Source organism: Acomys russatus, chromosome 4, assembly GCF_903995435.1.
Source record: "Acomys russatus chromosome 4, mAcoRus1.1, whole genome shotgun sequence".
In the NCBI taxonomy this organism is placed as follows: Eukaryota; Metazoa; Chordata; class Mammalia; order Rodentia; family Muridae; genus Acomys; species Acomys russatus.
In genome coordinates this window covers 4438330-4582508 of record NC_067140.1, presented here as the reverse complement: position 1 = coordinate 4582508, position 144179 = coordinate 4438330, and the positions used below count along the sequence as shown (strand labels likewise).

Here is a 144179-nt window from a genome sequence, read left to right as displayed (position 1 = left end):
GCCCTTCATCAATGCATGGCCTACGTGGGCTCTCAGGTGACCACCATGTGTCCACTGACATGATTAACACTTATTCTTAGGGGCATCAAATTAAGGAATGACACAGGAAGCCAAAACAGTGGCCTATTCAGTTGGATTCTGAATCACAATCAGGAAATAGTCTTTATCTGAAAGAGAGAACAAGAGAAAAACGAATCAGTAAATGTGTACCAGGAGGAAGGCGGCAGCAGCTCCCACCTACCAAGCATGCGGGCAGGAGAGCCTGAGAAGAGCGCCAGTGGCAACTCCTTTCCACAGCCAGGAGCAGGCGCGAACCCACTGTCTCCTGCCAAGTGGCTGCTGGGAAGTCTTCACTTGCAGGGCAGTGAACACGATAGCATACTCTCTTAATTTCTATTACTAAATAAGATTTGGGGGGTGGTAAGATACCCTCGTAACCCGAGTTCTTGAGAATGCACGTGGGCGTGCACGCACATGCACATTAATGTGAGATTTCAACAGCATGACTGATAGACACGTTGGTTCATCCCAGCCCACTGACTGGCCTGTTGCTGGTCCCTACAGTCTATAATACACACCCCACCCCAAAGAATAATCTGAAAGGTCACAGGAAGTCAGCTGCTGCTTTGAAGCATTTCCAGTGACACAGTCTCGCCTCAGACTCTGCATAGACGTGGAAAGGCTTCACTTACCAAGAGAACAGGACAAAGTGCATCTGTCAGGGCAAAGCTCACTGATTTTCATCTTTTTTGTGTGTGTGTGGTACTAGGGCTCAAAGCCAGGGTCTTCCAAGTGCTAGGCAAGTGCACTGAGCTATACCCTCTACCCCAAATGAATTCATTTATGGATTTTAGATGCAGTTACTTTGCTCAGCACGGCCTGCCAGTTGAAGCTTTGTGACAGTAGTCTGCAGGTCTACAGAAGTTGCCATTAAGTTCTAGGCATGTGATTGTGTCTCTAGGCCAGTGTTAGCTCTGTCATGGATAAGCTTTCTTAGGTGGCACCTCAACAAACCCCAAAACCCACTCTGGACAGGTGCTAGTGGCCTACCATCTTACTAATAACCATGACAACTAACCACTTAGGTGACAGCAGTCTGCACACACAAGTAACAAGCTAACAGCAAAGAAACAAAAACCGAGTACTGAGTTCTAAGTCCTGCAGCGGCACATCAAGTCCCCCGTGGGAGGCTTGTACATTTCACTCTGTGTGCTCACGCGCATGCTGTAGCAGGCAGGTGAAGCTCAGAAGAGGGGTTCCTGCAGGCACTTTTGGAAGTGGTTAACCTACCACGTAGATTCCAAGACTCAAGCTCAGGTGGTCAGGCCTGGCAGCAAAAGCCTTTCTTGGCCAAGTCATCTGGACAGCCAGGGATGTGGTGGGGAAGGTCATTTGTGCTGCACCAGTGAGGTTAGTAAGTGAAACTATTAAATACCTATGAAGAGCTAGATTAAGAAGCTGCAAGCAGTCTGTTCGCACTGCATGCAGGGACCACAGCCTCCCCTCCAAGTCTCAGCCGGGCCTGGTCGATGCTGGGGCTTCCCTGGGGCAATCCTCAGGCAGTCTAGCCCTACTCACAGCCCCAAACCAGAATTTCTGTATTGACTACATGAAACTGGCTACAAAGAAGTATATACTACTGATTTTCAACTGAAATACCATGTCCCAGGGGCTGGAGACAGCTTAGCAACTGGTTAAGAGCACTTACTGCTCCTGCAGAGGACCTGCAGTTAGTTCCTAGCACTGACAATGTTCTGTTACTCCAGTTCCAGGGGGATCTGCTGACCTCTTCTGACACTGCATGGACAGAAATATTCCCAGGCACAAATACAAAGATAACTCGACACCACGTGCCACACATCCTTAACCCTACCCCTCTACTGAACCCACCCTAACCCACAACAGGGCGACCTCTGTAATGGGAGGAAATTAAAGCCATCTTGGGGCCAGGCATAGTGGCATATGCCTTTGATCTGGGCACCTGGGAGGGAGAGGCAGGCAGACCTCTGAGTTCATGGCTGGCTTGGTCTACATAGTGAGTTTTAGAACAGTTGGGCTATGTAGCATAGCGTTTAATGTGTTGTTAAATAAATGTGTTTACAAGTCTCTGCCCTTGTAGAACTTATTGTGGAAAACAGAAAACAGTGCAAATGTAGCTAAGTAGCTAGTCAGCCAGGCAACAGGGAAAGATGGCATGTTCCACAGGATGATGGTATGTGGGAAGGCTCCAGGAAGGGGACGCATGAGTGTGGTGGCCCCAAGAAACAGCAGTGTTTATGGCTCGTTCAACACGTCACACAAACTTCAGCCTCACTAGAGTATGAGACACGCAGACCAACAACCAGGGCAAGTGCCAGCATGTTCACTCCCTGCAGACGGCTCTGCATGCTGTTCGTGTGAAGGTCTGGTCACTCGTCTCCATTGATGAGACTGGAGCCACTGAGCCTGTGAACCCCATGAGAGCTCAAGCACCAACTGTCTTCAGGGACTCTCAATGTCCATGGGCCCTCAAGGACAAATGCGAGTGCTACTGCACTGAGCTGAGACCTGTATGGTCAGGACTTCCAGACACCTCTGGAGCTTCAGGTGGTGAGACACTGTCTACCAAGTGTTTGTCTCTGTGGCACCATGCCATCTGTCCTTTACACTAAGTTTCTAGGTCTGCCACTTGGCATCTCAAGTCTGCACTGACATAACCACTAAGTGGAAAGGTGACTCCCATTCCCAGTTTTAGGGAGATGGAGATTTGTCCTCCATAGTCCCACAGCAAGAAGCTGGGGTGGAGGTGGGTTCTCATTCAAATTTGATTGCAAGGCTTAGCTCTATGATAGGGTATATCCCAGAGGCTCACAACAGCACAGCCCTCTACCCATGTTTACAAATGTGGTTGTGGAGAGAGTACCAGCTGGCAAGAGCTATGTTAATTAAACACAGAGGACACCTTTACAGAATAAATACAGTGACAGTTCTTTTATGACTGACCCTCCCCATCTTTCCAGCCAGGCAGACTGGGCTGGAGCAAGAGCAGGCCTGGGAACAGAAGCCACACTGGTTTGCTGCTGGGTCTGACTACTGCCCCTTCCCCCCAACAGGGTTTCTCTGTGTAGCCCTGCTGTCCTGGAAATTACTCTGTACACCAGGCTATTCTTGATCTTAGAGATCCACCTGCCTCTGTCTCCCAAGTGCATGGATTATAAGCAATGCCTCACCTCGCCCAGCACCCCAATATCCTAATATCACTTCCCACCCTCAGCACCTCAGGTTACAGGATCAGATCCACACAGCTGACTCTGGGGTCTGAGGCCCCTTCTAAGTTGGACCCAAGCCTTTTTCATAACTTCCTTTATAAGTCAACCTGTTCTGTAGCCTGAGGCACCAGCATGTAAGGACTTACACATGTCCAAACAGGCTGAAAGTCAGGGAACCTGTGAGGCAGCGCAGTCAGGCAACCCGTGCCTCCCCTCTGCAGTTCCCATCCTTGTGGGCTCCTCCCCATGTGAGCTCTCGTTACACTGAGAGGGTCCTAAGGCCTAAACACAGGCAGCTTGTACTACACAGCCAAGCTTTTCACTAACGACTCAAAATAGCCATTTATTCCAGTGGTGGTGGGGAGCTGGCTGCATGGGTGGACGACAGGATTATAAATTCTTTTTCATATAGAAATAGCTTTTCCACCCCTCTGACTCATATTTTCCTGGCCCTTAAGACCCAGCTCTCCAGCATTCCTGCTTCTGAGAACTCTTTGTTGACTTCCCAGGCAGACCTCATCAATGTACGTGTTTGTGTCTTTCTCCATGTGGAGCCACAGTCCTCCTATGAAGCTTGCTAAAGATCTGCTGGTGGCCACCACCTGACAGCGAGCAGGCAGTAAGGCAACCTGACTCTTCCCCACGCAGGCCCACCTCCAACCCCTGGACACACCAGTCTTGCTGAGCCACAGAGAACCTGCTTTGCTATAGGTTCTGAACCTAAATATGAAGGTGTAAGACCCTTACCTGGTGCCACCATAATTTCGTTTTTCTTGGAACGAATTCGAAGGAAGGTTAAGTCATTCTGGGGGTCGATTTCACGCACAGTGCTCCGTGCCTTTAAGATGAAGTTGTGCATGAGGTTGGCGTACTGTGTCGTGGTGGCGTTGTCCATGGTGCTCTTGATGGGGATGCCTGTGGGAAGAAGACATGGAAACCGAGCAGTTCATGGCCCCTCTCTGTTTAGTGTCTCCCCGTACATCCCTAATTCTAGAACAGCTGCTTAACAGCAACCAATGCCGCTATTTACAGAAGGCTTGCCATATGAAAGGCATAGTGCGCACCTTGTGAGCCAGTGGGTGGCATCACCATCCTCACGGGCTTCTAGGCAACAGGAACCCTGAATAATGGGGTGACTTGCCTATCGATGCACAAACAATAAGGATTTAAATACAGGCATGTGGGATCAATTCTGTGCTCCTTGCCCTAGGCCCACCCTGCCTGACTGGGTCAAGCAATAAAAGGAGAGACGCTTCTTGGAATACTAAGCTCAAACTGACTTAGCACTTGGGAGGCAGAGGCAGGCAGATCTCTGTGGGTTCAAGGCCAGCCTAGTCTGCACAGTTCCAGGACAGCCAGGGCTACACAATGAGGCCCTATCTAAAAAAGAAAAGAGGTTGAAAAGAGAAAGAAAAGAGGTCAGCTTGTGCCAAGACAGCAGAAACAGCCCATTACCGCAAGCATGGATACATGAGGTTCCTCCCTCCCCGTGTATTTCTGTGTATGCAGCATTGCTGTCTTTAAGAGAGCTCACGAAGAGATGTGGAAAAGTGGGCACTTGGTGTGCCTGAGACCTGGGTCCAGTACCTAGCACACACAACAAACCATGAAAAGAGCCATGAAGCACGGCCGTCCATAGCTGCAACATTTCCCTATTGCTGGATGCTTAGGCTAGGCTTTCACTGGTGTAATTAACCAGACAAAGACCATCTCTTCTTAAAGACTGAAAAATTAAATGAACATTACTGTCATCACGGTGCCTGCTGTCATGAAGTGAGGAATGTGGCTTGAGTCTGTGAATTGCTGTGGCCTGTCAGAAGGTTCCATCCAAGAGAAGTCTGCACACTACTAAAGAATGTGTTACAAGTGACTCCTCAAATCCAAGTGGCTAGCATGGGCCCCGGGACCCTATGAATCTGGCTAAGAAGTGAACAGTTTAGAGCCAAAGGCAGCCATGCAAGCTTCTTTTATCAGGGCAGCAGGAACATGTGAGACCGCTGAGCAGGAGAGGCTTTAGAGCCAAGTGAAGGCACAGGGATGGGCTGCAGCGGTCACTTGCCTTTAAGGGACTGACTGATGCTGGGGCCCCAATGCTGCTACTGTGGTACCATGCACACTTGTGCCCCATGAGGCCGCACTACGCTGTACTTTTCAGAGGGTGGAAGTGGGACTGGTATTTGCTACAATCTACCCACACTGGGATGACCCAAGAGGAAGGACCCTCATGTCTGATGACATCGCAGTGCCATGCAGTTTCCTTTAGAGTAGTTACAGCCCCAGCACTGCACTATTATTAGCAGAGTAGACATTTTACCCATCTCCCACTAAATGGTAAGTTCCCTGGGGCAGAACCTAATTTTATTTAAGCATCTACTGATGTTGGCATTTGAGTCGTTACTGGGGTTTACTTTCAGTGGTTCAGAGAGTAGAATGAGTTTGGTCATATATCAAGTAGGCAAATATGGAGGGGCCAGCAAACTTAACCATTCAGTGGCTCACTCTAAAAAAGAAGAGGTAAGAGAGCTGGAACCAAAACTCAGAAGAATTTCAAACCAGAACAAAAGTCCATATTCAAGGATGTCAGAGGTGGGGGCCTCACAGATAGATGGCCTACCTAGTTCAAGCCACTTCCTTCACAAATACTGTGCAGCTTGCAGAACTAGGTAGCTACTGGGAGAGCACAATTTCTAGGCTTGTACAGTGAGATGCTCTCGGAACAACAAACCCTGCTCAGGCCCTTTAAACGGGGCTGACGGGCAGAGCATGTGCCTAGCATGTGCAAGACAACGAGCCTGAGCCCTCGCAAGGAAAAAAGACAACTTCACCAGACGCTACCTCCAAGCACATGTTCTGTATTAACCCAGTGGCTGGAAGCAAAGAGGAGCAGATACTTTGTTGTTGACAGAGCAGAGCCTGCACAATTCTATTAGCCTACACCCTTAACTCTCCCCCCACCTCTGCTTCTGGAGCCCAAGGTCTCCTGTGTGCTGTCCTTGAACTCACTGTGTAGCTGGGCTTTTTTTTTTTTTTTTTTTTTTTTTTTTTTTTTGAGACAGGGTTTCTCTGTGTAGCCTTGGCCATCCTGGACTCACTTTGTAGACCAGGCTGGCCTCGAACTCCGCCTGCCTCTGCCTCCTGAGTGCTGGGATTAAAGGCGTGCGCCACCACGCCCGGCATAGCTGGGATTTTTAAACCCAGTTCTTGGTCCACTATCTCTCAAGTGCTGGGATTACAGGCTAGCAGAAATAAAATTAATCTTAGAAAAGATCTTGGCTTTGTAATGAAAGGCAATCATAATTAAGTTTCTTTCTCTTCAAGACAGGGTTTCTTTGTATAGCATTGGCTGTCCTTGACTCACTTGGTAGACCAGGCTGGCCTTGAACTCACAGAGATCTGCCTGCCTCTTCTTCCTGAGTGCTGGGATTAAAGGCATGTACCTATCAATTAAATTTCTTTTTTTTTTTTTTCAATTAAATTTCTAAACTGGAGTTTTCTTAGTAAATGCAGGGAACAGGGCTGCTTGTAGGAAAAAAGCACCTGTCCTTGGATTTTGCACAAAGCGGGTGGTTCTAGCTAGGTCCCCTCAGCCCACCTCCTGTGCAGGGAGATTCAGCATCTGCATCTGACCAGCCATTCAAGTAAACTCTTCCCCAGAAGACAGAGGAGACCGCTGGGCACAAAGAAGTCAGCTGGAGAATTAGCCACAAAAAGCAGAGTCACCTCAAATGGATGCACAGTATGAGCACCCTGTGTGAGCCAGTGTGAGCACCCTGTGTGAGCTAGTGTGAGCACCCTGTGTGAGCATCCTGTGTGAGCACCCTGTGTGAGCCAGTGTGAGCACCCTGTGTGGTGAGCTAGTGTGAGCACCTGAGCAGGAGCAGCAGGATAGATTAATCAACACTACTTAGCTGAGCGTAGTGAAAGTTTGTAACCCTAGCCAAGACAGACTCAGGTAGAAGGAATGCCATAAATTCTAGGCTACCCTGGGCTACACAAAGAATTCCTGGCTAGCACTGACTACACAGTGAGACATTGCCTCACTGAAAAACACTGAAAAATAAAAAAATTGTACTGACACTTTCATCACTGAACTGCTCTTCAGGCGTTTACACAAACATTTAAAGTGTCTTCAATCCTCAGCACTTAAAAAAAGGTTTTTGTATATGTGAAATCTGCAAAACAAAATCTCCAAGGTAAACATTTAAAAATGAGTAACAATAGTCAGGTGTGAGAGAAAATACGTTCTGCCCCCCCCCCCCCAAACAGGGTCCTGGTTGTCCTGGAATTATGCAGATCAGGCCAGCCTCAGACTCCAGCCTGTGCCTCCCACGTGCTGGGGTGAAAGGCATTCGGCACTATTTCTGAATCTGGTGGTGTACACTTCAGTCACAGCACCCAAGAGGCAAAGGAATCTTTTGTGAGTTTGAGCACAGCCCAATATACATAGTGAGACCTTATCTAAAAAACAGAAGTCTTAGCAACTCTGATTATCACTTGAGAAATAAATTGATTGCAAGAGCTGAAAAGCATGGATTACTGACAGCTGTGACTTGTCAAGGCAGCAGAACTGAGAAAAAATTTATTTACTAAACTAAGCTTTCTAAGACAGGTAGTACATGTCTTTACTCCAGCACACGGAGGGTGGATGCGGGAGGGCCATGAGTTCCATGAGACGTTGGTGATACTGCAAGACTCTGTCTCAAAAAAGGAGGAAAAAATCCCAAGCATGGTATCAGAACTTTGGAGATATTTTAAAGAAAGAAGATTTCTTTAAGTTGTGGGCTGTTTTCTGGAGACCTGCCTGGGTGCAGGCCATGGTTTGAGGGGCTGCCTACCTTCTGTGTTCACCACGATGATCCCCTGCACGCCTTTCTGGCTCTGCAGTCTCTTGAGTGTTTCCTCCACCTCTGCCTGCCAGAAAAGGAGACCAAGATTAGGAGGCACCAGGTGGGCTGGATTAATTTCTTCAGATCCCAGCAGATAAAGGGCTTATTCATCTAAAAGTGAGGGACACCCAGGCCTTTGGCACTGCTTCTGCCCCCTTTCCACCAGGCAGTTAGCCCCTCCCTGCCCATCAGCTATTTGAGAACAGCATATAAACACCATCCCTCTGGAGTCCAGACACACTCGTGACTCACACATATGGTACAGTGCTCTGATGAATTGGAAAAAAACAGCTTTTAATAGGAAGGAGGAACTGTGTTATTTGTGGCTCAAACATCACAAATGAATATATTTCAAAGGGAGCAAAATGACACCATGAGGATAAACTCAGTGACTTAATAAACTGTCACCCCAGACAGAGCGACACTTGGCATCTGGGCAGGAAGAGGCTTACTAATTTTGATTATCCAGAAACTACTCAAGGTGGGATGTCCTCACAATAGAAACTGTCAACAGAGCAGACAATGAGATTTTTGGAGTCTTCCTCTGTCATTCACGCCTCTAATCTGTCACTTCAAGCCTTCACCTTTTCATCCGTAGTCACGGTGCTTTTGTCTCTGTGTTGTTTTTGAGACACGGTCTATATATAGCCCTGGTTTTCCTGGAACTGACTCTGTAGACAAGGCTGGCCTCAAACTCACAGATTGCCTCCCGCTGCCTCTGGAGTGCTGGGATTAAAGATGTGTACCAGGGCTCTTTAAGAAACATACAGGGAACACAGGGCCTCTGCTCTGCTGTTCCCCAAAGCAGCCTGCTGTGTCCTGTGGACAGCCCCTGGTCCCCGTATACATCTGCACTTGTGCACTGATAACTTGAGCTTGTGTCTAATTGACATAAACCATCCAGCACAGCTATGCCTGCATTTCCACAGGCCTGCTGCCACCCAGGACGACCAGGTGGCTAAAGGCCAGCATAAGAACACAGTCAACAGGGGTCCCGCTCAAACTATGGCACCAGCCAAGGACAACACAGGCCATAACTTCAAACCCCTACCCAGATCTAGCCAATGGACAGGTCATTCTCCACAGTTGAGTGGAGAGTGGGGTCTGACTTTCACACGTACTCTAGTGCCCCATATTTGAGCATGACCCCTGGAGGGGGAGGCCTGGTGGCACTCAGAGGAAGGATAGCAGGCTACCAAGAAGAGACTTGATACCCTATGAGCATATACAGGGGGAGGAGGTCCCCCTCAGCCACAGTCATAGGGGAGGGGAGTAAGGAGAAAATGGGAGGGAGGAATGGGAGGATACAAGGGATGGGATAGCCATTGAGATGTAACAAGGAAAAAAAGAACACAGTCAACAGGAGCCAGGGCAATATGGCAGCAGTAGAACCCAGCTATCCTACTACCACAAGCCCTGGAAATCCTGACATAGCTGAAGCACAAAGCAATGGTCTTAAAATTCAATCTTACAAAGATGATAGAGGCCTTTAAAGAGGATATGAAGAAATCCCTTAAAGAAATACAGGAAAATACATCAAATAGGTGAAGGAAATGAATGAAACTGTTCAAGACCTAAGAATGGAAATAGAAGCAATAAAGAAAACCCAAAGTGAGGGGATCCTGGAGCCAGAAAACCCCGGGGAGAGAACGGGAACTACCGATGCAAGTGTCACCAACAGAAAACCAAAAAAGAATCTCAGTCACCTAAGATACAACTGAAGAAATAGATACATCTATCAAAGAAAACAATAAATCTAAAAAGTTCCTGACACAGCAGGGTGCAGTGACAGGCCTTTAATCCCAGCACTCGGGAGGCAGAGGCAGGTGGATCACTGTGAGTTCGAGGCCAGCCTGGTCTACAAAGTGAGTCCAGGACAGTCAAGGCTACACAGAGAAACCCTGTCTCAAAAAGTTCCTGACACAAAATATCCAAAAAATATGGGACACCATAAAAAGACCAACCCTAAGAATAATAGGAATAGAAGCTGACTCTCAACTCAAAAGCCCAGAAAATATTTTGTACAAAATCATAGAAAAAAAATCCCTAACCTGAAGAGATGCCTATCAATGTACAAGAAGCTTACAGAACACCAAAAGTAAATCCTCCTGCCACACAATAACCAAACACCAAATGTACAAAAGAAAGAATATTAAAAGCCACAAAGGAGGGCCGGGCATGGTGGCGCACGCCTTTAATCCCAGCACTCGGGAGGCAGAGGCAGGCAGATCGCTGAGTTCGAGGCCAGCCTGGTCTACAAAGTGAGTCCAGGACAGCCAAGGCTACACAGAGAAACCCTGTCTCAAAAAACCTTAAAAAAGAAAAAAAAAAAAAAAAAAAAAAAAAAAAAAAAAAGAAAAAAGAAAAAGAAAAGAAAAAAGCCACAAGGGACAAAGGCCAAGTAATATATAAAGACAGACCTATCAGAATTACACCTGACATCTTAACAGAGACTTTAAAAGCCAGAAGGACCTGGGCAAGCAGCCTCTACGAGACCACAGATGCCAGCCCACACTACTATACGCAGCAAAACTTAGAATCATTGTAGATGGAGGAAACAAGATATTCCATGACCAAACAAACTTAAAACAGTATCTTTTCATAAATCCAGACCTACAGATGATGCTAGAAGGAAAACTCCAATGCAATGAGGTTAACTATACCCAAGAAAACACAGAAAATAATTTCATACCAGCAAAACCAAAATGGAAACACACACAAACTACTACCAATACTAGCACCAACATCAGAACAACACTGACAATCACTGGTCATTAGTATCTCTCACCATCAATGGACTCAATTCCCCAATAAAAAGATGCAGACTAACAGAATGCGTACAAAAACAGGACCCATCATTCTGCATACAAGGAACACACCTCAGTAACAGATTAACTTAAAGGGCTGGGAGAAGATTTCCCAAGCAAACAGACCCACGAAGCAAGCTGGAGTAGCCATTATAGTATCTAACAAAATAGAGTTTCAACCAAAAACAATAAAAAGAGATGAGGAAGGAGACTTCACACTTAAAGGAAAAAAATCCACCACAATGACAGTCTCAATTCTGAACACCTATGCCCCAAACACAAGGGCACCCATAGTCATAAAAGAAACATTACTAAAGCTTAAATCACACATGGAACCACACACATTAATAGTGGGAGACTTCAGCACCTCACTCTCACCAATGGACAGCTCAGACAGACAGAAACTAAACAGAAATAATGAAGCATATTATGAATTAAATGGACCTAACACATCTATAGAACATTTCACCCAAACACAAAAGAATATACAACCTCAGCACCTCACAACTTCTTGAAAACTGACGATATACTTGGCCACAAAGCAAGTCTCAATAAATACAAGAAAAATGTAATAACCTCCTGTATCTTATGAGATGGTCATGGATTAAATCTGAATGTCAACAACAGAAAGCCTGCAAACTCAGGGAAGCTCAGTTACTCTCTACTCAATGACCACTGGGTCAAAGAAGAAATAAAGAGGAAAAAAGAAGCAAACATTCAGGAGAGGTAAGGAAATAATTAAACTCAATAAATTATAAATGAACAATACAAAAAAGTGTTGGGATGGTCCTGTGCACTATGTATTCAGGTGTTGGTTTCTGTGCCCAGAGATCTGGTTGCAGCTGGATTGGCACTGTCATTTCTAGGACACATTTCTGTCTCTGTGTTGTGATTGGCTACTGAAGAGCTGAACAGCTTACAGCTGGGAGGAGGGTTAAGGCAGGACTTGCAATCCCAGGAGGAGGGTCCCAGGTGGAGGAGAAAGAAGGATGCCATGCTTAGGTCACCATGAGGAAGTGTTCTAGAGGACGTGGGTGGAGCAGGAATAGCCAGGGCAAGATTAGTTGGCAGGTAACAGAGCACAGGGCTGAGAAATAGGCCAGGCCAGCACAAATGGGTTAGAATAGATGAGTATCTGTCCAGCTATAGTTCTTGAAGCTTATTAATTAAATGTAATAGATCTCTGTGTCATTATTTGGGCACTAGGGCAGGCATAGAAAAAACAATTTAACAAAGACTCAGTGAGACCAAGAGTTGGGTCATTGGGGGAAAAAAAATCAAGATAGACCCTTAGCCAAATTAACTAAAAGGCAGAAACAATATCCAAATGACCAAATTCAGAAATGAAAAGTAGGCCATAACAGACACTTGAGAGAATCCGAAGAATCATTAAGTCTTACTTCAAAAGCCTGTACATCACAAGTGGAAAAATCTATAGAAAATGGATGATTTTCTTGAAAGATAACACCAAAGTTAAATAAAAATCAGGTAAACAATTTAAATAGGCCCATAAACCTCAAGGAAGTAAAAGCAGTCATTAAAAGTCTCCCAACCAAAACATAGCCCAGGACCACACTTTCAAAAAAGAACTATCACCAATACTCCTCAAACTATTCCACAAAATAGAAATGAATATTGCCAAACTAATGAGACCACAGTCACCATGATACCAAAGCCTAAGAGAATTTCAGAACAATTTCCCTTATGAATATTGATGTAAAAATACTCAATAAAACTAGGCTGGTGGTAGTGACATATGCTTTTAGTCCCAATACTCCAGAGGCAAAGGCAGGTGGATCTCTTGTGAGTCCCAGGACAGCCAAGGCTACACAGAGAAACCCTGTCTTGGGGAAAAAAAAAATACTTGCAAACTAAACCCAAGAACTCATTAAAAACATCATCCACCATGATCAAGTAGGCTTCATCCCAGGGTTAGTTCAATATATGAAAATCCATCAATGTAATCCACTATATAAGCAAATTGAAAGGAAAAAAAAAAAAAAAGGATCATCTCACTAGATGCTGAAAAAGCCTTTAACAAAATCCAATACTCCTTCATGACAAAAGTCTTAGATCAGGAATACAAGGCATATACCTAAACACTATAAAGGTAATATACAGCAAACCAGTACCCAACATCAAATGGAGAGAAACTTAAAGCAATTCTATTAAAATCAGGGACAAGACAAGGCTGCTCACTCCATATCTATTCAGTATAGTACTTGAAAATTTTAGCTAAAGCAGTAAGACATGTAAAGGAGATCAAAGGGATACAAATTGGAAAGGAAGAAGTCAAAGTATCACACTTCATAGATGATATGACAGTATATTTAAGTGACCCCAAAAATTCTACCACAGAGCTCTTACAGCTGATAAACACCATCAGCAAAATGGCTGGATACCATATATACAAATGACAAATAGGCTGAAAAAGAAATTAGGAAAACAGCTCCCTTCACAATGGCTGCAAATAATGTATCTTGGTGTAACTCTAACCAAGCAAGTGAAAGAACTGTAGGACAAGACCTTTGGTCTTTGAAAAAAGAAATTGAAGAAGATATGAGAAAAAAAACTCCTATACTCTTTGATCAGTAGGATTAACATAACAAAAATGGTCACCTTACGAAAAGCAACCTACAGAGTCAATTCAATATCCATAAAAATTCCAACAGTTCTTGATAAGCCTTGAAAGAACAATTCTCAACTTCAAATGGAATAATTAAAAACCCAGTATAGCTAAAACAATCCTGTAAATCCTGTACAATAAAAGAATTTCTAGAGGTATCACCATCCCTGATCTCAAGCTGTGTGACAGAGCAATAGTAATAAAAACCACATGGTATTGGCATAAAAACAGGTTGACCAAGGGAATCGAATCAAAGACTGAAAAGTAAACCCACACACCTACAGACACTTGATCTTTGACAAAGAAGGCAAAACCATACAGTGTGGGGAGCGAGGGGGAATCTTTAATAAATGGTGCTGGTCTAACTGGATGTCTGCATGTGGAAGAATGCAGATAGACCCATATTTATCACCCTGCACAAAACTCAAATCCAAGTGGATCAAGACCTCAACATAAAACCAGATACAATAAATCTGACAGGGGAAAAAAAAAAGTTTTGAACATACTGGCACAGGAGACAATTCCCTGAACAGAACATCTAAGCTTAGGTACTAAGATCAACAATTATTGAATGGGACCTCGTGAAACTGAAAAGCTTCTGTAAGGCAAAGGACACCATCAAAAGGACAAAACAGCAGCCTGCATAATGGGGAAAGATATTCACCAACTCTACACCCAACAGAGGCCTGATACCCAAAATATATAAAGAACGCAAGAAATTAGCAACAAACCAAACAATTAAAAAATGGGGCACAGAGCTAAACAGAAGTCTCCATAGAGGAATCTTTAAAAAAAAAAATTATGTACACCAGAAGAGGGCACCAGATCTCATTATAGATGGTTGTGAACTACTATATGGTTGCTGGGAATTGAACTCGGAACCTTTGGAAGAGCAAGCAGTGCTCTTAACCTCTCAGCCATCTCTCTAGCCCCATAGAGGAATCTTTAATGGACAAGAAGCACTTATAGAAATGTTCAACATCCTTAGTCTTCAGGGAAATACAAATCAAAACTACTCTGAGATTCCATTTTACACTGTTAGAGTGGCTAGGATCAAATACTCAAGTGACAGCAAATGTTGGCAAGGAGGTGGAGCAAGAGGAATATCCCTCCATTGCTGCTGGAGTGCAAACGTGTACAACCACTGTGGGAATCAATCTGGAGGTTTCTCAGAAAATTGGGAATAGATATCTGCCAAGACCTAGCTATACCACCCCTGGGCATATACCCAAAAGAGGGTTCACTAACAGAGACTGGAAGCAACCTAGATGTCCCTCAAACAAGGAATAGATAAAGAAAATGTGGCACACTTACATAATGGAATACTACTCAGTTATTAAAAATAAAGGCATTATGTAATTTGCAGGCAAATGGATGGAACTAGAAAAGATCCTCTTGAGTGAGATAACCCAGACCCAGAAAGACAAGCATGGTGTGTACTCACAAGTGGACATTAGTCATAAAGCACAGGATAACCGCACTACAATACACAGACAGACACCTGGCTGGGTGGGAGAGGGGTGGAGAGGGGCAGAAGGGAAAAGGTGGGGAGGGTGGCGGGAGAGAAGTGGAATTAGTGGGGGATACTTGGGGGATGAGCTAGAAACTTAGCACAATGGAAACTCCCAGGAATCTGTGAGGGGGATCCCAGCCAAATCTCTCAGCAACAGGGAATATGGGGAAAAAAAAAAGTAAGAGAGGAAAAAACAAACATACAGACTTAAGGCTGCTTCTCTGAAATCAAGACTACCTCTTTAAGACCCTGACTGTGACTCTGGGATGTGTGTCAGGTACAGACTCTAATAACTCCATCTCAGTAGAGCAGCAGCCATAGACAGAAGCCTGACTGCCCTTCCTCTCCCCATGGCCGGACTTGGTTTTGAAGTGTTCTTGTTCTCAATCTGCTCCCTCCAGAGGCTCAGAATGTATAAAGACATTCCTCAAAGGTAAAAGTCAGGCATGTGGATCTATGTGAGTTCAAGGCCAGCCTGATCTACATAGTGAGCTACAGGATGCAGAGATTATGTCTTTTTAATTTAAAAAAGGGGGGGGGATGCAGAGAGTCTTTGGAAACAGGGGTACTATTCCCTCATTCCCTGTGTCAAAAGAGCTAGGGACAACTGAAGCTAGCAGAATGGGTTATCACCAGCACCCACTCCCTGTAAGAACAGTGCCAGAGGCTACAGAGATGGGCAGAAGGCTCCGACTCTGAAGTGGCAAGCAGCTTGATACCTCTAAAAATCTAGAACCTGGGTAAAAAGAGCAGGCTGGCTCTGTGGAGGAGAGTACCATCAGTGGGTCATCTATGAGATCCTGGCCATTTCAGACTTACTGACCTACTATATGCCAGGTACCGTTCTGAATGTGAGGGTCGAACGCTATAGGTCCTAGTTACCCTAGGGGAAATTCATCCCATGGGGACATTATCAAGGAACAAAGGCAATTAACAAGGTATCTGCTGCAGTGACTGCAGGACTGGCAGGCCTGCCAAAAGCAAACAGAGAAATATTCAATAATAGGAAAAGACAAGAAAGGCAGCAAACACACACTGCAGGTGATGGTTCACATTAACAGAGACCAGGCCTGACACACCTCCAACGTATGAGATTGCTATCTTGCAAAAACAAAAACGAAACAAAACAAAACAACAAAAAAAAGTTTTCCATGTGGCTGTAACTACCTACAAACAAGAAAGTTTGAGTTTCTTAAAATAATGCCATATGTAGCAGGATTATGCTTTTTGGAGACAGGGTTTCTCTGCGTAGCCCGTACTGTCCTGGACTCACTTTGTAGACCAGGCTGGCCTCGAACTCACAGCGATCCACCTGCCTCTGCCTCCCAAGTGCGGAGATTAAAGGTGTGCGCTACCACGTCCGGCTATTTTCTTTTTCAAAAGAGTCATTTTTGCTGTCCATTATGGGTTCTTATCTATAAACCCTAGCACTTCAAAGGGTGATGCAGGTATGAATGAAAAACGGCCAGTCATCCAACTGTGCCGCTGCAGGTCTGTAATGCCAACATTTGGGAAGTAAACGAAAAAGGATCAGGGGTTCAAAGGTCAGTGTCAGCTATAGCAAATTTAGGGTCAGCCTGGGCTACAGAAAATACTGTCTCAAAGAAGATAAATAAAAATACTAACAAATACTGGATGTAGTGGCACACGCCTTTAATCCCAGCACCCCGGAAGGCAGAGGCACACAGATCTCTGTGAGTTTGAGGCCACCCTGGTCTACAAAGCAAGGCCAGGACAGCCGAGGCTACACAGAAACCCTACCTTGAAAAAACAAAAACAAGCCTGGCATGGTGGCACACACAGGTGGATCTCTGTGAGTTGGAGGCCAGCCTGGTCTACAAAGTGAGTCCAGGACAGCCAAAGCTACACAGAGAAACCCTGTCTCTCAAAAAACAAAAACAAAAAACAAAACTCCAAAAACTAACAAATAAAACCCTCACCTAAGCAGATGTAGTGGTGTACACCTTTAATCCCAGCACTTGGGAGGCAAAGGCAGGCAGATCGCTGTGAATTTGAGGCCAGCCTGGTTTACAAAGGGAGTACAGGGAAGCCGAGGCCACACAGAAACCCTGTCTAGAAAAACAAAAACACACACACACACACACACACACACACACACACACACCAAAAACCTCACCTAAATATCTTTATTCTATTGTTTATTTCTATCACACACAAATTTACTTGGGGCTGGAGAAATGACCGTAGGATTACTTGTAGACCTTTCTTCAAGAGGACCTGGGTTCAGTTCCCAACACCAATACAGAATCTCCAACTACCTGTAACTTAAGTTCCATGAGACCCATCACATTTTTCTGGCATCCTTGGGCGCATACATGCATGCGGGCACACACAAATTTCAGCTCCCCCCACTCTAAGACAGCTCTACTATGGTGGCTGTGGGGCTTGGCACACTCAACATCTTAAGAATATGTAAGCTGCATCGGTGGCGCACACCTGCACTTGGGGAAACAGAGGCAAGTGGATCACTGTGAGTTCGAGGCCAACCTGGCCTACAAAGTGAGCTCAGGACAGGCAGAGCTGTTACACACAGAAACCCTGTCTCAAAAAACAAAAACAAACAAAAATGTCATGTGTTTATGTGATGCCCTGGGTGAGAACGGACCACACAGGCTCATGTTTGGCTGTGTTGGGAGTATGAGGAGGTGCAGTCTGTGGAGGGAGGTTTGTCACTAGGGCAGCTTTGGTGTTACCCCGGCTCTCTCTACTCAGCAGAGGAGCTCCCAGGTGTTCCCGCCATGCCTTTGTATGGCCATCATGGACTCCAGCCCTCTAAAACCAGAAGCCCAAACAAACACTTTAGAAGCCAGTGTAGTTAGCTGGATGCTTGGTCACCAGTTAGTGCAAGTCTCCATGTCTTTATTCACCCGTTGGCTGGCCCAGAAAGTGCCCCTTTAGGTGGGATTTGAGATTTCAAAGGCATATGGTAGGCCTACTGTCAACAGTAGTTAGCTTGGCGAGTAAAAAGGGAACCACACTCACTTCCTATGGATTACATACAACAGAGTTGCATGAGTTCATTTGAAATGCTCATCTAAATATGCAGCAATTTTATGAGGGCAAACAACAGTACAGTAATTATAGAAAGCTATAAAAACAAACCAAAACAAAAAACAAACCAAAACAGGGTACACAGCCAAATGTGGAAGGCAGAAAACAAAAAACAGGGCACAAACATGCTTATATAAATACTCAAGAAATTACTAGGTGGTAATGGAGGACGGATTTAATCCCAGAAGATGGATCTCTGAGAGTTCAAGGCCAGCCTAGTCTACAGAGGGAGTTACACACACACACACACACACACACACACACACACACACACACAGGCCAGCCTAGTCTACAGAGGGAGTTACACACACACACACACACACACACACACACACACACACACACACACACACGAAATTGGTTGTTCCCAAAAGAGACTGAAACTGAGGTTAGGGATGGATGAGAGAGATATTTTTCTCTTAGATTCTTTTGTATTTCTTAAAACTATGAATACGTCATTATAAAGTTAAAATTTTTTATTATTTTGTGCATGCCCCAGTGTACACAGTATGTGCATGTAGGAGCCTGCAGAAGCCAGAAGAAGGTATCGGATATGCTAGAAGTGGAGTTGCAGATGGCTGTAAGCAGACATGTGGGCTTCTGTCAGAACAACACAAGCTCTCTCAGTGGTTGAGCCCATCTCTCCAGTTTCCTATTAAATTTTCTTTACAGTTAATTGATGTGAAAAATAACATTGCAAAGGTGTGGCCCAATGTTTGATGATGTGGAGTCATTCTTCGTAGTACAGTGAAAAACATAACCCCCCAGTAGAATAGTCGATGGTGGCTATAGAAAAAAACAATGCAAAGACCATAAACAATTCAAGTAGTTGCCGCTCGGCCAGCGGTTCTCAGCCTTCCCAATGCTGTGACCCTTTAATACAGTTCCTCATGTTGTGCTGACCCCCCACCCCCACCATAACATTATCTCAAGTGTTTGCTATGTGACCCCTGTGCGAAGGCCGCTCGATTGGAAAGGGTTGAGAACCACCACTTTAGGTACCGCCGTTGTTTTCCTTCTCAGCAGCTTTTATATTTATTTACAGTTTTCTGGGACTGAAGAGATGCTATTTTTCCAAGGGACATGAGTTTGCCTCCCAGCACTTATATGGTGACTTACAGCCATCAGTAAATACAATTCCAAGGGCTCTGACCCCCCTCACCAGGCACACGAATGGTGCAGACACTATTTATGTACATAAAATTAAATTTAAAAATAATAAAGTTTCTGTTTTGCGACACGGACTCGTTTTATAACACAGGCTGGCCTAGAACTGCAAATTTTTGCCCTAGCCTTTCCAAGTGCCGGGATTCCAGGCGTGCACCATCACACCAGTTTTAAATAAGATTCGGAGGTTTGGTTTAACGTTAAATTCTGTACAACTCCTGAGTATTGAAAGCACCACCCTGTAAAGGTAGGCAGAAGGTTTTGAGCTCCTCAGTGTGTGCCCCACCGGTTCCTGACCCGCCTGCCAAGCTGAGCCCACACGAGACAGTCAAGCTTCTAGAGTTCGAATCCCAGGGACGACGGGCTTTGGGTTCCCAGTGTGACTATGGCGCTAATGGCCGTGCCTACTTCTGAGAACGGAGGAGGAAAGGCAACGCCCGTAACATCTCCTACGGTGCCGGCCTTACGCTGGACTCCAGGAAACCCTGCAGCCTGGCTGGGGTCGCCCAAGAAGGCCAAAATTGCTAGGTTATACGTGAGCCAGAGGGCGGGCCTCCGCGGCGGCCTCTCTCAGACCGGCTTCCGGTCGCTCCGCCTCGGCTGGGACTAATGGCCGGCAGCGGGGTCCCGCCCGGTCCCACGGGGCGACGCCCAGGGACTAGGGCCGCAGCCCGAGGATGGGCGCGCGCTTCACGCCGCCTGGCTGGCGCCCGCTCCCGCCGCCCCGGGTGGACACTCACCATCTCGGACCGATCCAGCAGCTCCGAGTAGCCAACACTCAGCCGAGTTCTCCGCCTTTCTGAGTCTGCGCACGTTTTTTTTTTTTTTTTTTCCCCCGAGACGGACAGCTCAGGCAGCCTATCAGGAGCCGGGAGAGGGGCTGACGCGAATCAGCGCCGCAAGGATTCTCCCCACTAGGAGGGCCAAAGCCGGTGTGAAGAATTTCCTCTCCAGCTGCGCGGAAGAGCTGCCTGGTCTCCGGGTCTGCCTTCAGTATTCAGCCGAGGTCCCTGAAACACCCTCTGACCCAGACTGAGGTAGAGAGAAGGAACTTAGGTGGGCTGAGGATGTGGGCAGCCCTGATGTTGAGCATCGCGGGAGCAAACTCTGGGATGAATTAGTCAGGGCTGTCCTGGGAGTGTAAGATTTAGGATTGCGAACACCGCCGCACTCGTGTTTCTTTGGAGAAACTTCTTTACATCTCCGCCCTACCATTTTCTCCCTCTAAAAGGACTTTTCCCAGAGTCCTGCCGTGTCCTCTGTCCATTAAGTTTCACCCTTGCAATGTTACGGAAAAGATTCGGGTTTCCAACAGAAAACTTGGGTTAAAGCACTGGCTTTAGTGAGCATGCCTGATCTTTAGCAACCTCACTATACTATTAGCATTTTCTTCACAGAGTTTCTTCCCACACTGGTGCTTGCTGAAAGCCCGAAACTCCGGAGTTTGAAGACGAGTACCTTCTGTTCAGTGCAGGGGGCTGGAAGGCGAGGATAATGGTCTCAGCAAGAACGCAGCAGACACTCACACACGGGATAACACCTGTAGTGACGCACTGTGAGCGTCACATGGCAGGCTTAGGAGGCATGACCTCCCTGGTATTTGCCACAAAAACTGAATCTCTTTTTTGTTTGTTTTTAGAGACAGGGTTTCTCTGTGTGGCCCTGGCTGTCCCTGGACTTGCTTTGTAGATCAGGCTGGCCTCGAACTCAGAGATCTGCCTGCCTCTGCCTCCCGGGGTGCTGGGATAAGAAGTGTGCGCCACCGCACTCGGCTCAAAAATCTAATCCTAATTTTAAGGAAATTAAGCCCACATTGAGGGGTATTCTCTGAGGTAGTGTTCTTCTATCTTCCTCCTAAAACTCCGACCATTTAATACAGTTCCTCAAATTGTGGTGACCCCGACCATAAAATTATTTCACTGCTACTTAGTAACTGTGATTTTGTTAATTATGACTTGTAAATCTCGGGCTGCAGGACATCTGATGTGGGAGCCACATGTTGAGAACAGCTGCTCTAAGGCATCTCAACAGCACTGCCTCCCAAAGGGCATGCTGGGAGCGAGGGGGGTCTCAAGGTCAATCGGGTACATAGCTGTGATCTCAGCACTTGAGTGGTTAATGCAAGATAGCGGGTTCTAGGCCAGCGTGGGCTTCACGAATGCACAATTGTCAAAACAAAGACATAACCCCCAACAAAACAAAACTGCAAGGTCATGAAAGATAATGAACTGTCGCTCTCTTCCTGTTCTCCATCATGGCGCAGCAAGATCAGGGTGAGAAGAACCCTATGCGGGAGCTCCGTATCCGCAAGCTCTGCCTCAATATCTGCGTGGGGGAGAGCGGAGACAGACTGACCCGGGCAGCCAAGGTGTTGGAGAAGCTCACGGGCCAGACGCCTGTGTTTTCCAAAGCCAGGTACACCGTCAGGTCCTTTGGCATCAAGAGAAATGAAAAGATCGCTGTGCACTGTACAGTGCGTGGAGCCAAGGCAGAAGAAATTCTGGAGAAAGGCCTGAAGGTGCGGGAGTATGAACTACGGAAAAATAACTTCTCAGATACTGGAAACTTTGGTTTTGGCATTCAAGAACACATTGACCTGGGCATCAAATATGACCCAAGCATTGGCATCTACGGCCTGGACTTCTATGTGGTGCTGGGTAGGCCAGGTTTCAGCATCGCAGACAAGAAGCGCAGGCCAGGCTGCATTGGGGCCAAGCACAGGACCAGCAAAGAGGAGGCCATGCGCTGGTTCCAGCAGAAGTACGATGGGATCATCCTTCCTGGCAAATAAATTTTATCCAAATGGCCAATAAAAATTTCTCAGAAATGCAAAAAAAAAAAAAAAAAAAAAAAAAAAAAAGAAATAAAGAAAGAAAGAAAAGAAAAGATAATGAACTGTCAAAAATTAGGAGAAAATATTGGTAGAGAAATGTGGAGTTTGGTGTAGGGAATGTAACAAATGCTGTCTTACTGATTTATGTTAGTTTTGATAAGTGTACCAGATTAACTGGGCTGTTAATACTAGCGAAACCTAGATTTAAAAAAGTGCAGACAACTGTAAAACTTCTAAAAAACGGCCTTTGAAAGTGGCCAGTCACGGTGGCACACACCTTTAACACCAGTGTTCAGGATTTCTGTTTGATGCCAGCCTAGTCTTCATAGTGAGTTCCAAGGCAGCCAGGGTTACAGAGAGACCTTGTCTCAAAATGGTATGTGTGGGGGTGGGGGGTGTGCAGTGATTAAGAGCACTTGGTGCTCTTGCTGAAGACCTGGGTTCAGTTTCCAGCACACACGGCAGCTCTCAGCCACCTATCACTATTCCAAAGTGTCTGATGACCTTCTGACCCAAGAGCTCCAGGCACACACATATACCATACATGCACACAGGCAAAACACTCAAAGGTGGGGGGGGGGCAAGATTGGTGATTGGGTGTGGCAGCCCACACCTTTAGGGAGGCGGGGGGGGGGGGGGGGGGGGGAGGTGACACGTGGGACCTGAAGGCTAGCTGAATCTACAGGGTAAGTTCCAGGACAGCCATAGCAACACAGCAAAACGTTTCAAAAAAATATTGTAAACATGGTTACTGAATGCTGGAAATAATGTATGGTGCCCCTTACCTCCAACCCTTCACTCCAAATAAGGGTAGATGCTCGCTCTACAGTGAATAGACCCCAACATCCAAGGAATTAGCAGAGCAAGGATCACCAACTCCATTCTACACGTGAACCAGACAAGGAGGCAAGATGGGGCAGCTCTAGGTGAGGATTCAGTTATGGAGATTTATTTGGTAGGACGTGAAGTCTGATTAGACAGTACAGGCTGAGTTGGGAGGGAGGGGCTTTAGTTTATAACCAATACAGTATAAAAGGATTTCAGAGTAAGAAAAAAAAAAAACCCTGGTTTCTAATTTGAACTCCTCTTCATTTAATTCTGCAGGTGTTATTAAAATATTTGAGCTATTTTCTTTAGATAACCATTCCTCTCTGAGTAGCTAGATAGGCAGTGGGGTCACCAGTGTCTGGCACACAGTGATAATTATTGTTGGTCTGCGACGCTGTGACTGTGGATATGGTATACTATACCAGGGAGGCACAACAGAACAGGTCTGAGTTAGAGATGAGGAAAAATAACAGCATGGCTGCTTGGGGACCTGCAGATATGACTGCAAGTTTTCCTGAAGTTCTGAGAAAGCCCTCCTGCTCAAAGCCACTTTTGCTGACCAGGAACTCATTCACAAGGGACCAAGCAGCAGCTCCCCTTCACAGTGATGGCCTAGGAAGGGCCTGCAGTTTCTGTCTGCCAGTTGCCATCAGACCAGCACATTTAAATCTCACTTGCTGAAGTTTCCCTCTACTGGCTGGGTTTTAAGGAAAACACACCATCCTTTAGTCTTCTTTCCCAAAATGGCTTAAGCACCATTTTAGGAGTTGGTTCTTTTCACCTTTTACATGGGCTCCAGGAACTGAACTCAGGTTTGTGTGGCAAATAAATTTTACCCAACAAGCCATTTTACAAAACTTACCCATGTTTTTCTAAACATTTTATGTGAGTGTCACAGCACAGGTTTGTGGCAGTCAGAGGACAATCTTTGGGAGGTGCTTCTCTGCTCACAGCAGGTGGATCTCTGATACTAATCTCAGACCAGTAGCTTGCTTGGCATTAAGCGACTTACCCCTGAGCTATCTCACCGACACCTCAAGAATGGATTGTTGTTGTTGTTGTTTTATTTTTGTTTTCAAACAGGGTTTTTCTGTGTAGTCCTGGCTGTCCTAGATTTCACTCTGTAGCCCAGGCTGGCCTTGGATTCAGAGATCTGCCTGCCTCTGTCTCCCAAGTGCTGCCCTGCTGTCTGTGTGGTCGGAGTGCTTCGGGGATCTGCCTGCCTGTGCTAGTGCCACACCTCGCTGTACCAGCCTCTTACCTGGGTGCAGGGGCTCCAAACTAGTACTTCACGGACTGAGCCATCTCTGCAGTCCCACAGACCACTTTCTGTCGTATCAGAAAGGCAATTCCGATCTCGGTCAGTGGCTCCTGCAGGTGTCCTCATCCAGCTGCACCTGAGATCCGCATTTTTCTATACACCTCACACTTCAGACAGGCTGTCAGCAAGCCAGCACAAAAGAAGTCACACACAGGCTTTTCTACAGTTGATGTACACCATTTTGCTAACAAAATCAACAGCAAAGCATGCAAAACGAAGGACTCAAAAAACTTTAATTGTAAATAGAAGGGGGTGGTGGTGGCTGGAAATGCCAACAATACCACACCAAAGTAGTGAAAGTTAAAGGAATTTACACCTCAAAACACAGGCAAAATTCCGTGAGTCACCCCTGATAACATTTCAGGTCATTTAACCAGGTAAGTAAAATGTGGCAGAGAGGGCATTTGCAGTGAGAGCTCTGTGGGTGGATGAGATGATCCCTGGGTGAATATCAGCACTTGAATTTTAAATAGTTGCTGCTAGTTTTAGGAAGCTGCATTCTGCACAGGAAGGCTGCAGCAGAGGGCAGGAGTTCACTCCTGCCAACTGATATCAGATGAAGTACCAGAGCTCTTCCCTCTTGGCCCTTGCTATAGAACCCACCAAAAGAGCAGAAGAAAAGGCAAATGCTCATTTTACTGTTTTTATTTCAATGGAACATGCAGTAAGAAAAAAACTTAACAGGTTGATTAGCATTTACGATGCTTACACAGAGAAAAAAGTCTTAAAAGCAACTTAGTCCAGATTTAAGGAAAATTGCTAATTAAACACAACAAACCTATTTCCAAATACTCATTTTGGACAAAAATTTGAGAGCACTTGGTAAATATGTATGTCTGCTGTTTAGTTGCATTATTTTATATACTCTCTGATTCTTGGGATATCCAGCCCCCATTTTCCTAACGCAGCAGGGAAGACATATACATGTGATCAGTTAAATTAAAGGAAGAAATGGAGTTGGGAGACTCCGGGGCTGCAAAAATATGTACAAGCATTTACCTTTTCCAGAACTAAACATTTCTTCCATAAAAATATTAAGTAGCCAAGCCCTATAGAACTAAGGCTAGGGCTACTTCAAATATAACTTCTGTATTTTAAAAATATAGGGCAGAAAGCCTTTTGGATATTTATACATTTTCACATAATATTTCTAGGCCCCTAAATGAATCATGAAGCTTTATGCAGAATCAACAAAGCCTATTTTCTTACATTATCTCTTAATTTAATCTCATAAACCTCTAGTAAGTATGGTAGATAACTACACTTTAGTACAAGAACTGGGCTCACTAGGAAGTCTTTGTAGAAGGCTTAATATTTATAGCCATTTATTACCAAGGCCCAGGCCTAAGTGGTGAATGGGTGGTTGGCAGCCATTCGCTCTGTCAGACAAAGCAGTAGCATATACATTTTCTAACCCACAAAAGGCAGACAACGCCTGCTTTGACAATGACTAGGGCTTCTAGAGATGATGTGTTTCCTGTGACATATGGGGAGGAGAGAGGGCTGGGGAGGAGCTGAGCCTCCCTTCACTGACAGCCTCTAGCTGAGGCAGCCGTTCTCAGCCACGCCCGTGCCTCTCATGATGGCAGTGTTAAGACACAGCTGCACAAGTCCAGAAGGTTCCGGGATGAGGACAGGAGAGCAGCTGGGGATACAGAAACATTTTCTTTCCTATGGGGCAGGGTTTGCCACACTCTGTGTTCTTGGCTTCATGCTACCTGTTCATGCTATGACACCAGCGCATGTCAAGGTCCCTGTTAAGAGTTATAAGGCTGATTTTGGGATTTGGCTACAGTAGGGACTCAACTGGCTCAAGTTTCATCTCACTGCCCATAAAGTCGTATCCAGGGCAGCAGCCACCCTGACAGTCTATGCTAAGCCAAGGTCAATTAACTGCAGAGAAATGACTAAAGGAGCAGTCTAAAATAAAAAAGTCATGGAGAAAAAAGGAAAATCTACAATTTTTAGGGGTGAGAAAAATATTGCAGATCAGCCCATGTAAGAAGACGGGAGCGACTGCTCCTGCGTGTGTCAGTGACGAGTGTGAGAACAGCACAGCTATGTGGTTTCTGGGCATTGTCTTGACTTCAAAGACCGCACCACTGGCCTCTATCTGGATAAGAAAATGGCTGCAACTTCAACACCTCAGCAATACTGAAATGTAACTGAGGTGTTGGATTATGATAAAACCAAAAAGTTTCAATTTATGTGCAGGGTTTAGATGAATTCAGCTAAATTAATTTTAATTTTAAACTTCTAAAAACGTAAAGGAACCACAGTGTTGATACTGTTCGTAAAGTTCAGTATTTGCAAGGCAATAAAACAACTATAAACTGAATGGAGAGGTATGAAGTCATATGTTGGCGGGGACCAAGTTTTCCCTGAATTCAAATAGACACAACTACTTTGTAGAAAGATGCAAGAGTCCTGGTCACTCCCAGGAAGAGCATCAGAATGATGCCCGGATTCATGCTCCAGGAAGGAAGGACGACAACAGTCAGGCCAGGCTGCAGCGGGTGGGAGAGCACAAGCGGCAGCTGCTCGCGCGCCCAGAGCTGGGCTAAGCGTGCACTTTACCGAGCACCTCTTAGCTAGAGGCCTCAGGAGGAAGACCTTGTGTTTGCAGTTTCCGAGGTGTCCCTGCAGAACCCTTTACAACGCCCACTAAGAGATCTTGTCCCAAATGAGACTTGACACACAGAAAACTGTTGTTAAGGGAACAATCTAGTGGAATAAGACAAGGGAGATTTCATCGCTGTGTTAAATCTCGTGTTAAATGTCTGACTATGGTTTGTAGATCTGATTTCTGGAAACGCTGAGTAGAAATCCAGAATCACTGGAAGACAGATCTCAACATGAATTTACTTACACTCAGAGAACTCTCTAGTCACAGTCCAAGTTTATAACAAGATGTGCCACAGGCAGAGAAGGAAGGGGACAGACACTGCAGCAGAGTCCCTGCCCTCCGGTGGCCTAAGGTCTCAATAATTACTCTTGTCCAAATCCTTCTGTTTCTTCAATGGCAAATAACAGCTTTTCCTTCAGTTGCTCATAGCTCTTGTAGGGTGGGAGGTCCAGGCGGTTAAAGCTGAAAGCAAGAAAGGCTGGCTTGAGAAAAGGAAAGATACAGAGACACTCCCAGGCAGGGCCCTGAGCGGCATGTTCTTCATCAGTCTGACAACCCTGACTCACACTGCCTTTGAGGAACTGCTTTTCATCTTTCCAAGGCTCGCTCTTCGTTGGTGAACTCAGGTAGAACACCTGCCCCTTGTGGTAGAGTTAGAAACAAGCACAGCACCCTGCCAGGGCTTAGCTGACCTCAGCAAATGGCAATTTTCTCATGCAGCCTCAACTAAGTACTCTAGCTCAGTGGTCAGCAAATCTCCTGTAAATGGCCACAAGAACTACCTGAGGCTCTGAAGTTGGTTTTAGGTCTATCACGTTAGAATAAGAAATGATGGGCCAGGTGTAGCGGTGCAGACCTTTAATCCCAGCATGCAGGAGGTGGAGGCTGGTCTATATAGTGAGGTGTCTCAAACAAAAATAATATAAAATAAAAAATGACTCCCATTAACACTTGCTCCCTCTGTTCTATTCTTAGCTGTGAATTTCTCCAACCCAGCTGTACGATTTTTAAGCTGGGTCTTTGTTGAGACAGGGCCTCATAGCCCAGGCTGCCCTCCAATTCACTAGTCAAGGGTGAGCCTGAACTCTAGCCCCTGCCTTTATTTCGAAGCACTGGAATTACAGGCTTCGTGCTGCCATTCCCTGTGGAACAACGTCTTCACATCTCTGCACTATCATCTTCATAAGGTAACTGTGAGTCTGCTCGCAAAGAAACTTTCAGGATAGGAGCTAGGTCTGCACATTTGTGAAGAGCTAGTCAATTAACACATAATACATACAAAAAAGCAAACCATGTGTGTACAACAGAGTGCAAGCTCTATCATGTTCTTAGATGGCTCAGCAGATCAGAATATGTATTGCTAAGCCTGATGACCCAAGTTATGTCCCTGGGATCCACATGGTGGAAAGGAAAGAACTCCCTCAATTGTCCTTAACCTCCATGTGTACAAAATATAATAATAATAAAAAAGTCTACTTTATGTATCTGTTTGTCTGTGTTGATTATATGCCACATGTGTGCAGGTGCCCTTGGAGGCCAGAGTCCCTGGAGCGAGAGTCACCAGCAGAAAGTATTTTTAACCACTGAGCCATCTCTCCAGCTCATTAAAAAAATTATATCTCAAAAACTGAGAATAGTGGTCCATACCTAACCAGTAAACCCAGAATGTTAAGGATGAGGCAGAAGCATCCTAAGTTTAGGAATGGCCTGGACCACATAATGAGATCATGCTTCAAACAAACAAAACAACAACAAAAACCCAACCCCTTCCTGAGCTCATAGGATGGCTCAGTTGTGAAGGTGTTTGCTGCCAAGGGGGACAAGTTGAGTTCATCCTCAGGTCTGGATGGCAGAGGACGAGGTGTGACCCTGTACTGTCCTCTGACATCTGTGCTCATGCTGTAGCCCATCCACGCCCATGTACACCATACATGCAGACACACAAATACATTAATGAATGTAAAGAAAATTTTAAACTAAAAAACAGGCACTGCTGTCTTAGTGTGGATGCAGAATAACGAGGTGGCCCTCGCTGCTGACGACACTGTCTCTTCTGCCTGCTGCCAGTGTCCCCTACAAAATGGACCGCGTGCCCCTAGAGGCATCATATAAAATAAACAATTCTACCCCCCCCAAAAACCCAAGAAAATATTTACACTACTATCAAATATAAATTATTACTATAAAATTTTTATTTTTTTATATGTTTTACCTACTTGTATGTCTATAAGTTGCATGTGTGCCCCATGCCTGTGCAAGATATCCTGGATTGTGTGTGTGTTCTGCAAGAGCAGTAAGTGCTCTTGACCACTGAGCCATCTCTCCAGGCCCATACATTATTATTTTTTAAGTTGGGCATTGTATTCCATGCGTATAACTCCAGGATTAGGCATTAGAGGCAGAATGACCAGGAATTCAAAGCTGGCCTAGGCTTCCTGAGACCTTACCTGAAAATGCGAGTCACATCAACACTAACAGTAGGCAGGCTGGGCATGTGGCTCAACAAAGGATTAACCTAACAAAAGCATATGGCGCTGGGTTTGTCCCCTAATGCCACACACAGCAAACAGCTAGTTACACAAAGGGAAATGTGATATATACTGTGACACATTCAGTAAAATAAGCCAGTCAGAGTAGAACCTCATCCCATCCTTAGTACTTAAATTAATCAAAGTCCCAGAGACAAAGAGAATGCTGGTCATTAGGAGTGTGTGTTTAGTGAGCACATACCAGCCAACGGATAGCAGGGTTGCTGACAGAGCCACACAACCATGTGAACCCACGTGACAGCACTGAACTACACACACCTCCAAATGTTTCTAGTCCAAATGGACTTAAGAACAGACTGGATTCGAACATGAACTGTACTTGAGATTAAGACTGGTTGATTTTTAGTTTGATACATTTTTGGAAATGAGGTTAAACTGCATTTTAAACCAGAAAACAAGGTCATGGGATAGAGTTCTGACAGTAGAGGGTTTGCCTGGTGTGTGCAAGGCCCTGGGTTCATTTCCTAGTACTGCAAGAAGAAAGCCCAGAAGAAAAATAAGTGTGTTCACCATATCACTAAGTAAGGACTCTAATTTCAAACTTCATTTCCTGTTCCAGAGAAAGGTACAAATCCCACTTTAGAACTCTGAATGGTAGGAAAACTCATGTGTGGCAAATGGACACACAAGGGATTATCTTGTGTTCAAGACTGTGATCAAAAACAGCTGTGGGGCTGGTTGTATTACCCTGTAAGTCAAAATGGGTCAAATTGCCTGGAACATTAGGAATCCCAGCACTTGGGAAGCAGAGGCAGGAACATCAGGTGTCCAAGGGCAGCATGAGCTGTGGATCCTGTCTCAATAAAGGGGAATAGGACACTGTTGTGATGGCTCAGAGGTAAAGTGCTCTTGTGGCTCTTCCGGAGGACCTGGGTTCAAATGGCAGCACCTACAACTCACACATGGTGCACACACATACATAAGTAAAAATAAATCTCTTAAAGGGGGAAAGAGAATTTACTGTGTGATGCATAAATTCTGCTGGAGAGATGGCTCAGAGGTTAAGAGCACTGTCTGTTCTTCCAAAGGTCATGAGTTCAATTCCCAGCAACCACATGGTGGCTCACAGCCATCTGTAATGTGATCTGACTCCCTGTTCTGGCCTGCAGATGTACATGCAGGCAGAACACTGTACACATAATAATAAATAAATCTTAAAAAAAAAAAAAAAGAAAGAAACGGGGAAACTGATCCCCCTTTTCCCACCTCTCTGCTCTCTTCCCCCCTTCACCCCCTCAAAAAAAGAAATGAAGAAATTATCTCATTACTATTAAGTAGCCAGAGGGTAACTGGGTAAAAGGTTGTTTACTATATTTCTGATTTTGCTTACCAGGTATGGCTTCTGGGTAACCAATTTTCTTTCCCAACTTTTTCAATGCAGAACTTCTGTGGTCCATTACTCCCTAAAGCGTAATAAAAGTGGAGTTTGTCGATTGAAACATTCTAACATTATGCTTCCCAGGTTGACATCTGCATCACTATTGAGAAGCATAGATGCAGAGGCCCTGTCCCAAACCTACTGCATTCACAACTCTAGGAGCAGGAGCCATGCTGCACAGTTTTGGTTGTTGTTGTTGAGACAGGGTTTCTCTGTGTAGCCTTGGCTGTCCTGGACTCACTTTGTAGACCAAGCTGGCCTCGAACTCACAGAGATCCGCCTGCCTTTGCTCCCAAATGCTAAGAATAAAGGCGTGTGCCACCAGGCCCAGCTGTGCTACGTATTTTAACAAGCTCCAGGTGTTTGTTTCTGACACGTGATGAATGCATACCAAGAGGAAACCTGCAGCTTTATTACAAGAGCACAATGCCATAATTAACAACAACCCATATACCAGTTGCCAAAACTTTATAAATGTAATCATGCCAGTGGCCTCAACGGTCAGGCCCTGTAACAGCTGCACTTAGACACAACATCCCTCCATGAGGCTTCCCTCCTCCCTCCTGTTAGACACAGCTGTGGTGCTCATCAGCACCAAGCACTGGTCTATTTAAAAGGACATTACTGCTCCCCAGGAAGCAATCATTGGTGGTCAAAATTGTAGAGGATTTTAATTCAGAACATGGCTGCTCTGGCAAATGGTCACATCCAAAGGCCTTCTAGGTCTGTGTGATCTGCTGGAATACAGACAAATGTCCAAGGAGACAAGGGCAGCAGATCTGAGTTCAAGGCCAGCCTGGTATAGAGCAAGTGTCAGGTAAAGAAACGCTCAGGTCCAGGCATGGTGGCACACGCCTTTAATCCCAAACAATGAAGGCAAAGTTAGTTTGTAGAAGGAAGCACCCATGTTTGAAAGTGATGTCTAATTGAGTGGCAGAAAAAGTGATGAATCAGAGAAAGATTTAACAGAATAGGATATTATGCCCAACTCTCAAGAGGAGAGAGAGGAAAGGGAAGCTACTTAAGGGGCAATGCAGAGAGAGGGAGGACAGTTTTACCAGACAGTAATGGACAGGTTGCAGAGAGAGAGAGAGAGCAATCTGCACTCAGGTGAAGACAGAACGAACCAGAGAATGAGAAGGAGCCAGGAGATTAAAGCAGGTTGCTGGAGTTAGTTTGAGGCCAAGCAGAGCAATTCAGAGGCTGACAGAAAAGCCAGATTGAGTAAGTTAGCTTGGAGAAGTGTTTGAGCCAGAACAGCTGAGCTGAACCAGCCAGCCCAGAGCTTGGTAAGTACAAGAAAGGGTGAGCTCATCCAGCAAGTCTCAGAGGCGGAAGACACTCTAGGCCTAGATCAGATTGCACGGAGGCTAGAAGATTTCAGGACCAGGTTAGCAGAGAAAAGCAGTAAGCTTCCTAGACAACGCCTGAAGCAGGTGAATAAAACTGCTGAACTAGAACGGTCAGGACACTAAATGTTCTAGGTACATAGGTCAGCCCTGCACAAAGTTCCTGTGTCCTACTGACTGAAGGACGGAGGCTCAAGTTCTTTTGTGTCTGCAACAGTGAGTCATGCTCATGAGTGCTTACACAGAAGCCCAGTAAGACAAGGAAGCCAATGGCCATCACAGCATGGACCTGTGCTGAGGAGAGTCATTCACTTTGCTTCCTTCTATTCACTACAGTGCTTCCAACCAGAGTCAGTGGTTTGGATTATCATGTAAGAGAGAAGATTCTGAGACCCAGTAGAGTCCATGTGCCATACATATGGCGCCACCACCACGACGGCACTCAAATTAGATGCACCAATAAGTAACACACTGAGCTGTAAACCCATGGCCAGGGGCTCAGGCCTGTAATCCCAGTACTTGGGAGGTAGTGTAGGCAGACCAGGAGGTCGAAGCCAGCCTTTCCCACAGTTGAGGCCAGCCCCAGAAAAAAAAGGGGGTGGGGAAAGGAAATGATAGGAGAAATAACATTCTTAAATTATTTTTCAGGTTCTCTTGTGTTTACTCTTGACACCGTCCCTTAATTGCATGTAGACTCCTGCACCTACATTCATATTTTTAGTCACCTTTCAAATGATAAAAGTATCCTATCATTTAAAAAAAATTTTTAAGTATATAAGACCCCTGATTTGTGGTGTGAAGATATAGATCTATATATGAATATATATGTGTGTGTGTGTATATTTTTTTTTTATTATTTTATGTGTATGGGTGTGTTCTCAACATGTGTATCTGTGCCCCATATGTGTTCCTGGTGCCTGAGAAGACCTGAAGATCCTCTGGAACTGCAGTTACAGACGGTTATGAACGACCATATGGAGGCTGGGAATCAAACCCAGGGCCTCCAGAAGAACAGCCAGAGCTCTTGAACACCAAGCCATCTCTCCAGCCCCTAAGACACTAAAGTCTACTTACTCCTTTTAGGGATAAAATCCAGGGCAGGTTAGTGAAGGGCTATACCACCAGCCGGACCCTTAATTTTAAGTAAGACTCATATTTTTCTCTGAATTGGTCTTCGATAGTTTACTTGGCAAGTTTATTATTCTACTGTATTTAGCTTATTCCTTCTTTTCTTTTTTGAGACAGGTTTCTCTGTGTAGCCCTGGATGTCCTCAAACTTGCTCTGTAGATCAGGCTGGCCTCAAACTCACAAAGATCTGGCTGCCTCTGCTTCCTGAGTTTTGAGAATAAAGTAATGCACCACCACTGCCCAGCCTCTTCTGTTCTGTTTTGTTTTATGTTGGGTCTTACGTAGTGCAGGCTATCCTCAATCGTGCTATGTAGCTAAAGAGGACTTGACTCCTAATCCTTCTACCAATGTCTCCCGAGTGCTGGGATTACAGGCATTTGCCAACATACCCAGCTTTTTCTCATATTTTCTGTATGCTTTATGATTTTTTAGTGCTTAGAAAGTTTTTTCTTAAATTCAAATATGTTCTTAAAAATAGGAACAAGTATATGTCTACTAAATATATTTTCTAATATTAGCTCTTTATCAAACATGCATGTAGAAGCAGGAGGACCAGGGATTCAAAATTGTCCTTGGCTACATAGTAAGTTTGAAGAAGTCTAGGATGCATGAGACCGTGCCTTTAAAAAAGAAAAACAGCAGGGGGTGGGGGTTGGGGGGGTTGGGGGGTAGGGGGGGTGGGGGTGGTGGTGGCACACGCCTTTAATCCCAGCACTTGGGAGGCAGAGGCAGGTGGATTCCTGTGAGTTTGAGGCCAGCCTGGTCTACAATGCCAGTCCAGGACAGCCAGGGCTACACAGAAACCCTGTCTTGAAAAACCAAAAACAAACAAACAAATAAATAAAACAGGGTGGGGAAAAGTACTGAGGTAAGAACTAAAAAGTCATCTCCAAGTCCATGAAACCTGGGCCAGCCATGGCTGCTGCCAACAAGTACAATGTTTGTGGTTTCTGACACGCTGCACACACAAACATCTAACAACAGCAAAGTCACTAATCTCCTCCCGAAAGCACCCTTTATACACACCCATCAGGTCAGCAAACCCTCCCACTGGCAATCGGCAGGTTCCAGTAACAAACTGCAGAAGTCTCATCCTCTTCTCATTATCAATTTCTTTAACAAACTGTGAGAAAAAAATATACGTCACATGTAAGAAGAAATATACGTCATATGTTCTATACAGTTTTAGAACAACATGGGGTGTCGGCAACGCCAGACAGGAAGTCTACCATGCCCATGACGGCCTCCACAGCCTCCCTTCCTAGATCTTGGGATGGACTCTGATCAGAGCCTCACAGCTCCCTCCTCACACACCACAAAGTCCCGCGTTTCTAGGGCAGTCTTTGCTGCCCCCTTTACACCTGGCTGTCCTATAGCACACTCCTGTGGTCACTCAGGACACAAAGGTCTAGCCACAGGAAACTTCTTGTTCTCATGAACAAACCAAATCATGCTCATGAGACTCAACAGCCTCTTACCTCAAATGTTAAGGTATTTGTAAGTTACACAGTCAGAAATGGGTAGTTTTATCTTGTACAAATCTGCCTAAATATAAGGTTTCCAGCATAAGTTTCTATCCTGTAGCATATTTTGGCTGAGTGAAATATGTTTTGTCAGGAATATTTCCCTATTTTCTACTGTCAATGATTTATTTTAGTTAGTTTTTAGGAGAGGGTCTTAAGTAGTCCAGAGTGGCCTCAAACTTGCTAAACATCTGACAATGTCATTAACATTTCCAAATGTTTCTGTTTTAGCTTCTTAAGTGCTAGGACTATAAATATGAGCCACCAAGCCTGGTTTTCCTGTCAATTATTTCAGTTCATCTCTTTGGTTTTTCAAGACAGCCTTTTTCTGTGTAGCCTTGGCTGTCCTTGAACTCAGAGATACGCCAGCCTCTGCCTCTCCAGTCCTGGGATTAAAGGCATGTGCCACCACCCGGCTCATATTTGTGTTTCTTATCATGAATTTTGTTTTACGTATAGAGGACATCCTAAATTTTATTTTAAAAATTCTGGTAAGTGGCCAGGGGTATGTCTCAGTAGACAAAGGTGCTTGCCACCAAGCCTGATGACCAAGTTCAATCCCCATGAACCACTTGATAGAAGAAAAGAACTGATGTCTGCAAGTTGTTTTCTGACTCTATATGCAAATGAAAGCATGCATACACACATACAATAAAGAAATAAATAATGCAAGACTGTGGTAAAATATACATGCCAAAAGTTGCCATGTTAATTTTTATATGGGTATATATAAACTTGTCATGTGAGTATACACATGCATGTGTGGGTGAACATGCAAGTATATGGAGACTAGAGGTCACTGTAAGATGTCTTTCTCAACAGCTCTCTACCTTGTCTTTTTTTCTTTTTTTCCCCCTCGACCTTGTCTTTCTTATCTTTTGAGACAGAGTCCCTCATGGAACCTGTAGCTTGCCCTTTCAGCTAGACCAGATGGCTAGTACACTTCAGGGATGCTCCTGTCGCTGCCTCCTCAGCTCTGGCATGAAGGTGTGTGCTGCTGATTCAACCTCGGGTCCTGATACTCTCATGACAAGTACTTTTCAGACGCAGCATCAAGCACATTCACACTCTTATTTAACCATCACTGCTATCTTGAGAACTTTCACCATCCTACACAAAACTCACTCCCTACAGTCCCTGTTTTATCATCCCACATTCTATCTCAATAAATAGGTCTACAGAGCCAGGTAGTGGTGGAGCACACCTTTGATCCCAGCAATGAGGGTGGGGGGAGGTAGAGGCAAGATCTGTGAGGTCTAGGCCAGTGTGGTGTACAGAGTGAGTTCCAGCACAGGTAAGGCTACACAGAAAAACCCTGTCTCAAAAAAACAACATAAAATAAAAATAAATCTTGTCCACTTAAAGAATCTCATAGGTGGAATAACATGTACTTTTTGCATATGGCTTGTTTCAATTATTTAAAAATTAAGATCTGCCTACAGTAACATCAGTTGAGAGGTGGAAGGCAGAAAGATGATGGTCCAGAGCTCATTACTAGACAAGATTGGCCTTGAACTCCCTAAGGACTGGAGTACAGATATGTGCCACCAAGCCAAGCCTTTATTTTCTCCTTCATGCTGGGAACTGAACCCAAGGCCTATGCACACTAACTGGACAAGCACATTACATCTGAGCTATAGCCACAGCCCCTGACTGTTTCTTGAACACCCCACACACTCCCCAGTGTTGGAGACTGAATTTGCAGCCTGGAGCATGCTGGGTAAGCTATGCCTCCAGCACAAAACTTATGCTGTTCCTACTTCCAAGACTGACTTTTGCTAAGTAGCCTCGGCTTCTCTTGAGCTGCTGTAGCCTCTAATTACAGGCCCGAGACACACATCATGTCCAGCTCAACGCATGGTGCTCTAACGCCTTTCACAGTGTTGTATGTCAAGAGCTGCACTCATTTTTAGGGACAAATGACATTTCGTGATATGTACACACCACTTCTGGTTTGTTCACCGGTTACAATGCATATGGGTTAATTTTGCCTTTGGGTGAGCTTGAACAACATTGCTAAAAATACTGGATATAGCAGTGTCTCCTTTGGTCTCTGGTTTTAGTTCTTTTGAAGTAAAACCATCAAACCATGTCAACTCTATGTTTAACTACTTTGTTTTGTTTTTAAGACAAGGTTTCATATAGCTGAGGTTGGCTTTCAACTCCTGGTCCTCCAGCCTCCTAAAAGATGTAACAGGGATGCGGCCTCTGTGCCTGGCTATATTTAACTTGGTGGTGAACTGCACGCTGTTTCCCACTGCAGCACAGCACACTCTTGCCAGAAATGAATGACGGTTTTGAGTTTCCCACGTGCTCATCAAAAGTGACTTCTCTCCATTTCCTAAACTCATGTGCACAAAGTACTACCTAGCTGGGGCTTTAATCTGCATTTCCTTAGGAATTCAAGATTTTGAGCATCAGCGATTTATTTTTATTATTTGTAATTATGTATAGGTGAATGTGTCTACATGTAGGTGTGGCCATGTGAGTACAGGTGCTTGTGGAGCCCAAAAGCATTAGATTCTCTGGAACTGGAGTTACAGTTCTGAGTCATTGATATGGGTACTATGAACTGAACGTGGGTCCTCTCAAAAAGCAGCAAGTGCTGACAAATGCTGAGCCATCTCTCTAAGCTCTACTTATTTTTTAAATTACTTGTTTTCTGTGATTCGGTGTGGAGGGAGCAATGAGAGCCCGTGAAAGTCAGAGGACAACTTCCACAAATCTGTTCTTGTAGCAATGACATTTTGGAACTTTGGTTTAAAAACACAGAAATGCTTCTTAGGCATTCAAGATTCTTCTGTTGAGAATTCTCTGTTTAGCTCTGCACCCCATTTTTTTTAACTGGATTATTTCGTTTGTGGGTATTTAACTTCTTGAATTCTTTATATATTTTGGATATTAGGCCTCTGTCGGATGTAGGGTTGGTAACAATCTTTTCCCAATCTGTAGGTTGCTGTTTGTTCTATTGACAGTGTGCTTTGCCTTATGGAAGCTTTTCATGCGGTCCCATTTATTAATTGTTGATCTTAGAGCCTGAGCTGTTGGTGTTCTGTTCAGGCAGTTGTCTCCTTTGCCAATGAGCTCAAGGCTCTTCTACACTTTTTATTGTAACAGATTTAGTGTATCTGGTTTTATGTTGAGGTCTATAATCTACTTGGACTTTAGTTCTGTGCTGGTGATAAATACGGGTTTATTTATATTTTTCTATATGTAGATATCCAGTTAGACCAGCACCATTTGTTGAAAATGCTATCTTTTTTCCATTGTATGGTTTTGGCATATAATTCATTTATAGATTCTTTGTCAACAATCAAGTATCCATAGGTGTGTGAGTTTATTTCTGGGTCTTCGATTCGATGCCAGTGATCAACCCTCCTATTTCTATGCCAGTACCATGCCGTTTTTATTACTGTTGCTCTGCAGTACAGCTTGAGATCTGGGATAGAGTCTTCCAAAAGATCTTTTATTGTACAGGATGTTTTAGCTAGTCTGGGTTTTTGGGTTTTCCATATGAAGTTGAGAATTGATCTTTCAAGGTCTGTAAAGAATTGTGTGGTTATTTTGATAGGGATTGTATTGACTCTGTAGATTGCTTTTGGTAAGATGGCCATTTTTACTATGTTGATCCTCCCTATCCATGGGCATGGGAGATCTTTCCAACTTCTGGTTTCTTCAATTTCTTTCTTCAGAGACTTGAAGTTTTTTCACACAAGTCTTTCATTTGCATAGTTAGAGTTACACCAAGATACTTTATCAGCTGTAGGAGTTCTCTGGTAGAATTTTGGGGGTCACTTATGTACACTATCGTTTCATCTGAGAATAGCGATATTTTGACTTCCTCATCTCCTTTTGTTGTCTTATTGTTCTAGCTCGAACTTCAAGCACTATACTGAAGAGGTATAGAGTGAGGAGCCTTGTCTAGTCCTTGGTTTAGTGGAATTTCTTTTGAGTTTCTCTACATTTAATTTGATGTTGGCCTTTTTGCTTGCTGTATATCGCCTTTAATATGCTTAGGTATGTGCCTTGTATCCCTGATCTCTCTAAGACTTTAAACAGAAACAGGTGTTGGATTTTGTCAAATGATTTTTGGGCATCTAAGGAGATGAACATCTCTCAGTTTGTTTATATGGTGGATTACATTGATGGATTTCCGTATACGGAACCACCCCTGCATGCCTGGGATGTAACCTACTTGGTCATGGTAAATGGTATTTTTGATGTGTTCTTGGATTCGGTTTGCAAGTACTTGATTGAATATTTTTACATCAAAGTTCGTAAGAGAAATTAGTTTGAAATTATCTTTCTTTGTTGGGTCTTTGTGTGGTTTAGGAATCAAGGTGACTGTGGCCACATAGAATGAGTTTGATAAAGTTCCTTCTGTTTCTGTTTTGTGGAGTAGTTTTTTGTTTTGTTTTGTTTTGTTTTTTAATACAGGGTTTCTCTGTGCAGCTTTTGCTGTCTTAGACTTGCTTTGTAGACCGGTTGGCCTCAAACTCACAGAAATCCACCTGCCTGTGCCTCCCAAGTGCTGGGATTACAGGCATGCACCACCAGGCCCAGCTTTATTTTGTGGAATAGTTTGAAGAGAATTGGGTTAGCTCTTCTTTGAAGGTCTGGTAGAATTTTGCACTAAAACTATCTGGCCCTGGGCTTTTTTTGGTTAGGAGACTTCTGATGACTGCTTCTATTTCCACAGGAGATATAAGACTATTTCATTTGTTTACCTGATCTTAATTCAACTTTGGTTAAGTGTCATCTATCAAAAAAATTGTTCATTGCATTTAAATTTTCAAATTTTGACTAGCTCTTGGTTTCACCGATTCTCAGAATTGTTCTCTTTGTTTCTAATTTGATTTTGGCCCAGAGTTTATTTCCAGCCATCCTACCCCCTTGGGTCTGTCTGCTGCTTTTTTTCCTAAGGCTTCCAGGTGTGCTATTAAGTTGCATGAGATGCTTCCAATCTCTTTATGAATGCACTTAAGCTATGAACTTTCCTCTTAGCACTGCTTTCATTCTGTCCTATAAGTTTGGGTATGTTATACCTTTGTTTTCATTGAATTTTAGCAAGTCTCTAATTTCTTTATTTCTTCCCTGACCCAGTTGTCATTGAACAGAGTTGTTCAGGTTCCATGTGTGTGTAAGCTTTTTGTTGTTGCTGTTGTTAAGGTCCAGTTTTAGTCCATGGTGGACTGATAGGATACAAGGTATTATTTCAATTTCTTATATCTGTTGAGGCTTGCTTTGTGACCTACCATATGGTCAATTTTGGAGTACGGTCCGTGGGGTGCTGAGAAGAAGGTATAATCTTTTGTGTTTGGGTGAAAAGTTCTGTAGATATCTACTAGATCCATTTGATTCATGACATTGGTTACTAACATTATTTCTCGGTTTAGCTTCTGTTTGTTTGACCCATCCTTCAGTGAAAGTGTGGTGTTGAAGTCTCCCACTATTAATGTGTGGGGATCAATGTGTGGTTTAAGCTTTTTTTTTTTGAGACAGGGTTTCTCTGTGTAGCCTTGGCTGTCCTAGACTCCCTTTGTACACCAAGTTGGCCTCGACCTCACAGCAAGCAACCTGCCTCTGCCTCCCGAGTGCTGGGATTAAAGGCGTGTGCCACCACGCCCGGCCCTAATGTTTCTTTTACAAATGTGGCTGTCTTATATTTGGGGCATAGATGTTCAGAATTGCAATGTCATCTTGGTTGAATATTCCTTTGATGAGTATGAAGTGTCCACCTCACCTCTTTTGACTAGTTCTGGTTGAAGGTCTATTTTATTAGATACTGGAATGGCTACGCCTGCTTGATTATTGTGTCCATTCACTTGGATGTCCCTCTTCCAGCCCCGTACTCTCAGCTAATGTCTGTCCTTGTCTTCCAGCCCCGTACTCTCAGCTCATGTCTGTCCTTGTTGCTGAGGGTGTTTCTTGTGTGCAGCAGAGTGCCGTGGGCAGTCATGAGCCACCATGAGCAACATGTGCTGGGAACCCAAACTGGGTCCTCTGCAAGAACAGCAAGTGCTCTTTACCACTGAACTATCCCTTCAGCCCATAAATAAATGAATCGTACCTTCTGGAATAATCTTACACTCTGGGAATGGACAAAGTACGTGTTGTTCAGACTTTAAAGAATCTGTTAAAATCATACTCACTTCTTATAATGTATTACTATAATGCAATGCATTGGATAGGGGCCTATACATTTTGCTCTGTTACTTATTTTGGTAAGTTCTTATAAAAATAAAGTGTATGTGTATCTATCTGTATAAGTAAATTTAGGAACAAACCTGCCAAAACCACATGATCTGTTTGCTTGTCCTAGTGTAGTGACGGTAGATGGCATGTCTCTGCCAGTCATTCAAATCAATCTCTTGCATCCCACATAGAAGGACCTGTCGGAATGAAAAAACAACAAAACAAGTTGTCACTTTAGGTAACCAAAAAGGCTTCTCATAAATAAGGCTAAAATGAAACACAGCAACTGAAAATACATTGAGCACCAGTAACTTCTGCTTGAAGAGTTCTGTCTACCTGACTCAGGACAGTTTCCGTGCATGCTGTAACACTGAGGGAAATAGGTTACTGAGATGTAGAAAAACCTTAATAACAAGACTTTTTAAAAAGAGGGTTAAAAAAAAATTATTCATTTATTTTATGTGTAGGGATGTTTGTTGGGTGTATGTATTTGTGTACCACTTGAGAGCCTAGTACGCTCAGATCTGGGAACCGAACTCAGGACCTCTGGAAGAGCAGGAAGTGCTCATGACTTCTGAGCCACCTCTCCAGCCCCAACAATACTTAAAAAAAAAAAAAAAAAAGGTAGTGCTCTTTTTTGTTTTAGTATAAATTAAGGGCATTTCAAACATCTGCTAGCAAAATAATACAAATACCACTGGAAATATGAAAACAATGATTTAAAAACAGATACTAACATGCTGGAATAAAGAAAAATGAATTACCTCTAATTCCTTTGCATCAAAATATTGCAAATATTGCTGGGGAAGAATTTCATTAAAGCCCTCAAAGAAAGCTTGTGTCTGTTCTTCGACACCCCGAGACAGTCTCCACTCAGCTACCATTCTGGCAAATAAGAATGGGAACTGTATCAGAAAGTTGAGATTTTACTTCTAAGTTTTGCATGTAAAATTAAAATGTAAACTTTATTATGAAAACCTGAAATATATAGAAAAGTAGAGAGGCATGAACTTATTTTATTTAAAAGATGATGTCACAACACAGCCCAGGCTACCGTATAACTCGCCTGGAGCCCAGGCTGGCCTCAAGCTGGAGGCAGCCCTCATGCCTGAGCCTCCCCATGGCTGGGACAGCAGCTTCACACACACCACCACGTCACAGTCGAAAAGAAATTGTTTTGAGGGAACTACTTTTTATTTAAGTTTTTCTAGACAGGGTTTCTCTGTGTAGCCTTGGCTGTTCTGGATTCACTTTGTAGACCAGGCTGGCCTCGAACTCACAGTGATCCACCTGCCTCTGGGATTAAAGGTGTGCACTACCGCACCCGGCCCTAAGGGAACTACTTTCCTTAAACTATTCTTTTCCCCCCCAAAATTGTAGTCAACTCTTTGTTACATACATCTCTCAACAATTAAAACCATATAAAATATTATTTTGTTTCAGAATATTTTCTTTAAAATATTTTTAACAAGTAAACAAATGTGTACATTTTAGGCGTCTGAATTCTTGACAATAACTAAGCCAACAACAGGAGCACATATACGCACAAGACAGACCACATACCGACCACATTTCAAATCATGTTCTCTGACCACAATAGTATCAAGTTAGAAAAGGAAAAAAAAAAAAAAAAAAAAAAATTGAGTCAAGTTGGTTGATTTTATTTGGGGCTCATTGCTTTGGTTTTCATCTATCTGACCTATCTATCACTCACGGCTCCTCCAGCCCTACCCCAAGCAAGGGCCCACTGAGCTTTGCTTGTTTCAGGCAGACTCTTGCTCGTAGCTCAAGCTTGCATTGCATCAGCTCTACAGCCAAAGATGATTTTGAATGCTGTCCCTCTGCCTAACATGTGCTGGGACCGCAGATTTATGCCACAATGCCTGGAGCAAATTATACTTCTTACAAAACAGAAAAGAAACAAGTTTTACAAATGTATCTAATTATACTTTTTTAAATGGCTGGTTATTTATCAGCAAATAGTAACTGATAACTAAAGCTATGCATTCTTAGTGTTGAAAGGAACACCCAGCACAGGCCCACAAACTGGGCCTCAGGCTGTAGATTTCTAAGAATTACTGCAGTAGGCTAAGCATGAAGATATGAGTACCTAGAAGGCATGAATGGACTGACCAATGTGAACCAATGCAAATGTGAACAAGTGTGAACCAATGCAAAGCATTAACAGGATACACCACGGGCTGGAGAGATGGCTCAGTGGTTAAGAGCACTATCTGCTCTTCCAGAGGTCCTTAGTTCAATTCCCAGCAACCACATGGTAGCTCACAACCATCTATAATGAGACCAGGTGCCCTCTTCTGGCCTGCAGCGGTACATGCAGATTAGATCACTCATATACATAAAAAAGAGGATATATCACAACCATTATTTTATTTAAAAACTTTAACCACATCTACAGTACTCCCATGAGAATCTTATAAACATTTGAGATTCCTTTTTCATCACCATGTTATATGCCATAGCGTTACAAAACCGCTATGTACAATAAGACATCCACGCTAGGAGTGGTGGTACACACCTTTAATCTCACACTGGGGAAAGCAGAGGCAGGTTTGAGACCAACCTGATCTGCATAACAAGTTCCAAAACACCCATGGCTACACAGACCCTATCTCAAGATAAGTGAGTAAATAAATAAATAAATGAAATGATTCACCATGACTTTCTACCTTTAAAATACTATTTTTAGACTGACACTAGAAATTAGATATAACTGTTTACATAAAAACTATTAACATGCCAGGCGGTGGTGGTGCACGCCTTTACTCCCAGCACTTGGGAAGCAGAGGCAGACGGATCTCCATGAGTTCAAGGCCAGCCTGGACTACAGAGCAAGTTCCAGGACAGTCAGAGCTGTTACACAGAGAAACTCTGTCTTGAAAACACAAAAACAAACAAACAAAAAAATGATTAACATAAAACAAATATTTTAAAAATACTACCCATTACTATTATTAGACAATTATTGACAAAAAAAAAAAGCTAAACGTTACCAAGGAAACATTGTCTCTTTCTCTAAAAGAGATGAATATTTATTTTTATTTGTGTATAGGTTGTATATGCCATGTGAGTGCCCACAGAGGACAAAAAAGTGTTGGGAACCCCAGATGGGAGTTACGGATGGGCTGGGAACCAAACCTGGGTCCTCTGGAAGATCAGCAGACACTCTTCGCGGCTGAGCCACCCCCAGGGCTGCTCCCTCACTCTCACTTACCTGATGTATTCCTCCTTATTTTCTTCTGTCACAAGAATATTGCCACCATTGGGTTTCAAATCATGACTCTTAATTTCACCTAGAATTTCTTTATCAACAGAGAAGTACATTTCCAAGCCACATTCTTCGATATTGTTTTCTCTGCACAAATGAAATTAGCATTATTTGTTTCATATATATTTTTTTTCAATCATAATTCAAAAGTTTTAATTAAATTCAACTTCTGAATTTAAGTAATAAGCCTTCAACTATAACATCTAATCCAAATAAGTTGGATTATAATCACATTACCTAAGACCTTGAATGCACTTCTATAAAGTTTATGATATTGAACAATGGGAAAGGTTTGATGTGTATATCCTTTAAATTCAATAAAACAATGACATGACTATAGTGTGGAAGAGCTTACTAGCACCATATAAAGCACAGACGATATTTTAATAAATATATTTTTAAAAACTTACTTAACCCAGATGAGAGAATTGTAAAATTCTGGATCAATAGATTCTAAGTCCTTAAGTCCAACTGGTTTGTTCAAGATACGTTTATAGAATGGTAAAGAAAACCCGGTATCTATGAATTTCCCATGGAACAGAGCCTATACAGAAAGAAAGCAATACCACTTAAAGTATCTGTATAAAAGCCATTAGACATCAAAATACCAAATAAATTCTCCATGCAAAAAAAAAAATGTTGAGGTTGCACATGCCTTTAATGGCAGACTCCACGGCCAAGGTAGGCAGGTGTATGAACTGGAGGCCAACCTGGTCTACACAGTGATACCCAAGCCAGCCAAGGTTATAAAATGAGATAGTTACTGCCTCAAAAAACAAAACAAGCAGAAAAACAAATCACACAGAGAAAATACACACACACACACACACACACACACACACACACACACACACACACACACGGAGAACTCACTTCCCCTAAACCTTTCTAACTGGAGAGATGGCTCAGCAATTAAGAGAATTAGTTACAGGGGATCTGATGCCTTCTTCTGGCCTCTGTGCCAGACAGTACACAGACATGTTACAAGTAGAACATTCATATACATAAAAATACAAAATATTAAAAATAATTTTAAGAGTCAAAAGTTATCCTTTGGCTGCTCTTCCAAAGGATCCAGGTTCATTTCCCAGCACCCACATGGGGGCTCATTATTGTCCATAACTCCAGTCCCAGAAGGTCTTATTTCATGGCCTCTTCTGCCCTCTACAGGCACTGGGAATGCATGTGGAGTACAAGCATGCATGTAGGCAAAACACCCAGACAGAGAAATAAAGAACAAAGAAAAAAGCATGACCTGCTATAATACACAAAAATGTAGTACTGCTGAATTAGTAAACACACAGTTCTGTACCTGTACTTACCATGGCAATAAATCTGCCAATAAAACGGAAGTATTTCAGGTGGTCTGGATTGATGTAAGAAGCGGGGTTTATCTGCAGGCAGTAGTTATCCTTCCCTGCATATTCAAACAGGCAATACATTGGGTTCAACACTTCATGTGACAAAAGAAAGAACCATTCTCTGAAATCAAAAGAAAACTCAGGATGAAAAATCTTGTAGGTAACCATGTCAACAGATCACAGAGCAGCATTACAGAGCTGTCGGGAACTGAGGTGCTGTTTCTTGATTCTGTTCAAACTCACATTATGTTAAATAGACTATTTATATGTTTTTAAATTTCAAGTAATCTAAGATATCATTAACTTTAAAGACCCTTACTTCATTGCCCACTAAAATTTTTCTAGTCATAATCATAATACACACTTTAACTTCAAAATGTGAAAATTGTTAAGAGTTGATAAAGTTTTATACACAGGCAAGTTTAAAATTCACTCTTGGCCCAGGCAAGCAACTACTATGCCACCTTCAGACAAGTCCAGCAGCGTACTCAGGGAGAGCCACTAGGGCAGCCATCTCATCCTCACAGAGGAAGTTCTTATTCCAGGCTCTTTACTGTTAGAGAATTGCCCAAGAAATAAAATGCTTATTTTATTCTTGCTCTTTGTGTGTTTGCGTGTGAGTGCTCTGAGTGTGCATGACCATGCACATGCGGCTCATAGCTGCCTGTCACTGTCATCCAAGAGATCTGGTACCATCCTGTGACCTCTTTAAGCACTGCAATCACATGCATAATCACCACCCCCAGCGCACACACACAGAATTATAAACAAATTCTTTTATTGCTATTGTTTTCGAAACAGGGTTTCTCTGTGTAGCCCTGGTTCTCCAGCAACTCCCTTTGTAGAAAATTGGCCTTGAACTCAGAGATCTGCCTGCCTCTGCCTCCTGAGTGCTGGAATTATAGGTGTGCACCACCTCCTCTCAGCTTACAAATAAAATCTTAAATAAAATTAAAAAGGGGTAACTAGTAAGATGTACTCACCAGTTAGTAAGCACACAAAGATTAAGGTTCTAAACTCACTCACTAAAAACCAGTATTTCAGCCAGGCACGGTAGTGTGCACATTTATTCTCAGTACTTAAAACAGAGTGAGGAGGATCTCGCCAAGTTCAAGGCCAGCCTGGTCTACATAGAGACTTCCAGAACAGCCTGAGCTACTCATAGAGACCCTGTCTCAAAAAACAGACAGTAGTATTTCAGAGGCTGGAGAGATGGCTCAGTGGTTAACAACACTGGCTGCTCTTGCAGAGGACCTGGTTCAGTTCTCACAACTATTTGTAACTCCAGTTCCAGGAGACCAAAGGCCCATTTTTGGTTCCATAGAAATACATGCTACATATACATACACACAGGCAAGCATACATACACATAAATAAAAATAAATATTTTTTAAAAACCATCAGAGGCTGGATAGATGGCTCAGTGGTCAAGAACACACCATCTATAACTCCAGTTCCAGGGAACCAAACCCTCTTCTGACCTTCAAGGGCACTAGGCACATACATATATACAGGCAAAATACTTGGGCACATAAAATAAAGCTAAAGAATTTTTAAAAAACAAAATAAAAGGCCCAAACTATGTATTTCTATACTTCATAATAGTCCTAGAAATATGTATTTGCTCAAAATAATAAAAATATTCAAGTTAAGTTTTTACTCCAAAATAACTTGCCTTTCCACATTGCTACTGCTTTGTAATTTATTTTGTTTTATTTGACAAAGGATCTCATGTAGCCCAGGCTGGCTTTAAATGCCCTCTGTAGCCCAAGCTAGCCTTGAACTCCTGACCCTCCCACTTCTCCCTTCCAAGTGTTCAGATAAGTCATGTGCCACCACATCCAGTTTAAAGTTTATTATCTATTTTTAAATATTTGGGTTTCCTTAATTTTTATTTATTGTCATTGCATGCATGCTGCAAGTGTGTGTAGGTATGTGCACATAACAGCACGCAAAGGCTACAGCGTATATGTGGAGGGTACACGCACATTACACTTTGGGAATTGGTTTCTCTCCTCCTGTAGGTTTTGGGAGCCACACTCAAGTTGCCAGGGTTGTGTGGAAACCAATTCTATCCATCGAGCTATCTTGTAGCCCTAGTTTAAAATTTTAATGCGGTATAAAATTCTCACAAAATAAGCAAAGCTACTACCGCTTGCTCAAGGATGTCTTCTAGTCTAAACAGATGCTCCAGAGTGAGTGGAGCAGAGCAGATCTTCAGCTCTCTTACAGCATCTGTTCTCAACACTGAGTCAGTGCTAAGCTCTGTCATCATTAGTAACACTCCAGCAAGGAGGAAATGGCTTCATCACTACAGGGCTTTAAGTCATCCATGGAACAGACAGGAGTTGGCTGACTGACACTGGTGAATCCCTAGGTTTTACCATCTATAGAATTCTACACCACAGGGTCACTCTGAGAAGCAGAGGAACGGTGTGGGCACAATCAGCTACTATGTTTAGGAAGCAGGCACCGCGTTGGTGTCTGTGGAAGCTCTGGAGTTGCAGCAGGGTAAACTACAGTGGCTTCCTATGTGCCATTTTCCTGAAACACAAGACTGGGAAAGCACCGTGAACAAGGTGTAATGGTACCTTTGGAGGAAAGGAACTAAGTTCTGAGTGTTCATATATCACTACCTTGCTACTCCTCCATAATCTAAGCCTTCTTCTCCTGGGAAAATCACCCACAAACGTCTTCTCAGATCTTGCGGGCTGAAGCTCATTATCTGCAAGACAACAGAGTGAGAGAACCTGTGACCGCGTCTGTGGAAACATGGCTCCAGCTCCACCTGAGTAGTACTTAGAGCAGTTAACACGGCACATACAGACACACACTAGTACAGCTTCATACACTCACTCTAGGCACGCATATTTTTAAATACTTTATATACTTCTTTAGGAAACTTAGGAAATTGTTCTCTCAACTGTGCAGTGTACAGAGTAGCTCTGGGCACAGTCAGAGACTAGGTAGCGTTTTCTTCCCTGCTGTCAGTCAGGTAGGGCTGGTCAGGTTTGGTTTTGTTTCATGGTCAAAGGATACATAATAGCTCACTGACTAACAGTGGCTGCAGAGAGAACTCACTTGTCTTTGGAAACACACAGTAGGAATCTGTAATTACACAGAAAAACTACCACCTTGACTCTCACAATGGGTGATTAACAGTGTCACCTTCAGATGTGAGAGGCAGCAGCATAACAGAGCTACAGTATACAGGTCAATTTATTTCTCCCTCAGTTAAACTATTTAATTACTTCTCCTTAAGAAAAACCTACAGGGGCCTACAGACCGACAGTCTAATATAATATCTGTACTTTATCATGTGATAAGAATAAACTGTTAACACTTGAGTATCAAAAGAGGATCAGTAAGTTCTCTCCGTTCCCTAAGAAACAGAAACAGAAACAGACTCCCCCCTTCAGGAATTCACATGCTACTCACACAGCAGCAGCCAGGAGTAACACCAAGTTCCACGGTGATGACTGACGTGCATGTTTATGATAAAACCCGACAAGTGCCATAAGCTAGGCACGCAGCCACACAGCTGAAAGATGTCACTAGGCTACAAGCAGCTGGAATAAGTCTCCTTAACAAGTGCTAATGTTGACATGTTTTTTTCTTCTGAACTTTGGACCATAAACAATTGTACTATGCTAATAAAAAAAAAACTATTTATTTATTTATTTGGTTTTTTGAGACAGGGTTTCTCTGGCTGTCCTGGACTCACTTTGTAGACCAGGCTGGCCTTGAACTCACAGGAATCCACCTGCCTCTGCTTCCCAAGTGCTGGGTTTAAAAAAAACAAACAAACAAACAAAAAACCATTTAAAGCAATTTTATCTAACATCTTTGAAGAAAATCTGTTGCTAACTTATATCTTATTTTGATATCAGATTTATTTCCTTTAAGCAATCATAGTCTCTCTTACATTATAACTCTCTATTTATTTGGTGGATGCCAAATCCAAGGTGGCAGCTGTGAATGATTTAGCACTCTGCAAAGGCCTCTAAGATGTAAGAGCGCAAGGATAAGGGGCTCATTGCATCATGGTTTGCATCTTGTCACTACAGCTACCAGGGAGTTATAACCCAAGCGGGGAAAAGGTTCAAAGGACACTGACTACTCAGTGACAAGGAGTACTCATGAGGATTAAGATTAGAAATGATTCCAGGCTGGGCTGAGAATTGCCATGGAGACTGTTAGGTCAGAGGTAGGGCAAAGGCAAGATGGTCTGGACCAAGACCTGGAGCCTGTGCTTTCAAAGCCTTTGCAAAACACTGGACAAAGCCAGATCCCAAAGTGATCACTGGACCTAAGACCCACCTACTGGGCCCCGAACTCAGCAAATAAATCTATAACCCCAGCACCTCACCATCACACTACAACCCCCTCTCCCCCTTTTAAGAAGTCCCTACTCCAGCCCAGCCTTGGGACTTCATTGATCCCTTCCTGTGAGACCTGTGAACCCACCTGAGAGATGCCCCCCAACAAGCCTGCCTTTTTACTATAAAATTGGCTCCATTCGACTTACTATGTCACTGGAGAAGCTACTCAGAGACATCTATCAGGCCACGGGTATAAACCTAACTCTCAAGTGCCTCAGCTCATCTCTCTGTTCCTAGACAGCAGGGTGGCAGCTGCCTTTTCTCTCTAATGTTAGTAACGCAGCTTCCATCAGGAAACCAACAAAACTCTTCTTCAGGTGCACAGGCTGCTCAGGCTAGTGCTTCCGACCTCGTCCCCTCTGCACACAGCTCAGTGCCTCTGAAGCTACCACACTATGTTGCAGTAGCTTGAAGATCATCATTTCCACATCGAGAAACAGGACAAAGGTGAGCAAGATGTTTTAAAGAAAATTCCCAACGCAGGTTGTTTTAATATTTTAACACACTCTAATACGTAATTGAGGCTGGCTTGATAGTGATATCTACAGTATAAAGGTAAATAGTGAACTAAGTCATTCACTGATGGGAAATGAAAGCTTTATTGACTACTGAATATTCATCTACCATCTTTTAGATGTTGTTACCAATGGCTAATTTCTTTCCAACTTAAAATCATTAGTTCTAGAAGAAACAGATGTTTACCATAAAAAAATAATACAAAAGCATAAAAACAAAAATCTACCCCTTTGTCTCTACTCTTCGCATTGTTCACATGGCTATTTCCAGAGCTTTGTCTAGTGACAGATGATGTTTCTCCCTATACCTCTTATTTCAGATCACACACAATAGCTTAGACACAGAAGTTGAAACTCACTATCACTCTTACACTGAAAAGCAGAAAACACTGCACAGAGCACTCACATATCCCTAACTGCACAGCACTAAGATAGTTGGTAATGAAGTTAAACTGAAAAGTTCAAAAATAGGGGCTGGGGAGTTGGCTCAGGGGGTAAAGTGCTTCCTGTGCCAGCATAAAGAGCTAAGGTCAAATCCCCAGCAACTCACATAGGAACCTGGTGTGACACTGCCTGTCTGTAAACCCAGCACCATAGGGGCAAAGACAGACAGACAGATCCTAAGGGTTTGCTGGCAGCTGGTCTAGCTCAAATGTCAGCTCCAGGGTCAGTGAAGAATCCTGCCTCAAAATACAAGGCAGACAGCGACGAAGCCAGGCACCTGAAGTACACCTCTGGCCTCCACACTTGCACACACAGGCAGACATAACTACACACATACATACACACATGTAAATTCCAAACTCAAAAGTTCTAAATCAGTGGTTCTCAACCTTCCTAATGCAGCGACTGACTCTTCAATACAGTTCCTCATGTCATGGTGACCCCAACCATAAAATTTTTTTTTTTGCTATTGTTATGAATCATAATCTAAACATCTGTGTTTTCTGATCATTTTAGGTGACCCCTGTGAAAGAGTCATTCAACACCCCAAAGGGGTCTCAACCCACTGGTCTAAACTATTTTGATCAAACCACCAGTAAAAGAGACCATACCTGTTGAAAGGAATCCTCAAACAATGTTTTTCTTGTCACTGTGATCTTTATATGCTGTGGCATGGCCAATTGCTGAAATGTAAGAATGATTTAAGTCAACTCTCACCATTAAAATGGCCTAGCAAAAAAAAGGAGGAAAGTTTTACATCTTTGTTAATAAAAACAGACTTTGAATATGAATTGATACCCATGATTGCCAACACATCTGTCAGCATGCATGCTGATTCTTTGAGATATGAAGAAAATCAGATCTTGTATGTAAAGTGCTTATTTAATGACTCAAGTCTTTGATTTTCAAATTTTAATTCAGAATTGTTTCCTAGTTAATTATAAGAATTTAAACTTAAATATTTAACATACTTTTATAATTGCATTTGTTTTATTTAGAGCCCCACAGAAGACATTAGTCATTTATTTAGACATCAGAAAAAAAAAAACATTGAATTATAAGTATAAAAATATGTTTGTAAGTATACATGTACTTATCAAAGACACCTCTATCAAACACTAGACACATGGAATTCTGCATGAAACCAACACCCATAATGACAGCATTCAGGAGGCTGAGGCAGGAGGATTTGAGTGTGGGCTATTTAGATTGTCCTGTCTCAAAAACAAAACACACACACACGCGCGCGCGCGCGCACACACACACACACACACACACACCCCACTAGACAGGAAAGCAGCCAATTGCAATTTGTATATCAGAAAACATTTTGTTTCAATATGCAACTTGAAAATAATAGTTACTCTCAGTGTGGTGGCATAGGCTTTAATCCCAGCACTTAGGAGGCAGACGCAGGTAGACTGCTGTAAGTTCAAGGCCAGCCTGGTCTACAAAGAGTGTTTTAGGACAGCCAGGGATACACAGAGAAACCCTGTCACAAAAACAAAAGAGAACAACAAAACAAAAACAAACAAACAAAACCTGAAAATAATAGGTACTGAAGAAAAAAGTGATAATATTTTCTTATTCAAATGATTTCTAGCTTAATCATTTGGACAACAGAAGACACAATTGCCTAATTGATAAATATTATTTCATTTTCCTGAAAATGGATGCCCCCAATGCTTCACACCTTTGTTAATGCATATTTTCAGAACTGCTGTGTAACATAAGCAATGTAAGAACGGAAAGAGACACAGAGACAAAGAGCCAACACTAACCTGACACCAGAACCGGAAATACTGAACCTTTGCCTTGAAGTCCCGAACATAGGCTATTTGGGGTCCATTGTCTCTGAAGAATAAAGATTAGCAAGAAGTATTCGACGGTTTGTAAAAGCAGTGACACCCTACCCTCACTCCCACCCTAGTTGCCACCCACTACCCAGCAGACAAAAAGAATAGCACCCACCAGAGCATATTCCCAACACAACTTTTTTCTCTTCTTTTTTTGAATGTTTCCTAAGAACTATTCATAAGTAAAATCTTGTTGAAAGCAATACTGGGGGTGCTTTTTATTATGTGCAGGTGAGTCTGACAGAGCTGGATAAAAAGAGGTCCTACATAAGAGTGTTACCCTTTTCAGTAGGCACTACTTTATCTTTTGCCCTTAAGTGAGACTCATGGTCAACCAGCAAGAACTAAAGAAGAGACATTCCCCAGGGCACAGTGACTGCAGGTCTGGCTAATGAGCTCTAACTAAAGTGCTGTAGGAGGCTTTCAGCAAGTCAGTTTTAAGAAGCAAAGATACCAGTCATGAGTTTTGCTGTACCCCACTTACAGTGTGGCCTCTCTCCACATGACAAGCACAATGGGGGTGGGAACCATGCTCCAGGGCTGCAGAGCAGGAGCAAGTCCAGATCACTGGGGCATTCGTGTTAACTGTGTTTCAATGTACAGTTACATCTCATTTTGTACCCTGCAATCCTGAAAATTTACCAGTTCTAGTAGTTTTCTCTGTATTCCTTACACTTTTCCCATGTAGGAGTCTTCTCTGTGTGAAAGACAGACTGCCTTACTCCCCCTCCTCTGCTCTGTCTCGTGCCTCTTTACTCTTGGTTGCCAATATAATGCTGAGTGGCAGCAATGATGATAAACATCTTTGATTTTATGGAGTAATTATTTCATCATTAAACATGACGCTGGCTGAGGCTTTTGTAAGTGAGAATGTTTGCAAGGCAGGTGAAAGTAGATCATAAAATTGCTTCGTATTTCATCAAAAGCTTTTACTGAATGATACGATATTTTGAAAGGTTCATTTATCTGTATGTATATGAGTCTTGGCCTGGCCTGTACATATGTCTGTGCACCATGTGAATGACCGTTGTCCAGTGAGGCAGAAAAGGACACTGGACACCCTGAATTTACAGATGGTTGTTAGCCATCACGTGTATGCCAGAAACTGAACCAGAGTCCTCTCCAAGAGCAGCAAGTGCCCTTAACTACTGAGGGACTGCTCCAGCCCTGATCATAGGATTCTTCTCCTCTAGTCTGTTTTTATGGTGAGTTACAGCATTAGTTTTAATTTTATCTGGGGAAGGAGGGTGTGCCAGAGAAGGCTAGAAGAGGGCACTGAGTCTCTTGGAGCTTGAGTTACATGTGGTTAAGATTGCAGGCATGCATCTTCATCTGGCCTACATTATTTTTAAATATTACAGAGGAAAATACTATTTGAATATGTTATTATTGTTGTAAGGCTTTCTGTTGTATGCACCCAAACCTAATTATAACTAAAATGAGTAGTAACATAATTTACTTATAATTTATTTCCACATCTAAATTATCTCTATATCTTCATTAGTGCTCAATTGTGCTGATCTCTCAGTTTCTGCTATAAACACACATGCTTAAGTATAAAACAGTCAATAAAATATTAGCAAAAGGATTTTGGCAGAATATTAATGGATTGATGTTTGAATCTTTTATATCATGTGGAATTTACTGTTAGGATATAAAGATAGTCCAACATATAAAATCATGTAACAATCATGTATCAACATAGCAATAAAGAGGGCTAGAGAGATGGTGGCTCAGTGGTTAACAACACTTACTGTCCTATCACAGCTGAGGTGCTTTACAAATGTCTGTAAGTGCAGCTCCAAGGGCTCTGACACCCCCTTCCATCCTTTATTGGCACATGCACACACATATACATATACACACACACAGACACACAAAAATTTTTTTTAGACAGAATCTTCCTATGTAGCTTTGACTGGCCTAGAACTAGCTATATAAACCAGGCTGGCCTTGAACTCACAGAAATCTACTTGCTTCTGCCTCCCAAGTGCTGGCATTAAAGATTTGAAACACCGTACTGGTACATCTACAAGAGTGTACATAACATACAGTCGAGGTATGGCGCAGTCACGCAGGCTTGGGAGAGCATAATCTTCAATGATGCATTTCTCACATTGTCCTGAGGAACTCAGGCCAGCATATGAAGAACTCCCAAGCTGAGCAGGCTTGTTTGCTTGAGTTCCCAAGTTCCCACGATGATGGGACATCTTTTTAATGCCAGCAGGAGCAGAGCTGGGTAATCTCTGTGAGTTTAAGGCCAGCCTGGTCTATAGAGTGAGTTCCAGGCCACCAGGGCTCAACAGCAAGACTCTGTTTCAAAAAGCAACAACAACAACAAAATCTGTCCCCCTGCAAAAACAAAACAACAACAAAAAACCCTCATAAAATGTGATAAAAAAAAAAAAAAAAAACCGAACAACAACAAAAAAACTCTAAATAATGTAATTTAAAAATGAGCAAATGCCAGATTGTAGTGGTGTGTTTCTTTAATCTCAGAACACTGGAAGCAGAGGTAGGCAAATCTCTATTACTGGCCAGCCTAGTTTACCGAGTAAGTTCTAGGCCAATCAGGGCTACACCCTGCCCTACCTGCAACCAAAAAAAAAAAAAAAAAAAAAGGTTCAGTGTAGAGACCTATGGATAAGCCACCTCAAGTACAACTTTGTCTTTGCTAACTGAAATCTTTTGTGAAAATTCAATAAATTAGTTGTGCTTTTGATTTATATTGTTTAGAAAACTTACAGAGCAGATTTTCCTGTACGTGGATCTATATAAGTAGTTGTTCTTCTATTGTGGTCCACAAAATAAGGAATTCCATCCACTGTGAATCTCATTTCCCAGCCTTCTGGTAAGGGCTTTTCATTTAATTGACTGTAAAATACAGAGAAAAACATAAACAAAAGCTATTAAAGACTTGCTTCTTTGCCAAATACAGAAACTAAAAAATACCCATAAACAGAATAAAATCTTTTAGAAAATACACATGGTCCTGTATTTTCAGGTATATAATAGAGATCTCTATTTGGATAGTCTACAAGCACATTAAAGTCACCATCAACATTAAAAATCAATCATCACAATATTATTGGCCTATGTTTTCCGAACTACTTAGTAACTCAGTTAAAATGGCCATGATACCTAAGCTTGCCCATTCTGCCTGCCTTTCAGGTCTTTATACTCCCCCTTCTGTCTGATTCCCACCATTACTCTGGCTTTCATATCTACACTTTCCTAACAGCTGCCTCTGTGGTTCTGCTGCTCCTACAAAGAACCCTGTGGACAGAGCCCTTCTTCTTTTTTTTTTTTTTTTTTCGAGACAGGGTTTCTCTGTGTAGCCTTGGCCATCCTGGACTCACTTTGTAGACCAGGCTGGCCTCGAACTCACAGCGACCCGCCTGCCTCTGCCTCCCGAGTGCTGGGATTAAAGGCGTGCACCACCACGCCCGGCTCAGAGCCCTTCTTAAAACAGATCTCTCCATCAATTCCATTTCTCTTTAGACTCCTTCCCAGGAACCCCGAGACTTCACAGCACATAGACACTGATCACTGTCCCACACAAATTACATCTGTCACAGTTCTGAATGACATCTTTCCCTATGGACAAGTATGTTTTGTCTGTTAAGGTAACTTAAAAGTTCTTTATGAAATATTCATATTGACTTCCTTAACGTGTATATTTATACCTTGAGAACTCTGGGCAACCTTCTTTAAAACTTCAGCTTCTTTAACCGTAAAACAGCCAGGTGAGATGACACATGCCTTTTACTCCAAAACTCAGGAGGCAGAGGCAGGTGAATCTCTGAATTTCAGGGCAGCCTGGTCTACACAGTGAGTTTACAGGATAGCTTGGTCTACATACTGAAATCCTGTCTAAAACAAACACGCAAACCCTCCTCAAAACAAAAACAAAAATAAAAACACCCCACCCAAACTGGAAGCAACATGTCGGCAATACTAAGTGAACTAACTGGGCTACTTAAAAAGCCAAGAAGAGAATATGTAGGTGAGGTGCGCTGGGGAGAACCCGGGCGTGGTGGCGCATGCCTGTAACCGCAGCAGTCGGGAGGCAGAGAGGCAGGCGGATCGCTGTGAGTTCGAGGTCAGCCTGATCTACAAAGCGAGTTCCAGAACAGCTAAGGCAAAGAAAACCCTGTTTCGAAAACAAACAAACAAACAAACAAACAAACAGCACTGGAGAGAATTAGAGAAGGGAGTGGTGGGGGTGGGTGGGTAAGATCAAGATGCACTGTGCACATATATACAATCTCAAAAGATACATACAAATATTAAACAATCAAGACAACACTATGTAATAAGACTATATGAGAAATGAGTAAGAAAACGGTCTGGCATAAAGAAAGTCTTCCAATGGTGTTATCACTCTACTACTGCAAATTTGTTCCTTCTATTCTGAGCTCTCCAAGTACTCCCTCTGTAATGCTGGCACATCATCGTCATCATCGTCCCTCAAGTTGTATGTTGGCAAAACGTTCTGCCCTGCAACTACTACATGACATTTAGAGCCTTAACTAGATTACAAATCAATAGTGACTTATATAAGTAACCTGTTATATAGCCAAATAACTGATGTATTTGCATAAATATTAAAATACATTCTAGTAAACTTAAGAATTTACTGTCCTTTTTAGACATAAAGGCAACCAGACTTCTCAGTTGTTTGGCTAAAATAAATGCAACTTCTATCCATGTGTTCATTGCTTTGTTTCTTTCTTTTCTTTTGAGATAGTGTCTACTGTGTGCTGGTCTTGAACTCACCATTAGTCTAGCACCCTTGAACTTCTGACCCTCCTGCCTCCACTTCTCATGTGCTGGACTTACAAGCTTGTTCTACCAATGAGGTTCTTCAGATCAAAACCAGGGCTTCACCCATGCAAACAACACTGTACCAAGTGAGCTACATCCTCACCTCCCTCCCCTGCCTTTATGGCTTCAAGTTTCATATCTAATGGGCTTGGTATGAGGAAGCATTAGAAATATGTAAGTTTTCATCACAAAGGAAGAAAAGCAGGGATTTGGTTGGAGGTTTTAAGGTCCCTACTATCGAGAAACACTACTAGTTTGAATTGTTGTTTTCCTCAAATGTACTTTAGAAGGATAAAGTCCTATATTCAGAAACACATTGCCTTAAATTACATTTTACAAACTATTAAAATAGTAAGAATATTTGGTCATATTTATATAACTCAATACAAATGTCAGGGAAGACTACCAAAAATATAAAAAGATATCTCACTTCCATTGTGGTTACAGCTGCTAGATAAGCTCAATAAACAGCTGTCTTAAAAACAGAATAAATTAAATTGGTGTATAATATTGACGAATTATTCCATGCTATTCCAACAATCGATTAATGCACTAAAGGTGCATAAGTACCTCTTTTTAAATAAAGTATTTTAAATGAGTGAACTAGATAGAACTTGGCTATTTGTGATGTCTCATGAAATGATTCTAATTTAAGCTCTAAAACTTTTATCAAGATCCAAAAAGGAACAACAGTAGCAACAAGTTACAAAAAGTGACATGCTCAGCCCTGTCTTTAAAGAGCACATTCCCCCTCCCTGACCCGGGGACTTGGGCACGTCAGACACGCACTGTGAGCCTCACTGAGCTTTCGGTCCAGCCCAGAGGCAGGTCACTGGGGAATCAAAGTGTTATTTCCTCTCCAGCTCTTCATATTCTCCTTTTGAAATTAAACATATTTACGTTAATGCAATAGTAGTATAAAAGGGTGGATTTGCTGGTACTTAGGAACAGGTATTTTGAATGTAAGCTACTGAAACAGGAGTCATGAATTTGTATCATGAGGAATTAATCATGCCTAGAAAAGGCTGGTCTTGTCTTCAACTGCTCGACAGTGATGTGTTGGTGGGGATGTGCCCGTCAGGAATGCCCTCCTTTGCCTGCAGGCTCTGACCCCTGGGCATGGGGCACATTGCCGCAGCTCCTCCCTGGCCACATTTACAGGTGGCCATGCTCCTCTCTCCGTTAGCTACAGGATTTGGAGCCCTCACTCTCTCTCAGTCTATCTTCCTTCTACTGACAATATAACTCAGGGATTGTAGTGTTTTCAGTCTATCTTCCTTCTACTGACAATACAACTCAGGGATTCTAGTGTTTTCAGTCTATCTTCCTTCTACTGACAATACAACTCAGGAATTCTAGTGTTTTCAGTCTATCTTCCTTCTACTGACAATATAACTCAGGGATTCTAGTGTTTTCAGTCTATCTTCCTTCTACTGACAATATAACTCAGGGATTCTAGTGTTTTCTGTTGTTCTCAGACACCGGTTCACCAAGCAGTCCAAGGTAGCCTGGAACTCAATCTTCCAAGTCTCCTGAATGCTTGGATTACAGATGTACACTACCATTAGTGCCCCACTTACACTTAAGAGTAGTTGTTTAAAAATTTGTAGGCAGATGTTTGAAGTGAGAAAGGTGTAAGAAACATGCCCGAACTTGTGGTCAATATGTAACTGACATTTTGCCAGATTCCTTGAAGAATGGAAGCGTCTAGTAGTTCTAATATTACACACACTCTGTTATGCTCCTTCCAAAGGCCTGTCTGTAAGTCCTAGTGACCAACACCCCATAAAATGGCCTTATTTGGAACAGGACCACTATAGATGTACTAAGATAAATCCATACTGAAATATGGGGGGGGGGGGTGTCACATCCTATAGGACTGATGTTTGCGTAAAAGAAGAAATTGGAACAAAAATGTGTATATAAAAGAAACCTATGTGAAGACTAAAACACTGCTGACACAATCCAGAGAACTATAAATTAGCAGAAGCAAGGCATGGTGACGCACAACCTTTCATTCCAGCACTTTAAGTAGAGGCAAACAGATCTTTGTGCGTTTGAGGACATCCTGGGCTACAGAGTAAGTTCAAGGGCAACCTGGACTACATGGAGAAAGCTTGCCTCAGAAAGTAAAACAAGGAGGAAGAGGAAGAGGAGGAGCAGGAGGCAGGGGCCATACAGACACTGAAGTGCTTACCCTTGACTTCTGGGGTCTTCCCACTGCGTAATCCGAGTGTTGTGGTTGACAAAGTACACTCTGCCGTTGCTGTCAGTTCTCTTCTCTTTATTAAACAAAATGTAAAATACAATGTTATTGTTGAAAACTAGTCTTTCCCCCTCAAACTAAGACAAACATAAGCTGGCCCTGCCCAGTCATTAACTACACTGATTTGTAGTTTCTACATAACATCACCCACACTCGGCGTATGGCGGCGCTGAGCGTAAGCCTTTCCGCCATCTCACTCGGCGTATGGCGGCACTGAGCGTAAGCCTTTCCGCCATCTCACTAGGCGTATGGTGGCGCTGAGCATAAGCCTTTCCGCCATCTCACTGGCCTGCTCACACATTTGAGAAGTGAAGTTATGAACTGGTATTTCTGGACCAGAAGAGATGTCTTAGCACTTAGGAGCACTTATGCTCTTCTAGAGAACCCAAGGTCAGTTCCCAGAACCCACACCAGATAGTGCAGGGCACCTGAGACCTCTGGCCTCTGAGGGTTCCTGCACTCATGTGCACGTAGCCAAATACAGACCCACATACCGATAGATAATTAAACAATAAAACTTGAAAAAAAATTTAAATAAAAAAGTTTCTAAGAAGCTAAAAAGATTTAATTCTTATTGTCCAGTCTGTACCACCTTCCAGCTATTTCACTGTTCACAAATGTGTGTTAAAGTAGGTGTGAACCAAGGTCTATGAGTACTAAATAAGCAATTTTATGCCTGAGACACTCCCTTAGCTCAACCTCACAGAGACGCAGGACAGCCTTGTAAGAAAGCTTTTCTATAACGAGAGCACAGCCCATAGTTCAAGCTTCTGAGACCAATAGGTGATTTTTCCTATAGCTGCTTCACAAGAGTAAAAATGGTCTGTTAATAATCATCATCATAAAAATGAGTCCAAGTTCTTCTGCCATAAATGAAAGCTGAGGGCTGGAGAAATGGCTCAGTGGTTAAGAGCACAGCCTACTGAGTTCAGTTCCTGGAACCATGTGGTGGTTCACAGCTGCCTGTAACTCCAGTTCCAAATCTGAAGCCCTTTTCTGTGGGCACCAGGTATGCCCATGGTACACATATGCAGGCAAAACAGCCATACACATAAAATAAAAGTAAGTCTTAGAAAACAAATAAACTGAGGGTGGGGTATAAATATATACCCATCAACTATACACACATGGAACAATTATAGCAACAAAGCATACAATCTATGTCTAGGAATGTAATCTGACAGTAAAGCTCAACTGCAAAGCGCCACAGCCCCGTTCTAAAGCACTCTGTTTTGTTTTCTATCACCCACACACTGACTGCTCCACTACTCTAACCATCAAAAGACTTCACCTCCAGACTCCCAGGCTTTGGTGAAGGCAGAAACAACTTTTAGTTGTCCTCTCTTTGTTACAAAATAATAATGACAAGTTCTAAGTACAACCTAAGAATTACATATATACATACATACACCTTCATACATACATACATACATACACACACACACACACCTTCACTCAGAGAAGTGGTTTGCTTTGTTCTGTTTCTTGTTGAGTGGACAGGGTTGCTTACATGCCAAGTGGATGGGGACATGATATGCATGTGTAAGCACAGTTATGCACATGCACATGGAGCCCAGAGACAACCTCAGGTGTGTTTCTTCTCAGGTACTGTCTATATCCCCCTTGTTTTTTGAGCAAGAGTCTCTCACTTGATTTAGCTGCCTGATCACCCAGAGAACTGTAGGCATCCTCTCAGGTGTCTCCCGCTCAGAGACCCTGAGGAGTGAACTCAGGTCCTCACACATGTACAGCAAGCACTGTACTATCTCTCTGCCTTTATTTGTTTGTTTGAGTCAGGGTTTCCAGTATAGTTCAGGGTTTTAAACTCAGTGTGTAGCCAAGGCTGGCCCAGAATTCCTGATATTTTTTTTTTTTCTTTCTGTCCCCTCCCCCAGGGTTTCTCTGTGTAGCCTTGGCTGTCCTGGACTCTCTTTATAGATCAGGCTGGCCTCAAACTACAGCAATCCTCCTGCTTCTGCCTCTCTGAGTGCTGGGACCACAGGTGTGAGCCACTGCACCTGGCTTCTAGTCCTAATTTTCTAAATAACAGATTTTTTAAAATTAAAAAACTGATATGCTTACCCCATCCAGGGGGCAAAGGACCAAGGGGATCAAATTCTTTGTTTTGTGATGTAGCAAATAAATCTTGATTCTATAAAGAATAAAAATAAATAAATAATTTAACAAAAATAATTCATAACATAAACACATCATTTCAGAACAAATGTAGTATAAATTCCAATATGCCTTCCCTGCCATATAAAATATAGCATATTCTTACAGAATTCACATCTTAGAAAAGCTTTATACAGTAACAACATACTTTATTTTGGCTAAAAAAAAAAAAATGCCTTTGAAAACCATATGTAGTATTATCTAACACTTATAATTATTTAATATTTTTAGTACATAAATATATAAATTCTCACCTATAAATTACTAAGCTTTTCCTTGTGCTATAATTTTTTCTCTACAAATAACATAAAAATTATAGAATCATATGCACCCCGTCCTCACCAACACAGTTACAAACCAAAACCTGATTCATAAGAAAGCTGAGAAAAATCTTACATATAAGAGAAACACAAAACAGATGCAAGAGAACTGGGAGTAGAAAGACAACAAAATGCCCCAAGGCAATTAAGTATGTATCTATTTCACATAAAAGGTAAATGAGTCCTGGTGAGATTAAATAGTTCATTTAAAATTACTCAAAGTTACTTTGGAACCAGGAAACAGATGTATCTGATTACAAAGCCATTGGAGATTCATGTGGAACTAGGGTTGAAAGCAGCAGGCAAGTTAAGGAGCCACACCTAGAAAAAAGTGCTTATAATAACTTAAGACAGAAACTGAAATGTAAAACAGAACAGACCTAAAAAGAAAAAAAGATGAAGGGGGTGGGAGAGAGAGAGAGACAGAGACAGACAGACACACACACAGAGAGACAGAGAGACAGACAGAGAAACAGAGAGAGAGAAAGAGAGAAAGAAGAAGGAGGAGGAGGAGGAGAGGGAGGAAGGAGAAGGATGGGGAGGAAGAAGAGGAGGGAAGAAGGAAGGAAAAGGAAAGCATATGACTGGCACAGGCTTATAATTCCAACTGTTCAGAAGGCTTAGCCATGAAGATCTCAAGGTGAAGGCCAGCCTAGGAATTTAGTGAAACCATGTCTCAAAATAAAATGTAAAAAGGCTAGGACAGCCAGGACAGCAGAGAAGAGCAGCACAGTGGGTCTGCACGACCCCATGGCAGTGGGCTCTAACAAGGACAGAAGGCGATGAAGAATGGGAGCACATGATTTGGGGGTATATGTGGCTTTGTGCCCTATGAGCAGTGCGCCATGTCACTACTAAGACAAGTTCCTAGGGCCAAGTAACCCCTCAAGCTCAAGAAGAAAGGGGAGGCGGAGCAGTGGGCAGGTACATGCATGCCCAGAGGGCATGTGAGGAATATGGTGTTGGCTGCCAACAAGCCCTAAGTCTACCTATCCCCTCCCTCAATGAACACCCCCTCTACTCTCTCCCTCTCTCATGCCGGTGTGTGGGTGCACGCATATACATCCACAGCCCGCCCCCCCAACACACACAAAAGAAACAAAAACCTCATTCTCCCTTTAAGCCACTAGGAAAGGGAATACAGTGACATGCTTCCATAAGAAATGATGGGAAAACACTTAAAAGAATGAAAGGTGTCGCCATCAGAACCAAGGAGTGAAGATACGACTGCTGATAAAGGTAAATTTGTCCCCATCAAGTAAGTGGTTACTAATGATGAGATCCAAGAAAAAGGCAGTGAAGGCTGGAGAGATGGCTAACGGCTAGGAACACAGACTACTCTTGCAGAGGACCCGGGTACTGTTGCCAGCTTCCACATGACAGATTTACACCCAGCTGTAATTCCAGTCCCATGGGATGTGACGCCCTCTTCAGACACTGCGAACACTGCGTGCATGTGGTGCACAGTCATACATTCAGGCACTCATATACATAAAATAAAAATAAAAACCTTAAACAAACAAAAAGAAGCAGAGAAGAAAATGGAGGCAGGGTAATGTCTGAGAAGAAAAGCAAAGAAGTTTGACTCTGGTGCATTCTAAAGGGAGGAGAACATGCCTCTGCAGAGCTGCTGTTCTTTGGTTTAAGTTCTACTGCAACAAATCCATTTATTTCAGCCTGGACTATTTTACTTTTCTCAGAGATGGAACTGATACTTTATAACTTGAGGCTGTAAAATTCTCAGCAGCAGATCCCACAGCAACTAAAGCACTGATATATTCTCTATTATTTATCACTATTTTTACACTCTTAGTCTGAAGGAAAATATGTATCTAATCTACTTGGTTTTTGTTTTCTTTTTATTTTTTTAGTCTACCCCGACACCACCCTGCCCCACCCCAGACAAAGTCTCACTACACAAGTAGCCTGGAGCCTGGCCTGACCTGGAACTCACAATGTAGGCCATAATAGCCTAGAAGTCAGAGATCCAACTCCCCCTGCCTCCTGAGTGCTGGAATTAAAGCCATGTAACACCATGTCTAGCTAATTTTGTTTGTTTGTTTTTTGTTTTTAATCAGTTTCTTAAGATGTCTGGACTGGCTTTGAACTCTTTGTTTGTTTGGTTTTTTTGTTTTCTGGGGCTTTTTTTATTTGGTTTGGTTTGGGTTTTAGTTTTTCAAGACAGGGTTTTTCTGTGTTGTCCTGGTTGTTGTGGACTCACTTTGTAGACCAGGCTGGCCTGCCTGGAAATCACAAAATGCCTCCCAAGTGCACAGCCCTGGCCTTGAACTCTTGAACTCAAGTGAGCCATCAGCCTCCACTTCCCAATGCTACAGATGTACAGGGTAACAGATGAGCACCATCACATCCAGCTTTATAGAGTATAAACATATGTAAAATGTATTACTAAGAGAAATAAAAGCTCTTCAGTAGGGCAGCACACCAAAAAATGTATTCAGAAAGCTGGGCGTGGTGGCACATGCCGAAGGGGGAAGAATGTTCAGTAAGCTTTATCAGTAAATGTTAACAAGTGACTCACTCCACTGTCAATTGTCTGTAACTCCTTAAAAGTTAGGCTCCCTGAGAATTAAGCCTTCAAATTTTCTAGTAAGATATAGGCAACTCTACATTTAGAATTGTTTTATTTCTTTTCAAATTTTTGTGTTCATTTTTATTAATCTTTTTGTTTCTTTGGTTTTAGTTTTGGGGTGTTCATTTCTTTGTTTTTTTCAAGGCAGGGCTTCTTTGTGCTTGGCTGTCCTGACTCACTTCGGAGATCTGCCTGGCTCTGCTTCCCCGAGTGCTGGGATTACAAGCATGCACTACCGTGCCCGGCCATTTTTATTAATCTTTTCTCCATGAGTTTTAAATGGCTCTTCTTTTTTTTTTTTTTTAAGATTTATTTATTTATTATGTATACAGCATTCTGCCTGCAGGCCAGAAGAGATGGTGGTGAGCTGGGAATTGAACTCATGACCTTTGGAAGAGCAGTCAGTGCTCTTAACCTCTGAGCCATCTCTCCAGCCCCATGGCTCTTATTTTTAACACTAAAGAAAAAGACAGAATGTACGACAAGATCAACACCTACCTATGGCAGCAACTGGCGTGCTGTCCTTCTGTCTCCTTTTACTGCTTTATATGACACATGCAGGCAATTTTTAATCACTGAAGATGTTATCAGTTACAATAATCAACAAATCAACAGGCTGCTTACCCCATAGATAAACCTCTGGTTAAACTGCTGCATTGCTCCCTGAAGCTGACTTCGCTGGAGCTGCCACTGCTCATAGTTGCGGACAGACTCCAATGTCGGCCTCTGCCACGTTGTGGTTCTTGTGAAGTGATCAACATAATAAATACGTCCCATGTTGTCCACACGCCGTTCCCAGCTAAACCAGAGAGTAAGAGCTAATTTAAGAAATGCTTGCGAAAATCATGTAAGACTTGCTGCCTTGAGAAACTACTAGGTATTTTTCTCTTTGTACAGAGGACCAAATCCAGGACCTTACACATAGAGGTCAAGCTCTAAAACTGGGCTACATCCTTGGCTCTTTCTGATCTACCTGCAATCAATCATTCATTCATATTTATAAACTGAACTTCAATGCCTCTAAACTTTTGTCTTTTAAAAGTCTGTAATATGTATCAGTGAGGTTTTAAAAAATGTAATATATATTCAAAGAGTAAGCCTCAAAGGAAAAAGTTGATTTTTTTTAACCCACTGGCCTTTAAACTCCTGCAAACATCATAGAAGACATCAGTTGTATACAGGATTTTTTATAGATATAAAAGAAGTTATACCTTTTTATTTATTTGTAATAAAATAACTTTAAAATAAAAAAGTTTTCTCTTCCAAATATTTCATAACATAAGCCTACTATATAGAATTACTAAGGGTGTGTGTGTGTGTGTGTGTGTGTGTAAAGATTCTCATGGTGGAAACAAATTAACACTATTTCCAACATTACTATGGCTAGAGTTCCTCATTAACACTTAATGTGATTATCTGCTAATTTAGTAAGTCAAAGCATACCGCTCAGGTATGTATTTTTCTAAGGGTTAGTTATTATTAGTTAATATCTAGCAAGGTTAATATTTTTCTAAAGATTTTTATTTATATCTCTGTGTGTGTATGTGCATGTGTGCTGGTAAACACAGAGGTCAGAAGAGGTAATGGATGCCCTGGAGCTAAAGTTATAGGCAGTTGTAAACTGCCTCCTGTGAATGCTCAGAAACACTCACAACCCCTAAAAGAACACAAACACTGAGTCGCTGAGCTGCTTTCAGCTTCAGAGTAGATGCTACACATTCTCTTTGAGTTAAAAAAATATTTTCTGCTGGGCAGTGGTGGCACACACCTTTAATCCCAACACTTGGGAGGCAGAGGCAGGAGGATCACATGAGTTCGAGGCCCGCCTGGTCTACAAGGCGAGTCTAGGTTAGCCAGGGTTACACAGAGAAACCCCGTCATAAAAAACCAAACCAAACCAAACCAAACCAAACAAAAAAACTTTCAATTTTATATAACACATTAAATGTTTAATACCATGTTATCAACACGTCCTTAACTTTCTCAACCATTTGCAATGATTTTAACATATATTAATTTTGATAATAGAGACTTTATCTTAATATATAATAGGAGCTATAATTCTTTTTATGGGATGGAGGGTTTGAGACAGGTGTCAGGGCACAGGCTGCCCTCTAACTTCACACATAGCTGAGGATGACCTTGATCTCTTGATCTCCTGATCTCCAGCTTTTACCTCCCAAATGCCGAGACTGCAGGCAAGTAATATCATGCTTGGTAGTTAAAACTCTTGAAGAAACTAAGATTTTGTGGCTCTTAGCTTGCTAAACAGCTCAGACGGGAAAATACAAAGAACAAGAACTATGGAATCTTTAAATTTGAAATGATAAAAAATAAAAGTCACAGGCTGGAGAGATGGCTCAGTGGTTAAGAGCACACTGTCTGCTCTTCCAGAGGTCCTGAGTTCAATTCCCAGCAACCACATGGTGGCTCACAACCATCTATAATGAGATCTGATGTATTCCTCTGGCACAGAGGTATACACTCAGATAGAGCACTCATACATAAAATAAATAAATAAAATCTTTTTTAAAAATTAAAAAAAATAAACAAATAAAAGTCACTCATCATGGTATGGCAGGATAGGTCTATAACCTTAGAACTTGCAAGGCTGAAAGGCTAAGGCAGGAGGGACAAGAATTTTTGTGGGACATGCCGTGAGTCTATCTCCAAAAAACAGTAACGACAGCAACAACCCCTCAGCGGACTCGGAGTTGGTTCTCTAGGGAACCTGAGGTACACACACAATTTGTTCTTCTGGATAAACATTGTTTTTAAATTCAGACACTTACCCAGGAGGTAGAGGTTCCGGTCTATCCCATGTTGTCCGCTTTTCAACATGGTCTACATAGTAAACACGCCCATGCTGGTCTACTCTCTGCTCCCACCTTAAATACAAATCAAAAACTAGTAAGAACATTTTGTATTTGTTTGGCTTTTTAATCCTGTCTACACGTTTTCCTTTAAATGATCATCTTACATAACTAGGAAAGTGAGCCTGTTAGTCCATACAGGAGAAAGCAGAATTAAAATACAGTCAAGAAGTGTCATCTAAAAAGAGAGGAAAAGTCCTAGGAGTGACACACACACATGCACACAGTGAATGAGGTTTCTCTGTTATGTTTGTTCTGGAAATAACATGCATTTCAAAGCCAGTCAGTCCAGCCAGAAGACCACGGCTTCTCAATCTGATCAGAGTGTACTCACAACTTGAGAGGAAAAGAAAGCACTAATGCTCCAAACCCTGAACAACTAAGCTAACTGAAGGGCAACATGCTAGAAAAACAGAAATCAAAGCGTAAGGCTTTATCAGCTGTGTTCTTGCACTTTATAGGAAGAGAGGTGCAGACTGGCCACTGTAAGTACTCTAGTCTTCTGGGCAGATTTGTTGGCAAAGAGAAGAGAATTGCAGGAAACCATCACATCTTGTTCTTATAGCATTGCTTATTTATTCGTATGTGTATGGGTGCTTTGGCTGTGTGTATGTCTTTATACCATGTGTTTGGTACCCATGCAAGGCAGAAGGCTCCTGAGAGTGGAGTTACAGACAGCTGTAAGCTGCCACGTTGGTGCTTAGACTCAAAACCAGGTCCTCTGAAAGAGTAGCCAGTGCTCTTAACTGATGAGCCATTGTTCCAGATCTTAAAACCTTTTATTTTTATTCTTATTATTAGATTTATTTTACTGTATGTGTATCAGTGCTTGCCTGCATGTATGTATGTGCACCACCTGCATGCCTGGTACCCACAAAAGTCCGAAGAGGGCACTGAATCCTCTGAAACCTGGAGGTTTTGGGTGAGTGAACCACCATGTGGGTACTAGAAACTGAACCCGGGTACTCTGCGAGATCGCCAAGGGCCGTCTCTCCAGCTCTGCTCATTTGTTCTCAAGCACGATCTTCTAATGTAACTTGTCATGTAGTACGGCTTGCATATCATCTGTTCTTGTCTTGCGATCCCCAACCCACTGTACTGCCTTACCTCCTCCCTGCTCATGGGTTTTGTTTTTCTTTTTTTTTAACACTTTGGCTCCAGGTAGTGGTCTTATCTGGAAGCTTGTAGAACCTTTGGGACACAGATTCTACTTAAGGAAGTGGCTTGCTGGGTTGAGTCATTGAGCGCTGTAACAGGGCTGGCTTATACTCAAGCTCTTTGCTTTCTATCTGTCAGTGACGGAACCAGGTCCAAGCACAACAGACCAAGTCAAAATCTCTCCCCCCAGTGGTTCTGTCAGGTTCTGATGAGTCACATCGGCGAGAAAAGGTAACTAAGATACCACATAAGCACTCCAAAAGAAAAATGTCCTAGTTACCAACGCAAGTATAATCTGTGTAAGTAGCTAAGATGTTCATCATGAATTTATTAATTTAACAGTCAGCCAAATAACTCTGACTGGCATTCTGAGCCCTGAACATGAGTCCTTGTTTTGTGTGTGGTACTGAATTAACACTTGGAACTTCACACATAATAGACAAGTCCTCTACCACTAAACTATACCCTTAGCTCTGACTGAGCTCTTAATTTGAATGTCACAAGGTATATAATGTTAAAAACAGGAGTTGAGGAAATGGCTCAGTGGTTAAGAACACTTGCTATTCTTACAGAGGACCCTGGCTCAGGACCCAGAATCTGTATCAGATGGCCAAGTACTGCCTATAACTCAAGTACCAGGCATTCCAATTGATGGGAATGAGCAAGCGAAACTTATTCTAAACATTATCATTTTATCATAGAGAGAAACTAAGTTCAAGGTCCCAGGCCCTGGGGGAGCTGGGTCCTTCCCATAGCTAAGCAGCTTCTGTTATAAGGAAACCACTGTCTGAGTCCAGACATCTCAAGGACAATTTGTAAGGAGACAGCTGTCAGAGTCCAGACACTTCAAGGGCAAACTCTCTATCTTGCTGGCTGGGTCAAATTAGCTCATGTTCCCAGGCCCAGGGACCTAGTCCTGTCCTGGTTTATGGAAACTTCACGTCAAATTATGATTGGACCTTGCTACAGCCCACCCTGCTCCTTGTCGTTCTATGGTTTTGTCCTTTAACTATGCTGTACAATGTCCTTTCAGGGTCACAGTTCAGCTCCTGAGTCTGTTCTGCGGTTCTGATCAGTCAGTAGAGACTTGATTACAGTAAATTTTTGTTATCTGCATTGACCTGGTGTTTGAGTTATGTTGGATTTAAGCGGGCCCCAGTACACAACGTCCCTCTTTATTCTACCGCACTGTCCATATGTGATCTCATACAGACAAGGCAAGCAGACACACAGACACACACACAGACACACAGACACACACACACACACACACACACACACACACACACTCCAATTAAAAAAGTTAAGTACAAATTAAAATGGGATTATGGAACTAACGTATCAGTTTAAATTATTACATTGCTATGATGGTTTTTATAATGAGAAATTATTTAAAAGGAGTATTCACTTTTTCCCTACCTCAGAGAAGCAGCACTCTTAGTCATGTAACTTTTATTACTTGGCTTTTGTTAACTTTCTATGGTGGTGGTGGGAGTCCTTCAATAATTGTTTTGTTTTCCAGGTGTAATGGTGCACACCTGTAATCCACAATTGGGAAGTAGAGGCAGAAGGATCAGTACTTCAAGGCTGTCTTCATCTACACAGTGAGTTTGAGGTCATTGGGAGCTATATAACACTCTGCCTCAAAACACACACACACAAAGTTTTGGGGGCAGAGTCTCTTGCTGTATAGCCCAAGCTGACCTGGAACTCACAACAATCCTTCTGCCTCAGACTCCCAGATGCTGAGATTACAGGCATGTGCTAACATACCTAAGTCAATTTTTCCCAACTTTCCAAAAGGAAGCGGTAGTATCTAAAATATGGTAAGCTTTCTTGGAGTCCAGACTCCCAAAATCAATTACAATTACGAAAGAATACAGTACAATCTTTTTCAAAGTAATAAGTACACACAAAGCCTTAAAGAAAACCAATGTTAACAGATACTTACCCAGGCGGTAGAGGAGCTTGACTTACAGGATTCAGTGGCCTAGGGCCTGAGCCCCCAGATATAGTAAGAGGGATTATTAATCCAGATGTTGCTCCTTCAGATGTACTTGTATTTACATTTGTATTTGTTGGTGGCAAAGAGCCTGTACTAGATCCATCACTGTCAGAATTGGTAGATGGTGAACCATTGACAGATGCTATAAAAGATTTGGAGAAAACAGAAGATGCTTTGCTTTTGAAATCTAAAACCAGCACAGAATTTTAATTTAAGAATTAAAAAGTAGGCTGGGCAGTGGTGGTGCACACCTTTAATGCCTTTAATCTAGAGGCAGAGGCAGGTTGATCTCTGTGACTTCAAGGCCAGCCTGACCTACAGAGTGAATTCCAGGACATCCAGGGATACACAAAGAAAGCTTGTCTTGAATTAAAAAGCAGACGACAAGACAGGTGGTGGTGGTGGTGGTGCACGCCTGAATTCCCAGCACTCAGGAGGCAGAGGCAGCAAATGACAAATAAAACCTAAGCTATGGATATATGGGTCTCATTGAACTATACAATATATCTAATTATGAATTTATACCTGTATAAAAAAAACCACTTGGTTAGTTGACTTTCATGGTGAAAGGGCTTTGTATACAATAGGCAAATGGCAAGTACGCTTTTTTTTTTTTTTTTTTTTGGTTTTTTGAGACAGGGTTTCTCTGTGTAGTCTTGGCTGTCCTGGACTCGCTTTGTAGACCAGGCTGGCCTCGAACTCACAGCGATCCGCCTGCCTCTGCCTCCCGAGTGCTGGGATTAAAGGCGTGCGCCACCACGCCCGGCCCCCGCAAGTACGCTTTTTACTGAGCTACAACTTCTAGCCCAGTAAAACTTTTAGACTAGGAAACCATGGGTACCACTTTCTAGATTCTTAAGGATCTGAGACTAATTTCTGATGTTGATAGTAAGTATACTGATGTCACTACTGGCTAATCAGAAAATGGATATTCTGTCTAAACACTACTAATATAAACAATGTTCATATTGTTACTACATGAAATACGTTCATTTAGTGTATATTTTTTGTTTTAAAGCTAATTATCAGATACCGGTAATCTTAAAAACTATTTTTACCAGATTTGTTCACTTATTTTTTGTGTGTTTAGCCTGCATGTATGTCTGTGTGCACCACTTGTGTGTCTGGTGCCTGCAGAGGTCAAAAGAGGATGGTAGTGAGCCACCAAGTGGGTGCTGGGAATAGAGCGGAGTTCCTCTGCAAAAGCTCTAAATCGCTGAGTCACTTCCTCAAGCCCCGCCTCAATCAGCTTTTTAAAAAGATAAAATGGACTAAGCAACAAAAAATATTATTGTCATTATTATTAATTATTATTTTGGTTTTTAAAGACAGGGTTTCTCTTGTAGCCCTAGAACTCACTTTGTAGACCAGGCTGGCCTCGACCTCACAGCAATATGCCTGCTTCTGCCTCCCAAGTGCTGGGATTAAAGGCATGCGCCACCATGCCCGGCACAACCAAATTCTTAACTATACAATTATTAATCACAATCTAACTATATTATATTGTTTATACTTTATATGATACATGTTATTTTTTCTCTCTCTTTTCCAAGACAGGGTTTCTCTGTATAGCACTGGCTGTCCTGGAACCCCCTCTGTAGGCCTCAAACTCAGAGATCCACCTCCCTCTGTCTCCTGAGTGCTAGGATTAAAGGTGTGTGCCACCACCACCTAAAATTATTTTCATTCTTAATAAAGCACTACCAGGCTAGCCTCGAACTCACAGAGATCTGCCTGTCTCTGCCTTCCAAGTGCTGGGATTAAAGGTATGCGCCACCACACTCAGCCCTTTTTTTTTTTCCTTCTTCAGGGTTTCTCTGTATAGACTTGCCTGACCTGGACTTGCTCTATAGACCAGGCTGGCCTGGAATGCACATTGATCCACCTGCCTCTGCCTCCTAAATGCTGGGATTAAAGGCTGTGTCACCACACCCATCTTTAAATAGTATTTTACTCTATAGCCTCCAACCTAGTAATCCTGCTTTTGCCCTCTTATATACTGAGATTGCAGATATGAGCCACCCTGTCTGGCTTCTGCTTTGTTTTTACATATAAAAACTTGACCAAAGCCTGGCGGTAGTGGCGCACGCCTTTAATCCTAGCACTCGGGAGGCAGAGGCAGGTGGATCGCTGTGAGTTTGAGGCCAGCCTGGTCTACAAAGTGAGTCCAGGACAGCCAAGGCTACACAGAGATACCCTGTTTCAAAAAAGAAAAAAAAAAAGGGTTTTTTTTTATTTAAATAAAACACCAATGACCTAAAAACTCCCCTTATATTTACCTGATGATCAGTTCTCAAACAGAACATTATTTTAAAATGCTAGGCATGGTAGTGGTAGTACACACTTTTGACCCTAGGCTGAGGAAGGAAACATTTGAGACTAAGATGGGCAACATCTGGAGACTGTATCAACCCTTCTTAGCAAAAACATATTTACGAAACAGCATGGTAGGCTGGAATGTAGTTTACCTGGTCTTCGTGGGGTGGGTGGAGGTGGTCTTGAAGGTCTAGGAGGTCTAGAAGGCTTAAAGCCACCATTTGAAAGGGACGGAGAATTGTTCCCATTGGCCCTCTTGTTTTCCCCCGAGGCTGCAACCTCAGGATCATCTGATCCATTTGTGCTCACTCTGCATAAGAAGGAAAGCACCTTACGATGTCATGTATTAAACCATTCCTATAGAGAACCTTCAAACAACAGAACTTTCAAGGCACCAGAATCATATATTGCTATTGTTGAGACATTCTCATGATTCTCTCTCGAGAAGCCTGCACTCATATCTTAGGTTATGCCCTGGCCTTTTCCTAAGTGGCTCTCTGCTTTAATGTTAGGCTTACATCTAAGTTAAAAAACCTTTTCTAGCCAGGCAGGGTTACACATGCCTAGAAACACACCATTCAGGAAGCAGAAACAGGAGGGTTTAAGACCAGCCTTGAGTACAAATAAAGTTTAAGGCCAGAGACGCCACATGAAATTAAAACCACCTTCTCATTGCTTTGTAAATAAATAACATAAATAATTGTTCTCAGTAAGAAGCTACCTAGGAGCAGACTTGTAAGATTATTATTAGTGTGATTCAAAGAAGGTAGAGTTCTAGCAGCTTTCGCAGAATCACACGGACTTTGGTTTCCTGGAGATTTTAACAGTATGTTATTTGTTTTTCCCTGCTGGGGATAGACTCCATGGCTTTGGGCATGTTGGGCAAATGTTCCAACACTGAGTTACATCCAAGCCCTTTAAAATATTTTTACCATGAAAATTCCCACACATTCCAGCAGTAGATAGGTAATGCAGGAGTTTGTTGTACTAATCTGCCCAACTTCCAAACTGTAGTATTTTGCTCTACTGCCCTTTACATAGCACAGGCCAGCCTTAGACTGAAGTAGTCAAAGTTGGCCTTTGAACTCCTGACCCTACCTCCCAAGTACTGGAACTCCAGGCATGTCCCGTACCTGGCCTCTGCTTCATCTCTTCTCCACAGCAATATAGTAAGCAATGGCGTGCCCTCTTTCTGGATGATTTTCTCTTATGACCTATGACATTGCTTTTTTGCTTCTCCCACTTAATTCAAGATTTATTTTATTACTTATATGTATGCACTTGTTTCTGTGTGTAGACACACATATTTGTGAGGGTGTCCACAGAGCCCAGAGAGGTGTTGGATCCCCTGGAACTGGAGTTGCACAGGTAGTTCGAGAGCCACCCAACATGGGTGCTGGCAAAGCTTCCCTTTGGAAGAGCAGCAAGCACTCCTTCCGCTGAGCCATCTCTCCAGCCCCCTGCTGTGGTTTTTAATTACTAATCTTCTTATTTCTTCTCCAAAATGCTCGACTGCAGGTGTGTAGTAACACCCTCCAACTTCTTAATGATTTTTTAAAGACAGGGTTTCTCATTTACTACCCCAAATCAACCCTATGCAGCCAAAGCTGGCTTAAAACTAATAACTAGCCTCCTGCCTTAGCCACCCAAATGCTGGAATCACACAGGTAAGTGAGAACACTTGGCTCATAATTTATCAATCTGAACCTGAAAATTGGTAATTATTAAGTGTGTGTGTGTGTGTGTGCGCGCGCGCGCGCGCATGCACGCGCTTTTATGTGCATGTGTGTGTTTGCTCATGCGAGTGTCTGTGAAAGCCAGAATATGACATCAGATCTCCTGAGCCAACTTTCTAGCCCCCTAAAACTGCGGTTTAAATGAAGTGATGCAGCTAGCTCCTTCTTGTCTGTTTCTGCGCTCTGTGCTGAGCAGCCGGTGAGTCCTTACCTTGCCTCAGCTTCGGGTCTGCAGCCTTCACCACTCTGTGAGGCACCTTTAACATCAACAAATGTAAACAGAATGAGATGCAAGACAACAGTTTTCAATTTAAACTAAAAGAAAAAAGGAAAGCCTTTTATTAAACTATTGAGCCTTTCTAGTAACAAATATAAATCCAAACATGAACTTTAAAGGGAAAATACAATGGCGCTCAAATGCTTCTATACAAATGCACACCATTATTCAGTGAGAGGCTAGTTACTGGTTTGTCTGTTTGTTTTTCAACAAGCTGGCACTGAGCCCTTCATGTTCCTGCCTCAGCCTCGTGAGGACTGGAGTTGTACACCTTCATACACAGTTTTTAACCATTTTCTTTATCTGAATTATGGGAGAAAATTACTGAAGAGCAGCAGGACAGTCAATATAAAACAACTCTGAAATAACAAGGCCAATAATAACTTTCTTTAGATAAAGGAACTGGGAAGAATCAAAGAAATGAATGACACAAAACACTCTCTGAGAAGGAATGAGATTCTGTCTGAAAAAACAAAACCATGTAAGTTTCAAAGAGGCTGAAATGAATGCCATAATGTTCAAGCATTCTTCCAACTTTATTCACAGGAAAGACTCCTGGGACTGTCAGGACTGTGTACTGGGCTGACAGGGTGGCTGCTCAGACTATGGAGATAGAAGAGGAAAACTGAAAACTGCGTAAGAACTCGAGTTGAACAGTTTTGCAAAAGAACAAAACTCCCAAGATACAGTCATGGTTCCAACAGTAAACTAGCAATGCACCATACATGACCTTATTACAGAGATAGTGGCCCACAGCATACCATGCCACAGCTAGAAGGGTGGGAGAAGTCATAAAACACACACTTAAAAATGAGATAGTGAGATGGATAGAATGTGGAATTTCTTTGTAATTAAAAATCCACAATATTAAAAACAAACAAACAAAACATGTTACTTAAAAAATATGCTAAGTTGGGACTGGAGAGATGGCTTAGAGATTAAAAGCACTGACTGCACTTGCTCTTTCAGAGGTCCTGAGTTCAATTCCCAGCAACGACATGGTGGCTCCCAACCATCTATAATGAGATCTGGTGCCCTTTTCTCCAGAGCATGCATGCATGCTGGCAGAACACTGTAGACTAATCTCACACACACACGCTAAGTGTGGGCTGGCAAGACGACAAGCAAAGGTGACTGCTGCCAAACCTGACAAGTCGAGTTTGAGCCCTAGAACCCATCTCATGGAAGGAGAGAATGGACTCACAAAAGTTGGCCTCTAACATCCATAGTCTCACCATACTCATAAACCTGCATACATACAAACACACATAATAAACACGCTAAGAATTTTTATGAAAAACCATTAACTATACATCTGAAATGGTAAATCTGATGATATATAAAATGTACCTTAATAATTTATTAAAGTGGTTTCTAAAAACATAACATAGTGTGCTACTGAGAGTTCTCTGGGAGTTGGCAGACTTCCAGAGAGGGCTGAGTGACTTCCAGCAGAGCAGTAAATTTACCATGTGGACAAATATATTTGAGGAGTTCAAGTACCAGCATGTCAGCCCGCCCAAGGACATAGCCATGCTGGTCCCTAGAACCCATTTGATATGAGTCTGATTGAGAAGATCCTGGCGTTCAGCAGAGTCAAGAATGGTGAGCTAAGAGCCAGAGCCTCGCAGCTTACTATTCTAGCAGCCATTGTCCAAGAAGCCAAAGAATAAGGCTGTGAGCCACTTTCCAGCTTCAGGCTTTACACAGCTGTCCTTACTCTCTGATATCTGACAGTAGGATTATGTTGCTTTCTTCTTTCTCACTTCCATATGTTTGAATGTGCTGGTACCTGCTTTGCTTCTTGAGTCAAGACAACAATACCACAGCCCTCTCATATGTGTGCGGCCCCACAGCTGCGCTCCATATCCAGCAGGCCACATCTGCTACACTGAAGAAGTGTCCAAGATCAGTTCATGGCTGTTACAGGGAAAGTATTCATTTGTTATGATGGTTTTTCCTATACTTGGTGTTGTATTTATGGATTTATGTTTCAATACATTGGAATCTGATCACTTTATCTGGCAAATCTGTTACAAGTCACAAGCTTGATTAAAGAGTTTTTATAATTAAAAAACAAACAAACAAACAAACCAATACCATAATGGGGTTGGATATGTAGCTCACTTAGGAGATGCATGCTTAACATGCTAAAATGCTGAACCCCCAGCATTCCATATACCATGTGGTGGTTTGAAGACAAATGGCCCACCTAGACTCATGTGTTTGAATGCTTGGCCCATAGGGAATAGCACTAGTAGGAGGTGTGGCCTTGTTGGAGTAGGTGTGGCCTTGTTGGAGGGAGTATGTCACTGTGGGGGCTGGCTTTGAGGTTAGTATCTATTCAAGCTATGCCCAGTGCGGCTCACAGTCTCCTGCTGCTGCCTGTGGGTCAAGATGTAGAATCTCTCAGATCCTACTGCACCATGTCTGCCTGGCTGTTACCATGCTTCCCACCATGACGACAATGGACTAAACCTCTGAAACTGTGAGCCATCCCCAGTTAAATGTTCTCCTTTACAATGGTTGCCATGGGCATGGTGTCTCTTCACAGCAATGGAAACCCAAACTAAGATATACCAAGTGTAATAGTTGGCATGTAACCAGGTGCAGTGGCACACGCCTATAATCCCAGCATTCGAGAGGCACAGACAGGAGGATCTCTGTGAGTTCAAGGCCAGCCTGATCTGCAAAGTGAGTCCAGGACAGCCAGGACTACACAGAGAAACCCCATCTTAAACAAACAAAACCAAAACAGAAAAAGTTTGCATGTTATCTCACCAAGAGACTGCCATGAACTCAAGGTCAATCTGGGACACATAGTAAATTATAAGACAGTCTGAGCTCCAGCGTGAAACTGTCTCAAGTAAAATGAAACAATGGTTTCTTTAAACGATTGATGTATGGGGCACATATGTAGCAGTAAGTACTAAATCAAGCAGGTACTGCTTTTCTCCCGTAAGTTAAAAAGCCACTGGTGCGGTGGTGGTGGGGGGAGGTAGTTCAGCAAGTAAAAACCCTTGCCAGGCAAACCTCATGACCTGAATTCAGTGTCTGGGATCTGCATGAGAAGTCAAGACACACTGCTATGCATCCATAATCCAGTATTCCTAGAGGAAGACGGAAGGCAGACAATGTGCCTAGAATCTCTCAAGCCAGCTGCCTGCAGTATACAACACAGCAGTCACAAGAAGACACCTTGCATTACCTAGTAGAAGGTGAAAGAAACTCCAAAAATTGTCTTCTTATCTTTTCATATCCACTGCAGCACATGGGCACCTCGCTCATACATACACACACGCACACACACACACACACACACACACACACACACATACACAGTTTCTTGGAGATGATCAGGATGACAAGAAAAACTTAACAAAATTCTAAGTGCACACATTACACCCACAGGACACTCTGGATGATCTACAAAGACCCCACCTCAGTGAGATAAAGTAAAAGCGCCCTCTCACCACAAAATAGCCAATTCCTAAAACAATTAGCACACTTCCTATTCCTTGGCTGTCTAGCAATCTCAAGGACAAACAAAAACTTGATCTGACATATGAGAATGGAAGCAGAGTGTAGTTTCAAAACACTTATCTTGTGGCAGTCACCAGCTCTGAGGTGGATCAGAAACAAGGCCAGCAGCAAGGCTAGGGTACTGAACCAGACACTGCACATTAGGATGGGGACCCCAGGAAGTAGATAAAATTGTTTTTAGTTGCAGCAAACCCTGGCACCAGCTAAAGCAAAGGGCATTTTCTCCAAATCAAAGAATTCCCAAATTAGGCTTTTAAAAATTCTGATAGACTAAGATAAAATAGAAATTTGCAATCAAAGAACATTAAATAAAAATCCAAATGAGCCCCAATGAGGTCAACAAGGTGATGAAAACCTGTAACTTCAGCATCCAGCACTCAGAGGCAGACTCAAGAAAACTGCTGCAAACTTGAGGCCAGCCTGTAGTCTACATAGTGAGCTCCGGGCCAGCCAGTATTATATATCAAGACTTTCAAAACAGCAAAGAAAAATTTTTAATTCATTTATATACCCAAAGGTTTTAGATAGAGGAATTATTAAATGGAAAATATAGAAGGAAAATCATGATTACAAGAAAAATGTACTGGGCAAGGTAGCACATGGCTGAAATACCAGTACTTGAGAAGCAAAGACAGGACGCTGAATATGAAGACTACTTACAGAGAACCTATCCCAAAAAAACAGAAGACAGGGGCTGGCAGTGGAGCCCAGGGTGCTTGCCCTGAACGCCAGCATCCCTGGCACATGCCTAGCATCCCTGGCACATGCCTAAGCATGGTACACATACACCTTGAACCCAGCATTTGGGAGGTGAAAGCAGAGGACCAGAAGTCCAAGGCAAGCCTCAGTCACACAGTGAGGATGAGACTTGCGCTACATCAGACCCATCTCAAAACTAAACAAATCTTTTAACATCGTCACACAAAGCCAGAATGGAAAACTAACAACATAGCATCAACAATTACACTCGTGAGTATATACCTGAGATACTAAAATGCCAGTGAAAATTTTCCTGAAAGTTAACAGCATTAGTTATAATTCATAATAGTTAAAAGAAAAATAAGCTAAATGCCCATCAGAAGACAGATAAGTTGTAGTGTACATAGACAACGGAGTATTACTCAGCTTCAGAAACCTGCTGACACACACTACAAGTCAACTGTGGGGCTCAGAGAAGACGGCTTGCTGTGCACTCAAGTGAATGCTGTGCAAACAAACGGACCACTGCTCAGAGCCTAACACTCACATAAAAAGCACACGTGATCCAGCACATGCCTAGAACCATAGCACTGAGAGGAGAGGAGACAGGACTCAGTGTGGGGATTGCTGGAGCTCCAAGTGTAGCAGAATGCGTTGCCACACAGGAACAAGGCAGAGTCATAGAGGGCAAATGCCACTGTCTTGTAGCTGCCGTATGCACAGCTAGACACACTTGCACAGGCGTATACACATCACACACACACTCCCGAACATTCAGCTATAATTTAATATGATATAGTGGTTAGCTTTCATTATCAATCTAACTTAAGAAATGCCTAGAGAGGCCGGGCGTGGTGGCGCACGCCTTTAATCCCAGCACTCGGGAGGCAGAGGCAGGTGGATCACTCTGAGTTTGAGGCCAGCCTGGTCTATAAATTAAGTCCAGGACAGCCAAGGCTACACAGAGAAACCCTGTCTCGAAACCCCCCCCCTAAAAAAAAAAAAAGAGAGAAAGAAACGCCTAGAGGAAAAAGACAGAAAAGGAAGGAAAGAGAGAAAGAAAGAAAAAGACAGGCCGGCCTAGGTTAGTAAAGCATACCTCTGAGGCATTTCCAAAGATGACGAGTTCATCTGACTTAATGGAAATGCAGTATGCTGCCTTGTCAAGAGGCGGGAGGCAGGAAATGGAGCCATGGGGCAGAAGTCTCCTTGGGATAATGTGTTTCCTTAGTCCTTTCCTATATTCCTTTTCTTTAATTCCTAGCTCCCATAATGTGGGTTATTCTATTCTGTCTTGTGAAGAACACATACTTCTGAAACTAGGAGCCAAAATAAGTAATTGCTCCTTTAAATTCTTTATGATAAGCATTCTGCCAATAATCATGAGAAAAGTAAACACTATAAATGATATAACCCCATAATATGCAATTTGAGACAGGAAACAGTTGACTAGTTTCCAGGGGATGGGTAAAGGAGAAAGCAGGATACTATTCTAGGGTTCCCGTTTTTAAATCACAGAGATGCTGAACATACTCTCCATAATGGTGAGTACATGATATATAAATTTCACCTAAATTTGAAAACCCCAAAACAATAAAAGGGAACATATTTGAAGAAACAATAAATATTATAAGCTGTAAGTGAACATAACATTTCACTCTATTTGCCGTTAAACCCTGACAATTCTACTCTCGAGATTATAATCTGCATGAGAGTTTATCAGTATTTTCAAAATATCCACTATATCATTGTTTATAACAGTAAAAACTTAAAAACAACTGAACTATAATTTGACATAAAACTCCAGCACATTTACCTAATAGATTTTTATAAAACAGGAAAAAAAAAAAAAAAAACCATGAGATCAGATATAACAATAGGATAAAGCTCAAAAAATACAACTGGGCACAATAGCGCACGCCTTTAATCCCAGCACTCAGGAAGCACAGGCAGGCGGATCTTTGTGAGTCTGAGGCCAATCTGGCCTACAAAGAGAGCCCAGGACAGCCAGAGCTGTTACATAGGGAAACCCTGTCTCAAAAACAAAAACAAGCAAACAAAAAAAGTTAAAAAAATAATATTGATATTGCATATAGCTCAAGAAAAAATTGAATGTGGTAGCAAACACCCACAACCCCAGCACTTAGGGAGTGGAGGCGGGTGGAGGAGCAGTTCAATCCAAGCTTAGCTATATAGTGCGATTTTGAAGCCAGCCTGGCCTACATGAGATGCTATCTGAATAAACAAAGCAAACAGGTTCAGGAGCAGAGGCAGGCGGATCTCTGTGAGTTCAAGACCAGCCTACAAATTGAATCCAGGACAGCCAAGACTACAGAGAAACCCTGTCTCAAGGAAGAAGAAAAAAAAAATCAGAAAGCTTCTTATTACTACAAAAAAGATACGGAATGATATAAAAGGAAAATTACAAATGCAATGACATTGTTCAAATATAATACTTCTTGCAAGTTGTCCTTGGAGGCCCACATTGGTGCTGTGGTACGTGAAGGCACACACACACACAAATAAATATTAAATGTAATAAAAACCTTTTTCTTTAAAAAGAAGACTGCTAGCTGAGCGTGGTGGCATGGGAGACAGAGACAGGCAGACCTCTGTGAGTTTGAGGCTACCTAGTCTACAAAGGTAGTCCAGGACAGCCATGTTTGTTACACAGAGAAACCCTGTCTTGAGGGGAACCGAGAGAGAGAGAGAGAGAGAGAGAGAGAGAGAGAGAGAGAGAGAGAGACACAGACAGACAGACAGACAGACAGACAGACAGACAGACAGACACACACAGAGACTGCTTCAAATTCCAGACCAACAGAAGATACAGAAAAAGTCCAAAGACAGCCAAAGTCACACAGTGAGACCCTTTCTCAAAAGTGTGTCTCTCTGTCTGTCTCTCTCTCTCTAATTAACAGCAGCAACAATAAATCCTAAGCCAGACTTGGCGGCTCACACTTATAATCTTGCTGAGGCAAGAAGATTACCTTGATTTCCAAGTCAGCCTGGACTATAGTTTGGGACTGTCCTGCCAGCCTGAGTGCGTGGCTCAATGGTTTAACGCTTGCCTAGCATAGCTTTGACTCTATATAAAGTTTGAGGGTATTTTTCCCCCTCATGGTCATTTTTTTTCATTTATTTTAAACTTTTAATAAAATGTTGAAAAAACCTTTAAAAAAAGACCTTTATACACATGCGCCTGTTTTATAGTGAGCCGTCAGCAAGCAGCAGCTGGTATAGCTGGTCAACTCAATTCTAAACCAGTAAAGTCTCTTCCAATTAAAACCTCTATCTCAAAAAAGGAACGTTAAATTATTTTCCCACTTAGCTGGAAAAAAAATGATATATAAATGTCAATTTCTAGAGAAAATAGACAGTAAATCTCCAAGTATATTAGCAGCTTAGAGTTTAGCATAACCTCTGCATTAAGGTGCTAGCTATTGAGAAAACAAACCTACAAACATGCAACTGTAAATCATCAGGGTTAGTGTAGTTTAAGAACATGATTTATCAGTATTTTATCTTTTATGTATATGTGTCTGAAAATGTAACTAGTACACATTTCCTGTGAAGAACATTGAATTGATATTCTAATCTGAAGGGGTATAACCATTTCTAAATGTTTCTTCTACTTTGTAATTTCTTTTTAGAAAGTAGAGGAGGGACACAAGATGGCTCAGTTAAAAAATCAGTCTGGAAAATTCTTCTGAAGTATTATCAAGTTCCTGCTATGAAACATAGCCCTGAGGTAAACAGGAAGTCCTCCTGCAGAGCCTCAGAGCAACAGCAGCTGACGCCCAGACTGCTTACTAAGCAACACGTCTTGTCAGAGCAAACAGTGGAACAGTTTTATGCCATAGGGCCTTGGAAATCTGTGTGAAAAGCAAAAGTAGAGACGGGCATGACAACACATGCTGCCATTAATCCCAGCAATTGGGAGGCAGAGGCAGGGGAATCTCTGAGTTTGAAACCAGCCTGGTCTATATAATGAGTTCCAGGATAGTCAGAGATGCATAGGAAAGCCCTATCCAGGGGGGGAAAAAAAGGAAGGAAGGAAAAAATAGAGAAGAGAGGAGGAAGCAAGAAGAGGATTAAAAATTTAGAAATTGAGAAATAAGTTTAGCATATTACTAAGTGAGAGAAATATCTGTTAAGAATATACTGGAGTCGCTGGGCGTGGTGGTGCACGTCTTTAATCCCAGCACTCAGGAGGCAGAGGCAGGTGGATCGCTGTGAGTTCAAGGCTAGCCTGGTCTACAAAACAAGTCCAGGACAGCTAAGGCTACACAGAGAGACCCTGTCTCAAAAAACCGGAAAAAAGAATATAGTGGAAAGAAGCTTTTACTAAAATCACTGTCAGATGGTCAGGTGTCACTAGAAACTTCTTTATTGTGGTTAATTCCTCTTTAACTCAAACCAGTATATCCTACAAACTGTAAAATGTCCCAGCACACAGATAATGCCACAACAGACAGCCTGTAAATGTGGCTCACAGAATGGGAGTACAACTGGCTAGTGGATTCCAGTTCCTACTGTCTAGTACTACCAAGGACCGAAGTCACTTAAACTCAGTCCTTATGTCCACCACTGGCAGTGCAGGGGGTGGAGCTTCAAAGTCACCGTATTAGCTGTATGAACAGCACTGTATTAGATAGCAACTTTATCGATCAGCTCAGCAGCCACAGGCCAACTGAGATTCAACTTTTATTTATCCATCTTTTGTTTGTTTGATTGATTGTTTTTCGAGACAGGGTTTCTCTGTGTAGCCTTGGCTGTCCTGGACTCACTCTGTAGACCGAGCTAGCCTCAAACTCAGAGTGATCCACTTGCCTCTGCCTCCTGAGTGCCGGGATTAGAGGCGTGCGCCACCATACCCAGCTATTTATCCAGCTTTTTAACTTGCAGATATTTTTTAAAATTTGTAGAAACACTGCAACAAAAAATTAAACAATCAAGGCCTTTTTTATTAATTATTTTATTATGATACTGGCAACTGAATTTAGGGCCTCACACATGCTAGGTAAGCATTCTACCACTAAGCTATGCTCCTAGACCAATGCCTTTTCAAAAAGAAAATAAACATTTTTTTTTTTTTTGAAAAAAGAACAGCAATAACAAAAAATACAAATACCACACTAGCTATTTTTGTCAGAAGAATCGTAACAGACCTTAACCACAAAGCAGTAACTGAGCTGAGCATGAGGGCCTATGTCCACCTATAATGCAGCACTTGGAAGGTTGAGGCAAGAAGCTGGGAAAGCTCAAGTCCAGCCTGGTGCTGGGCAGGTGGCTGAGTGGGCAATGCGCCTGCTGTATAATCATGAAGACCTGAGTTCAGATCCCAAGTGCCCACACAGGAGCCTGGGAGAGAGCACATGCGTAATCCCGGCGCTGAGCAGAAGGGTGGAGACAGGAGGTTCCCGGGGCTCTCTGGCTAGACAGCCTGCACAGACTAGAGGACCACGAGCAGTCCTGTCCCAAAGCAACACACAGAGGGGGCTGGAGAGTGGGCCAGGGGGCTAAGACATGCGGCTCTTGTGAGGCCCAGAATTAGACTCCCAGTGTCTTATCAGGCAGTTCACAACCTAACTCGAGCTCCATGAGATTGTCCAGGGGAGCCCACACACGTGACTTACACCCACAGTCACACATATGCATACAAATCATTAAAAATAAAATAATCTTTTATTGCTAAGGCAGACAGTGATTGAGGAGACATCCTGAGGCCAACTTCTGGGTCCACTGGTGCAAGCACAGGTGAAGGGCCACCACCACCACCACCACCACCACCCACAACCCCCCACCCCCCCCACTTCTCTCACACCTCCACCCCCCCCCTTAGAAAGGGGGAAGAGAGGGTGTGGGGTAAAAGTTCCTGGCTGACATTCAGTCTGGCTTCTCTCTCAGCAAGGAATTGCTCTGCTTGGCCTCAGACTAACTCAGCCATCTGCTCTAATCTTCTGGCTTCTTCTCATTTTCTGGCTCTTTCATCTTCACCTAAGTTTTCTTTCTGCAGCCCATCTCTCTGTTACTGTCCTTGTAAAACTGCCTCTTAAGTACCTTCCCTTTCTTCTCTCTTCTCGTCAGAGTTGGGAGTATCCTATTCTGTCAAATCTTGTCTGATTTGTCACCTTTTCTGCCACTCAGTTAGACATCACTTTCAAACATGGGTGCTTCCTTCTACAAACTAACTTTACCTTCATTTGGGATTAAAGGAATGTGCCACCATTCCTGGACCTAAGCTTTTCTTTACCTGATACTTGCTATACCAGGCTGGCCGTGAACTCAGATCTGCTTGCCTCTGTCTGCTGGATTAAAGGCGTGTTTGTATTCCAGTCGGATCGCACAGACCTAAAAAGGCTTTGGATGTGATCTCTTGCCAGAACAGCCATGTTCTGAATTAACATTCCTCTACAGAGAGGAGAGAGGGAGAGCAACCAGCCAAGCAACCAGCCTAGTATACGCAATATAATACTGTCTTCAAAAAAGGAGGGTGAAAAGTAACCACTTACTTTCTGAGCATGAAGTTTCACCATTCGTAACAATGTCAGCTTCTACTTGCAGCCCATCGAGGCAGACTGACAAATCTCCCATTGTCTCTGTTGGCTCTTTGTCACCTACAAGCTGCAAAGTCATAACTACTTCTTCAACTAAAAAAAGAACAAAAATTATATTTAAAAAGAAGATCACTCTTTCAATTATGTATAAACTGTTCTACTAGACAAAGGTTTAAGGATCTTTAAGACCAGAATACTACTTTTTAAAAAGAGAATGAACTTCACCTACATGTAATATAGCATTTAATACAATATAACATAAAATATTACATATCTGAATCATGTATTATATTCATTCTACACTTATAAGGCCATAGTATAAATCAAATCAGCATGAAAACCAAGATCAGTTAGCAATATAAACTTGGGTTACACTGAATAAAAACATAATTTAAGACTGGATTGTATATCGTTAAGACCTAAATAAGTAAAAAAGTCCTTAAGATTATGTTAAGGGGCTGTGGACATGACCTTAAAAAAATAAAATAATTTTTAAAAAATCTCATTAGGCTTTCTATGTGCTACTTTGCTAGCAATTAACCTTTTAGGGACATTAAAAAAAAGATTATGGGGCTGGAGAGATGGCTCAATAGTTAAGAGCGCCACCTGCTCTTCCAAAGGTCCTGAGTTCAATTCCCAGCAACCTCATGATGGTTCACAACTACCTGTAATGGGATCTGATCCCCTTTTCTGGCCTGCAGGTATACATGTAGGCACAATACTGTATACATAATAATAAATAAATAAATCTTTTCAAAAAAGATTATGTTAAGGGATAGAAAAATAATTCACATTTAAAATATGATATGCTAACTAAAATGAATTATGATTTTATAAATGAAAATAAAACCATAACCACCTATAATAAGGAAACTTCAAAATTAAGCATTAGAACTAAACACTGAAGCCAGGTGTGGTGGCACACGCCTTTAATCCCAGCACTCGGAAGGCAGAGGCAGGCGGATCACTGTGAGTTCGAGGCCAGCCTGGTCTACAAAGCAAGTCCAGGACAGCCAGGGCTACACAGAAAAACCCTGTCTCAAAAAAAAAAAAAAAAAAAAAAGAAAAGAAAAACACTGAGAAATCTACCTAAGCCTAACAGAACAGAACAGAACCCTACATAACATTTGCCTCTCTGACGTATTTTTTTTCCTTCATCTCTGCTTTAAATCTTTTCCTATAAAAATGTATTAATTTATAAATATTTATTTACTAAAAAAGTATTTACTAAAATTGTTTATCTAAAATGAATAAACAAACCAAGGTTAATGAGAATATGGACAGTTTTAAGAGTTTTATGTCATTCCTTATAACCACATAAATATTTGTTGTAATTATCTTGTTTTGCTTTGATCTATTTTTGGTCTCACAATGTAGTTCTGGCTAGCCTGGAACTCAACATATAGATCAGTCTGGCCTTGAGTTCATAGAGATACATCTGCCTCTGCTTTCCAGTGCTACAATCAGAGTCACTACCACCAGCTCAATAACCATTTAAATTTAAGGATAAATAATGATGTGAGTTGTACGACATGTTTAACATAAAAGCAAAGTACATTTTATGTTACTTTAACATACATACGTTTCATATTGTTTGACTTTAATGTTTCATAAATATCTAATCCAGCAGTTCCCAACAAAACATCAGATTTCAGGGTCTGGTGACTCCACACACGAAAATATAATTTACTTGTAGGGGTAACGATACTGAAAGTAAAAAGGAAGGGAAAATATTATTTTTTATCAAATATCACAATGAGAATCTTAAGTTACAATCAAGCTTTAATGTCTAAAATCTTTCTATTGTACCTCCTTTTCTTAATTAAAACAAATTACATTTATTTACTTATTCATTCATTCATTGGTAAGCTGGGTGTGGCGGTCAGAGGACAACTGGCCGGAGCTGGCTGTCCTCCCCACCGTATGGGTCTCAGAGATCTAACGCAAGAAGTTGTCACGCGCCTCTGCTTGCTGAACTATGTGGCCAGTCCCTCGCTGTGCTCTTAAACTTTACTGTTCAACCACGTGGTCGAGGTTCTCAAATCTCATGAACACTGTATTTGAATGCAACTGGACTGTAAAATCTCACACACACAAACACACACACACATATACACACACACACACACAAAACAAAACAAAACTGCTTGTAAAGAAACAAACTGTTAAAAGAGTGGATTTACTGAAACAACACAATATGCCGCATGAAAGATACATAATTTTATGTATCAATTTTAAAATGTATGTTTTGAAGTAATGAATATACAAATTAAATCCTTACTTATGCGATGTATTTCTCTGAACTTGAGGTGGTTTCATTAATTCCCACAGTCTGCATATTAGTGGGAATTAAAAATGATGCCCCTCAAAGAGGGTGAGCAAGCTGCCAAGTCCTGCAGCTAGTAAGCTGCCTGCAGTCTGAGCTAGAGTCTACTGTTGCACACCAGAAGTGCCACAGGCCATCATTCATTTGAAAACCGTATCAGATACATCAAGTTTCATGCTGACCAAGGCAAAGTCACCAGGACAACCATCACATACAGATGTGCAAGCCTGGACAACACAATGAGAGCCTGTCTCAAAACAGAAGCACAAAGCTCACATGTGGCAAAAATACACAACAAAGAATTGCTCTATAATGGTGTTTCCAAGGCAACAAAAATTAGGAGAATTGGACAATTCTGCAAACAAAATCTCAAGATGATCTTCAGTAAATTCTTCTTAATTCAATTTTATTTTTATCTTTTATGTCTTTTGCAACAGGGTCCTACATACACAATCCTGGCTGGCCTAGAACTCACTATGTAGAATAGGCTGGCCTGAAATTTGACGTGGCTCTCCTACTCTGCCTTCTACACACTAGGATCATATGTATTTATATTTTAAAATCATTTTCTTAAAATTACCATTAGACATATCAAAATGCTCCTAAAACTTCAGGCATTCACATTATAGGCATATCAATTTGTTTTGATATTTACTAGGAATAAACATAATCAAAATTTGCTGAAGAGAAAAGCTTATAGTTTTGGCACTTAAAAGAACATCTATTTTTCTAGTCATTAGTTTATTTCTTTCTGTGAAAAAAAAAAAAAACAACAGTTGTAAATATCAAGTAATAAAAATAATGTCTGTATTTTATAACTGTAAAAACTAGTTACATTCTGATCTACATTTTAATAAATATGTGCTCCCCAAATCATATGTGCTACATAATTTTAAAATCTACTCATTGGCAAGCTGGGAGCAATGATGCACGCCTGTAATCCCAGCACTCAGGAGGCAGAGGCAGGCAGATCTCTGTGAGCTCGAGGCCAACCTGGTCTACAAAGTGAGTCCAGGACAGGCAAGGTTACACAGAGAGACCTTGTCTCAAATAACAGACTAAATAAAAATCTACTCATTGGCAAATATGCTTTTCGCCTTAATTTTTAAAATTACAGTCCCTTTCAATGAGTATTCAAAGTCTCAGGTTGTACTACCAACATCTGATAATTCGTCAGTAAGTGCTCAAACTGAGCTCTAATTTTTTTAAAGATGTATTTATTATGTATACAGTATTCTGCCTGCATGTGCACCTGCAGGCCAGAAGAGGGCACCAGATCTCATTATAAATGGTTGTGAGCCACCATGTGTTTGCTGGGAATTGAACTCAAGACCTTTGGAATCAGAGCCAGTGCTCTTAAGCTCTGAGCCATCTCTCCAGCCCCTGCACTATCTAATTTTTATGAACTTATACTGCAGATAAGAATTATTAGCATACGTGCATGTGCATGTAAATTATACAAGTCTAGTATCTTAATATTAGCAAATAGTAAAAAAACAACTATTATAGGAGAGAGATTGTACAGCTACATAAAGGGTATTAGACGTGTACACATTCAGCCAGAAGTGTAACCATGAGTATTAAATTAAGTTAATATAAAAGCAGAGACATAGGGGCTGGCAAGATGGCAAGGAGTGTAAAGTGCTTGTAATACAAGTCTAGTGGCCTGAGCTCAGTTTCAGAAACCCATATAAAGGCAGGAGAAAGCTGGCTCCATGAAGTTATCCCCTATCCTCATTAACAGCACAGCATGCACTCCTTCACCAACACACAGAATCATAATAAATTAATTTAAACAAATTAAAATAGGGGCTGGAGTGATAGCTATTCACTAGTTAAAAGCACTAAATGTGCTTCAGAAGGACCAGAGCTGGATTCCAGCTCCAGGGAACCTGTAGTCTCTTACGGCTTTGAGGGTGCCCACACTCATATGCACACACACATATAAATAAAAAAGAATAACAAAACATTTTTAAAATAAAAATAAATGAAAAAAGTATTATAGAATAAAAAATACAACTTTTTTGGTATACCTTTTCTTTTTTTTGGGGGGGGGGAGACTTGTTTGAGACAGGGTTTCTCTGTGTAGACCCTGCTGTCTTAGACTTACTTTGTAGACCAGGCTAGCCTCAAACTCACAGAGACCCTCCTGCCTCTGCCTCCCTGAGTGCTGGGATTATTGGCGTGTGACACCACACCGGGCAACATTTTTAAAATATAACAAAATTGAATGTTGGTTTGCAGGGGCACTCTAATTTTGAAAATACAAAACTATTTCTTTTTTTTTTTTTTTTTTTTTTTTTTTTTTACAAAACTATTTCTTTAAACAGGGTTTTACAATGTAGTCCAGGTTACCTAATACTTATAATCCTCCTATCTCTGCCTGAGGAGGGCTGGGACTGTATGCATGCACCACTACACCCAACACATACATACACATACACACAAAACCTATTTAAAAAAAAAAAAAAGAATTGCCAGGCAGTGGTGGTGCACACCTTTAATCCCAGCACTTGGCAGGCAGAGACCTAGGCCAACCTGGTCTACAGAGTGAGTTCCAAGACAGCCAGGGCTACATGAAAGAGAAATCTTGTCTCAAGAGGGGGGCGGGGGGATGAAGTGCTGGGGTGGAAGTACACCTATAGTGCTTGCACTCAGGGGGCCCGAGACAATGGACTGGAGAGGTCAAAGGGCAGCCTGAGCTACACAGAGAAGTCCAGTGAGACCCTGTTTCAAACCAACAGAATCAAAACAAAAACGTTTTAAGAGGTGAGTTATTCTCTACCTGAGAAAAGGGTCATTGGGACTAGAAAGATGGCTCAGGGGTTAAGAGCGCTTGCTGCTTTTTTCAGAGGAAATGGATTCTGTTCCTGGCATAAACATGGTGTCCAGCAAACATTTCAAACTCCAGCCCCAGGGATCTGACACCTGCTTCTTACCTCCAAGGGCATTACACACATTTGGAGCATCGTCATCTATGCAGACAAAATACCCAAACACATAAAATAAAGTAAGTCTTTTTAAGAGGCTATTATAATGATGTAAATATAATATTCACATATGAAATGTTTTAACTGAGAACTAAAGTTAAAAGGAAAAGCTATTATAAAAAGTTCTTCCCATATCAGCGTGGTCTCTGCTCAGGAACTAAACAAGCACCGCCCTGTAGAAACTTACACCGTGAGGGGCTGCTTCCACTTGGGACTGTTTGTATTGTTGCATTTTTCTGTCTTCTTTGACTGTCCATCTACTGTGACCTCTACATAAGGACTTGGTCCAAACCAATTCTTTTTATTTTCTTTAAGTTTGGCTGAGATGACTGTAAAAGAAAAGAGAAAACACTTTAATATTTGAAATATTAGTTTACTCCTTGGTCAATGACATTTCATCAAAGATTAAGGTAGTTTTTATTTAGAAGCAGATGTTCCCTAAAATAATTTTATTTATTTATTTGTGAGATTTCTATTTCTTATATTTTGGCCTATCCTAGTAAATAGAAACATACATACAAGACTTCTACACATCAGATACTCAGCTACCATAGACCAAGCTGGCAATCCCCCTACCTCTGCCTCCCAAGTGCTGAGATTTAAAGTGTGCGCCACCATGCCTGGCTGCACATGTACACTTGCATATGCACAAAACACACACACACACACACACACACACACACACACAAAGTCGATGTAAACAAATAAAAGCTGAAACAATCCAAACATTCATCCATCCATCAACTAGAAAAAAACATAAATAAAATATTGTACATTAGCACAATGGAACCATTATCTGGCAGTAGAAGCAGATGAAGTGCTGACCCATGACACAACATGAATGGACCATGACAACACGGTAAGTGAAGGACAACACAAAAGGACAGAACTGTACACGAGAGATCCACATGCACAAAACGTGGGTGAGTGACGGACTAGCTTGCAGTTACCCAGAGGAAATGATCTGTGATGCTAATGGATACAGGGATTAATTCTGGAGAGATGAAAGTCATTCTAAAATTGTTACACCTGGCTTGGCAGCATATGTCTGCAACCCCAGCACGTAGGAGGTGGGGAGCAGGAGGGTCTCCTGTTCAAGGTCTTCCTTGGCTACATATCATATTAGGCACAAGATTGAAGTATGAGACCTTATCCAGCAAAACAAAACACAAAGTAAACAAATAAAAGCAGCATGATACATCACACAGACCTAACACACCTACAGAATACTCCACCCACCACCAAAGGCCCCACAATCTGCACGGGAGCCCATGGGAGCTTCTTAAAACTGACCACATCTCAGAACACAAAACAAATCTCAAGAAATTCAGAAAACTGAATTACTGTGTATGCTAATCTCACTATAATGCAATAAAGCGTAAAATCAACTGAATCTCTAGTAATTACATAACTCATGAAGATTAAACATTATTACTGAATGATGGACGAGTCAAAGAAGCTTAGAAGAAATCTAGAATAAAATAAAAATTCCCTCAAATTAAATGAAAATGAAAACAGCAAAACCTCTGGGACACATTAAAAGCAGTCCTAAGAGGGAAGTTTAAAGCTGTATGTTAAAAAAACGGATCAAAGAGGAGCCAGGAGTGGTGGCACACACCTGTAATCCCATCATTCGGGGAAACAGAGGCAGGTAGATCTCTGTGAGTTCGAGGCCAGCCTGGTCTACAAAGGGAGTCCAGGACAGCCAAGGCTACACAGAGAAACCCTGTTTCATAAAACAAAACAAAACAAAAAAAGGGATCAAAGGGGACTGGAGAGATGGCTCAGTGGCTACGAGCTCTGACTCTATTTGTTCCTGAATTAAGGCCAACAATTAATAAATGGGGCCTCATAAAACTGAAAGTCTTCTTACAACAAAGGAAATAATCAATTGAGCGAAGAGGAAGAAAATTTTTGCCAGCTACAGCTTTGATAAGGGATTAATATCCAATATAAACAAAGAACTCCAAGGTATAAATCAGAACACAGTTCTCAAAAGAAGAAATAAAAATGGGTAATAAATACCCTTAAAAGTGTTTAATTACAGCAGGGGTCCACAAAGTGAGTCCAAGACTCACAAAGAGAAACCCTGTCTCGGGGGGGAAAGTGTTTAATTAACATCATCAGCAATTCAGGAAATGAAAATCAAAGTTTTTCTGAGACTTCATCTTTCTCCAATCAGAATGACTAAGCTAAAACAAAAATAAATAAACAAACTGATTAACAAATGCTGGTGAAGATGTGGGCAGAGAAGAATCTTCACTCACTGCTGGTGGAACTGAAGACTGGTATCACTACTATGAAAACCAGTGTAGAGAACCCTAAACACGAGAAGTAGATATCCCACCTGACCCAGCTATGTCACTCCTTGCTATGTGCCCAAAGGACACCCTACTTCTCAGATACTTGCTCAGCCATTTCCACTGCTGCCGCACTCATAACAGCAAGAAAATGGAAACAATGTAAGTATTCAGCTGACTAAGCGATAATGAAAATGTTGTCCATCTATACAGCAGAATTCCATTCACTGTAAAGAACGGTGAAATCGTGCCATTTTCAGGTAAATGGATAGAACTGGAGACCATTCTTCTGAGTGAGGTAACCCAGGCCCAGAAAGGCAACAGCTGCATGTTCTCTCTTACTTGGGGTCGTAGCTGCATCTTTGGATGTGAGTGTATAACCCCGCAGAACTGCAGAAACCAGGAAAGGAAAACGAGGTCATGGGAGTGGGTGGGAGGAGGAATGGGACATGGGTGCTATGAACGGGGAAATAAGAAACAGGGAGGCACCTAGGGGACGTGAAGGGAATACAGAGAAAGGGGAGGAGGGCCAAAAAACACTAAGGAGATTTTAAAAAGTCATAGGGAAATATTTTATATTTACTTAAAAATACATATATAGGCTGGAGAGATGGCTCAGTGGTTAAGAGCAGTGTTTGCTCTTCCAAAGGACCCAGGTTCAACTCTCAGCATTCACACGGCAGCTCACAACTGTCTGTAGTTTCAGTTCCAGGAATTTTGACACTTTCATACTAATGCAGATAGGGTATAATTAAATAAATTATATTTTAAAAATACATATAATATATATAATATGACTAAGCATTTACACATATATAGCTTATATGTACATTAGATATATACATATTTTTTTAAATGAAAGTACACTACTCAAGGGTGATAATGCTTTCCCTAAGAGCAACAGACATCTAAAACAAACAAGCAAAAAGACAAAAAGACAAAAAAAAAAACAGTGCCAGATGTGGAAAACCTTCCTTTGAGCTGTTGGTCAGGAGAATCTAAAAAATTCCCAAAACAACATAGGCTATTGCCGTTGCTCTAACTTGCCTCCCAGATTTTGAAGATAAGACCCTATTGCTAAAGACACCACACACTTTTTAGAGAGACAGGACTTGGAAGAATCACTAGAGCTGACCTAGAAAGCTCTGCCCTGTGGACTAGCTCTCATAGTATGCGAAGGTGCTAAGCAAGCTGCTAGGGAAGAAAAGCAACCAACAGCCCTAGCCAGGTGTGAGGCCTGTAACCCCAGCAATGACAGCACAGCAAGATACACACTCTTAATCTTAGGGATAACTAGCAGCTGTTTAATCCAAGTTGTTGTTGCTGTTGTTTTCCTAGACAGGGTTTCTCTGTGTAGCCTTGGCTGTCCTGAACTTGCTTTGTAGACCAGGCTGGCCTTGAACTCACAGAGATCCACCTGCCTCTGCCTCCCAAGTGCTGGGTTTAAAGGCATGCGCCACCACTACCCGGCTGTTTAATCCAATTTAAGGCCCACTCAACTGGAGAGAATTCATGCCTGCTACCACAGAACTAGCCAACTACCTGTGGTTGATGAGATCATGGACCCCAGATGAAAACCTATTACTGCCACTTTCCTAAACCAGTGTAATTCCTTACTGCATTCCAAGAACTTTCTTATCCTTATATCCATAGAGAAGTGTATTTTTTACCTCTCATAAAAGTAGCTTCTTTTTGCAGCAGATAGACACCATCACAGAAATCCCCAAGTGGTCAACATTCAAAGAATAACTGACCATGGGGCGCCCGGCCCCAACTGCTACATCTACAACACAGTCCTTACAGCTGAGACTCGGGGAGCATTGCAGAGGAGGGAGCAGAAAGATTTGAAAAGCCAGAAGCCCTGGGCTTCAGCTGCAAGGCAGTGTCTTCTTCTATATATGACAGGGAAATTGTACCCATGAAATCTCAACAAGATAGTCCCTTAAACAAGACCTGCACAATGGCATCATCAGGTGATGCCACCATGGCTCAGGGGAAATCTTATAAGACCCATGCCTAGAGAATCAGCATAAGCAATTAATGACTACGAAGACAGAAGCAGGCGGATCTCTGAGTTTGAGGCCAGTCTGGTCTACAAGGCGAGTCCAAGACAGCCAGAGCTGTTACACAGAGAAACTCTGTCTCAGAAAAAGAAAAAAACAAAACAAAAACTGTGACTAGAGTAGTGGCATACACCTTTAGTCCCAGCATTTGGGAGGCAGAGGCAGGCAGATCTCTATGAGACTGAAGCCAGCCTAGTCTACAAAGTGAGTCCAAGACAGCCAGGGCTGTTACACAGAGAAACTCTGTATTGGAAAACAAAACAAAATAACTCAGTTGTGACATATAAACATGTTGTTGCTATAATCCCAGGTGTGGGATATGGGGCTGATTCAGACTGTTCACAGCAGCAGACTATTTTCCTCGTGTGGGCTCTGAGAGGGGCTCTTTGCCAGCTGCAAATAGTTTAATTCTGAGGACTCTGGAGAGGAATAAATACCAGAGCCCAGAGAGAGAAGGGGTTGGGGAGGAAAAAAATGCTGGTGCTCCCCACCGCTGCTCCTGGTTACTGGATACAGTTTGATGAGAAGTTGGCAATATCCTGAGACAAAGATTGAACTTGTCCCAAGGAACCCAACAACCCTAACTAGCAGGAAGTAGCTAAAGATAACTACACTCTCTCTTCCCACTGACTTTTTATCTCTCCTACCTAGTGCTGGAGTGTTGGACAGGATTGGGATGAGGAAGGGAGAGACACTAGGAACCCAGTTAAAATAGAATAACAAGCATCACTTTATAATATACCCCAACATTGTGTTTATGTATTCATTCATCAAATACTGAAGTGGTACCTAGATATAATAGCCCAATAAATGTTTTTTCTCTCACAAGATTTTTGTTTGTTTGTTTTTGTTTTTTTCAAGTCAGGGTTTCAGGATAGCCTTGGCTGTCCTGGACTTGCTTTGTAGACCAGATTGGCATCAAACTCACAGAAATCTGCCTGCCTCTGCCTCCCCAGGTGCTGGGATCACTGGCATGGACCACCACACCCAGCACCCTCACGAGGTTTTTTTTAACATATACATTTATATTATTACACATATATACAATAAACTACCTATAGCAAGAAGAACTATAACACAATCAGGAATTATATAAATGTTACATTCTTAGTGTTTGGGCTATTTGTATTTGACAGCCTTGAAGAAAACATCTTTCCTATCTTGGTGCGTCTAAAATTCTGAATGTAAATCAATCTCCATCACATCTTGTCATTATCAACTTAAAACATCTATCTAGACCTAAAAATATCTTCACCCCTAAACAACTTGTAAAACTAAGCTACCTGGTCTTCAACTCCATCAGAGACTTAAGAAGAAATAAACTTGATTAGCTGAGTATGCGGGGAGTGCGAGTTCGTAGCCTTGCAAATGAGAAGATGACATAGACAGCTTGCTACCTGAATAGTCACCCTCACAAGATTTTTTAATACATACATACATACATATGTATATATGTATATATATATTACACACACATATAACACACACATATATAATTCAGATACATGTATGTGTGTGTGAATGCCACATTGAGTACAGCGCAAAGGAGGCCAAAAGAGGTTACTGGGTCCCCTGGAGTTGCAAGCTGTAAGCTCCCATCTATGATATGAGTACTGGAAAGAAGAGCCCCAAGTACTCCTAACCAGTGAGCCATCTCTCCAGCCACCAAGATTATTTTTAATAAGGAGGTAGAGATATAAGGTATTGTACCTTTTAAAGACTTACCAGTGATCTGAAGTTGTGATTTCATGGTCAGGCTACCCATTGAATCAAGCTGTGATTCACTAGCAGACATACCATCAATAAGACAGCAAACCTGAAAACAAAACAAATGAGATACTATCAACATCAAAATTTTCCATTTAAAAATATGGATATAGCTGGGCAGTCGTGGCGCACGTCTTTAATCCCAGCACTCAGGAGGCAAAGGCAGGTGGATCTCTGTGAGTTCGAGGTCAGCCTGGACTACAGAGCAAGTTCCAGGACAGTCAGAGCTGTTACACAGAGAAACCCTGTCTCAAAAAAACCAAACAAAGAAAAAAACAAAAATCAAATAAAAACATGGAAATAGCTGCAGTCTGGCTGCTGGGTACCAGTTGAGCTTCTCCCCTCCCTCCAGGTATCCAGACTTGTTGCACAGTGGTGAGTGCACAAGAAACAGCCTTCTATGGAGATAGCTTCAAGTGAGGCAGCTCATTTAATGGGGGGGAGAGGGGGAGAGGCAGCGGTGGAGGGAGAATGCAGTATTAATGTCCCTGGGGAGGTGGCCAGGGTCTCTGGGGCAAGGTTTGTGGCCAGGGCCTAGGGTGTTAGAAGACACTTCATTTGCATACTCAGGGGCTGTAAGGTCTGGAGGTGGGGGTAAGGTTATAAGGTCAAACGAGAGTGAAGCCTGGGACTGGAGAGATGGCTCAATGGGTAAGAGCAGTGGCTGCTCTTGTAGAGGATCGGAGTTCAGTCCCCAGCAACCACATGGTGGCTCATAACCACCTGCAATGGGATCTGATGCCCTCTTTTGGTGTGCATGAAAACAGAGCACTCATATACATAAAATAAATAAAGAAAACTTTTTTTTAAAAAAAGAGTGAAGCCTGATAAAGGTCAAGGTAATAAATTCTTACTAGGGTTGATGGTGGAGCAGCTGACTTTATGGCACCAGGTTGGGAGGTGAGAGGAAGCCAATTCCTGCTTTCCTCATCTGAGGTATCTGGGTTGAAGTTCTCCTCAACCCTTCCTTCTTTAATCCTGGGCCATTACTGTCCCACACTTTCCTACTAAAGGCTCCATAATAATCAATAGCCTTCACACTGCTAAACACAATTTTCATTTCTAATAATTAGTCTATTATCAGCAAAATTTAAACTTCTTCCTCTAGTATAAACAACACCCTTCCCTTGAGGTCCCAAAACACATTTTCTAGGTTTATGATCTTCTGATTATTCCTTCTCAGTCTTAAAAGATTAAAAATGAGATGTATCGTAAGAGGTTCAACTCTGAATGTTATGATGCTACTATCTGATTCACAAAAGAACCTCAGAAATTGTCATTCTTAGATTATTACCTATTCCTCAATACCCAAAAGCATATCTGCCACAGGTCTACCACACACACACAAAGAAATTTTTTCAGGAAATACAAAAGCAATCAAGAAGCAAACTTCTGGCTGTCTTTGTATTATTCAAATGCTGATTTCTATACTGGCAGAGAGATGAGTACAGGTTGGACTTTAGTATTGTTATTTTATGAAACATTACCTGTCTCGGTGTTTTGTAAACATAATTCCCTAGCCTTCTGATTGATTTAATGAAGAGCTGACAGCCTATTTGAAAGTAGGAGGAGAAGGAGGAGGAGGAGGAGGAGGAGGAGGAGGAGGAGGAGGAAGAGGAGGCAGCACCAGCAGCAGCAAAATTCCTTGAGAAATTCTTATAATACAGATAGGAGTAGGTTAAAAAAAATCTTGCAATTAAAATTTCTTCGTTTTGCCTGGAGTGATGGCGCACGCCTTTAATCCCAGCACTCGGCAGGCAGAGGCAGGAGGATCTCTGTGAGTTCGAGGCCAGCCTGGTCTACAAAGTGAGTCCAGGACAGCCAAGGCTACACAGAGAGACCCGTCTTCCTTTTATTCTCATTACTGCTTCCTTCATGACTCTTTTCTTTTTCCATATGACTCTTCTTACACTACCATAATAGTTCAACATTGCACATGAAAAACAAAAAAAGCAATGGAACAGCAACAACAAAAAGGACTGAGGGCTAAGGGTGCAGCTCAGTTGGCAAAGTGCATGAACAGCATATGTGACGCCCTTGCACTGCATAAACTGCGGCATACTGATGAATGACTGTCATCCCAGGACACCAGAAGCAGAAGCAAAAGAATCACAAATTCAAGCTCACCTTTGGCTATGTAGCCTACTGGAAGCTAGCCTGAGTTACATGAAAATCTAGTCTCAAAAAGAAAAACTACTTAAAAACTGACTATAAACTCAATGGAGGAGCCTGGAGAGAGGGCTCAGCAGAAGAGGGTTCTTGTTGTTCTGACGGAGCATGTCATATGGTTTACAACAACATATTTTGCCAGATGTGATGCCACACACCTTTAATCCCAGCACTCGGGAGTCAAAGGCTGGAGGATCGCTGTGAGTTCAAGGCCAGCCTGGTCTACAAAGTGAGTCCAGGACAGCCAAAGCTTCACAGAGAAACCCAGTCTCGAAAACAAAAACAAAAAAACAAAAACAAAACAAAACACCTACATATTTTCTGGTGTATAAAATGACTGGGCGTAAAAGACAACCCCCAACCTTTCCAGTTAAAACAGAGTTTGGAATATACTCTCCATATGAGGCTACCCCTCTTCCAACACACACCCTGTGCAGCATGTGTCCATTTGTAAGCAAGGGATAGCCAGCCAGGAGTTTTTTAAATGCCATTAGACAGCCAGTGCCAGCCTACACTGCCCCTTTAGTGCACACTCTACACTCAAGCAAACGATGCAGCCTTCACAGTCGAATGGGTGGTTCTGGTGAAGAGCCAACACAAACCTGTGAGGCACAGGAAGACATGTGGAACTTGCCCCTTCCTGCTTCATGCTCCCCGGACAGAGCAGAGTCAGCCACGGCAGCCACCACTATATATGTCAGACATTAAGCAAGAGGAAACAAGCTGCAGGTGGCATATAAGACAATCCCCAACTTTTGCACAGATTTTTTTGGGGTTAAAAAGTCAGAAAATATGTTACCTGTAATTGACATCCTTTCTGGCACCCATGTCTCTCTCTCTCTCTCTCTCTCTCTCTCTCTCTCTCTCTCTCTCTCTCTCTCTCTCTCTCTCTCTCTCTTTTTTTGGTTTTTCAAGACAGGGTTTCTCTGTGTAGGCTTGGCCATCCTGGGCTCACTTTGTAGACCAGCCTGGGCTCAAACTCATAACAATCTGCCTGACTCTGCCTCTCTGTCCTGGGATTAAAGGCATGCACCACCATACCCGGCTAAACTACATTCTTTTTTTTTTTTTAGAGCTGAGGACTGAACCCAGGGCCTTGTGCTTGCTAGGCAAGCGCTCTACCGTTGAGCTAAATCCCCAAGCCCCTAAACTACATTCTTTAAAAAAAAAAAAAAAAAATCAAGGGCTGGAGAGTTGGCTCAGAGGTTAAGAGCACTGTCTGCTCTTCCAGAGGTCCTGAGTTCAGTTCCCAGCAACCACACGGAAGCTCACAACCAGCTATAATGAGATCTGCTGCCCTCTTCTGGCGTGCAGCTGTGTACGCAGGCAGAACATTGTATAAATAATATACAAAAAAAATCCTTAAAAAGCAGGGCATGGTGGCGCATACTTTTAATCCCAGCACTTGGGAGGCAGAGGCAGGCGGATCGCTGTGAGTTCGAGGCCAGCCTGGTCTACAAAGTGAGTCCAGGATGCCAAGGCTACACAGAGAAACCCTGTCTCGAAAAACAAACAAACAAAAAAAACAAACAAACAAACAATGAAGAGTAGACAAAATGGCCTGACAACTTGAAATTGATCCTGGAACCCACATGGTGGAAGGAGGGGACAGACTCCCACATGTTACCTTCTGACTTCTTCATATGCACAGTGGAACATGGAGACCCACACACATGATGGATGGATGGATGAATAAATGTGATAAAAGTCAATGGAACAGATGAACTCTCATTCTATCATTAGTAATAAGTATTAGAAACAAAGTATGAAATAGTATCTTTCTAAAAAACTAAGATCCTCTTACAAAGCTAAAAATAACTTAGAAAAGTGACCAGTATCATTGACAAAATGAAAAGTAGGGGCTGGAGAGGTGGCTCAGAGGTTAAGAGCACTGGCTGCTCTTCCAGAGGCCCTGAGTTCAATTCCCAGCAACCACATGGTGGCTCACAACCATCTATAATGAGATCTGGTGCCCTCTTCTGGTGTGCAGGCATACATGCAGGTAGAACACTGTATACATAATAAACACATCTTTTTTAAAAAGAAAGGGACCAGGTGTGGTGGCGCACACCTTTAATCCCAGCACTTGGAAGGCAGAGGCAGGTGGACCGCTGTGAGTTCGAGGACAGCCAAGGCTACACAGAGAGACCCTGTCTCAAAAAAACAAAAAAACAACAAAAAAACAAAAGCAAAAAGAAAGAAAGAAAGAAAAATAGGAAACCACCAGGGGTGGTAGCACACACCTTTAATTCCAGGCAGAGGCAGGCCGAGCTCTATGAGTGTGAGGCCAGCCTGATCTATAAGACGAGTCCATGATAGCCAGGACTACTAAAGAAACCCTGTCTCAAAAAACGAAAAAACAAAACAAAAAGCAAAAGGTAGGAAACTCTGTAAGTAGGGGGAAAAGTGTTTTATCTAAGAAGCCAACTCTTGGGCTGAAGCAATGGCTGCTCAGCAGTTAGGAGTGTACATTGCTACCGCAGAGGACCCAAGTTCAGATTCCAGCACCCACAACAGGTAGCTCACAACTCTCTGTAAGTCCAGCTCCAAAGGATCTCAACCCCTAACCTCCAAAGGCAGCTTACTCAAGTGTACTACTAAAACACAGATACAAATACTTTAAAATAGAACTATGCTAAGAATAGTTTTTAGAAAGTAGAAAATTTAAAGCCAACTATTGTTGGATAAGTACTGAAACTTGTCAATACGAAAACACATTCATGGGAATGAGAAGAAACAAATGTTTGGTAACCTTGAAAGTCAGACACAATTAAGGCAGAAAGAATATATAAGACTTGGACTCTTAACTCGTAGAAGTTTAGGAGCTGTGGTAGACAGCCTCCAAGATGAGCCCAGGAAGCCTGCCTTCAGGCGCTTATGTAGTTCCTTTCCTATAGTGGAATGCTGGCCTCTGTGACTAAACCTACATCAAAAGACAGTACAAGCTCTGCCACGCTTCCCAGCACTGTCTGCTCTGGCAGGAGCTAGTACCACCCGTGAAGAAGTCAGGCGGTTCCAGGTGAAAGGGAACTAGAGCTTCCCACTGAGAGCCACCACCAACTTAACAAAGAAGAGTAAGGCAACAGGAAGCAAACCTCCAGTCCCTGTCAAGAACAAAGCTGAACAGAGACTTCTTTGAGCCTAAGAAGCCCAAAGATATAGCAGTCAGTCAATCTGCTCCCACTTTCTGACCCATAGACTTGTAATCAATCTCAAATTCCACTCACAAGACTAAGGCTGGTAGCCTAAAATTCAAAGTTAGCCTGGACTACAAAGTAAGACTCTCTCAAAATATAAAAAGTAGAGTATTGGTGGCTCAAGCTTGTAATCACAACCCATGAGACTTGGAGAAGGAGGACTGCCGTGAGTGGCATGCCACTCAGTTGGTACCGTCTCTGCCTTGTATGTAGGAAGTCCTGGGTTCAAACCCCAATACCACCAAGTGGTATTTGGAAACAGAAAGTCTTTTCCAGTACATTTCTTTCTGGTACTTTTTCTGGTAAGACAGACCATCATTGAAGGAATGCTAGCTAGTTTCTTCTTCATTGCAGACAGCACCTTCTTTTTCCCCCCTTTTAAAATCTATACATTTCATGTTCGCGCCTTGTAACAACCGGAAACAACTTCTTTGCAGCCTCATGTCGCTGTTCTCCCTCTTATCGTTTCTGCTCCATTACACTTCACAAAGCACATCACCATCTCCTTCCTTTCTCTCCATAACTACCAAAAAGAGCACATTTAGGGCCAGAGAGGGCTCAGTGGTTAAGATAGGGCCAAACTCACAACTGTCTATAACTCTAGCTCTGGAGGAATCTGACACTCTTACACAGATACACATGCAGGAAGAACACCAGAGGACATATAATAAAAATAAAAACAGACCAATACATTTAAGTAAGCATTTCATTACAGCAAATGAGACTCCTTCACTTAAGCCACCCAAGCCTTGTTCTATCTTAAGCACTTATAGGGAGATTAGTTAACACAAACTAAATCTAAAGGTCACACAGATGACAGCATAATAAACACTAATGTTCACAGTGGAAATAAGTGTGACTGAATATGTCAAAAGAGATGGTGATTGAAAACTAAAAGTCTCAAGGTTACAGTCAGGCACTAATCCCTCAGGGGAGGCTTATTTTTTCTTCTCTTTTTTTTCCTTTTCCTTTTCCTTTTTCATGTGTTTGTGTGTGTGTGTGTGTGTGTGTGTGTGTGTGTGTGTGTGTGTGTGTGTGTGTAAGAGACGACTTCAGCCAGGTAGTGGTGGTGGCAAGCACACACCTTTAATCCTAGCACTTGGAAGGCAGAGACAGGCGGATAGCTGTGAGTTCAAAGCCAGCCTGGTCTACAAAGAGAGTCCAGGACAGCCAAGGCTACACAGAGAGACCCCATCTCGAAAAACAAACAAAAAAAGAAAGAAAGAAAGAGAAAAACAAAACAAAATGAGAAGACCTAGGGTAGTCCACGCTGCCTCAATTTGCTACGATAACAAAGATAGCCTTACACACCCCTGATCCCTCTACTTTGGCTGTCCTAGAACTTCCTATATAGACTGGCCTTGAACTCACAAAGATCTGCCAGCCTCTACCTACCAAGTGTTGGAATTAAAAGTGTATGTCATAATGCCCAGCCTTTCTTTATAAAGAAAGAAAGAATTATCATTATGTATGTATATGTGCGAGTCTGGGTGTGCTTCTGATGGTCAGAGGACAACTTCTGGAAGTCAGTTCTCTCCTTCCACATGGGTTTTAGGAATCTAACACAGGTCATCAGACTTGTTCAATAAGCACTTTTATTTGCTACTTGTTTCACTGCTCTCGCCCACTACACCCAGAACCCATGTGTGTGCGTGCGTGCGTGCGTGCGTGTGTATATATTTGTGCATGCTCACTCTTGCATGCATGTGTTGCTGTGTGTGTGTGTGTGTGTGTGCGCATGTGTGTGGGGTGGTATTTACGACACACGCACTCTGTGTATGTGAGTAAGAAGCTAGAGGCACGCAGATGTAGCTTGCTTGCTTGTTCTTTCTCTGTAAGCCTGGGGGTAATTTTTTTAGATTTTAAAACCCCAGAACAGGCAAGCTGAAAATCTCAGCAGCTGTCAAGAGAAGGAAAATGACAAAGAAGAAGAGAAAAAGTCATGCCATTTAAACCACACATTCAGCAATGGAGGCTAGCCATGGAGTGGATGAGCAGCAGCATGGCTAAAAGCAGGAGGGGTATAACTTTACAGGAAAAAGAACAACAAAGTCGAGAACCAGGGAAAGCATGCTTTGGGAAGAGACAGGAGAAAGGAAAGGAAGGGCTGAGAGAAGAGCGCACATTTAACACACGCACGTGGCTGTGGCTCCAAAAGCAACGGCCCAGGTCTTGTCTCAGCTTTACACCTATTTCTTGAGACAGGGTCTCTCACTGATCACTGGCTCTTCTGGGTGGCTGGCGAAAGAGCTTCAGAGCTTTGCCTGTCTCTGCTCTGCACTCTCCACTGTGCCACTCTGCCTAGCTCCTTAGGGAGGCTCTGGGGATGTAAACTCAGGTCCACATGTTTGTACAACACTATACCAAGCAAGTCATTTCCACAGCCCAAATTTTACTCTTTTTGTGGATCTCAAGTCTCTTATTATTCCTGAGTTCTGCAGAGGCTAACAGGAGAAAAAGTCTTACCAAGTAGCCCAGGCTAACCTCAAAGCACAAGTTTCCTACTTCAGTCTTACAAGAGCTGGGATTACCATTGTTAGCTACTTACTATGTCCAATGAGTTTTCAAGTTTTATTCATCCTTTAACTCTTGAGTTTGTATCCTTTGATCAACATCTCCACATTTTCTATACTCAACTCTTGGTTGCACCCTTCTCTCCATTTCTAAGAGTGACTTTTCTTTATTCTCTATATAAGTGAGACCATACACCTATTCATGTATTAATTCACCTGACATATGTCTTTCAGGTTCAGCTATGCTATCCTAAATGGGCAGATTTCCTTCTTTTTTAAGGTCAAGTAGTAATTCCTATTACATATATACATAATTATATTACATATAAAACAAACATGTATATATGTATAATATATATACTTTACATTTACCCATTTACAGTTATTAACAGACATGCCTGTGTTTCTATTACCTCGGCTACTGTAAACGCTATAGCAAACCTAGAGCAGTGCAGGTACTTCTCAGAGGTACTGACTATAATTCCTTTGGACATATATACCAAAATTCTCTCTTCAGTTTCCTTATCTAATAGTTCGCCTTCCCCTGAACTACTTTTTTTGTTTTTTGTTTTTTGGGTTTTTGTTTGTTTGTTTGTTTGTTTGTTTTTTGAGACAGGGTTTCTCTTTGTGTAGCCTTGGCTGTCCTAGACTCAATTTGTAGACCAGGCTGGCCTCAAACTCACAGTGATCCACCTGCCTCTGCCTCCCAAATGCTGGGATTAAAGGCGTGCGCCACCACGCCCAGCTTTTCATTTTATTTTTTATTTCACACACACTGTAATCTTTCTCTACTCTGTTTTGTTTGTTTGTTTTTGTGGGGAGGGTTATTTTCTTTGTTTGCTTCTTGGTTTTTCAAGACAAGGTTTTTCTGTGTAGCCTTGGCTATCCTGGACTTGCTTTGTAGATCAGGCTGGCCTGGAACTCACAGCAATCCCCCTGCCTCTGACTTCCTGAGTGCTGGGATTACAAGTGTGCACCATCATGTCCAACTTTTTGTTTCTTTTTTTAAGCAAACAGGGTCTCACTATGTTGCACTGGCTGACCTGGAGCTTGCTATGTAGACCAGGCTGGCCTTGAACTCACAGAAATCTACTCACCTCTCTGCCTCTGTCTCCTGAGTGCTGGGATTAAAGGTGTGTGTCACATCCCCCAGCTCTACTCCTTCTTGACCTATTATAAGTAACCCATCTTATAATGTTTTCCTTATAATACTAGTACCAATTTCTCCTATCTTATAGATCTAGATGACTTTTCTTGTTTGTTTGTTTTGTTTTCTTTTTCAAAATAGAGTTTCTCTGTATAGCCCTGCCTGTCCTGGGACTCACTATGTAGATCATGCTAGCCTCAAACTCAGATACCTGCCGGCCTCTGGCTCTGCCTCCTGAGTTCTGGGATTAAAGACATGTACTACCAGGGCCCAGCTTAGATGTCTTATGCTATGAATTAAATTTTCTTCTCTTTTCTTTCTTTTTTTTTTTCCAGATAGGATCTCATGTATGCTAGGATGGCTCAAAAATCACGATGTAGCCAAACCCAACCTTGCCCTGCTGATGGTCATGGGATCACAGGCTTGTGCCACCACACTTAATTAATCCAGTGGGCTGCACTTGCAGCTTCATCCATGCCACACAGGCAACTCAACTACATCCTCAGCCTCGTGTTTTCAATTCTGAAGATTTAATGGGCAGTGTTTTATTTGGTCCTCACAATAATCCCAGGAAGGTAGAAAAAAATACAGATATATATAGAAGATAGATAGAAGCCAGGTGGTGGTGGCGCACGCCTTTAATCCCAGCACTCGGGAGGCAGAGGCGGGCGGATCACTAAAAGTTCGAGGCCAGCCTGGTCTACAGAGTGAGTCCAGGACAGCCAGGGTTACACAGAGAAACCCTGTCTCAAAAACCAAACAAACAAATGAAGATAGATAGAATATATCTATATGGAAGATAGATAACCTGAGGCCAGTAGGACTAAGAAAGTTGACAAAGTTACATAGACTGCCAGTTAAAATAAAATCAGGTCTCAGATCTTTTCCTTCTATTTTTTTGCACGTTAGTATGCTCCTCCATTTTCCCCCTGACCCAAGCCAGGGTTCTGTGGTGCCCTGGCCATCCTAAAACTCACTCTGTAGAACAGCTGGCCTCTAATTCAGAGATTTACCTGCCTCTGTCTCCCAAGTGCTCGGATTAAAGGCGTGCACAACTGCTGGGCAATTCCTCTACTTCTTAACCATGACACACATTTGTCTGGACATGTGTAAGAAGGCAAATACCTATAACACAGTACAAGTAGAAAAAGTCAGCTGCTCTAACTCCTAACACCCTGCCACCCAGCTCTCCACAGCAAGTGGCCAGGACTAGCCCTCTGCTCCATACTGCCCCCCAAATGTCTCTCACAGGAATGTCGCCACACCTGAAGTTCTCACTGGTTGAGTCACTTCTTTGGGTTAAGGCGTTGTTTCCAGAAGGCCACTGTGAAATGCATGTTACCTGAAAGAGAAGAAGGGTCTGTTAACAAAGTACTCTAACTAAACAGAGATACATGATGACCTTCGGACTCCCACAAACTGGGTCTTTATTACCCCAGCATAAAACCTTCAAAAAGGAGCCGGACGTGGTGGCGCACGCCTTTAATCCCAGCACTCGGGAGGCAGAGGCAAGCGGATCACTGTGAGTTCGAGGCCAGCCTGGTCTACAAAGTGAGTCCAGGATGACCAAGACTACACAGAGAAACCCTGTCTCGGAAAAAAAAAAAAAAAAAAAAAAAACCCTTCAAAAAGAATACATCCATTAGAAAGACTGTGTACAGAATAGGTAAGATAAAAGGGCAACTTACACAGTAAGGGATAATATCCATTTGGATATGACGGACATTTGCAAATCAGGATGGCCATATGCACACATATTCTCCTATAAAGATCACAGACACACCTAGGGACAGGAGGAAGGTTGGGGGGAGCACGCCAAGGATCTGAGTATCATTAGTTTTAAACAGCAGCAAAAGAGCTGAGTTGGCAGCCACTTTCCAACAATGCTGTACTACCAGACTGGAGGGGAACAGGGCTCAGGCAGCTTCTGGCTAGCGCTGCTACTCATGAGAACAGTTACAACCTAGTATTTGGAGATGAGGCAAACCTCTCAAACAGGGAAGGCTACAATTCTACTCTCTGAGTCCCCTTACTGATCTATATTCACCCAAAATCAGTATCATTTACAGCACAAAAATTAGCATGTCTTTACTGAATGCTTATTATGAACCCATAATTTGGCTAAGCACTATAAATACAAAAACGACAAACTTAAATACTTTTCCTTAGCTCTTATAATGAAAGCAATCCCCAAAGAAGAGAGGTATGTCACAAGAAAGGAAAGGGCGCCTGGAGACTTGCTGCTTCCTATTAGCACTAGCTCAATTTCCTGAGTCACAAGAAGTAAACTAAACTCAATTCTAGGCTTACTTCTTCATTAACCTCCTATCCAAACAATAAACAGGTACAGGCTAGAAGGACTTTTACCTGACACCAGATGCTCTTAGCAGCCTACATTCACAGTAGTAATGTGGAGAACACTAGAATTCTAATACTTGTTTCTAGTTCTAGCTCTAAACTAGCTTTAGGTAAAACATTTATCTTTTGCTGGGTGGTGGTAGTGCACAACTTTAATCCCAGCACTTGGAAAGCAGAGGCAAGTAGATCTCTGTGTGTTCAAGGCCAGCCTGGTCTACAAAGTGAGTCTAGGACAGCCAACGCTACTGTCTCAGAAAACCTAAAAAAAAAAGAAAAAAAAAGAAAAAAGAAAAAAAAGAAAGAAAAAAATTATATACTTTTTCTTCTTTTTTTGAGACAGGTCTTACTGTGTATATCTGGAGGGCCTGAAACTAGCTATGCAGGCCAGGCAGATGAATCTCTGTGAGTTCAAGACCAGCCTGATCTACATACTGATACCATATCTTGAAAAACAGAAACAGAGAGCTAAGAGACTGGGCCAGTGTTAAGTATAGTATGTATGTGGCATGTGCACACACACACACACACACACACACACACACACACACACACACACACAAATTTAAGCATGCACTACCCACTAGATAGCTGTTCACTACAGATACCACTCATCCAGCATACTTCCTCAGAGAACTAACACAACCAGAATTCAGTTTTGTTTTGTTTTTTTCCTTCTGTTGTTGTTGTTGCCTTGGGGGGTGCGGGAGTAAATCTCACACTGAAGCAGACTGGCCTGGATTTCACTATGTGATCCATGCTGTCAGTGCTTCCGACTTAGACTCCTGATTGCTGGGATTAGAGGCATGAGCTACAATCCTCCCTGGCAGTACAGTACGCACAGGAGCTATTTCTAATCAAAGTTAGCCTACAACCTAAACACATTTGCCACTATAAAGCAAACAATCTCTTCCAACTGTAAAGCTCAAGCACCAACTTTCTGAGGCTCAAAAAAAAAAAAAAAAAAATACACTGACCAAACATGGATAAATGTGTTGATAGTAATAAATTATAGAACACAGCATTTGTCCAAAGTGCATCTGATCTGATTCTAATTTCTCAAAGATGTAATGAACATATTACAAGAGAAAAGGAACCCTTAAACCAGGCTAGCCCCAAATAATCCTCACCCAAAAACACGGCAACACTATTGCATTAGCAAAAAGAGACACTCAACCCCTTAAATAGCCCCTCCTCCAAGGCCAGCCTTTGTCACTTACAAGGGAGGCAGTGCCACAGCCTCTTTCACCCTTCACTTTTATCACCAGAGCCATCCCTCAGAACAAACTCCAACTTCCTTTCCCAAAAACCTTTATCCATAGCAACATAAAATTCAAAACCATTAGCACTGTAAGACTTAGAACTTTTCGGCCGAGTGTGGTGGCGCACGCCTTTAATCCCAGCACTCAGGAGGCAGAGGCAGGCAGATCGCTGTGAGGTTGAAGCCAGCCTGGTCTACAAAGTGAGTCCAGGACAGCCAAGGCTACACAGAGAAACCCTGTCTCAAAAAAAAAAAAAAAAAAAAAAAAAAAAGACTTAGAACTTTTCTAGAATTGGCTCCTTTTACCTCTCTGGCCTTGAGGTCCATAATGCTCTCCTCCGCTCTGCTTCCTGCTCACTGAACTCCTTTTCTCCCACACTCCTCCTGGAGACACTAAGCTATTTCCTTTCCTCGCTGCCTTCCTTCCCTTTCCTATCCTCTGCCGCATCCCTACCCATCCTCCAGACTAGTGGTTCTCAGCCTTCCTAACGCTGCAACCCTTTAATACAGTTCCTCATCTTGTGGTGACCCCAACCATGAAATTATTTTTGTTGTTACTTCATAACTGTAAATTTCCTGCTGTTATGAACTGTAAATATTTTGGGGGATAGAGAGTTGCCAAAGGGATTTCAACCAAGTTGGAAAAACCACTGCTCTAGAACTTCAGTTTTGAGACAGGGTCTCACTGTAGCTCTGGCTGATTTGGGAAGCTATGCTAATAGACCTTGAGATCCTACACAACTAAGCGTGGCCCTCATAACCAGGCCTTGCCACTTCTTTCAGCCACTCCCACACCGGCCACTTTCAGCCATTCCCACACCGGCCACTTCCACTCCTCTCTCAAGGCTTTTTGAGCTGTCTCTGGTATACTATTGTTTGTCTCTGTGGTTCCCAAGACTATCTCAACTACCTGAGGCATATTTTTAAATAAATTGATAGAACCAATCTAGAGCTAATCAATCTCAAAAATGAGACCTGAAAACATCTACTTTTTAAAATAAATGGTCTCAAGTAGTCCGGGCTGGCTTTACCTCCCAACGCTGCTGAGAGTTAAACTCTGAGCCCTGCATATAGTAAGCAAGCACTCTACCAACTAAGCGGCACACTCTACCTTTAAAAATCTCTCCTGGTCTAGCAAAATAACTCAGCGAGTAAAGGTACCTGCCATGCAAGCCTGGTGGCCTGAGTTTGAACCCTGAGACCCACAGAAAAAAAGAAACACTTTTGAGGGTTACCTTCTAACCTCCAACTCAAGTCATGGCTCACACACACAAATAAACAAATCTAGAAATTTCTCCTGAGCCCATCCTAGTGACATGTACATATATGTAATCCCAGCACTCAGGAGGCAGAGGCAGGGAGACGGAATGAAGTTCAATGCCAACCCAAGTTTACACGGTATGTTCTAGGCCAGTCCAGCTATAAGCAATCGTATCTCAAAACAAAAACAAAAAGTAAAGGCTCTTGTAATTATGCTAATGACCAAATTTTGAGACCATGGGTCATCCTGGCTCTTTTTTTTTTTTTTCAGTCTGTCTCTTAATGAATGAATATAAAGCTATTTTTAAAAGAATGTAGTTTATTTACTCCAGAATAGAATAAAAAAAAGTATTAGGCAGGTGCTTTTGGTTTCATATTATATCCTGTAGACGGCAATTCTAAAGTCTGAGTTCCTGAACTCACACAAAGTACATTCACTGCTCAAAAGATAATGTCATCTTTTCTAAACCTACAAAATTAAGCCTTAAGTAAACCTGTGATGCTCACGGCTGAATCTCATCAATTTTACACCCCCACCCCCACCCAAAAAAACCCTTTATTTCAGATGAGAACCAAGCCCTCTGTCGACCCTGAGAGTGACCACACACAGCATTTCCTTACCTACTTTCATAAAATAAGAATACAGGAGATGCACCACACTTAAGACCACAATTATGGGTGGCTAGAGTGTGTTCTCTAACTTAGAAGAAGAAGAGAAAGAAGAAGAGGAGGAGAAGGAGGAAGAGGAGGAGGAGGAACAACTCACTTTTTTCTCCTCACCCTTCCCTTCAGAACAAGTTCAATGGGGCTGCTAATGAGGAGCAGAAAATTCAACAAGATCTGATCTTCTAATACACCCAAGAAAACAAGTGACTAGGGAACCTTGAATTTCGGGTACTTTGCAAAGTTCACCTGGTCACATCTCTAACTTTAGGCCCAATGCCTACTTAGGGTGTGCATGTATGTATGTATGTATTTTTTTCTCCCCCTCCCCTCTTTTGAAGTTGCAGCCTGGAGCCATGTATTAAAACTCGAGTCTTATTCTTAAAAGGCATGCCCTCATCAGGCTTCCACCTTTCAGATACGCTCACCTCTACTTTTTTTTCTTGGCTAAAGAAAAGTCCACTCTCGTTAGGAAGGACTGTGACAGCTCCACGTCTTCAAAAGTCGGCGGCGCCGGCCTGGGCCGGGACCACCAGGAGTGGGGGACAATGGAGGGAGGAGGGGAGCGCAAGACGGAAGGGGAGGCAGCCACAGGGAAGGTCCTCCGCGAGTGGGAGCTTGCAAAAGTCTCGGGAGAGCCTGCCAGGTGGAAGGTGGGCCAGGCCGCCGCCCCTCAAAGGGCCACGTAGCGCGGGAGGGCCGCTGCCACCGGGCCCCGCGCGTAGGCCGGACCGCCGGAGAGGAGCCCCCGGGCGCGGCAGCAGGGCGCGGGGCTGGACCCTGCCCACGTCCGCCCCGGCTCGGCTCCCTCCCAACTTGGGGCTCGCAGAGCCACAGGCTCGGGGGGGGCCCTAGGCCAGGCACTAGCAGTTCGGCTCGTCCCGCTGACCCACCCGCCGCCCGGCTCGGGCCACCAGCCGTCTCTCCCGGCGCCCCCCATGGACGTCGGCTGCGGGAAGAGCAGCACCGGCTCTAGGTCCCGACTCCCGCGCCGCACTCCTCTACCCCTCGCATTCCTCATGCCTTTTCATCCAAGCTCCCTCGTAAGCACAGAATTGACCCCAGTCCGCCCGCGGGTGCTTACCGGGACTCGGGGCGGCGGCGACTTCTCAGTCCCTCCACTAAGATGGCAGCCGGTCCCGAGCCCCGACTACAGCGACTGGAGAGAGTTCGCACCCAGTGCGCAGGCGCGTCCCCTTAGGCCCATTCGGGACTACAGGCCCCAGCAGGCCTCGCGCTCCAGCCTGGTAAGTCATTTTTCCTCACCTCCAGGTGAACCTACCTAGCCTCGCGCTCTACAGCTCCAAGGGTTTTTTGTGTTTGTTTTTCCTTCTTTTTCTTTCGTTCTTCCTTCTTTCCTTTTATTTTAAAACCCCCTCCCCCGCCAGAACCTCTAAAGACTGTTACCAAACTCTAGTGTTCCTCAGAATCACTTGAACAGCTTTTAAAAACAGGCTGCTGAGCACCACCGCCAGTTTCTGACTCAGTAGATCTGGGATGGGGTGGCGGTCGGGTAGGGAGTTGTAATCTGCATTTTAAAAAAGTTCTCCTGTGATACTACTGACAGCAGGAATCACCATTTGAGAATCACTGTGCCTGTTCAATCCTTCTGGAGTTAAAACTGTTTGGATTCAAATTCTCCCTTCTCCACCTTCTGACAGGGAGTTCTTAGGAGTATGACAGCTTGCCGGTGCCAACGCCGCAGGAGTTCTAAAAACTGAAAAGCATACTTCTCAATCCTTACAACAAAACTATGAGGAAAATGCCGTCACCTTCTTCAGTTGCTTAAATAAGGCAGCAGGCAGGGTTTCTTTTTTTTTTTTAAATATATTTTATTAATTTATTCATATTACATCTCAGTGGTTATCCCTTGTATCCTCCCATTCCTCCCTCCCTCCCATTTTCCCCTTACTCCCCTCCCCTATGACTGTGACTGAGGGGGACCTCCTCCCCCTGGATATGCTCATAGGGTATCAAGTCTCTTCTTGGTGCATGTAGGATTTCTTTTTTTTTTTTTTTCCGAGACAGGGTTTCTCTGCGTAACCTTGGCCATCCTGGACTCACTTTATAGACCAGGCTGGTCTCGAACTCAGAGAAATCTGCCTGCCTCTGCCTCCCAAGAGCTGGGATTAAAGGCGTGCGTCTTGTGTTAAGTATTTAAAAGTTCTTCTGCTGGGGCTGGAGAGATGGCTCAGAAGTTAAGGGCACCGACAGAACAAGAGGTTCTGAGTTCAATTCCCAGCAACCACATGGTGGCTCACAACCATCTATATAATGTGATCTGACGCCCTCTTCTGGCCTGCAGGTGTACATGCAGGCAGAACACTGTATACATGATAATAAGTCTTTTTTTAAAAAATTAAAAAGTGCTTGCTTCGGCAGCACATATACTAAAATCGGAACGATACAGAGAAGATTAGCATGGCCCCTGCGCAAGGATGACATGCAAATTCGTGAAGCGTTAAAAAAAAAAAAAAAGAACATTAAAAAAAAAGTTCTTCTGCACTTCCAACCAATGCTTCTGTTAGGAATTATGCTGTAAGGGCTTGGGATGTAGCTGACTGGCAGAACAGTTGCCTGGCATCAGTGAGGTCCAAGACTTTATCCCCAGTATTGAGAGAATGGTGTTGCTCTAGGGGAATCTGGGTTTTTTTTTAAACAGGCATCTCAGATGATTCTTGTCACCAGGCATACTATGAGATAATTTAATGAAAGCTGAGTATAAAGGATATTACTAGTTGGCCCAAGATCACTAAGGCCAAGTCATCTAGTTCCAGACTGTCTGTATCTACAGTTTTCCTTTGTTTGGGAGACAACGTCTCACTACGTAGCTCAAGCTGGCCTCGAACTCAGGACTCTTCACCCTCAACCTTCCCAGTTCTGAGACCACACGCATGCACAACCACACTCAGCTTGTCTACATGGGTTATTTTTACTCTGTTAGTGTGGAGGTCAGAGGAGGAACTGGTTCTCTCCTCCCACGGTGGGATCCAGGTATCAAGCAAGGATTGAACTCAAGTAGTCAGATTTATAGGTTCCTTGGCCAGCCCCACGGTTTTAAAATCCTATGATCGTAGGTAAAACTAAGGTGTTGGAAGTCCAAAACTACACTCCAAGCCCCCCACCCACTCCAGAATGTCTTTTTAGAAAAGTATTGTTCTGGAGATTTGATGTAGGATTTGGTCATATGCTATGTGTGTGTGACGTATACTCAGCGCCTGGAAGTTCTTAGAGCGAGTTTTAGGATGAGGCCAAGAATGGGCTTTTCTAACACATTTCCAGGTGATGCTGATGCCTAGAAGTCATGTTTTGTGACCCATTGAGCTGTGCTGCCTTGGTCCTTACCATCAGGGAATTAGCTGATCTGTGAGGCTGGAACTAGCAAGTCCAAAATATGGATTTAAAAATCCAGTCCTTCTCCCAACAACTTGCTGTTGCTGACCCCATGCTCAAGTGCTTGCCACTGAATGCCAGCTCTCCTTTAGCGGGAGGAAACTGGGTGAAAATAAAACCAGTTTTATTCAGAGACTCACATCCAGAGGAGATGGAGGCCATTGCACTTGGCGTTCACCTCTGCCTTCTGAACCCCCTCTGCATCTGACTTGGGACCTGTTGCATCAAAGCCTCATCTCAGAAAACTTGGGGGCACAAAGTTTGTGTGTCTGTCTGTCTGTCTATCTGTGGATCTATATATGTTTGTGTGTGTGTTTATGTGTATGTGTGTCTGTGTGTCTGTGTATATGTGTTTGATCTGTGTGTATGTGTGTATGTTTGTGTGTCTCTGTGTGTGTGTCTGTCTGTCTGTGTGTCTGAGGGACGAGAGATCAAAGATGAAGGCCAAGTATCTTCCTCAATCACTGTTTTTTAAGTCAGAGTCATTTACTAAACCAGGCGCTCACCGATTCAGATAGTCTGGCTGGCCGGCAAACCCCAGGGATCCTCCCCAGTGCTGGGATTACAGGTATGTGCCACCAAGCCCAGCTTTTTACATGGGCACTGAGAATCGTGAGCTCACCCTTACGCAGTAGGCTATCTCTCCAGCCCAATGAAGGGCTTTTAAAGGAAGAGGAAGGTGGCAATGGGCAAACCTCCTAGAACAAGTAATACTCCTTTTCTACAAGTTGAACCTCATAGCAACTTACATGTTTTGTGTTATCCGATGCCTGGAATCCAAGATCATGGAATGGCTGCACACATTCTGATGTTTCTATGAAAGTCAAGGTTCTGTAAATTGAACCTGAGATTGCTTAACAGTCATCATCCTAATCATCTAAGTAAAAAAAAAAAAAAAAAAAAAAAAAATGTTTTTGAGAATTTAGAACGAGAATTTAGAATACCCAGCAAAGGGAGGGGAACAAAAAGTAACTCGGCCAAGGGAAACACTCATGTGAGCAGCCGATGCTACCCTGCTCTCTAAGTCTCAGACACGTCATCTGAGCCTCAACAAGCTAGGCTGGCCATATCCATGCCCAAAAGCCAACTGACAGCAGAGCAATATCAACAAGGAGGAAAGGGAGATCTGCTGCAAGATGAACGAATCGAGAGGAACAGCAAAGAGGTCCAGTGAGCCCCTCCAATCCAACTTGAGGGTCCTGCCAAGAGCCTTACATTTAGAGGACAAGGAGTATGCATTACTAACTAACGATGGTGAGGTGAGCTCTTGCCCCGTGGCCATTGTCTGGGCTCCAGTCTCTTGAAAGGTAGCTGGTAAGTTGTCAAAATTGTATGAAGTCTTTTTGCCAGGCAAGTTCTCTTTCTAGGGACTCCTGGGAAGTTTCTAATTCCTTGGGTTCCCTTGTCCCAGTAGTTCACTAGCTAGAGGGAGGGGGTACAAGTGTCTCTTTTGATGTCTTAGTTCCTGCCAAGATGGTTACAAGTCCACCTTCCGGGATGTTGGGAAGACTCGGGCAGATCCAAAACAGATTCCGGGGTGGGGGTGGTTCTCCAAAAAGCTGTGTTGGTCAAGACAGCAAATCACAGCCAGGTCACTTCCTCATTTTTTCATGCTGTATGCTTCTGGTTTTCAGGTTCCTTGACTCAGAACTCACCCCAGTCTTGGCTTGACTGAAAAAAAAAAAAAAAAATCAAAATACAGAAACAGCGGTTAATAAAACCTCAAACCACTTCCGTTTCTCTTCTGCCTAGGCTACCAGGCGAGAACCAAGCCTGAGCTACAGCAAAGGCTCGGAAATCTGAAGGAGCTGGCTATAAGGCAAGGGAAGGGGGTAGCCAGATGTGCATGGGGGCTAGACGCCTATCCTATCTGAACTTCGAAGACAGAAGCAGGAGGATCAAGAATTTAAGGTCACCCTTGGCTACATAGTGACGCTGAGGACAGCTTGAGAAGACTAAGACGCTGTCTGAAAGAACAGAGGAGGAAGAAGAGGGAGGGAGAGAAAGGAGCCCATTTCAGAACTGAAAGGAGTTGAGAAAGACGCCCCTCTGGCCCACGTGCCACCTGCCCCTTACTGGCTTCCCCTACAAAACACTTAGTCATGTTGCTCCACTTTAATTGCCATAGGCAAGGAAAAGGCTTGAAAAGCTGTGTTAATGGGGAGGAGACACTTGACAGGCCTTCAGAGAGCCTGAGAGAGCTGGATCCAGAGACCAGTTAAGACCTAAGGCTGGGGAGCTGAGGGGGTGGCTCAGCTGGTGGAGGGCTTGCCTACCACATAGGCCAGGTGTAGTGTATGTGTAGGGGCACAGGTCTGTAATCCCAGGCATGTAAAAGACAAGGAAAACTTTAAGGATATGGAAAGAAAACTAAGACCCTCCACAGAGTGGAGCTGAAGTCTCTCGCCAGATGAGAGATCCACCAGAATTAACCAAGTTTACTGAGGAGATTGTTGGGAGCAAGCAAAAGAAATGTGTTCTAAATGCCACGACTTTGTTTGCAGACTCCATTTAATCACAGAAGAAACTAAGTTTAAGGTCCCAGGCCCTACGGGAGCTGATGACTTCCCAATAGCTGAACAGCTTTTGTTACAAGGAAACAGGTGTCAGAGGACATCTCAGGGACAACTTGTGAGGAGACCGTTGCCTGAGTCCAGACATCTCAAGGACAACTTCTCCATCTTACTGGCAGGGTCAACTAAGTTCCTGTTCCCAGGCCCAGGGACCTACTCCTACCTTGATTGATGGAAACTCTCTTGCTCCACCCCGTATGTCAAAATATGACTGGACAATGCTACAGCCCACTCCTCCCTCCCTCGCTTTATAGCTTTATCCTTTAAATAGGCTGTCCCTTCAGGGACAGGGGTGCAGTTCAGCTCCTGGGTCTGTTCCGTGGCCCTGGCGGGTCGGTAGTGGCTTGATCATATCATATTTTTGCTTTCGGCATTGACTTATGTTTCGGTTATGTTGGGTTTAAGTGGGCCCCACAACAGGTTGCCAACATAAAGACATTTCTTTCATTTATAGATATTTGTTAAAATAGGCTTCAGGCATTAATGTATGCCTTGGAAAGGTCTTCAACCCCTCTCACAGACACTCACTCAGAATCCCACAAACAGGACTATTCGCTTCGTTTACGATTAATATCCCCTAACCAGCATCCCTGTGATCTGGGCCTTTTCCTTCTCAGCTGTAACCCTGTCAAATGGCTCCAGGGACCGCGGCATCTCGTCAGGTTCTTTAGAAACACTTTGAAGATAATAGTTTCAAAGGCGGCTGAAGCGGTCTGCGCGCAGCTATTGTAAAGGCCGCGCCGTCTTTGAAAAGCCCATGCCCTTGCTCTCCCTCCCCAAGGGTCGAGTTTGGCTTTGTTTGTTTTCTCACAAGCACCTTCTTCCTCAGATCCCTCGTGTTTAAAACCTATATTAAAGCAGGTAAAAATGAACATCAAGTAGCATCTCAAAAGCCTGGAGATCTGAGTCTGATACCGGAAACCCACGCAGCGGAAGGAGCTCAGGAAGACCCCTGAATACCGATGTCTACTGACCACCATACTCCCACACCTCACACACACTAATAACAGATACAAAATACTTTAAAACTATATTTTAAAACCTTGGGTGGCTGGGGATATGGCTCAGCCACAAGCAGCTCTTTCTGTTCTCCCAGAGGACCCAAGTTCAATTCCAAACACACATATCAGGCCACTCCCAGCCACCCTTAACTCCAAATCGAGGAGACCCGATGCACTCTTCTGGCCTTCATGGGCCCTTGCACACACACTTGACATCCATACTTATTTGTGGTATGTGCCAAGACATGACATCTATAGAGGTCAGAGGACAGCTCCCAGAAGCTCTCTTCCTACCACGTGAGTCCCAGGGATCAGACTTGGTGACAAGTGCCTTTACTGGGTGAGTCAGCTCTCTGGCCATAATTAACTTCTTGTTAGCACACAGAGTCCTGTATTTCACTGTGGGATGTATAGATCATAATGCTTTGTTCTTATTTACTTCTTCACCGCCCTCCCTCATGCCCCCTTACTCCAATGACTCGGCTTCCTATATGGTATATGGCAACTTTGCCTCCAACTAATAATTAAAAGCAGTAAGGGTAAATGCTCCTAAAGACTAAGTAGATAAAACAAAATAAAAAAAAATTCCTAATGTTTACATCTTACATTATAATCACTAAATCTTGCCCTAAGTGTTTCACATGCACTATGTCATTAAACACATGGCAAGCTTGGGAGAATGGTCGGTTTCCTCATCTATAAAAAGGGAACAGTAATACATCTGGTATTTAGTATATTGTGAGGATTTAATTGGCTAATACATAGCCGGGTATGATGGTGCACACCTTTAATCCCAGCACTTGGGAGGCAGAGGCGGGTGGATCTCTGTGAATTCAAGGCCAGCCTGGTCTAGAAAGCAAGTCTAGGACAGCCAGGGCTACACAGAGAAACCCTGTCTTGAAAAGCCCAAATTGAGCTAATACATGTAAAGACAACATTTGCCAGGCCTGGTGGTCCATGTCTTAACTCCAGCGCTTGGAAAGCTGAGGTTGGAGAATTGTTGCAAGCTGGAGGCCAGCCTAAGCTACATAATGAGTACCAGACAAAAATATATAGAAATACCTGTCTTAAAATAAAAACAGGGAGTAGTGACACACATGTTTAATCCTAACACTCAGGAGGCTCAGAAGCTCATGGACGGGCTCAGCAAATACCCAATTGCTAAAACACTTGCTCAGAATTCATATAAAGCTAGACAGAGTAGCATTCCAATGCTGAGACGGGTGGCAGGCGTAGGAGAGTGCCCAGAAGCTCAAAGGCCAGCCTGGCCTACACAGCAGCAAAGGAGAGACCCTGTCTCAAAAAGAATGAAAGGCAAGGACTTACATTGATTATCATCTCATACACACACACACACACACACACACACACACACACACACACACACACTGATTAAAAAAAAAAGAATGAAATAAAATAAAAATTTAAATGAAGGAAGTTTGGGGTCATCCTCACTTGCATGGTGAGTTTGAGGCCAGCCTGGATTACAAAGTAAGAACCTGTCTCCAATTAAAAATGTAAAAATAGGGGCTGGAGAGATGTCTTAGCAGTTAGAAGAACTTCCTGCTCTTCCGGAGGACCCTGTTCAGTTCCAGCACCAACATCAAATGGTTCACAAGTGCCTACGACTCTGGCTCCAAGGGATCCAATGCCCTCTTTTAGGCTCCTTTAACACCTGAATGCATGTGGCAACACTAATACACAAACACACACACACACCAAATCTTTAAAAATTAAAAAGAAGCAGGACAGTGGTGGTGCATGCCTTAATCCCAGCACAATAGCCAGGCTACACAGAGAAACCCTGTCTCAAAACTTAAAAAGGAAAGAAAAGAAAAGAAAAAATGTTGGAAACTAATCCAAGGTGTTGTGCTCTAAAGAACTAGTAAACAAACAAACAAACAAACAGGACTAGTAAACTGACATATTCACCCAGACAATGGAATACAAATAAAGAGAAAGAACAAACTGTAAGCCGGGCGTGGTGGCACATGCCTTTAATCCCAGCACTCGGGAGGCAGAGGCAGGCGGATCGCTGTGAGTTTGAGGCCAGCCTGGTCTACAAAGTGAGTCCAGGATGGCCAAGGCTACACAGAGAAACCCTGTCTCAAAAAAAAAAAAAAATTGTAACAGCACAAAATGTGATTGTGTCAAAGACAATAGATAGGTAAATAGGTACTTATATACATACATATATTCATGGTACATAAATTATAGGTAGGTACATATGTACGTACATACATACATACATACATACATACATACATACATACACACAGATGAAAGATAGGTAGATAGTACATAAATTATAGGTAGATAGATAAATGGCAGATAGATAGATAGATAGATAGATAGATAGATAGATAGATAGATAGACAGATCGATGTCCTGATTTCTGGCATGCAGTTTCTAAAAGTCCTCAAACACTCTCCCAAGTGAGAAATGTCTTTTTGTGTGTTGAGTGACTGATGGCTGGCTGCCTCTAGGTAGCTCTGGGATGGGGATATCACTGGAAAAGACAAACAAGGTTAGAAGATTGGTTATTTCAGCCCCCAACCTCTGGGGAGGAGCTTCTTTCTTTGTTTGTTTGTTTCTTTCTTTCTTTTGTTATTTTGTTTTGTTTTGCTTTTGAGACAAGGTTTCTCTGTGTAACAGCCCTGGCTGTCCTGGACTCACTTTAAAGACCAGACTGGCCTCAAACGCACAGAGTTCTGCCTGCCAGCATGCTCTTACCAGCATGCTCTTATCCAGCAAGTGGCTGGATAAAGTAGGAATGGAGACCAGACAATTGGCTGGCCGCTTTCAGATTACTTTCCTTGTGAACACTGAGACAGAGACTTGCAACATAGATGAGTCCACTTTGGTTTGTCCCTTTGGGCCTAGCGCAGGAGCTCGGCCTAAAGTAATGGCTGCCCGTGTGTTTTCTTTAACATAAGCGAAGCCAAACACTGAATGCTAGTTAATGATGGGCATGCGAAAGTACTCAGAGGCAGAGTGAACTCTGCAGCTTCATTTGGAATTGTCAAAAAACAGGGATGAATTGGGTAGAGACAAGGAGGGGCCAATAAAGTAATGTGCGACAGAGCAAATGGCAATCAGTTAATAATTATCAAGTGTAAGTGGCAGATAGGTGGATATTTGCTGTTCAGTCCTTCTACTGTATATGTTTTCATAATGAAATGTTGGAGGTGGGAATCTGGCATGCAGCCCCCACCAGGCCTCTCTTTTCTTGCTTTCAAATCTAATGTTCTTAGCCCTTGAATCCTCCAAGGCTCTCCTCCATACACTGCAGTCCACAGGAAGTTCTTTTCCTAGAGTGCTCACTGGAGCCGTCCATCCTAAACCAGAGGAGAGGAGGAGGAGGAGGAAGAGGAGGAGGAGAGGAGGAGGAGGCAACAGTAACAACAACAAAGAAATACACTCAAGTCACACCTAAAAATTCTTCAGGCAAAGACAGAGTCAAGCAACAAGTATCCGGGTCACTTTATGTAAACCAGGAAGGCATCAGGCAGAAACACTCCCAGGAATCTCAGAACTCATCCTGATTCAGCCCGGCTTCACCGCGGGTGGCACAGCGAGCCATGAGAAATATGCAAACAATGAGAGTTTCTGCGCATCCTGGTGGCCTCTCTAGGCTTGGATGGAGAGGAGACAGGTCCCGCAAGGTCGACGGGTCTAGTCAGCTGCATTCTGCCTGTTTCTTCATCTGTGGAGCAAGCCCAGTGGTAGTGCCTTTCTTACTATCTGTTAGGCTCCTGGAAAAGATGGAATGAGAAGGCACTGACTGCACGGGGCAGGGTCAAGGGTGCAGCAGCTGTGTCCCAGAGCAGTCACATGGCTAAGGAGATCAGCTGCCGACAGTCGTAGTAGGACTGGAATCTGGCCAGCCTGACTCCAAGGTCCTTTCTCTCTGTCCAGATAAGCCAGACTCAACTTCGTGAAACCATACGTCAAAGAAACAAACCTTTCAGGTTAGGCATGCAGTTCAGTTGACAGAGGGTTTGCCTAACATGCATGAAGCCTTGGCTTCGATGCCCATTTCCATATAAACTACATGTGATGGTGCATGTCTGCAATCCCAGCACTCAGGAGTTAGAAGGAGAAGGGCCATTCTAGGCAACATTTAGTGAGTCCAGAAGCCAGCCTGGGCTATATGAGACCCTATCTCAAAAAATAAAAAGAAACCATGAATTATTCACTTAAAGTGCTTGCTTTTAGATGATACGAATTTTACTTTGATTAAATAAAAGGCACCATTAAGGGCTGGGACTGTTATTTGTGTTAGATCACTGGTCTAGGATGGGCAAAGCCCTGAGTTCAATCAGAGCTGGCAGCACAATAAATAAGTAAATAAGACTGGGGAAATAGGGCTGGAGAGATGGCTCAGCGGCTAAGAGCACTGACTGCTCTTCCAGAGGTCATGAGTTCAATTCCCAGCAACCACATGGTGGCTCACAACCATCTATAATGTGATCTGATACCCTCCTCCGGCCTGCAGGTGTACATTTGGCAGAGCTCTGTATACATAATAATAAATAAATAAATCTTTAAAAAAAAAAGACTGGGGAGATAGCTCTGTTGGTTAAGGACTTGCCATGCAAGTGTGAGGACCTGAGTTCATAGCCCAGTACCACATAAAGAGCCAGACTTTGAGGGCTGAAGCAAGGGCTCAGAGGTTAAGAGCACCAGCAGCTCTTCCAGAGGATCCTGGTTCCATTCCCAGCACCCACATTGCAGCTCGCAACTGTAACTCCAGTTCCAGGGGATCCGACACCTTCACACAGACATACATGCAAGCAAAACACTAATACACATAAAAATAAAAAGGTATCATTATCATCATTACTATCATCAAAAAAAAAAAAAAAAAAGTCAGACTTGGTCCCCTGTAACCCCAGTGTTGTGAGAGGTGGAGACAGGAGGATCTCTGGGTCTTGCAGGCCACCGGTTTCTCACTGGGCACAGGAGGACATCCTATCATAAGGACTAAAGCAGAGACTGAGAGTAGAATACCCAATATCCTCCTCTGGCCTCTGCAAGAATGCATGCAGATCCACATGCCCACACATACATACACATGCACCACTCTCCTCCACACACACACACAAGAATGGATAACATTCCTGAGACTAACCACATATATGCACACTCACAGGCCTCAGGCATGCACGTACGCGCGCGCGCACACACACACACACACACACACAAATAGACGGAGCTGGCCTTAGTGGCGCACACCTTTAATCCCAACACTTAGGAAGCAGAGGCAGGTGGATTGCTGTGGGTTCAAGGCCAGCCTGGTCTACAAAGCAAGTCCAGGACAGCCAAGGGTAACACAGAGAGAACCTGTCTTTTTTTTTTTTTCAAGACAAATCATTGGAATTGCATGTTTAAATTTTGTTTAGTATCCAGTGGATACGCTAAAATGTACAGAAAGTTAAATCAACGAGAAAGAAGTGCAGAGGAAGGCATATGGTTACTTGAAGACTTTTGTCAATATTTGCATTTTATTTTGGAGGAGGCTTTTACAGTTGCATAGTATTACTTTCAAAATAGTACATAGGGTATGATGGCACTGCCCACAACCTTGGACGCAGGGTGGAGCATTGCCAGAAGTTTGAAGCCAGCCAAGGCTACACAATGAGACCCTGCCTCAAAACACCAAAACCCAACCAACCAAATAAACAACAAAAAGCCCTGATTATGTAGCTCAAAATAAGCTCACAGTCAAACAAATGGGCTCATACGCAATAGAGGTGTTATGTGGGTAAAACATTCACATGCACAAAACAAAAATAAAATCTTAAAACATATGTTAAACTTTAACTGGAATTCCAATGGGAGTATTGAAACTCTATAAACTGCCTTGTGCCTGCTTGGGATCTCAGCAACCTTTAGTGCAACTGTGAACCCTCCAACGGCAGGATGGCTTTTAGTGATTTTTCAAATGGACAGGACCGAGGATCATTTAGAAGAACAACCTCTGAGTGTATCTGTGAGAGAATTTCTGGACTGAGTCAATTTTATTTTGAGAGTTTGTTTGTTTATGGTTTTTTGAGGCAGGGTTTCTCTTGTGTTAGCCTTGGCTGTCATGGACTCACTTTGTAGACCAGGCTGGCTTCGAACTCACAGAGATCTGCCTGCCTCTGCCTCCCCGAGTGCTGGGATTAAAGGCGTGTGCCACCGCCACGCCAGGCTTATTTATTTTTATTTTCTGTGTTTGGGAGCTTGTTTGAATGTGCATGTTGAAGTCCAGTGCCTGGTGCTCACAGAGCCCATTAGACTGCATCGGATCCCCTGGGACTAGAATTAGAAGCAGTTGTGACCACCATGTGGGTGCTGGGAATTGAACCCAGGTCCTCTGCAAGAGCAACCAATGTTCTTAAGCTCCAAGTCATCTCTCTAGTCTCCAGTATGTTTTCACTCTTACAAATCCCTAGAAGTTTGGCATTTTGGGGGGGGGGCAGGGTTTTTGTTTTTCTTTTTCTTTTTGAGACAGTGTTTCTCTGTGTAATAGCCCTAGCTATTGTAGACCAGGCTGGCCTCAATCTCACAGAGATCCACCTGCCTCTGCCTCCAGAGTGCTGGGACAACAGGCTTGGGTCACCATGCCCTGCTAAGTTTGGCATCTTTTACATTGTCCAGGTGTTTGCTTGGGTTTTGGCCATAGATAAGATGGTTACAATCATTGCTTTAATGTTCTTGAATGCAGACACTAACTTCCAGATCTGAGTTGGTTTTAATTAATTTGCATCATTATTTCCTGCTACATATTATTACATAAATGCACTTATATATAAAAACCCAGCGTGCGGCAGGGCATGGTGGTGCATGCCTGTAATCCCAGCACTCAGGGAGGATCTCTGTGTCATCCTGTGGTGCATGCTTGTAATCCCAGCACTCAGAAGGCAGAGGCAGGCAGATATCTGTGAGTTCGAGGCCAGCCTGGTCTATAAAGTGAGTCCAGGACAGCCCAGGCTACACAGAAACCCTTTCTCAAAAAACCAACCAGTCAACCAAACAAACAAACCAGTGCACCTGAAAGGAAACACAAAAGCAAACTCTTAAAGAAAAATAGATTTATTTGTAATTTAGTCAAAATGAAGAGTGATTGCTAGTTTTGCTTCATCGTGTAGAACCAGTACAATGTTACAGAAAAGGTGATAAGTTTAGGGGGCTGGAGAGATGGCTCAGTGGTTAAGAGCACCGCCTGCTCTTCCAGAGGTCCTGAGTTTAATTCCCAGCAACCCCATGGAGGCTCACAACCATCTATAATGTAATCTGATGCCCTCTTCTGGCCTGCAGATGTATATGCAGACAGAACACTGTATACATAATAATCAATAAATAAATCTTTAAAAAAAAAGGATGATAAGTTTATAGGAAAGGTGAAACAAAAGCCAGGAAACATGCTATGGTGATTTGTCAAGGCTGGTTAAAATCTGAGATGGGACACAGTTGAGTGGTAGAGCATGGGCCAAGCATGCTCACAGGCCTGGCTTCAATGCCCAACATTATCTAAACATCCAAAATTATATATTGTACCACGCATGGCAGCACATTCCTGTAACTCCATTAATCAAAAGGCATTGGCAAAGTTATCAGGAGTTTAAGATTAGCATGGGCTACATAGCATGTTCCAGACCAGTCAGAGTTACATAGCAAGAAAAGCCTCAAGACAAAACAACAAAAATACTATACTAAAGGCTGGTCATGGTGGTGCACGCTTCTAGTCCCAGCACTTAGGAGGCAGAGGCAGGTGGATCGCTGTGAGTTTGAGGCTGCCTGGTCTACAGAGTGAGTCCAGGACAGCCAAGGCTACACAGAGAAAGCCTGTCTCAAAAAAAATAATTACTAGACTGAAAATTAGTACTTGTTAGAGTCATTTTTATGAGTTTAATCATAGATGAGTGAAAAAATAAATAAAAGAGGAAAAGACACGGCTGCTCCTAGGTGCAGTGGAGGAGGCATACTGAGGTAAGAGGAGAGCATAGCCAGAAGCAGAGACATCTGGGAGAGTCCAGAGTGAGCATGGCCAGACTGAGCCAGACCATGTGAGGAGATGGGGGAGGAGGCTGCGAAGAGGAGCCGCTGATCAAGATGGGCAGCCTGGACCAAGGCACTGGCCAAGAGAGTAAATGGTAGACCAAAAAAAGGCTAGGCAACCCAAAGGGCTGGATTATATAGACAGGGGTAGCTGGGGGAAGGGAAGCCCCGCCCCTTGGCTGAAGAAGTTTAAGGTAGTGGGAAGGGTATGCCAGCCATACCCTATAACAGGCAAGGACTGAGGGATGCTGGGAGAACCTGGCATCTGCTTGGATATGTTGATGGACACCTTAGTACTGGGTTTGAGACCTAACAAATAATAATAGTAACTAATATTGTTACTGTTGTTGTTGTGTTATTGAGACAGGGTTTCTCTGTGTAGCCCTGGCTTTCCTGGAACTCACTCCATAGACCTGGCTGGCCTCAAACTCACAGAGATCTGCCTGCCTCTGACTCCTGAGTGCTGAGATTACAAGCACGTGCCACCGGATGACACTCAATTATTTCCAGCCTAAAGAATGACAAGATTTGTCAGTAGTAGGTGACATTTATCCACAAAATTGTTGTCTTTGGAGGATAAACAGGTGTCCCAAATAAAGCAGAATGTACTTGCTCACAGACGTAGGCACGATTTAAGATGCATGACACCCCGGTAGTGCATTCCCATCTTGAGGAGGGGGCTGGGACATACTTAGTGGTCCAGCACTCCTGAGGAGAGGGCTGGGACATACTCAGTGGTCCAGCACTCACTTGGCTTGTGGGAAGCCCTGGGTTCAATTCCCAGCAGTGCCAATGAGCAAGCAAGCAAGAAAACAAAAAGTCACTGGGGCACTTCTTGGAGTACACAGTGTTAGGAGGACATGACTAGTTATTTTTGCCTAAAGGGCACAGTCACACTGAGCACGACAGCTGAGGCCTGTAATCCCAGCTGATGTGCAAGGAAGGACCTCCAGAAGTCTGAAGGCGGCCTAGGCTACACTTGGGAGTTCCAGGCCAAAATGGCTGAAGAAGGAGACCTTGTCTCAGAATACTAAGAATGAATGAGTAAATAAATAAATAAATATTATAGCTATAATCAGTTATGGGACACAAACACAAGACTAGTGTGCTGGCTAGTTTGATGTCAACTTGACACAAGCTCGAGTCGTCTAAAAGGAGGGAACCTCAACTGAAAACAAAACAAAACAAAACAAAACAAAAAAACTCCTCCACAAGACTGGGCTGCAGGCAAGCCTGTTGCACATTTTCTTAATTACTGACTGATGTGGGCGGGTCTAGCCCATTGTGGGTGGGGCCACTCCTGGGCCAGTGGTTCAGGCTAAGCCAGCTGCCCTGAGCAGGTCAGTAGGTAGTACTTCAAGGCCTCTGCATCAGCTCCTGTCTCTGGGTTCCTTCCCTTCTGGAATTCCTCTTCTGACTTCCTCCAGTGATGAACAACAGTAAGGTGGAAACTTAAGGCAAACAAACAAACCCTTTCCTCCCTTTCCGCCCCTTCCCCGCCCCCCCCCCCTCGTTTGCTTTTGGCCACAGTGTTTTGTCACAGCAAGAATAAACCTAACTAAGACACCTAGGGAAGGTTATCACCCTTAACAGTTCTAGTTTAGGGGACATCAGCTTGGTAAAAGGTTCTCTGAAGCTTTACATGTCAGAAGGCTCCTACAGTACAAGGGGGGCCATAAAGGCATTTTCCACAGGAAGAAGCCAGCCACAAGCAACATCACGAGTTCTTTATGCATTGACCCAGCTTCTACTTCTGAAGCAAAATTTGCAATCTTTGGCTCAGTAGGATAGCAGGCCTCTAACACTGACAAAAATAAGAACTTTAGACTATTGACAAACTTAGGACGCAGTACCTGTGATGTCAGACTCGTCCTCCAACACGTAGCTAACACCTGTTAGGCAAGCCAGAGAAAGGTAGGCCTGGCTTTGACTAGGAAGGCAGCCCAGTAGCAAGTTGTTTTTGTTTTCTGAGACAGGGTTTCACTGTAGGCTAGCTGGCTTCAAGCTCTCTATGTAGCCAAGGATGACCTTGACCTCATCACCTTCCTGCCTCCACCTCCCAAGTGTTGGGGGTGCAGGCCTGTGCCGGCCGCCACTCCCAGCATAAAAGGCAAGTTTTTATTTGAATAGTCCTGATTATAAGTATCAGAAGTGTTTTTTAAATGTTTCACTGGCCATTTTATGTGTTGAAAGTCTGGATAGAGTGCATCCGCACTGAACACGGTGAGCACTGAGCACTGAGCACTTTCTAAGTATTAGCCACATGCCCTTACTTTATCAAAGCTTTGCGTTCTGTTTAGGTAAGTTTTAGACAAGCTGCTTTACTCATCACAGATACACAGGGTTTTAAATGTGCTAAAGTTACCTGAGAGGCCAGCAAGATGGCTCGGTGGATTAACTCCATTTCCTAATGACCTGACTTTGATCCCTGGGACCCACATGGTGCAAGGAGGAAACCAACACCCACAAGTTGACCTCCGACCCCAATTATGCTGTGTGTGTATGCACCTATGTAATATGTGTGCACACCACAGACTTACACACTAAATGTAATAAAGAACAAAGCAAAGGCTGGAGACGACGTGGCTTAGTGGTTAAGAGCACTGGCTGCTCTCCCAGAGGACCCAGGTCCTATTCCTAGCACCCACATGGCCCTCTTCTGGCCTCAGTCACTAGGCACACATGTGATACACAGACGTACATCACCCAAAACACCCATTTACATAAAATAAGTAAATAAATAAATGAAACAAAACTGCTTAAAGTCAGTTATTTGTTAAAATGGTTGCTTAAGAGACCTTAACATAAACAGATATTTGAATGAACCTTGGTTTGTTAAGACTCAGTTTCCTAGGTAGTCAAATATTTGGTGAAATCAGCAGAAAACATAAGCAACCAAGTTAACAAAACATAAAATCCGGGCTGGAGAGATGGCTCAGAGATTGAGAGCACCGGCTGCTCCTCTGAAGGTCCTGAGTTCGGTTCCCAGCAACCACATGGTGGTTTACAGCCACCTGTTGAGATCTGGTGCCTCTTGTGGTGGGCAGGCACACGTGTGGGTAGAATACTGTATAAATAATAGATAAATCTTTTTTTAAACACTAAAAAAAAAAAACAAAACATAAAATCCACCAGTCATGGTGGTGCACACCTTTAATTCCAGCACTTGGGAGGCAGAGGCAGGTGGATGGACAGCTGTGAGTCCAGGACAGCCAAGGCTACACAGAGAAACTCTGTCTCCAAAAACAAAAACAAAAAAAAAAAAAACAAAACAAAACAAAAAAAACCCATAAAATCCTGTCCCCTAAGTTAATACCCCTTTGTAAATATCACCATAACGAGGACAATACTTTGAGAAACCCCTTGTTTCTTTAGACATAAAGAACTTGTTCAAGTTTTACATTGTTGCACTGAGTTTTGGCCTTAGGAAAACCTGTAGATGAGGCTACATTTTAAGGACAGAGGATGTTGACCTCTCCCCAGTACCACATAATCAGGCATGATGGCCCTTGCCTGTTATCTCAGCACTCCCGAGCTAGGGGCAGGAAATTCAAGGTCATTCTTGGAAATATAGTGACTTGGTGGCCAGCCTGAGCTACCTGAAACCCTGTCTCAAAACAGAACAAAATAAAACATCATTTAAGAAAAAGCGTATTTTATAAACTGAGCGGTAGTACTTCACACTTGTAATCCCAGCAGTCGGAGTGGGGGGCAGAGGCAGGTGGATCTGGTGGGGGGTGGGGGAGGAGGACAGAGGCAGGTGGATCTGGTGGGGGTGGGGGAGGAGGACAGAGGCAGGTGGATCTGGTGGGGGTGGGGGAGGAGGACAGAGGCAGGTGGATCTGGTGGGGGGTGGGGGAGGAGGACAGAGGCAGGTGGATCTGGTGGGGGGTGGGGGAGGAGGACAGAGGCAGGTGGATCTGGTGGGGGGGGGGGGGGAGGAGGACAGAGGCAGGTGGATCTGGGGGGGGGGGGGGAGGAAGACAGAGGCAGGTGATCTGGTGGGGGGGTGGGAGAGGAGGACAGAGGGCAGGTGGATCTGGTGGGGGGGTGGGGGAGGAGGACAGAGGCAGGTGGATCTGGTGGGGGGGGTGGGGGAGGAGGACAGAGGCAGGTGGATCTGGTGGGGGGTGGGGGAGGAGGACAGAGGCAGGTGGATCTGGGGGGGGGGGGGGGAGGAGGACAGAGGCAGGTGGATCTGGTGGGGGGTGGGGGAGGAGGACTAGGCAGGTGGATCTGGTGGGGGGTGGGGAGAGGAGGACAGAGGCAGGTGGATCTGGTGGGGGGTGGGGGAGGAGGACAGAGGCAGGTGGATCTGGTGGGGGTGGGGGAGGAGGACAGAGGCAGGTGGTTGGTGGGGGTGGGGGAGGAGGACGAGGCAGGTGGATCTGGTGGGGGTGGGGAGGAGGACAGAGGCAGGTGGATTCTGGTGGGGGTGGGGGAGGAGGACAGAGGCAGGTGGATCTGGTGGGGGGTGGGAGAGGAGGACAGAGGCAGGTGGATCGGTGGGGGGGGGGGGAGGACAGAGACAGGTGGATCTGGTGGGGGGGTGGGGGAGGAGGAGACAGAGGCAGGTGGATCTGGTGGGGGGTGGGGAAGGAAGACAGAGGCAGGTGGATCTGGTGGGGGGTGGGGGAGGAGGACAGAGGCAGGTGGATCTCTGAGTACAAGGCCAGCCTGGTCTACAGAGCAAGTTCCAGGACAAGACAGCCAAGGCTATCCAGAAACCCTGTCTCTAAGACAGAAAATAAGGAAAAAAAGAAAACAACAACAACAACAACACATTTTAACAATTCAGTCATCCTGTAAGTGGTAGGTATCGGTTTGTGTGTGTGCCTGCTGCCATACCACAGCGCACAGGTGGAGGTCAGAGGACAACTTGCAGGAAGTACTGCCCTCCCTTCACCACATGGGCTGCAGAGATGAAACTCAGGTCATCAGGCTTGATAGTGACAGTCTTTACTCACGAAGCCATCCTGCCCTGTTTTATGTTTATTTGTTTTTAAATGGATACTGGCCGGTATCCACCAGTTAAGTGCTAGATAATTCCGTAGTCCAATAACTTGATCTTTTGGGATTTTTTTTTTTTTTTTTTTTCCTTTTTGGGTGGCGGGAACAGATGGCATTCCTGGGCCTGTGTGAGGCCTGAACCCTGTTATCTCCAGACCTAAGGGCTATCTTCCTCCTTATCTCCGGTAGTTTCTCTGCATGCACATGCCAGTGAGTGCTCAGCTGGACACTTGACTAGAGCTATCCATGCGCCAAGTCTCCTGATCATTCTAATCCATAAATTCCAGCCTCCCATTCAGTTCCTTCTCCCCAGACTCCATGGGACTCTGCCTGGGTTTCCTTTCCCTGCTCCGTGGCCTGAAAACTGCCTAGTAGATTGTGGGAATCATGCTTCTTAACTCATGTGTTATCAGTCCCAGGGGGCACTGTGTTTCAGGGCTTGGTTCCCATTTGAATTGTTTCATTTACCCCATTTTTGTTTTCAGATGGCCAGGTTGATCTCGGTCCCTTTAACTTCAGGGTAACAAGCTTTGAAATGTTTTCAATGTCCAGGCCACAGCCTAGATAGACAATTAAATCCAGATCATTGGAGGATCAACATTAACCCCTTAGGCTATTCCAACCTGCTTCAAAGTGTAAGAACCAACAAGATTCAGCAAGATTTTTTTTTATTACTAAGCCTGGTATGGTGGTGCACACGCCTGTCATCCCAGCACTTAGGAAGCAGAGGCGGGCAGATCTCTGTGCGCTGGAGGCCAGCCTGGTCTACATATTGAGCCCAGGACAGCCAAGGCTACACAGAGAAACCCAGCCTCAAAGAACAAAACAAAAGCATAGTTTTAGTAGTAGAATACCTCGAGTAGAGTGCTGGAGTCTTCAGCTTGATTCCCAGCAACAACACACACACACACACACACACACACACACACACACACACACACGGAGGAGGAGGAGGAGAACTTATTTTTACCTGTAATTCATGAGTTTAAGGTCAGCCTGGGCTGTTTAATGAAACAAAAACAAAAACAAAAACCACTACCAAAAAAAAAAAAAAAACCTCTCTTCTCCTCTTTTCTCTTCTCTTCTCTTCTCTTTTTAACCTGGCTTAAGTGCAGAAGGAAAGTACTGGAATGTGCTTGCAAGTTCTGCTGATAGCCTGAATAAAGAAATCGACTGTGCCCCCTGATCAAAAAGTCAAAGCCAGTCTCAGTTGCAGAGCAGGTAGGAGCCTGGGAGTGCGAGTTGGGACGTTACTGGGAAGAGCTGTACCTGACAGTTGGAGGGGCCTTCTGGTGTACCCTACTCTACAGAATTTTTCATACCTGCCTCATTTTCTTCCCCCAGCGCCCAGAGGCAGAATTCACTCTCTCAGCTTGCCAGATTGGGGGAAAAAAAAAAAAAAAAAAAAAAGCCGGGGTTCAAGAGGTTGAGAAACTTTTCAAAGGTCAAATCCACAGCACAGTTAAAATGTAAACCTGGTTCCCAGAGATGTAAGGAGCAAAACAATCCTTTGCGTGGCAGTTTCCAGGGGTCAGGGAACATTCCTGGAAAGTGCTGAGATGGGGCAAAATGTGTGAACGTAGGCCTCCTAGCAAGTGAGCCAAGAATTACCAGATAACTTGCAGGGTGTGGCGGGGTGGTAGAAACGAAGGAGTGACAGGCCAATCCACAGTGCCTTAGGCACAGGATATGGACGGACGTTCCCTGCAGGATATGCTCTCGGGCTAGGGTGTCTCAGACCTGACCTCAGAACGAAATTGCTAGAAAAATGAAGAGGCCAGGTGCTGCTGCTCTTTCGGCCCTTCCTCAATGCTCTGCCCTCAGTAAAAACCACATAGGGCTGGTGGGATGGCTCATTGGGTGAAAGCGGTTGCTCTGCAAGTTTGACAACCTAAGTCGGGTCCCTGGAGGTTAAGAGACATGTCCCCTGACCTCCATGGACATGCCATAGCATGGTGTGCCCACACTCAGAGCACACAAGAGTAATAATAAACAAGTCTGGCAGTGGTGGCGCACGCCTTTAATCCCAGCACTGGGGAGGCAGACGCAGGTACATCCCTGTGAGTTTGAGGCCAGCCTGGTCTACAATGCGAATCCAGGCCAGCCAAGGCTACACAGAGAGACCCTGTCTCGAAAAACCAAAACAAAAAGAATGAAACAAACAAACAAAAACCAAAACATAAATAAATATTAAATAAAAACAAGTAAAGGTTTAAATAACTAAAAATAATATAGCAATATTGCTCCCATCTAGGGGTGTTTCCTATGAGCCAAACCCTTTCCAGCCATCATCTTACTGAGTCTGCATTCTAACTGTATGAAACAAAAGCTATACTCAGCTTAATTTTTTTTTCCAAGACAGGGTTTCTCTGTATAACAGCTCTGGCTGTTCTAGACTCTCTTTGTAGACCAGGCTGGCCTCAAGCTCACAGAGATCTGCCTGCCTCTGACTCCCAAGTGCTGGGATTAAAGGCGTGTGCCACCATGCCCTGCCATCTTCATTTTAAAAAATATATTTATTTTATTTTTTTTTTGTTTGTTTTTTTGTTTTTTGAGACAGGGTTTCTCTTGTAGTCCTGGGTGTGGTGGACTGACTTTGTATACCAGGATTGCCTCAAACTCACAGAGATCTGCCTGCCTCTGCCTCCCGAGTGCTGGGATTAAAGGTGTGCACCACCACACCCAGCTAGATTTATTTACTTTTATTATTTATACAGTGTTCTGCCTATGTTTGTGCATGCACGCCAGAAGAGGACACCAGGCCTCACTATAGATGGTTACGAGCCACCATGTGGTTGCTGGGAATTGAACTCAGGATCTCTGGAAGAACAGTCAGTGCTCTTAGCCTCTGAGCCATCTCCCCAGCTCCTCATCTTCATTTATAGGATAAAAGGCTGATGACATGCTCAGCAGGTAAAAGCACTTGTTTATAAAGCTTGCTAACCTGAGTTCAACGCAGAACCACCTGGAGGGAGGATTGAACTGTCTCTTGAAAGTTGTCCTCTGACTTACACATGTACTCCATGGCACGCAGGTGCCCACATTCACATGCATGCTTTACACACATACATGCTAATAAGTGAATGGAATTTAATTTATTATTATTATTATTATTATTATTATTATTATTATTATTATTATTATTATTATTTAAAGACAGGCTTTCTTTGTGTAGCTTTGGTTGTCCTGGACTCACTTTGTAGGCTGGCCTTGAACTCACAGGACTCTGCCTGCCTCTGCCTCCTCAGTGCTGGGAGTGGGTGTGCGCTACCACACCTGGCTCTGGAAATTAAATATAAAAAGATAAAGAGAAGGAAAAACATTTGCATTAGTTATTTCTGCATAAGAAATCACTCCAAAACTTGACATCTTAAAACAATATGACAGTTTTCTTACCTGTTTTCTTCTGTGGTTCTAGAATTCTCATGAGGGTCTGGGTGGCAGGGTCCAGTTCTGACAGGGCTCATGCACACGGCCCGTGGCCGCGAGCAAGTCAGTTGACAGCTGTCAGAGGGGTGTCCAAACTTGCTAATGGTCTGAATGCCCCTTCTAAACCTCACACTGATGCTTACTTGCTATTCTGAGAGTGTTGAGAGGTGGGATTGCCAGGAGGTTAATTAGGAAAGCTAAAGCCAACACTGCAAGGGGGAGACATGGGTTGAGAATCAGAAGCCTGGATTTGCAAGACCAGCCCCTCCTCCAGCCCCCTCCCCCAGCCCCCACCCCTAGCCTCTTGGCCACAGTTCCTCTCGCGGAGGTGGGCTCTCAGTCCCAGACTCCCTGCCCTAGAGGACTTTGAGGCAATTAACCTTCTTAATAAGCATCATAGCAGCAGAAATGGGACTCAGCCCCCAGGCATGTGGCTCTCCCTACTGAGCACCAGTCAGCTGACTACCCCCTCAGCCAGTGGTTCAAGAGAGCAAGGCAGAACTTTCTGTGGCTTTTCTGATCTCTGAAGTGGGGCTCTCACTTCTACAATCCTTCAGTGGTTACAGAGGTCAGCCGCATTCGCATTCGTGAGGAAGGAAACTGCCTACAACAGAGAATAGATACCCTGAGGTAAAACCACTGAGGAAACTGCCTACCTCTAGGGATAGAGACCCTGAGGTAAGAGTCACCGAGGGCCCTCTTGGAGCCGCTACCATAGCAACAAACTAGTTTGTCCAAGGTCGCACACATAGGAAATGTTAGTCGTGACCTTTGTGTGTTCATGTATGTGTGGTGTGGGGATGTACTCATGTGTCTGGGGGTGTGCCTGCTCATACAACATGGATGTTGAAGCCACAAGCCAACATGGGTGTCTTCCTTAATTGCTTCTACACATGATTTTTTTTTTTTTTTTGGAAACAAGGTCTCTCATTGAGCCTGGACCTGGACAGCTTGACTAGATTGGCCGGCTAGAAAGCCCCACCCACAGGATTCACTTGAATCTACCCACTCCCAGACTGGGATTACAGAGGCTCACCTCCAGACCTGGATTTGTCATGCGTTGTAGAGATTCGATCTCTGAGACTCAGGCTTGTTAAGCAAGGACTTTACCCACTGGGCTGTCTTCCCAGTAGCCCCTAGAGGCAGGCTTTGAACTCTAGCAATTACTGTATCACAGGCCTGACAGACAGACAGGCAAGTGGCTGCAGATCACTCCCGTCCCGGAGGTATCCATACTTGAGGTCCTGCCTCAGATTCCAGAGGTGACAAGACACGATCTTATGTGTCATATGGACGCTTACCAAAGACACAGAATTGAGTGTGCGCATAAAATGCTGTGCAAACATCACTTCCTGGTGTGGACTTGCTGTGTGGAGGGGGAGCCTGGGTTTTAGCTCCAGCTTTGTGGCTGAGTTACTGTGAGATCTCCAACAACTTTCAGCTCCTTTAGGGAGCCTTTTGTCTTCTCATCCATGTGCCAGAATAGTTCAATTCCATGGACTCTGAGGGCCCCTAGCAGGGAGATTGGGAGATTTCATGCATAGATAGAGCTGTTCACTGGGAGTGCTGAGGGATTCCCTCTCCACATTCCTTGACCCTCCCTGGTCCTTGCCAAAGTGCTTTAAGAACCATCCCTGATGGATGGATATTTAGGTTGTCCTCCAGTGAAGTGGACCCTTCAGGTATGAGGGGCACCCTTCTGAATCCTCCCCCCACACACACACACACACAGATCAGGCCAAGCTGTTCAGCCCTGTTTCACCCGAAGCTGGCTGGCACCATTGTTCGCCCATAAAGCCGGGCTCCTTTCCAATTGCTGATGCCCTCTGGCCAGGGGAGAGGCTCAAAGGACTTAGTTGTGTGGCTTCCTCCCTCCCCTAGGGCAGGCCTGGGTCACCCATCAGCCTGACTCAGTCCCTGCAAAGCAACAAAGGAGATAGAATAGAGATGGTTAAGGGAAAGAATTTGACATTTACTCCCGCCCCAAAGAAACTTCAAAGTAATTACCACGAGGACTGCCCGCATGCGCTTACTCCGCAGTCCAGTGACATTTTACAAACCTTGGGGTGTGGGTGCTGTTTCCAATTTCAGTATTTGGGGACCCATATAATTGTTTTAAAGGTTTATTTTTATTTTTCAGTGTGTGGTTTGTGTGTGTGTGTTGTGCACATAGGTGCACTCACTCGTGAATATATATGGAGGGCAGAGGTCAAAGTTCAGCATCTTCCTCTACCATTCTCCAGCTTATTTTTTTGGGAGGAAGTTGCTTGAACCGGAAGTGAGACCCAGGGATCCCCCTATCTCTATGCCCCTGTGCTGGGGTTAATGATCACTCCCACCCTTTGTTTGTTTGGTTGGTTTTGGTTTTTCCTGAGACAGGGTTTCTCTGTGTAGCCCTGGCTGTCCTGGAACTCACTCTGTAGACCAGGCTGACCTTGAACTCAGAGATCTGCCTGCCTCTGCCTCTTGAGGGCTGGGGTCAAAGGTGTGCACCACCATGCCCTGTGCTGTTTGTTTTTTAATGTGAGTGCTGAGTATGCCGACTCAGGTCCCCCTGTTTATACAGCAAGCACTCTACCTACTGAGCCAGTGTCAGACCAGCATGGATGTGTTGGTTAGTTTTATGACACAAGCTAAGGTCATTTGGGAAGAGGGACCTCAATTGAGAAGATGCCTTCATGGGATTGGCCTGTACACAGCTTGTGGGGCATTTTCTTGATTAATGATTGACATGGGGGGGGCCTAGTGCGTTGTGGGCAGTGCCATCCCCAGGCAGGTGGTCCTGCTGAGTGGTATAAGGAAGCAGGCTGAAACAGGGCATGGTGGAGCATGTCTTTAATCCCAGCACTCAGGAGGCAGAGGCAGGCAGATCTCTGTGAGGCCAGCCTGGTCACAAAGGGAGTCTAGGACAGCCAGGGCTACACAGAGAAACCCTGTTTGGGAAGAAAGAAAGAAAGAAAGAAAGAAGAAAGAAGAAGAAAGAAAGAAAGAAAGAAAGAAAGAAAGAGAAAGAAAGAAGGACAGGCTGAACAAGCCATGGCGAACAAGCCAGTCAGCAGCATTCTTCCATGTTTTCTGCCTACGGGTTCCTATCTTGATTTCCTGCCCTGACTTCTTTCAGTGATGGAGTGTAAGCTGTAAGGTGAAATAAATTCTTTTCTCCCTAAGTTGGTTTTGGTCATGGTGTTTACCACAGCAATAGAAAGCAAATGAGCTAGGCTGACATCGTGACACTGACCGGTAACTCCAGTACTTGGGTGGTAAAGACAGGAAGATCAGGAATTTAAAGTCATCCTCTGCTGCATCGTGACTTCAAGGCCAACCTGGGCTACGTGAGACCCTGTCTCAAATAAACAAACCGGAAAAACCAAAAGTGTTCTGTGTCACTCTGACAGAAGCCCCTTCCGTCTTGTGTCAGTTCCATCAGGAGGCCATGTTGAGTAGCTGCCACATGTACGCCATCTATGTTTGCATAAGCACCCTTTGACGTTTGCACAATGACAGCATTTCCTAATGGGGCACTTCTCAGGGTGCAATCGTGCCAGATAAGTCAAGACCAGTGCATTTCGCTGGAGAGTGGAGCAGTGTTTGAGCTGAGTTCACGTTTAGCCTTTCCTAAGTGACTTCAAAAACAAACTCCACCTGTTTCCTCCTCTCTGCCATATATTTAGTCTACTGCCCACCTCTCCCTGATTAAAAAAGGACATTAAAGTGGACATCCTTGTACACACTACTTTACATTGATATGGGTGTCTCCGAGGGTGGGCTGCAATGATGCACTTCCCAGTCAAGAACTGGATAGGAAATGCTGGGCTTGGTGGCACACGCCTTTAATCCCAACACTTGGGAGGCAGAAGCAGGAGGATCTCCATGAGTTTGAGACCAGCCTGGTCTACAGAGTGGGTTTCAGGACAGCCAGAGCTATACAGAGAAACCCAAACAAACGAAAACAAAACAAAACAAACAAAAAATCAAACTGGGTAGGGGATCACTATCTTTTTTGGGGTTTTTGTTTTTCTTTGTTTTTTGTTTTTTGGTTTGTTTGTTTGTTTTTCGAGACAGGGTTTCTCTGTATAGCCTTGGCTGTCCTGGACTTGTTTTGTAGACCAGGCTGACCTTGAACTCACAGAGATCTGCCTGCCTTTGCCTCCCAAGTGCTGGGATTAAAGGCGTGTGCCACTGCATCTGGCTGGGGATCACTATCTTTTTTGTATAGTGAAATGTTTAACTTTTTTCCAGAATATTGTTTTGCTGTTTTTTGTTTTGTTTTGTTTTGTTTTTTACTATGTATACAGTGCTCTGCCTGCATGTACACCTGATCTCATCATAGATGGTTGTGAGCCACCGTGTGGTTGTTGGGAATTGAACTCAGGACCTCTGGAGGCGCAGTCAGTGCTCTTAACCTCTGAGCCATCTTTCCAGTGCTGCAGGTGAATTTTGAGGTTCCAAAAGCCCATACCAGACCCATGCTCTTTCTCTCTGCTCTCTGCAAATCAGGAGGTAGAACTACATCTCCAGCCCTGTGTCTGCCTGCATGCAATCATGCTCCTCGCTTGATGACAATGGAGCAGCCTCTGAAACTGTAAGCCAGCCCCAGCTAAATATTTTGTTTTATAAGAGTTGTCTTGGTGGCCATGGTGTCTCTTCACAGCCCAGGGACAGTGACTAAAGCACACAGAGACAATAGAACAGTGACAATAGAACGGTGACTAAGACACGGACATATAATTCCAGCACTTGGGAGGTGTGGGTTTGAGTTCAGCCTGGGCTACTTAGAAAAACCAGCTCTAGCAGGGAAGAAAGGGAAAAAGCTAGGTATGGCCATCACTCCTGTAATCTAGCATTTGGGGAGTGGGTAAAGGCTTTCAGGCCAAGGTGCTGGAAATGCCTTATTTGCATGATGAGGAATTCCAGGTGCTTGCTGGACATGATCTTATAAGGAGAGAGAGAGTCTAACCTGTAACCTGACCATCAGGCTACGTGACCACCTCATAGGTGGCAGAGGTGGGGGCTGTAAGGCTGTGTGTGCCAGGACATGCAGGCCCAAGGTACAGAGCAAACAGTTCTACCCCTGCCAGTCTCAAGATGAGATCTTCAGGGTTGGATACGCCTGGACCTCACTCTTGCTTAGGGCCAGCTCCCCTGGTTGCACCATTTCCCAGGCCCACAGTGACTGACAACTGTAACAGAGTGTCAGACCTTAGTAGGCCCCAGACCTTAGCACAACTGACTCCACGGTGGAAGTACCATTCAGGCTGTAAAACTCAGCACATAGACAGCATCACCTGCCAAAACTAATCCATCAAAGCCCATAGTTCTGGGAAAGTCTCTAAATGTCCTAGCCTTGCCTTTTGGCTTCTGCAGTTCAGCTGCTGGCTGACTGTTCTTGTTAACTGAAGTATGTCAACCCAGGGCATGGTTTTTGTGCTTAAGAACTCGCCCTGTGGGCTGGAGAGATGGCTCAGTGGTTAAGAGCACTGTCTGCTCTTCCAGGGTTTCTTGAGTTCAGTTCCCAGCAACCACGTGGTGGCTCACAACCATCTATAGTGAGATCTGGTTTCCTCTTCTGATGTGCAGGTGTATATGGAGGCAGAACACTGTGTATGTAATAAATAAATAATTAAAAAAAAAAAAAAAAACTCGCCCTGAGAAAGGCTTGAGACTATACTGGGATTCTGAACACGCAGTGTAGTTACAGGCCAGCTAATAAAAACAACTTTCCGTTGCCTGAAACCCATGTCTGAGCGGTCCTCTCTGGTGAATGCCCCACAAGAACAACCATGTATAATTCTAGGTCCAGGTGATCTTCTGTCTTCTTCTGGTCTCCATGGGCACTGCACACAGGTGTCACACACACACACATACAGGCCAAACACTCGCATGTAAAAGATACAAAAACAAATAGCTTTTGGAAAAGAAAAGAAGAGTAAGAAAGGAAAAGCAGAGGAGGGATGCAGCTTTAGTGACACAACACCTACACCTGCTTAGTATGCACGAAGCTCTAGGCTCAGTGCGAGGAGAAACATGACTTTCCTAACTTCGTGCTCATAACAAATTTGTGAGGATGACAGTGCATGCCATTAGTCTGCTTGGCACTCAGAAAGTGCTTAATAAATTGCTCAATAAATAGTTCTGATTTTATTATATAGCATTAAACATAAACACTTAGGGCGCATAGTACACACACCTTTTCTTCTTCTTCTTCTTCTTCTTCTTCTTCTTCTTCTTCTTCTTCTTCTTCTTCTTCTTCTTCTTCTTCTTCCTTTTTTCTGGACATGGATGGAATCAGAGAAGCCACTGTGGAAGATGGGGGTGACTTTGATACAAACTACATGAAGACTGGTAGTCTAGGAAGATAAACTTTTGGTTTCTTTTTTTGTTTTTGTTTTTTAAAGATTTATTTATTTATTATTTATACAATGGCCTACATGTACATCTGCAGGCCAGAAGAGGGCATCAAGTTACATTATAGATGGTTGTGAGCCACCAAGTGGTTGCTGGGAATTGAACTCAGGACCTCTGGACTCAGGACTTCTTCAACAGTCAGTGCTCTTAACCTCTGAGCCATCTCTCCAGTCCTTTTTTCTTTTTTCTTTTTGGTTTTTTAAGACAGGGTTTTCTCTGTGTAGCCTTGGCTGTCCTGGACTCACTTTGTAGTCCAGGCTGGCCTTGAACTCATAGCAAGCTGCCTGCCTCTGCCTCCTGAGTGCTGGGATTAAAGGTGTGCACTACCACGCCAGGCCTAAATTTTTGGTTTCTAATGAAACCAAGAAATTACCTTAGTAATTTTAAACAGCTTATCTCCAAATGTCTTTTCTCTTTCTTTCTCTCTTTTGAGATAGGTTTTTATATGTAGTTCTGGCTGGAATTCTCTATAGAGACTAGACTGGCCTTGAACTCACAGAGATCCTCCAGCCTTTACCTCCTGGGTGCTGGAATTAAAGGGCTACACACCTGGCTCAAATGCTTTTTATCTTGGAAATTTTTTTTTTTTTTTTTAAGATCGCACTATGTGGCTCAGTGGCTTTGAACTCACTATGTAGCCCACACTGGTCACAAATTCCTGATCCTCCTGTGTCAGCATCCCAAATACTGGGATCACAGGCATGTGCCACCATGCCTGTGTGACACATTTCTTTCTTAATCTTCTTCAATTTTTTTTTTTCTTTTCTACTTAGTGTACTAACTGTGCAATCCTGAGGTAAGCCGTGGGCAGAGAGCAATGTTGGTCACAGAGAAATTTTTGCTAGGCAGTTGGAGTTGGAGTGAGGGGCATCTGAGAAAATTTCCTTTCTTTGAAACTGGGTCTCATATAGCCCAGGCTGTTCTGGAACTAGATATAGAACCAAGAATGACCTTGAACTCTTGACTATGAGATTGTAAGTGAGTACCTCTATTGCTGGCTTGGGGATTTTCCTTCCTTGATACAAAGCGGGAGGAAGAACATGAGGCCCTTTCTTTTGCCTTTGGACACTGTCCTAAAAATAGGATGTTTTAGTTTCAGTAGCCATCTGTTGAGCACGTGAGGAGCCAGTCTGATGACCCAGCTAATGCCTGATGATGGCAGAGCAGGGAGAATGAGGAACCTGGGTAGCTGCAGAAGGTGCAGACCTGCCACTAAGTTAATGTCCCCGGAGCCTGCCAAACACAGACGCTTGTCAGTCAGGGATAATGACATCCTTCCATTGTGGAGCCCACTGCAGCTGGGCTTTAGGCAATTTGTAATGAACTTTTGAGTAGAGCCAGTGGAGGATACGGTCCAAGGTGTGGCCACCGAGTGAAGGGGCTGGCTCATACGGAGTAGGAGCAAAGGTCATGGGTGGTCAGGAGGCGAGGAGTCAAGAGGCCAAAGTTAGGGTATGGACAACCTCAGGAAATGACAATTGAGTGGGGCTGGAGAGATGGCTCAGAGGTTAAGAGCACTGGCTGCTCTTCCAGAGGTCCTGAGTTTCAATTCCCAGCAACCACATGGTGGCTCACAACCATCTATAATGAGATCTGATGCCCTCTTCTGGCCTGCAGGCTTATATGCAGGCAGAACACTGTATATGTAATAAATAAATTAAAAAAAAAAAAAAAAAAAAGGAAATGACAGTTGAGCAAGGAGATGGTCGGGCTTAGGAGGGATAAGAAGAGCACAAGGCAGGAGCCAGTCCTCGGTGAATGAAGAGAAGGGCAGGGGAAGCATCACGGCGGGAGGGAGGAAGGTCACCGAACAGTACGGAGCTTAAAGAGCTGGTGTTTTGATGTGAAGAGGGAGAAGGTATCAGTCAGGACCACTTTGCTTACAAAGAATGAAAGGCAGTTGATGTTTGGTAAAATGGGGCACAGCTGGGGCTGGCGAGATGGCTCAGCAGTTAAGGGCACTGAATGCTCTTCCAGAGGTCCTGAGTTCAATTCCCAGCAACCACATAGAGGGTCATGACTACATATTATAAAGGGATCTGATGCCCTCTTCTGGTACATGCAGGCAG

The 144179-nt window shown here is 43.4% G+C and overlaps 3 protein-coding genes and 1 non-coding gene across 4 annotated transcripts in view; 2 read left to right on the top strand and 2 right to left on the bottom strand.

The window, feature by feature from the left end:
- Positions 1–20133, bottom strand: part of Dynlrb1 (dynein light chain roadblock-type 1) — a 20298-nt gene extending 165 nt beyond the window's left edge. Inside the window, exons 1-4 of the mRNA XM_051143572.1 lie at positions 20060–20133; positions 8084–8159; positions 3996–4163; positions 1–167 (exon numbers count right to left, since the gene is read on the bottom strand). The exon at positions 1–167 is cut by the window's left edge and continues 165 nt beyond it. Of these exons, the coding sequence (XP_050999529.1) occupies positions 124–167; positions 3996–4163; positions 8084–8159; positions 20060–20062 (291 nt within the window). The 5' untranslated portion in view covers positions 20063–20133 and the 3' untranslated portion in view covers positions 1–123. The remainder of the gene's footprint in view (positions 168–3995; positions 4164–8083; positions 8160–20059) is intronic.
- A 1440-nt stretch (positions 20134–21573) lies between these two features.
- LOC127188506 (60S ribosomal protein L11-like) lies at positions 21574–22143 on the top strand. Its single transcript, XM_051144942.1, has one exon. The coding sequence runs from the start codon at positions 21574–21576 to the stop codon at positions 22108–22110; it is 537 nt and encodes a 178-aa protein (XP_051000899.1). The 3' UTR covers positions 22111–22143.
- A 4331-nt stretch (positions 22144–26474) lies between these two features.
- On the bottom strand, positions 26475–113436 carry Itch (itchy E3 ubiquitin protein ligase). Its single transcript, XM_051143571.1, has 25 exons — positions 113338–113436; positions 107980–108056; positions 97647–97737; positions 91746–91887; positions 87825–87949; positions 86198–86335; positions 75375–75420; positions 73580–73737; positions 71058–71253; positions 67868–67963; positions 65700–65874; positions 62073–62142; positions 59922–60006; positions 55643–55771; positions 52823–52895; positions 51653–51724; positions 48337–48425; positions 45662–45821; positions 44750–44883; positions 44286–44426; positions 41815–41935; positions 41143–41247; positions 34359–34455; positions 30807–30879; positions 26475–27389 (listed from the first exon to the last, which is right to left on the bottom strand). The coding sequence occupies exons 3-25, from the start codon at positions 97714–97716 to the stop codon at positions 27290–27292; spliced, it is 2595 nt and encodes an 864-aa protein (XP_050999528.1). The 5' UTR covers positions 97717–97737; positions 107980–108056; positions 113338–113436; the 3' UTR covers positions 26475–27289.
- A 1183-nt stretch (positions 113437–114619) lies between these two features.
- LOC127188748 (U6 spliceosomal RNA) lies at positions 114620–114726 on the top strand. The gene has a single exon (XR_007830593.1). It is a non-coding gene; the product is annotated as a U6 spliceosomal RNA (small nuclear RNA).
- Positions 114727–144179: the final 29453 nt, after the last annotated feature.

Bases quoted from the DNA above. Each gene is read 5' to 3' on its own strand.
- LOC127188506 (XM_051144942.1), top strand. From the start codon at position 21,574: ATGGCGCAGCAAGATCAGGGTGAGAAGAACCCTATGCGGGAGCTCCGT.
- Itch (XM_051143571.1), bottom strand. From the start codon at position 97,716: ATGTCTGCTAGTGAATCACAGCTTGATTCAATGGGTAGCCTGACCATG. The intron at 67,964-71,057 runs GTAAGTATCTGT...TTTGTATTTAAG, and splicing joins CAAGCTCCTCTACCGCCTGG to GTGGGAGCAGAGAGTAGACC. The intron at 44,884-45,661 runs GTAAGTACAGGT...CTTTCTGTATAG, and splicing joins TTGGCAGATTTATTGCCATG to GCTCTGTTCCATGGGAAATT.